The sequence below is a fragment of the Tyto alba genome, unplaced genomic scaffold (assembly GCF_018691265.1).
Source record: "Tyto alba isolate M040663 unplaced genomic scaffold, T.alba_DEE_v4.0 Super-Scaffold_20000042, whole genome shotgun sequence".
In the NCBI taxonomy this organism is placed as follows: domain Eukaryota; kingdom Metazoa; phylum Chordata; class Aves; order Strigiformes; family Tytonidae; genus Tyto; species Tyto alba.
This window is the reverse complement of record NW_024881293.1, coordinates 9,724,806-9,860,007: the sequence shown is the minus strand read 5'-3', so window position 1 is coordinate 9,860,007 and position 135,202 is coordinate 9,724,806. Positions and strand designations below refer to the sequence as shown.

The following is a 135,202-nucleotide window of genomic DNA, read 5'->3' as shown; positions in this document are numbered from 1 at the left end:
ATCAGCGCGGCGCGGCCCCGGGGGAGCGGGCGGGGGGCGGGAGCCGGAGCGGCGGCAGAGCGGAGCGGCGGAGCGGCGCGGCGCGGAGCGCGGCCCCGGGCATGCTCCCGGAGCCCAAGTATGACCGCTTCCGCGACGAGCCGCTGACCGCCCCCATGCCGTCGCCGGCCCCCGGGCCCTGCCCCGCGGCGGGCGAGGAGCCCGAGCCCGGCACCACCTTCTGCGCGCTGCTGCCGCGGATGCCGCAGTGGAAGTTCCCCGCTCCCGCCGGCTTCCTCGGCCGCGGCCCCGCCGGCGCCGGCCGGGAGCTCTCCGCTCCGGCCCGGGCGGGCGGCACCGCGGCGGCGGGGGCCCCCTCGGCGCTGGCCGCCGTCCTGGGAGCCTGCGAGCCGCTCTGCGCCGCGCCCTGCTCGGTACCGGGCGGTGGGCGGCCCCGGGGGGCGGCGGGGCGGGCGGCGCGGGCGGAGGCGGCCCGGCCGGCCGGGGAGGAGTGGAGCCGCAAAGGCAGCTTCATCCGGAAGCCGGCGCAGGGCTGGCTGCACCCCGACGAACGGGTGCTGGGGCCCGGCGTCTCCTACATCGTCCGGGTAAGTCCTGTCGGAGCCGAAGCCCGTTGCGGGAGGGCTCGAACCCCCCCGGCCCCACGCGTGTCCGGGGCTCGGCGGGTCTGTCCGCTCCTCCGCACGGCTGCGGGCAGAGCCCCCCCGGCTGTCCCGGGGCAGGCTCTGCCGCCGAGGGAGCTGCCACGGGGCGGGCGTCGCGGGAGCCCACGGGGCCGAGCGGTGCTGGGGCCGAGGGGACGTAGTGGGGGTCCTGGGCAAACACCCCCGATACACGCAGCCTGTGGCCCCTTCGCCCCGTCACGGGCAGCGCGGCCCCGTTTCGCTGCCCGCGCTGTCCGGCACATCCCGGGAGGGACGGCACGGCCCCCTGAACCGGGCTGGGCCGGGAGCAGGGCAGGGGAGCCAGACTCGGGCCCCAGCAGCAGTCAGCCCCTACGAGGGTGTCACAAGCCATCGCACACTATTGAGTTTGTCAGGTCTCAGCGCAGGGTCTAGGTGTGCGATGGGGTGTTTTGGGGTGGGGGGCGAAAGGGTGGCGTGTGATCCCTGGACCTGGCACGGAGAGGGCCCTTCTCACTGACACCCGGCTCCTCCCCTCCTCTCCATCTCCTGCCCTGGGCTGGTGGTGGCGGCCGGAGGGGGCTGCTCTGACCGTGTCCCCCCTGCAGTACATGGGGTGCATCGAGGTGCTGCGCTCCATGAGGTCACTCGACTTCAACACCCGGACACAGGTCACCAGGTACAGCCCCTCAGTCTCACTCTCCCACACCCCAATGCCACTCGGAGCCCCCAGCTGCCCCGGGTGCTCCCCCTCCCCAGGGCCCTGCGGAGAGGGGGGGACACAGGGCCAGGGTCTGGGGGAGCCCTGCCCCACGGGATCCACCCTGCACGCAGGGACACGGACGAAGGGCACTGCCGCGGATCGGTGGGTGGAAAGAGGAGAAGGGAGGTGGCCCCGGCTGGGATTACGTACCGTGGGCCGTGACGTGGGGCAGCGCTGCGGGGAGGCTGCGGCGCACGGGGCTGCGGGGGCTGATGCCCCCAGACCCTGCAGAGCCGCGAGCAGGGGAGGCAGCTGGGAAAGGGCCGGGGGTCTTCAGCAGTAACCCGGCTGGGGGCCGTGGCTTGCAGGGAAGCCATCAACAGACTGTACGAGGCGGTGCCGGGCGTGAAGGGCATCTGGAAGAAGAAGGTGAGTTGCCACCCAGCCCATTTCTCCTTGGGCTTCTTCCTGGGGTGAGCTGGGGCTGTGGGACAGGGTGTTGGGGGTGCCTGCTCAGTTCATGAGGCAGAGCCTGGGGTCTCTCGGGGGCACGCCTCTTTGCCTCCTTCACCCCAGGAAGCCCAGTCCACGTGGGCTGCATTGCCCCCACAGTCCTCTCCCCCCATCAGGCTCCCAACAAAGCCCTCTTTTCCATCCTGGGCAAGAGCAACCTCCGCTTCGCTGGCATGAGCATTGCAGTGAACATCTCCGTTGACGGGCTGAACCTCATGATCCCCACCACGCGCCAGGTGAGAGCCATCGCTGGGAACACGGCCCCACCACCTCCCAGCCCTCTGCCTCCCACCATGAACCGGGGGGCTGGTGGCCCCCATGTTAACCCCTTCCGTGGGCCATGTCCCCCCCACAGATCATCGCCAACCACCACATGCAATCCATCTCCTTTGCCTCCGGCGGGGACACGGTAAGGCACACGCGCCTCAGCCCTCCCCTGGCTGTAGTCCCTCGGGGGCAGTGGGGACAGGGGCTGCCCATCCTACAGCTGAGCCGAACCATGGGGCAGCACGGTCCCTGGGCAGGACATGGGGCTGGGGCTGAGCCTGTCCCCTCGCCCTGACACCCCCAGCCCTGCTCCTCGCAAGGCAGCGGGACACGGGCCCTGAGCTCCCCCTGTGCCCCCAGGACACCACGGACTACGTCGCCTACGTCGCCAAGGATCCCATCAACCAGAGAGGTGACACCAGCCCCCACGCCTGGGAGCTATGTGGAAGAGGAGGGATACCCTGGGGGATGAAGGCTGGAGGAGGGGATCCCTCGTGGGAGGCATGAGGGGTGGCTCAGGGTGGTCCCACAGGGGTGATGGGAGTGTGGGGTGAAACGCTGGGGCCATGTGTCTGTCCACAGCCTGTCACATCCTGGAGTGCTGCGAGGGGCTGGCGCAGAGCGTCATCAGCACAGTGGGACAGGCCTTCGAGCTGCGCTTCAAGCAGTACCTGCACAGCCCCCCCAAGGTGGTGGTACCCCCGGACAGGTAGGGTGGTGGGGGGGCCTCGCTGCAGCCCCACACCCCCAGTCCTGGGCACTCCCCTGGCTGGGGTTCGCTCTGGGAGCCCCTGTCCCTGCTGGGTGTGGGGAGGGGGTCCGAGCTGGGCCGAGTGTCCCCAGCTCACCCATCCCTGCTGCAGGGCACTGGGTGCGGAGGAGTCAGCCTGGGGAGAGGACGAAGAGGCATCTGAGCATGATTACTACAACAGCATCCCGGGGAAGGAGCCACCCCCGGGGGGGCTGATTGACTCCCGGCTCCAGCACGGCACAGTCTTGGGCCACATCCGCACTCAGCCCTCCAGCTCCGGCCCCCCCAGCCAGGTGAGCCCCTGGGGCCGCTGCCAGCCCTGCCGCAGGGGTCCCAGACAGACCCTCCCCAACACCCTCGCTGCCTCCTCTCCCCAGGGTGGGTTTGCAGCCAGGCGAGACCAGAGCAGCCAGCCGGGACCACCTTGGGACCTGGAGAGCCAGGGTGGGTACTGCTGCGGGGGGGACCCTGGGAACCGTGAGCAGGGGTCCCCACAGCTCTGCCGTGCCTGTGCCAGCGGTGATGCCCGGTCCTCGCAGGCCAGCCCTGCGACGGGTACCTGCAGGCGGACAGCCACCCCCCGGGGCCACGGGACTACGAGGAGCACATGTACGTGAACACGCAGAGCCTGGATGCCTGGGAGCCGGAGGCAGCAGCTCGTGGGGCACCGGAGGAGAGCCCCAAAAAGGACCTCTTTGATATGAGTAAGCCACATCTCTGGCGGGTGTCTGGCACAGGGAGCCGTGCCAGAGGGCTGCCCGGGTGCCGTGTTGGGAGCCGTGAGCCAGGGCTCATCCTTCCCCACCCTTGCCGGGGCAGCAGGGCTGTGCTCAGGGCAGGGCTGTGGGTGGGCACCCCCCCTGCCTGGCCCTGTGGAAGGGGCAGCTGTGCCAAGGCTGGGGGGGGCACCATCCCCTCTCTGCCTGGGCACAGGCAAAGCGTTGTGCCTGGGGCGGCCGTGGCACAGTGGGATCTAGCCCGGAGGTGGGTCTGGCCGTAACCCCAGGTCTTGCTGCCGGTGCTTGACCTGTCCATATCCCCGCCATGCCCCAGCCCTGCTTCGTGCCTGGGGCGGGTGACACCCTGCACCCCCTGGCTCTTGCAGGGCCATTCGAGGATGCCTTGAAGCTCCATGAGTGCATTGCGGGGGGTGGCATCAGCCCCCCCATTGAGGACCAGTGGCCGAGCCCCCCCACACGGAAGGCCCCCATCGCCCCCACGGAGGAGCAGCTCAAGCGGGAGCCGTGGTACCATGGGAAGATGAGCCGGCGAGATGCCGAGCGGCTCCTGCAGATGGACGGGGACTTCCTGGTGCGGGACAGCCTCACCAACCCGGGGCAGTACGTGCTGACTGGCATGCACAGCGGGCAGCCCAAGCACCTGCTGCTGGTGGATCCCGAGGGAGTGGTAAGGGCAGGGCGCGGGGTGGGCGATAGGGGACGGGGGCAAGGGCGGGAAGGGCAGGGCTGCTGGGGGGATGGGCCACTGGGGTGAACGGGCATCAGGGGTTGCATGGGGGACCTGTGTGGGAGGCAGCTCCACAGGGTTCAGGACCGCTGTGCCCCCCTGGCCCCCAGGTGAGGACCAAGGACGTGCTGTTTGAGAGCATCAGCCACCTCATCAGCCACCACCGGCAGAACGAGCAGCCTATCGTGGCCGCAGAGAGTGAGCTGCACCTCCGCCAGGTTGTCCAGAGGAAGCAGTGATGCCGGGGGGTACGTGAGCCCCCGACCTGCTCCCCTGGCACTGGACTCGCCTCAGCCCTGGGGCAAAACTGAGCTGTGCTCCCCTCTTCTGATTGTCCCTGGCATCTGGGGGAGGAAAAGCCCCCCCCCTCCAGGGTCAGGTTCCCTATCCTCCTCCCCAGCGGGCCCTCGAGGTCTCTGGCCCCAAAAGGACTCACCCCCCATCCACACTGTCTCCCCTCCATCGTTCGCACGGGGCCCCTCACCCAGCTGGACACAAAGATGCTTATTCCACACGCGCAGGTGAAACGCTGCTGGGATGGGAGCCGATGGGCAGCCTCGCCAAGAGGGGCAGAGCCCGATCCTTGGGTGGGGCCTGTGTAGGCATCGCTGTGGGGTTGCCCTGTCCCCCTCCTGCCCCGGGTCCTGTGTGCCCCCAGCTCCTGGGACTGCCAGCCCCCGCTGCCAAGTGCTGCAGCCCTCAGGGCCAGCTCCAACCTGGCACAAGGAATCGGTCTCTGGATGATGACAGAGCAAACGGGGTCAGGGCTGGTGTCAGGAGCCTCGTCCCAGGGTGGGATGGGGTGAGCAAGCTTTGCGTGTGCGTATGGGTGTGCATGTGTGCATAGGTATGCGAGGGGCAGCCAGGGGACCAGCCCCTTGCCCACAGAGCTGTGCCTCTTGCCCAGCGCTGCTGCTCAGGACCCAGCTCCCTGCCTCAGTCCCCCCTCTCTGCCAGGACATTCGGGGGGTACCCCTCTCCATGGGGTCCCCTGTCAGCAGGGGCTGTAGACCCTGGTTTGGCTCTGCCCACGGGGCTGGGCACAAACATCTCTTGGAGGCCGGTGCTGCTGGATTTCCCTGTTGGTCCCACATTTCCAGCTGGATTCTCCCCAGGAGTGGCTGCCATTCAAGGCTCCCAGCGGCCCCGAGCCCCCACAGCCCCCCCTGGGCTGGGGCCAGGACGAAGCTGCTGCAGGGAAGACGCAGGCAGGCGCAGAGCTACCAGAACTGGCTCTTAAGGCTGGGGCTTCCGGGAGGAGAGGCATCCCATGGCCCCCGGGAACCCCCCCAGCCGGCTTGGGGCTTTGGCAGGTTTTTATGGCACACACGGCCCCCTCTCCAGCGTGTCTGGCGCTTGGCATGGGTTCGTAGTTTGGAATACGTTTCTAATTAAACCTGGAAATGAGGAAGGCACCTGGCTGTTTGTGCCACCCATGGGACGGGGTGGCTGCTGCTGGCTCGAGGGACCAGGGGCGTGGAGGGTGCTGGGCCAGCATCTCCGTCAGCACCAGCTCCTGGAAGGTCCCACATTGGCAGTGGCAGCCTGTCCTGGCTGGTCACACTTGTCTCTGTCCCCTGGGTCACCCTGTCCCCCTCCTGCACATGGATCATCCCCTGTCCCCCAGCTCTGGAGGGGGCTGCAGAACGCAGGGCTTGGCCCTGGGGTGCTGGTCCTGCACAGCATCGGCAGGAGGAGGCTGTCCCAGTGCTGCTGGAGCTCAACACTGGGAGGCTTTCCAAGCTGTCAGCGTGGCTGGTCCACGAACTGCCAGGCACATGCAGTGGGTGGGCAGCAGCCCCGGCACTGGCCGGCACCAGGGTCCTGGCCCAGGCAGGTGCTGGTGGCCCGTCCCAGCTCTGCCCTGCGAGCCCAGTGCTGCCAGCAGCTTCTGTGGGGAGCGGGGTCACCCTGGCAGCCTCTGCCCCTCACTGGGGACAGCCCCTCCTGGGAGGGAGCAGCTGGGTGCTGGCTGAGTCAATGAATAAAATAAGCCCCTAAAAAAAGCCCAGTAATGCATGTGTAATTTTCCATTGATAGTTGAGTACCTACAGGGACACGGCGCTTCCATCTCAGCAGCTATTTTTTGTCATGTAGTAATGCGTCTGCAAAGATAATTGCGCCGTTCCCTCAATAGCAGAGGCAGGAAAAGGCAGAGAGAGCCCAGACTTTCTTCTCTTGCTTCTGGAGAACAAACACGCCTTCCACCGGCTGCTGCTGGCTCAGCCCTGGCCCCTTGGCCCCAGGGGATGCTGCTGTAAGGTGCCTGAAGGGCTGGTGGGGTATTTATTTTAAGGGTTTATGTCAGGCAAGGCGAGCCCAACATGCCGAGGACCCAGGCTAAAGGAGGAAGAACGCAGCCGACTCAATATGAGTGATAAAGCATGCTTCAGTTTATTGATTTTCGTTACAGCCTTTTATAATCCTTCTGCTAATTATGCCTGCTAGTCAATCACTGATTGGATAAAATACAAGCAAGCCCATCCCTTATTGCAGTTTGTTGCTCAACCGACAAGGAAGAACGTGCTGGGGCTTGTTGGCCCTAAGTCCGGGGGGGGGGGGGGGGGGGGGGGGAAACCCAGATAAGCTAAAAGATGCTCATTTCTCCATCCTCCCACTGATAAGAGAGGAACAAGGAATGTTTCCCAACTGTCACGGGATAGAGAATGTTCATCTTAAGACCTTAGTCAGTACTTTTCCATTTACTCTTGTTCTCTTTTGCTAATTAAGGCCTACTCATGCTAACTTAAAGGAGACTTTCGTCGCAAAGAGGATCTCTAGATCCATGTCCCTTCTCCATTAGCCATTCTCCAACAATTCCCCCTTTTTGGGCCAACAAGATGCTCCTATTGATGATGGTTTTGAAAATTTTTAGACAAAGGCGCTGAATACATGAAAAGCAACATAATATGATGCCAAGTAATATTATTATAAAAAGAAATCCTACCAAAAGTGCCTTAATAAATCCTAAGAGCCAAGATGGGAATCCCAAGGACTTCCACCATTCTGCAAAAGGGTCATTATCTACTTTTAATTTGTTAAGGTTGTCTCGCAAGTGCTCAAGCTGTTTGTGGATACTATTGCTGTGATCAGAAAGGTTAAAGCAACACATTCCATCAAATTCATCACACCCATGTCCCTGCGCTAAAAGCAGGAAATCAATCGTGGCACGATTTTGTAGAACAGCATGGCGAATACTATCAACATCGGTTGTTAATTCTGACAGAATGGCTGAGGTCAAATTAGACTGCTTAGCTGTCCACCATGCCAATTTCTTTAGATTGGCTGCATTCCATGCAGCCATGACTCCAGGTGTAAAAAATGATGCAAAAACAGCCTCTGTTATAGAAGGAAGCTGGACATTATCATCACATTTTTCATTTTAAATACTTCTTTTTTGTCTTGTTCGGTTGAACTTTCCGATCATCTGCGCTTTACTTGGTGCAAAGATGGTTAGCTGACCTATATAACATGGCCCTCCCACGGGTCTCCAGGGGATTCCTGGCCAGGCGCGATCCCCGCAAATCAAAAAGAACCCTGGCGGCAAGCTTTTTTCCCCTGTGACATTTACTGGCCATACCCTTCCACCTTTCGCGGTCAGATTCCACCAGTTCATTTTTGCTGTAACATTCATGAACTGCTGCCATAGAGGTTCTTTGTTTGATATGTTAAAGTAATATCCATCACCCCCAAAAGAGACTGCACCTGTCCCATTCTCTGCTTGATATGCGGGATGCATGCTAGAACAGTTGGTTATATGAGTAACGTTTGCAATGCTAGCTGGCCCCATAGAAGCCATTAGATCTAACTCTTGAATCGGAGCAATAGCGGAAGCATTCAGAGCAATGATTAAGCATTGAAGCCGGCAAGATTCAAATGCAAATGGAAATTTAGCTATACATTCCCCACTACTTCTCTTCTCTTCAAACGCATTAGAACAGTTACATTCTCCCCACCGAGTAACATTATAATACCCATCAAACTTATCTACAGTTTCATTTACAGACAACGGTATCCCGACAAGGCAAGTTTTGAAAGAAGCGGATGCAAGGCTTAAACAGAAATCGGTGTGGCCGGTTTGATTTGCCCAGGTAAGCCATATGTTGGTGTTTTCCATCAATAGGTGAGGATTAGCGCAGCAGGTCGTCACGAGTCCGAAAAGAAGCAGAATCACTCCCCGAGGGCTGCGCGTGTGCATTTCGCTGGTATCCATTTTGGTCCTGCATGTATTCTTGCAGGAGGTTCCTCACTGGACCCAAAAAGACACAGGTAATTTAATACAAACAGTGTTTTTGCTACCCTCTCTACTGCATCCGTAATGTCTTCAAACTTCTTGAGATAGTCCTTTACAGTCTGATTCATTCTTTCTACTATCGCTTGTCCTGTTGGGGAATGGGGGATACCGGTAACATGTTGAATTCCCCACAATTGGCAGAACTTCCGCATCTTTTCACTGCGGTAGGCTGGCCCATTGTCAGTTTTGATTTGTTGCGGCACCCCCATTACTGCAAAACAGCTTGTCAAATGACGGATTACATGACCTGCCTTTTCTCCCGTTTGTGGAGTGGCCCAAACAAAATGACTATGGGTATCTATCGTAACATGCAAATATTTCAACCTACCCAGGGCAGGCACATGTGTAACATCCATCTGCCATATTTCATTTGAACTTAAACCTCTGGGATTTACCCCAGCACCCAGTCCTGGCCCATGATGGCTACATTGAGGGCATGCTCTCACTATACCTTTCGCTTCCTCTGCAGTCAGGTTAAATTGCGTTCTTAGCACTCGAGCATTTTGATGAAAATTACTATGAGACTCCCTTGCCTTCACAAAGTCACTGACTGGGGCTGACATCATTACCAATTCATCTGCTCTTTGATTTCCTTCTCCCAAACCATAATTCCACATATGGCTTCTGATGTGAATGATTGCATAAGGGTGTTGCCTCATCTGCAGTAAAGACCTTAGCTGTCTAAACAGCTGTCCTAGCCTAAGATTCTTGGTATCTTTAATCTGGGCATCTTCTATGCATTGAACTACTCCTGCCACATACAGGGAATCAGTCACTACATTGATCCGTTCCTCGTTCCAAGTACCGAAAGCCCATACAACCGCAGATAATTCCAACGTTTGCAACGAGTCACCTGGAACTGCCTCTAGCAAATGGTGGTGCCATTCGTCATTGGCAGTCCATGTGATCGCAGCTCGTCTTGACTTTTTGCCTGCGTCAGTAAAAACTGTTTGGGCTTCTTTCAAGGGTACTTCACTGTAGAGAGGCCTCCAGATCCATTCCTTGTGACTTATCCACTGTATTATTGGTGCTTTGTGCGGCAGTACAGAGATATTAACATCCGTAGAAAGCAAACATTCGCATAGTTCTTGACTATTCATAAGGTACCAGTCTATTGTCTTTTTCTGCATAGGGACATATATCTGGCCTAGCTCTTGCCCTGTGACCTGCCAAACCCTTTTCCGACCTTTTCGTATTAATTCTGCTAACGTGTCTATTCTAGGATGTATTGATTTCTTTGGCTGTATTTTGGGAAAGATCCATTCTAGTATTTTGAGGTCCCTATCCTCCCCCTTTTTCTTTTTACATTGAGTCAATGCTCCTAATAGATGTTCCCCTGTAAGAAATATAGAAAGATCAATGGGGAGGTCGGGATCCCGTCGATCACAGTAGTGGGAGATGATCTGGTCCGCTATGATCTGAATCATTTCTCGCTGTTCTGTTGTAGGATAGACGGGCAATGCTGGATCTGTCCCTCGTAGTAATGGTTGTAGCACATCAAGCTGTTCATTGGTTGTTCCCGTCACTGGTCGGAGCCATTGAATGTCCCCCATCAATTTCTGAGCATCATTCAGAGTTTTGATTTCTGTTGTTATCTGTGGCTTTTGCGGATGAATCGCGGAATCTGTTATCTTCCATCCCAGGTACGACCAGGGGCTGCGCTGTTGTATCTTTTCTGTGGCTATAACAAGTCCCGCGCTCTGTAGTTGATCGTGCAGTTGTTGAACCTGTTGATTTGTAAAGTCCTGCTCTTGTGCCAAGAGAATGTCGTCCATATAGTGATAAATGAACACCTGTTGCCATGCAGTCCGCAAGGGGCGCAGAGCGTTGTCTACAAACAGTTGGCACAACGTTGGACTATTTTTCATTCCTTGCGGTAGCACCACCCATTCAAAGCGTTGTGCTGGTGCCTCTTTGTTTATAGCAGGCAAAGTGAAAGCAAATCTCTGTGTATCTCGGTGATGTAGTTTTATAGTGAAGAAGCAGTCCTTTAAATCAATTATTAGAAGCTTCCAATGTTCAGGTAGCATTGATGGATTGGGTAGACCTGGCTGCAACGCTCCCATTGGCTGCATTTGTGCATTTACGGCCCTTAAGTCATGCAACAGTCTCTATTTACCAGACTTCTTTTTTATTACAAAAATAGGAGTATTCCACGGACTCGTGGATAATTTCAAGTGTCCTCGGTCGAGCTGTTCCTGTACTAACTGATGGGCAACTGTAAGGCTCTCCAACTTCAACGGCCACTGCTCGATCCACACCAGATCATTAGATGTCCATTGAAGTGGGATCGGGAAAGCCCATCCTGCAGTGACCGTTCCTAAAAAGGTTTATCTGTTGTAAGTACAACCCCAAGCTGATCCAACACATCACGACCAACACGATCATTCACTCCTGAAGGTAGACGCATAATGGTAACATGAATAGATGCCCTTTTTCCATCTATGGTCATCCAAATACGATCGATACTGCACTGCACTGCAGAATGACCTCCCACTCCTTCGTCTCCTTTATCCATTGATTTGACCGGCCAAGCAGTAGGCCATACTCCTTCATCCACAATTGTCAGATCGGCTCCTGTATCTAATAACATGATTAACGTTAGAAAATGTCCTCTTGCTTCAAGCCGTACAGTTGCCACTGGCCTGCGATTCATTGACATTGTCAGCATTGCAGCTGGTCCTGTGGAAGCAAAACCTCGGTCGTCTCTGGTCCTGGACGTAGCCGGAGTTATATCACAGGTCAGTTGGTTCAACGGTACCAGCTGAGCAACCTTACTTCCTTCCGGAATATGTAAAGGAGGAAACAATGTTTGCAGGATAAGTTGGACAATTCCCGTGAAATCAGCATTGATAAGTCCTGGTATAATGTTCAGTCCTTTTATACTGCTGGAGGATCTCCCTATTAACAATGCTCCATGTGGTTGTCCATTTATAATCAGTGGTCCTCTTATCCTGGTAAGGACCTTCTGTGGCTTTTGGTCGAGTAAGGTAACACTTATTGCTGTTGCCACATCCAATCCGAGGCTGCCGACGGTTGCAGGTTGGAGGCCATTGCCACCGGAGTCGGGTGCTCCTCGACGGCTGGGGCTGCTACTTTTATCAGAGCGCGGCGGCTGGATGCGCTCATTCTCCCATTTCCCGATTTGTGGCAAGCCTCAGTGTTATGGTTGCTGGAATTGCAGGTCTCACACCAGACTCGTGTCGCATGACAATCGCGGCGTATGTGCCCCTCTCGGCCACATCGGAAACACTTGCTACTCCTCCTGCCATCACCGGTCCTCGCTCGTCCGCCTGATTCTACAGCGCCAGCTCGAAGAGGCGCCAAAGCGGCAAAAACTTGCCGTTGTGCTTGTTGCTGCACTGCAAAGGCCTGCTGCTGGGCCTGAAGGATATCGCTCCCTAACTTATTAATTGCTTCTACCAACATAGCCTGAGGTCCTACAGGGACTCGACTCATTCTCTCCAGCATCAATTCAATCGTGGCATCTGCGGGCAGTGTCACTAGAATTCCCCGCGTAACACTATTGGAATTCTGAATTGCACATTGTCTTAACAAAGCGGGCCTCATCCAAGACTGTACATCTGACTGTTCTATGGCCGCCGTAATGCGATCTATAAAGCTTGCAAACGGCTCCTCCCTTCCTTGTTTTATACTCATATAAGAAGGAGACGGCTGTGACATTTTTACATGTTCTATGGCTTCCCTAGCAGTTCGCATTGCCTCTATGCATCGTTCGGGGCCCATTTGCAGCTGTGCTCGTACTTCCACAAAAGGTCCTGATCCCATCAATTGCTCTACCGTGACTCCCTGTAAGGGGTCATTTGGATTCCTTGGCTGTTGAGCTGATGCTTCACAAAACCGTTGCCAATGTGCTTGCCACAACAATAACTGCGACTGAGTCATAATCATTCGCATGATGATCTTAATATCCTCAGGACATAGAACCGTACTACCCCAAATGTAATTCAAAAACTGCTTTGCAGGTTCTCCATGCAATCCCGATTCCGATACTGTCTGTCTTAACTGTGACAGCAATTTCCAACTGATAGAATTATACTGCCCCTGCAGATCGCCATGTTCATCTCTGTTAAACATGAACGGAAATGCAAAGGGAGAAAAATCCCCCGCATCAATGGCATCTTCCATAACCTTTCTCCAATTCACCATTGTAACTTGTCTACCACCAACACTCTTGCTATGCTCCCCTCCGACATCCTCCGACATCACTTGCTCCTTAATACTTTCTGCTTCTATCTGTTCACCGGTCCCTTTTACCTCTTCCGCGAAATTCTCAGTAACACGTACGGACTGCCAGCACGGTGGCACCGGCACCCTGCTTGTACTAAACAACAAATCACTCCCCGGTTTTGGCATGGCAGGTCCGCTCGAAAAACTGGACACTCCTGCGTTTAGCGGTGGGGCAGATGACTCTGAGTGTCCTAATTTCTGAGAAGCCACAGCAGCCAAGTTCTTCTCAACCTTATGGGGCTTAATGTTATTGATTACCTCCCTCCAAGGTTTCATTAATTTCTTAGCAAGTTTATCATCATCTATCACCATATCCCACAGTATATCTCCATACCTCCTCCATTCCCCTTCATCAAACAACAGGTCAGAGTCCTTAAAGCACCCCTTTGCTTTCCCTGTTGCTACTAGACCAGCTAGCTGTTTAATGCAACTATTATCTATCCCCCGCTTTTCTAAAAAGCTCTGTAATAAATCTAGGGCTACTTCAAAATCCATGCCTCCTCCAGTACTTATAATTGCGTGCACGATACCTTAATGCCTGTTTAAAAACAATATCCTTGCAGCCCTCAGCCTGCAGCCCCTGCAGTGGCGAACTTCAATCGGTTCAGGCGTCGGAGACGACACACCAGGACGCAGTGTTCGGTCACTCTTTGCCCGCCGGTCGCTGCTCCCGGCGCCCTGCTCCTTTCCTTCAGCCGGGTCCCTTCGTTCTATTCAGGTCCCTTTTTCTCGAGGGTCCCTGTTCGGGCGCCAAATGTCAGGCAAGGCGAGCCCAACATGCCGAGGACTCAGGCTAAAGGAGGAAGAACGCAGCCGACTCAATATGAGTGATAAAGCATGCTTCAGTTTATTGATTTTCGTTACAGCCTTTTATAATCCTTCTGCTAATTATGCCTGCTAGTCAATCACTGATTGGATAAAATACAAGCAAGCCCATCCCTTATTGCAGTTTGTTGCTCAACTGACAAGGAAGGACATGCCGGGGCTTGTTGGCCTTAAGCCCTGGGAAAAACACAGATAAGCTAAAAGAATGCTCATTTCTCCATCCTCCCACTGATAAGAGAGGAACAAGGAATGTTTCCCAACCGTCACGGGATAGAGAATGTTCATCTTAAGACCTTAGTCAGTACCTTTCCATTTACTCTTGTTCTCTTTTGCTAATTAAGGCCTACTCATGCTAACTTAAAAGAGACTTTCGTCGCAAAGAGGATCTCTAGATCCATGTCCCTTCTCCTTTAGCCATTCTCCAACAGGTTTAGCCACTTTGGTTGAGGCTGATGTGTGGTGCTGACAGCCATGGGGTGCAGGGGGCTCTGCCCCCCGCCCCCCACCCCCCAGCCCTGGGCTGTAGGGCTGCTTTGTGGGGGCAGGACCCCGTGGCAGGGAGGTAGGCTGGGAGCTGCACAGCAGTGCTCTTGAAACAAAATCAATTAAAAGAAACACGAGGCCTTGATTGAGTTAAGTATGGACATGAATAATGCAGTCAGAGCACCAGGGAGTGCTCCCATCTGAAATTGGATTTCTTTCTGAGTGTTCTGCGCCTCAGTGCAGCTCTGCTCTGGACTGGTCCTTGCTGGGCCAAGGGCGAGGGAGGAGGGGGCCCACGGGAGGGAGCCTGTGGCCAGGCAATAGTGGAGTGAGGCAGATAGCAGTACTCATGCTGAAACCGCTGGTGGCTGCTGGTGCATTTGGAGTAGCAGTCTGTAGGCTCCAGAGTTAACATCAGGCTAATGGGGAGAGTGACTTGCCTCTCAGTGCTGCTCCTTCAGGCTGTGTGATGGTAGGGAGGCTGACGTGTTTTTGGAAGGTTTGGAAGCCACAGAAGGGTGACTGCAGAGGGGCGGGGCCTCCTTGCTCTCCCAGGGCCTTGGGGATCTTGCCAGCCTTCTGTCTGTCTTGAAATGCTCTGACAACAAACACTGCCCAGTTCTCTTTTCCTGGACAGAGGGGTAAGAGCCTGACATTGGCTCACAGCAAGTTTCATGGCAATAACTAACCAGCTGGGTAAGAAATGTGTGCAGCATTCCTGCCCAGGAGGGGCTGTGATGGGGGCTCAGCCCATTCCCCGGGGATCCTGGGCTCCTGGCTCCAGCCCCCTCCCCTCCCCAGGCTCTCTCCTTACCAGCTTCCAGCAGGTGGAAGCACATGCTGGCTCTGCCAGCCGCATCCACAGCCCTGCCAGTGTCCCAGTGTCCCCAGCCCTGCCAGTGTCCCCAGCCCTGCCAGTGTCCCAGTGTCCCCAGCCCTGCCAGCATCCCCAGCCCAGCGTCACTTACCCACAGTGACCGCACACCTCCGGCAGAGTCCAGCCCGTGTCCATCTCACCTGGGCCTTGTCCAGCTCCACGTCACGCTCTGGGGAGGCAGCTCTGGAACCCCGAGAGCTGTCCCCTCCTGCCACCCTGCACTGCCTGGATCCACGGAGAGCCCTGAATGAGGGGGAGACCAGCAAGGAAAGGCACCCCTCCCAGCTCCATGCTACTGCGTGCTGAGCGAGGGTCCAGAGCCCAGTTTGGAGGCCCTGTGAATCTTGTTTTCTGGGAGTGTTTGCCCTCTGCCCGTTGCTGTTTCGGGTCCAGCAGTGGCCATGGCAGCGCAGTGCTGCAGGTGAGTGCGGGTGTTTGGCAGCCCCATGCCTGCGCTGCTGGGAAGGGGTGTCCATGGCACCCCGCTGTCCCCGAGGTGCCGGAGGTGTGAGCGCCCGTGCCAGCACCTGCTTCGAGCGCAGGGTCTCTCCTGCCATCCCTTCGCTGGGAACCGGGGCATTTGGGACCCTGGCATCTCTGCCCCACCACTGCAGCTCCTGTCCTGCCTCAAGCCTGGAAGCCTTGCCCCGAGCTGAGCCCAGGCAAGCTCATCGCAGGCAGCAGGCAGCTCTGAGCACTCTGCTCCCCTCCGTGCCCCAGAGATGGTTGGCCACAAGCTGAGCGGGCAGTGCTGGCCCAGCCCCAGCGCACTTTGTTATCTTAAGGGAACTCAACCATTTCTGCACCTTGTTTACCCACCGTTGTGCAGGGTGGAGGAAAGGCAAACACCAGCCTTTTGTTCACCATCCTGCCCCTCCTGTGAGCCTCGTCCTCCTCTCCAAGGCTCCATCTGCCCTCTTCCTCCTCGCAGGATCCAGGATTCAGCACTCTGCAGTGCAGAACCCAGTGTCCAGCCAGGACACCACTGTCCCCCATCTCCACTGCTGCCCCTGGTACATCCCTGCCCAGAACCCTCCAGGTCCTGGCTTGTTCCTGCTCCCCAAGTGCCCCATTTGAAGGGTCCTAGCACCTCTTTGCAGGTCCACTCCAGTGCCAGCAAGGGGCAGCTGTGCCTAAGGGCCCACTGCCGGTGGGGGTCTGCTGTTGGCCTGAGCCACTGCTCCCAGCCAGGCAGAGCAATGTGCCAAAAAAGTTCATAAATCAGAACACTCGCCCTGCCAGGGAGCACCAGCTCACTGCTGGGAGAGGCCTGGGAGCAGCAGGCAGAGGGCACGTGGCGAAACCGGTGCGTGCAGGGAGAAGGGAGGGAGATTTGCTTCCCAAGTGGGAGAAGAGTCGTTCCCCCAGGCCCTGGGGACCTTCTCTCTTGCCACCTTTCTCAGGCGTCAGCAGAGCTGGCTGCTGGCCCTTGGTCTGGCTCAGCATGGCTGGACATCTCTTTTTATCACCTCTGCATCAGGATGCAGAGGAAGCCGAGGCCTCCCACCTCTCACAGTCGCCGCCCGGCTGCAGCAGCCCTTGCAGAAGGAGGTCACAGCGCCAGGCTCCTCTTCCTGGTGCTCCCTCCAGGGGTGACGGTGCCTTCCCTGCAGCCTGACGCATCCGCAGGGCAGCAGCCAGGAGGGAACAGCTGCCGGCCCCCATCCGTGCTGCCAAACTGCTCGGTGCATCCCCGTCCCCAAGGCTGTAAATCCATGTGGTACCTGGGCTGATCACCCTGCTTCAAGTCCCCTGCTGACCAGTAGCACTGGGGCCTGCAGTGATGCTGCCTGGATCCTCCTGACACTTTGCCCCCGGTGCCCCGCAGCACTGCCTGGGCCGTATCCTGCCCCAGCACTGTCCCCACAAGGTGCTGGTGAGATGGGTGACATGTGGCACTGCCTTCCCTCTCCCCTCCAGCCACGGTATTAAACTACTCAATCCCTGAGCTCCGAGCCGCCATGGAGCGCTGCAGGCTTTGTCCAGCGCTTTGGTGAGCTCCGAGGATCGGAGGGGAGAGCGGGCATAGCTCGGGGCCGGGGGGAACGGCCCCGGCCCGCCGGCCTCGGACCCCGGTCGCGCTCAGGGCAGGGGGGCACTGGGGGGGCCACGGGGCTGCTGCCGCCCCGCTCCCGTCCTCATCCCGGCTCAGGGTCCCCCCGCTCCTGGTCCCATCCCAGTCCCGGCGCTCCCGTGGGCATACGGCCGGGTGTCCCGGGGCCGGGCCCCCGCACCCCCCGAGCATCCACACCCCGGGGCCGCTCGGTCCAGCCCCGGCGCGGGAAATGCGGGGGCGCCGCGCTCGGAGGATTACGGCGGCGGCGCGGGAAGGAGCGGGGCCGCCGCCGCCGTATAAAAGCGCGTCCGCGCCCGCCCCGCCCGGTGCTGCGGCGGCGGCGGCGGCGGCGGCTCCGCTCCAGGTGCGGCGGCTCCCGGCAACTTCCCGCTCGCGGCGGCGCCGGTCGGTCTGTCCGTCCGTCGGTCGGTCGGTCCGGGGATCGCGTCGCGGCCGCCCCGTCCCGTCCCATCGCTCGGGGCCGGCGGGTGCGCGTCCCTCGGGTGCGCGTCCCTCGGCGCGGCCGGTTCCTTCCCGTTCCCCCCGGGCTGGCGGGTCCCGGTGCCCATCGGCGTGGCCAGTTCCTTCCCGTCCCCCCCGGGCTGGCGGGTCCCCGTGTCCCTCGGTGCGGCCGGTTCCTTCCCGTTCTTGTCCCCATCCCCACGGGCTCGCGGGTCCTGGTATCTCATGTCCAGGCTGACCCCCCCCCCCCCCCCCCCCCCCCCCCCCCCGCCCCTGCCAGTGCCCAGCCCCCGGTGACAGCGTTGCCCCTCGGGTCTCTTCCAGCCCCGCACCCGGCGGCAACATGTGGCTCCTGGAGCGGCTGCGTGGCGTGGCGGAGAATGGCGGGTCCCGGGGTGCGGGGCCGGAGGAGTCCCCACGGGGATCCCGCTACAGCAACGTCCTCACCCCTGACAAGATCCCTGACTTCTTCATCCCACCCAAGCTGAGCGCAGCACCCACTGAGGCCGAGGGCCCCGAACCCCCCGCAGCACCTGCCCTGGGCCCCTCGGCCTCAGAGCAGGACCTGGCTGGGCGCAAGCCCCCACGCAGCCCCCGGCCATCCAGCCGGCCCCGGTCACGGGCTGCCGGCCAGCACATCATCCAGATCGAGAGCGCCGAGGACTGGACGGCCGAGGGGGGCTTCGGCACCAACGTGGACCCTCAGGCACAGACCGCCATGTCGCTGCCCTACGTGCCCAAGGCGCAGACCTCCTACGGCTTTGCCACGCTGGTGGAGAGCCCCCACACGCGGCGCAAAGAGTCGCTCTTCCACAGCGAGCACAGCAGCCTCTGCCCCTCGCCGGCCACCTCGCCCAGTGCCCAGCGCAGAGCCAAGCTCAACGGTGACAGCGGGCCGCGGGCGCCCACTGACCTGGGCGCAGCCCTCATGCACCCCGGCCGCTACTTCAGCGGCGGCGAGAGCGACACGTGCTCCTCGGCAGAGTCCTCGCCCTTCGGCTCCCCGCTGCTCTCCCGCTCTGTCTCCCTGCTGAAGATCTTCAGCCAGGAGAGCCAGTCTAAGGTCATCAAGCTGAAGCACTCGGTGGCCCGCAACAGCTCCCTGTCCACCGACGACAGCTCAGCTGACACCAGCCCCAGCGCCCAGCGCCGCGCCCGGAGTGCCCCGGCCGGGGGGCAGCCGCCCACCGCCCTGCTGCCGCTGGACAGGCCGCCGGGCCGCGACCGGGAGCACAGCCTGCGGCTGAGCCGGGGCGGGAGCCTGCGCCTGGCTGCTGAGTACGACCCCTCCAACGCCCGGCTGCGTGTGCGGCTTGTCTCTGCCGAGGACCTCTACGACGCCCTCGTTGACCTGCGCAGCATCAACTGCTGCGTCTCGCTGTGCCTCAACCCCGGGAAGCTGCAGAAGCAGCGCAGCACCATCGTCAAGAACAGCCGCAACCCCGTCTTCAACGAGGACTTCTTCTTCGATGGGCTGGGCCTTGGCCACGCCAGGAAGATGTCCCTGAAGCTCAAGGTGGTCAACAAGGGCAGCAGCCTTAAGCGGGACACGCTGCTGGGGGAGAAGGAGCTGCCGCTCACCACCCTCCTGTCCTGCTTGTAGGTGCTTGCTGCCAGCCCCGCAGGGAGCTGCCTGCCCGTGGGGCTGGGGCGAGGCGGGGGGGCCGGCCCCGTCCTGTCCCCTGGCCCCACTGGAGGGGGGCTTTGAAGGGCCCCTCAGAGGAGGGATGGGGCCGTGGCGGAGCGTGGGGGCCCCCGGGGGTGGCACTGCCGTGGGGCTCTGCCAGCACCAGCCCTCCTGCGGCAGGGTGGGCAGGGCCGGCGGCCGCAGCCTCTCCCCTCTGCTCCCCCCCCTGCTCCCTCCCGAGGCTGCATCTCCTGGAGCCCAGCAGGAAGCGGGCAGCCACCAGCCCCATCTCCACTGGGAAGGATGGATGTCACCTGCTGGGCTCTTCCCTCTCTGGTGCCCGTGGTCTCCAGCTGGCCGGCACGAAGGTTGGAGGTGGGTAGATCTCTGTAGCATACTTCCTGCCACCTCTCAAAGCCTCAGCTGCTGGAGTCTGGTGACAGTGTTGATCTCAGCTTTAATTTAAAAGACAAGTGTCTAGTCTTGGAAACTGCAGAGAAAATACTGCAGAGGTGACCCAAGAATGGGTCAAGGGAGGTGACCCTGGGGGATGAGTCAGGTTTGTGGTTTTTGAGCCTTTCCTGGACTCTTCCCAGCCCTGTGGGACTGCACAGATGTGCAAGCTGGCTTGGTCCAACACCTGCAGACCCTCGGGACACCCTCCCTGCCCACCCCTAGCAGTGTCCCCCACCGCCGAGCCCCTGCGGGAAACTGCTCATGGGGCTTCTGGGGCTTTGGGTTTGCTGAAATCCAGGAGGCTGCCCGTGCCTGTCCCCTGCCCGCAGGAGGGAGGTGCCAGGGGCTGGTACTGCCATGGGGGGGCCTGGCACCCCTCTCCCTGGGCACATGGGTGCTCCTGGGCAGTGTCCCAACAGACGTGCTTGCTGAGAAAAGCCGAGGTGACAGGAGTGGCCCTCCCAGAGTGCTGGTGATCTGGCTGGCACTGGGGACACTCCGAGGTGTCGCTGGGTAGGGGGGCAGGCTGGGGCCCTCATACCCTCTGCCCTCCCTCGCCTGTGGGGGCTTGTGCATGGCTGCACCCCCTGGGCAGGAGGGACATGTCCCATGGGGCCACCGAGCCCCTGTGCCCAGCAGGACCCCACTCCCCAAAGGGACTGGCCTGGCTTTGCAGTTTCCCTTTGGGGTGGAGTGGGGGGCTCCCACCCCTCTCCATCCCTCCCTGCCATCCCAGTTGGCCGGCTGGAGGCACCGGGAGTGGGGGAAATGCCGTCTGGAGCATTTCTGCAGGTGGATCAAACAGACACCTTGTTGTTTGGTGTGGTGTTACCCATTGCATCGGGCTCTGCATGTTTCTGGGGAAGGGAGCAAAATTCGCAGTGCTCCTGTCCCTGCCCGTTGCAGCACACATGGACACACACGCACACACGTGTCCCTCTGTGTTAACCTCTGTTGGTGGCAGTTGATGTTCCTTCCTTGTCCTTTGCAGCAGATGGCAGATTTCAGTGTTGGCTATTTATATCCGAGGCTGATCTTTCCCAGCGTGTTTTACTTCTGTCTGTAAATATGTTTCAGGTACGCAAGGCATGGTTCTGATAAGTGCAGTGTTTGCATGTCAAGGGGATTTAGGGTGATCGTAGCTGTTTATTGAGCTTGTGTCTGAAAACAAACTGTGCAGGACGTAAGGAGCAAACAAGTTCCTCCTTTGCGGGGGGCTTCCCACCTGAGGCTTCCCACCGCTACCCTAGGAGCCAACGTGGGGGACACTCGTGGGCCCCGAGTGCCCAGGCTTGCCCTGGGGGCTCTGGGGAGGGTGGGACAAGGAGATGGGCCACGTCCCTGGGCTGGGGGCGAACATCCTGCCCCTGAGCGGACCCGGGGCAGGAAGGGGACCCTTCCAGTCCCCTGCAGTCCCTGGGGTGCTGAGGTCCCCAGGGTGCTGCGCCTGCAAGGGGCTGGTGGGAGCCGGGTGCTGCTGGGGGGGAGGGAGCCAGCAGGCTGCCAGGGGAGGGGGAACAGGAGCTGGGCAAAGATTTTGGTGCTCTATGAGAGGGTTGGGAAGTGGCGCATCCCCCACAGCAGAGCTGTCTGCCTTTGGGTTTGGGGAAGGGGGATGCTGAGAGCAGGCCCCTGAGCTTCTCCTTGGGTTGGGGCTGGCCCTGGGGCGAGACTCAAGGGCCTGGGGGCTTGTTCTGTCCCATCCCCCCCAGCCTGTCCCAGGGTCCCTCGTGGGAGTTGAGTGGTGTGTGACTGTCCACCGAGCCCTGGGATGTGCTGCTGTGAGCCCTGCTCCCGTGATGGGAGGGTGGACGGTGTGGGAGCCGGGACTGTGGCCTGGCTGGGTCTTTCTTCCCCTGTAGCTATTTTCTACTGTTCTTGCTTTGATATTTCTGTGGCTGGATTTAATGATGCATTTCTGGAGTGATAAAATATATTAATACCTGAATTGAATGTTTGTTTACAGATTACTTCCCCTTTTTAGTGCAATAAAGTAATTTCTAAAACAGATGCAGGTGGTGCCCTGGCTCCTAGTTTCCCTGAGGCATTCTCTTTGCTTTTCATTGCTGTGGCTGTGGCATCCCCCGGGGCCCTGTTATCTTCCCTGCCAGTTCCCTGTGCCGTGGAGGGGTGGGGGGAGCAGAGCTGGGACCCTGGGACTGCCCAGCCATGGAGCAGCGACTACTCTTCTGGGTGGTGTTGCCCTTTCCCAGCAGCCTCGCAGGGGCTCAAAGCATTTCAGAAGCTTTTCCCTGATGCTGCTGACCTGCCACAGGGTGAGGAGGGAGCAAATCTCCTGGGGAGAAGAGGGAATGTGGGAAAAGGGGCTGTTCCTGCTCAGGGGGGAGCTGGGGCTGTCCTGGCTGGGGCAGAGCTGAGCCAGGGTATTGCCTGTGTGGGGATGGGGCTGCGGCGAGGGAGAGCCCCTTCCCGTGCTCCCCTGAGTCCTTCCTCCTCCTCACCAGCTCCCCCAGCCTGGCCCCTGTGCTCCTTCCCAGCAGAGCTGGTGATTAAGGATATGATGATGTTTTTGTGCTCTCCGTCAGCAGCGGGCTGCGTGGGCTGGAGAGCTGCCCTCGTGGGGGGCTAGGGACTCCAGGAGACCCCTGGGGGGGCTTTTTGGGGCACAGCTGAGCTCTGGCCCCATGCCAGCACAAGGGTGGAAGCCCTCCCTGCTGCTCTCTGAGCTTCACAGCCCTTTTTCACTCAAAATGATGGCATCTTGGGCCAGCTCCTGCACAGCAGTGGTGATCTGCTCCAGCAGCGTTTTGGTATGAAAACAAACCCAACAGTTTCTTCCCAGCTGTGCCCCCGCCACGGTGCTGCTGGGATGCGTCTCCCAAATGCTCTGTGCTGTGAGCAGTGTGGGTGTCGGATGAACTGCTCTCAGGGCATCCCCTGGACTGTTTCCCTCCCCTGTCCCTCTGGGGAGCATCCCCCTCCCGGCTGTCAGTGTTCAGCAGATTACCCTGTTTTTTTCCCCACCTTCCATTTCCAAATCTGCTTTTAACCAGATGCTGCTGAAGAAAAGAGGGAGGTTTGTCTGTTACCTAAATGCCATTTTTCTAATTTCCACCATTCTAATAATTTGTCATTTTTGGTAGAAATAAAGGCTGGGAGCAGTAAACAGATCCACCCTCCCTCCTCCTGCCCCCACAGGGGCAGAGAAAGCAGCGTGGCGAGAGCTTGGCAGGTGCCAATAATTTAAGTAGTGCTTTTTCTAGAGGTGTAAAGCTACAGCAGTTAGCAATAAAATGAGGCTGATTAAGTTAGTCTGAACTAGAGTGGATGGGGTCAGCCTGAACACACGAAAAATCCCTGGAAAGTGTTCAACATTCAACGCACTGGAAGCAGTCAGAGGGGTGGAGAGGGGCATCTTGTGGGGGAAGATTTAACTCTGAATTTGTAATCAAGTAACTGTGGGAAGGAAATGTAGCTGCTTCTCTGCACCCTGGGCTAGACCTGGGATGGTCAGGGTCGGGGTCGGGCTGAGATGAGCCTCTGAATTGGAAGATGCTGGTGGTGGCCTGGGGGGGAGCAGGGGGATGTGTGCCCTCTCCACGACGCAGCCCCTCAGGACGGAGGATGCCCAGCTGAAGCGCGGCTGTTGGAGGTGGCCAGGTGAGAGCCCGAGGCTGAGGGCAGCTCTGCCCATCGCTGGCCGTGCCCACGCTGAGGGGTGTTCGAGCCCTGGGAGCTTTCCCCTGCATGAGGGGCTCTATGCCCGGGGGTCCCAGGCCACCACAGACGCACGAGGGTTGTGCTGGGGGATGGCATGGCGCACATTTGGGCAGCAGGACCCATGCAGGAAACCGAGCCAGGGGGAGATGGCTAGATGCGGAGAAGCTGCTGCCTCCTTCACCCTTATCTCCAGAGCAAGATTCACCTGGGTGAAACACGCACACACCTTGGCTATTTTTAGTCCTGTGTTCCCACAATGCAAGGACTCAACTTCTGAGAAAATTGCCTGGAGCTCATTTATCTGCATGCATGATGGCTGGAGAGGGAGGGAGAGGGCAAATTAGGGGCTCAATTTCATACGGGGCACGCGGCAGGGCCAGGGCTCCCCAGGGAGGCCCATGGGGCTGTCCCCACGGAGGATACCCTGCCCCGTCCCCTGGCCACACTCTCCTCAGCCGGTGCTCAGGGAGCCTTGGCAGTGGCTGGGGCCGGAGCAGCTTTTGGCTGAGTGCGTCTGCAATGGCTGCTTCTCCTCCTCAGATTTTTGGGCACTGTTGGGGCTAGGGGAGCCTCGAGTGCCACCCCGGGCAGATCCAGCCCAGCCATGTCCCTCCCCTCTTTGACCCAGCTGCTGATTTACCGTTTTGGTCAGAAAAAAACATCTTCCCGTTGCCTGGCAACCCTCGGCCACCCAGTCCAGTGGTGGGTGCGGGGAGGGGGGGTGCTCCATGGCGGGGGGTTCTCCCCTGCGCGCAGCCCCCGCCATGCCAGGGGTGAGGGGCCGCGGGGGCTGCTCTGTGCCGGTGGTGGGCATGGCAAGCGCAAAGCCACCGCAGCGTTTCCCGTGCTGGGGGTCCACACTGCCACGCGTGGGGGGCACGCTCACCTTGGTGGGGTCCCTGCTGTGTCTGAGGTGCGACCCCCCCGCCCTCCACGGGCACAGCCTGCTGCCTCCCAGCGCGATGGTTCCTGCGGGATGTGATTCACTCGGCCAGCAAACAGACAACCGCCTCGGGCCGTCAGACGGCACAGAAAAACCTCCGTGGCCAGGAAAACCCGGCTCCCACCCGGGGCGGGACCCGTGGCCACAGCTGCCCTGCGGCACGCAGGTGAGCCCCGCGCTGGCAGCAGCCGGCCCTGCAGCCCCCCCCCCCGCTCCTGGGGCAGGCGTGGAGGCAGTGAAACGGCCCCCGTCCCCATCACTGGGGTGTGGGGGCTGCTCAGGGGGGTCCTGCTCCGGGCCTCTGACGTGTGGCCCTGGCCAGTGGGACACGCTGCGTGCAGGACCCCGTGTGCGGCGTGCGGAACCGAGTGTGTGGGACTGGGTGTGGGGTGTGTGGGATCGGATGTGTGGGGGTGTGGTGTGGTGTGCTAGACCGGGCGTGCAGGTATGTGGGCGTGTGAGTGTGTGGGACCGGGTGTGTGGGATCGGGTGTGGGGGTGTGGGGGTGTGCGGGACCAGGTGTGTGGCACCGGGTGTGCAGTGTGCGGGTGTGCAGTGCGTGGGTGTGCAGGACCGGGTGTGCAGAAGTGGCGAGCACGCCCCAGGCAGCGCTGGCTGCACGCGAGCATCAGCCTCCCCCGGCATGGACGCTCCTTTGCTTTATTGCAACCATTTGTCTTCCATGGCAGCATGTCTGTTTTAAAGGCGAGAGGAGAGACTCCCACTGTTACTGGGAGGAAAACAGAATTTAATTGAATCCCACAATCCCTTGTAGTCACATCAGGCGAGAGAGAAAGCCAGAGGAGAGCGATTCCCCCTCACGCTACTCCTGGGTTCCTGCACCCTGGACCAGGCACTGGCTGTGCCCCCCAGCCAGCAGTCCGTGCTCCTCCCGGGGACACAGACCCCCCAGGCTGGGGGACCTGGGGCTCTGCTGGGAGCAGGGATGACCTGCGGCTCCTTGTCAGCCCCGCGGCACTTGGCAGTTCACTAAAAGTCAGCGCTGCTGCCAGGGTGTCCCCAGGGTTGGCGGCGCTGCCTGTCACTGCTAGCTCCAGGGTGCATGCTCCATGAATTTTGCTTTTCCATCTGAGCTTTGCTCTCCTACTTTGAGGCTGGCAATCCAACAAGGACCTGGGCCTAGATTCTGTCTCTGTAGCCAGGGAAAGGCAGCGAGCAGAGAGCAAGCACCGCCCTGGACTCTCCCTCCCCATCTTCTCTGGCAGAGGAGAAATGAATGCAAGCCCCTGGGGCTGGCATAGGCTTGGCTCAGGCCCGGGGCTGGCGTATGGAGTGCGTGAGACCACAGGGCTACAAGGATGGATGAGGGCAGAGGCTGCTTTGCACTGTGAGGGATCTCTCCTTGCCTCTCCTCTCTGTCTCCAGTGACCCGCTCTTCACTAGCTGCCTACTGGAGTTGTAAATGCTGCCTTTAACATGTTTGCAAAATGCCTAAAGCATCAAATAGGCTCAGGTGGGAGGGAAAAAAAATGGCATAAACAAAGCAGACAGGAGGATTTGTTAAACACTAGCAACTGCCGGCAAACACTTTAATATCAGTGCAGACGGGTGTCAGTTGGGGCATTTGGGGCCACGGGCTGGCACCCGCGCAGGGCAGGTCTGGCTGAGCCCTGGGGGCTGTGCTGCAGGGGGGTCCTGCTGCGGCGGGGGCACCCGGCGGGACTCGGGGAGCCGGGGTGGGGAAGGGCTGGGAGATACTCTGGGTGCTGGCTGGAGCAGAGCTCCACGTCTCACCCCGGTTCCCCAGCCGGACCCTAAGCCCTGGGCAAGGGGACAGGGCTGCATCTCCCTCCCTCAGCTCGCCCAGCGCAGCGGGAGCCCCGCAGCCTGTCGGGGCCGTTCAGCTCCGTGGGACCACGTCTGCCATCACGGCCGAGCCCGCCGCAGGAGCTCGTCTGGCATTGCCATGGTAATGGAGATAAGGGCCCGCTGCCAGGCGGGGAGCAGGCAGGGCAGGGAGCTCGGGCAGGCTGAGCTCACCACAGGCACCGCCGGCCACGCTGCTCTGTGCTGGGGCAGCACCGGGAGCCCCAGCCCGGGGCCTGTCATGCTGACAGCCCCTGCCTGAGCCCCTCGACAGCCTGGATGGCAGCAAGCTTGTCCTTGCTGTGGGTGAAACTCTCAACACCCCTCGCACCTGCAACAAAGCCAGAGGTTGCACTGAGCAATACATAAAAATATATATTCAAAACCTCAGATCTCACTGCTGCCAGGTTATAATTAATTCCTATTTGCAGCTCAGTCCAATTTCCCTCACACAGCTCCCAATTCAATCCAATTGCCATATGAGATTTCTGTAATCACTAATCTTATCAAGCACATCAGTGTGAAGTGAGAACACTGCAATTAGCAGGAACAGGAGCAGCAGGTGAGCTGCCACTTGGCGAGTATTTATTTCACCTGTGCCAGGGGAGGACATGTGCTTGGTCCAGTGCTTGCTGGGGCTGTCCCTTGCCCCCCCCAGGCAGGATGGGATGCTCGGGGGGGCTGAGGCCGCGGCAATGCCAGAGTCACTGAGCACCAGCATCTCCTGGGAGGTCCCCAGGCAGCACGGTCAGGCCATGCAGCCAGCCAGCCTCTGCTGGGGGCGGAGGGGCTTGTCTCTCCTGGCCCTCCATCACCAGGGTGCTGCCAGGGGAGTCAAGAAACCCAGAGAAGATGCTGGCAAAGCGTCCATAAACAGTGCTGCCTGCACCTCAGCTTGTCACAGGGGCAGGAGCTGAAGCATCAGCCTTAATTCTGGGTTTCCTGACCTCTCTTGCCATTGCTCCCGGCTCTGTCCCAGCCCCGTCTGGGTGCCCCTTGCTGAGCTTGGTCTTTAGGGGCAGGGGGAGAGCTGCCGCTAGCCCCAGCACCAGCAAAGCATCACCCTCCTCTTGGCAGCTCTTGCTCTGCAGGGTCAGGGGAGAGGCAGCTTCTGTTCCCCGTCCTGGTCCGGGCAGCACAGGAAGGACTTGTTGGAGGGACACAAGCTGCGCACCCCACGCAGTGTGAGCACCCGCGTTACCGCAGCCAAGCTGCGCAGGGGATGCCCTGTTGCCCCAAACCCTCTCAGCGGGCTCAGGCAACCAGGGTATAAACCTGCAGGAGATCCCACTCCAAGCTGCCACTCAGGGACTGACGCGTTTTTTTTGCGGACAATCTGTTCCCCTCCCACCGCCACTGGCCACCAGCCCGCAGCGTCTCCTGGCAGAGGTGTCGGGCAGTGGGAGCAGGTCTGGCCGATTCCCTGAAAGCCCCCGGGTGCTGTGGAGCCAGGCTGGGCCGAGCCGGCAGCTCCCTGCCAGTCTGTGGTGGCAGCGGGGTCACTGTCTGCGGTGACAAACCCCGGGGCCAGCCAAGCCTGCCAAGCGGCCGCTGGGACCAGGGGGGAGCCCCCAGCCCTCTCAGACCCTCCTCCGGATCAGGCAGGCGATCTTCAGTTGGGATGGACAGGGCTCATGCGGCTCAGCTCAGGAGCAGCCAAATTATCTGTGGTTTTTGCACAGCACGGTGAGGCTGGGGGTGCCTCAGCCACCAGCACCCCCAATGCCAAACATCCCCAGGGCACAGGGAGGAGGCTCAGGCAGCCCCGAGCTGTGCCGCGCTGGGAGAGCATCGCCACGCACCCATCCCTGCGCATGTGGGTGCCCCCCCGATGGCACACGGCGGGGGGCGGTGGGTCCCCACCCTCGCCGCAGCTGTAGCATCCGTGGGGTGGTGTTGCACGGGCACCTACCAAAATCTCTCGCTTCGCCACCCCCAGCCGTCTGTCGCTGCTGACACTCACCGACAGGAATAAACTCCAACACCTACCATATGCTTTGCTACTTCTGCTGCCTGCGCTCGCTTGTTACTATAAATTTCCGAAGCCAGGGCTGCCTCTGCGCGGGGCGGCTGGCGGGTCGTGCCCCGGCAGCGAGGAGACGCCGGGGTTTCTGGCATCCCTGCAGCAGATAATCTCTGCCCTTTGGCAGGCTCAGCCCTGCTCTGGGAGGAACCGCTGCTTCCCACGCAGCACCGGTGCCAGTGCTTGTCCAGGGCAGGACTGGCTGCTGGTGGCTTGGGTGCTGGTGGGGCCGGCTGGTCCCATCTTGCAAAGGAGCTCAGTATGCCGGCGATGCGGCCCTTCCATGGCAGGATCCGGCCCCTCCGTGCTCTGCCCTGGGCACTGCACTGCTGGCTCACCGCGTGCTGTCACACCTCAACAGGCACCAACAATGCGCCTGCCCAGGCGGTGCCACCGAGCCTTTGTCCTGTGGCCCTGGCCGGCGTCAGCCCGCGCCGGAGCTGGATGCGGCATCTGGAGCCGTGCTCGCCTGGCCTGGAGCGGGGCACCAACTGTGCGGTCTGGCCCCTGAGTCCTTCACTGGGATGGGGATGCAAACCAGTGTGACAGCTCCAGGTTCTGCTGGTGGGAGCTGCATCCCCAGGACTGTCCCAAAGGAAAACCAGAGGGAAGGGCGCAGCGAGTGGCTGTCAGTGTGTCCCTCCTGGCCATAGGGGCTGGAGGGTCCTGTGCAGGGACAGTCACTGCCCTGCCCTGACAGGAGGGAGATTTAATCTCCGCGTAAATACGCTGGGCAGAGCCAGTGTCTTCCCTGCTCTCAGAGCTGCTCCGTATGTTTAATGATCCCTGCAGTTGGGAAAATTCAACTTGCTTAAAGCCTGGATGCATCTCAGCGCATCCTCCAGGCGCCGGCTCTGGTGATGCCACAAGCAACAGAAAGAGCTTTATGGCAGAGCTTGGGTGGGCTCAGCCCATGCCCGTCCGGCCACTTCGCACCAGCACCGCACCCCCCTGCGCCAAGGAAGCACCCGGGGCTGGGCGGGGGGACGAGGACGCCTGGGTGCGTGAGCAGGGCCAAGCAATGGCTGCCTACCTCCCCGTGGCATCCCTCATCCTGCATGTAGTTTTAATTGTTCCATGCGGCTTTGATTCCTAGTTTTAATTGCAGCCTAACGAGGCCAGGGCAGCAGGAGAGGAAAACATCAAGCTTAAGGGAAACAAATCGGGAGAGAAAAGAACATTTTCTGGTGACTAATAGGTCCGTGGCTCGGCGCGTGTGTGTTTGCCTGCCACAGTGAGGGACGTTGCCAGAGCGAGGAGGAGAGGGGATTTCTTCCACGCATTTGGCAAGTCAAGCCATGAGGTGTGGCGTGAGGAGAGCAGATTTTTCCTGGTCCAGTGCTGTTTCCACATTATTTTTAACCCCCATTGCACAAAAGCTGCCCCCTCCTGCAGTAAACAGAGTGGATTTTGCTTGCTTGCACAGGCAGGGTAAGGGCTAAATCATCTAATGGTAACAGATGGGCCCATTTACACACCGTGCTGGTCTCCCCAGAGGAAATCGAGACTAATTCAGTGCGGAGGAAAGGAGGAGAGTTTCTGGCGCTGTCACCCAGAGCCCTGGGGCAGCCACCACCCCGACCGAGTGCTCCCACACAGGGCGAGGAAAGGGCAGGTTGGGGCGAGAGCGGTGCTGGGGATCCCCAAACATGAGCTGGATTCCCCGGGGAGGCTGCGGGCCCTTCCCCCCGGGACACCCTGGGCTCCCCAGCCTGGGCTGCAGGGCCCAGCAGTGGGGAACTGAGCCCGGTGCCCCCAACAGCCTCCGCTCAGGGGTGGACGGGGTCCCTTCATGGACTGGCACTGGGGAAGCTTTGCTGTCCCACCAAAGGATGTCGAGGACAGCCCCGCGGGCAGGCTGGATGGGGCAGATGAGGGAGGCTGGGGACAGGGACAGGGATATGGGGATGGGGGCAAGGATGTGGGGATGGGGACAAGGATGTAGGAATGGGGACAGGGATGTGGGGTGGGGACAGGGAGGATGGGGACAGGGACAAGGATGTGGGGACGAGGACACTCTGGCACAGCTCAACACTGTCCCAGACCTCCACCCTGCTCAGCACAATCCTTCACCTCATCCTGTGCTGCAGGGGCCACTTCTGCTGATGGGGTGGCCCCCTGGGCATTTGTGCAGCTCCAGCACAGCTGCCTGGGGTGTTCTCCCCACAGCAGTGAGGGCTGGGATCTTGTTACCAAGCTCTTTGACTTTGAGCAGCTTGGAAACCGGCACTTGCTAATAAGACAAAAAGAATGACAGCAAATAAGCCCAGCCGCAGGAATGTGGCCTTCTCATCCAGCATTTTTTATTCCCCCACCTTCTCCCCCTTCCCTCCTTTGCCAATGGACTGAAGCCACTGTAATAAAATTATTAAATAAAAAAATAAGCTGTAGCCCCCACCTCGATGCGGCAACCATGGAAACTGGATCAAGGGGACACCTGTACATTTCCATTCTGGGCTCCTGCTATCTGAATATACAGAGGAGCGCTAATTAAAAATCCAGCGTGAGTGGCAGGCAGAGGGAAGGAGCTGGGCCCAGGAGAAGGGGTGAGTGGCTTGGAGGCACGGCACACTGGTGGGCATGGGGACGGGCCTCACCAGGTCTCCAGCGAGCCTCAAACGCCACCCCACGCTTCCATCTCCCTCCGGCTCCTGGGTGATGAGCAGGTGCTCGCCGGCTGAAAGCTGCAGCACTGATGAGGTAACCTTGGCCCCGCTGCAGCCCTCGGCGCCGAGGGGCCCTGAGGATCCCATCCCATCCCTGGGGGTGATGTCCAATGGGGCAGGGCAGAGCCGGGCCATGGGGCCAGCAGGTCTGAGTCTTTGCCTCATGCCAGGAGGAGTCATGCTCCTGCGCCGTGGTGCCAGATCCTGCCAGGGCACTGGAGCAACAGGGGGAAGGGGGAGCATTCCTAGCGGCGCCTGCTCCTGTCCCCATCCCACAGGACAGCCCCATGTGGGCGCCAGGAGCCACATCATCCCCATTTCCACACCTGGTCCCCCCACAGCCCAGGGCGGGAGGGCAGTGGGTGGCAGCGCAGGGGCGAACCCAAGTGCAAGATCTTGCACCTCCCATGGGGAGGGCGAAGGCTGGGGGGGGGATGCCAGCCTGCACCAGCTGCCTCCCACCACCAGCACCACCAGCACGACCCCATCACCAGGCAGGCAGCTCCTGCATCCCCCCTGCTCCAGCCTGGCCCGGGCAACGGTGCTCTGGAGGCCTGCGGGATGCCCAAGAGACGGGCTGCTCTCCGTCCCCTGCCACATGCCCTGGCGCTTGTGCTTTATTTTAGGTTTTTCACCATTTCACCAGGAGGAAGCTCTCTGATCTGGCACGTGAGCACTCAGGAGGAAAATGCTGTGTTTAACCTGCAGGTTTATTTTTACCGACAGCAAATGGCAGCGCCTGGAACATTCCCCTGCTTGAAGTTGATTTTTGCTGAAGCTTAGTTTTAGTCATTGTTGTCTAAACCTGTCATCTCCACATTTATCCAATGGAAAAAGTCATGGAGCTCAGCTCCAAGATTTCAGTGGCTGCAGAGCCAGTGCCTGGTGCCCACGGGAAGGTCGGGGCAGCCCCCAGTTCCCACTGGCAGAAACCCCCAGCTGCAGGGAGAGCGGCCCCGCGCCTGCACAGGGGACACGGCCCCGAAGGCCACTGCTGCGGCGCTTCCTGGGGCTGCTGGAGGGCAAAAGCTTTTCCTCTCATCAGAGCAGGCATCAGGCCGTCATCTTCCTGCGGGAGGCAAGCAGAGTGCTGAAACCTTCTGATTGCTGACAGAGGGGTCTCAAATCGCTCCCCAAGTATCCTTCCCAGCCTGAGCCAAAAGCGGAGCTGGCTCCATCACCCGCAGGGGCTCACGTGACAGGGATGGCTGGAGCAGGAGCCAGGGCTCTCTGGTTGCTCTGCTGGGTAATTTTCCCAGTAGACTGCTCGTTTTCTCTGACCAAGCTGCGGAGAATGACTGGGTATGCTCAACAGGAGACATTCCTCCTCCTTGGCCCTTCTCCACCCATCAGGCCATCCCAACCTGCCGAGACGAGAAAGCCACTGCAATGTGCAGTGTTGTGGTAGTGCAAGGGGGTCTGCACCATCCCGCAGCTCTGAGCCCCCCGTGCCAGCAGCACCAGCTGTGCAAATGCACCGCACTGGCTGAACCAGCAGCTCCCACCGAGTGGGTCGTCCCGTGGGGCTCCGGCATCAGGGGCTCGACTTGGGCAGGCGAGCTGCCTGTCCCTGCTCGCTGCCAGCCCTGCAGCCAGCTCAACTTTGTGGAGAAGAAAATTTTCTGTTTCCATGGGAACCAGAGGAGGAAAGTTTCTGGGGCTGTGGCTGGGATTGTGCCAGCCGGACGAAGCAGCGGGACTCCAGAGCTGTCTGTGTCCCCTCTCTGCTCCCAGGGGAAGGGAGGTACCCGGCTACCAGCCCCACTGCCCGCGCCCCGAGAGGTGCCCCCCTGGCGAGGCGTGAGCCAGGGCTCCTCGTCTCCCCCTCCCGCGCTGTGTCAGATGTGATCTGACATTTAGCTCTGCAGCTCGGTGCGTGGAGATGCAGTGATAGTTCTAATCTGCTTTTCTCCTCCTCACACTCTCCCTGGAGGCAAAAGCTCCTGCTGGGTGCGCAGGGGGGCTCTGGCAGCCCAACAAGGAGAGCACCAGCAGCACCATGATTTGGGTCTGGAGGGTCCAGAGGGTTCAGAGGGTCCCAGCAGCACCGTGCCCTCCTTGCTGCACCCCCCCGTCATGCAGCAGCTGGCTGGCAGGGCCTGCATGCCCGCAGTGGTAGAAATTCAGGGCTGTTTCAGACCACCCCAGGCTCCCCTTCCTCCTCCTACCTCCACTGTCCCAGCCCTAGCTGCACCCAGGACGTGCAGGCTGGTGGCAACGAGGGCAGCATCTCCCCAGCGAAGGGGCTGCTGGCACCCGGACACCTCCGCGCTGTGCCACTGGCAGCACAGGCACTGCGGGGACATCGAGGCCCTGGTGCCCTGTGCTGCCCCAGGGGCTGAAGCTCCTCGGGGACGTCCCAAGGCAAGGACGGGCATGGCAGTGCCCCAGGCACAGCCAACACCCCCCACGTCCAGACGGCCATGGCTGCTTGCCACCCTGACCGCTGGCCCCGCCACCCCACGCCACTGCACCCCCTTTCCCGGCTGCAGCTGCGGGGTGTCAGAGCCACCCTGCCCTCTGGATGGGGATGCCCTGTGAGCCCCCATCTCCCTCTCCCAGTGGCTCAGCTCCAGTTAGCAAGGCCCCTATTATTTTTTTCCGCTCAGCAGCTCTCATCAGCATCAAACTGGCAGCGTGCGGTGCAGGATGGAGTCTGAGCTGCTGGGAGTGGAGGATGGGAGTTGAGGTGCTGGGATCAGTCTGCTAATGAGCCCAGGTGCCCACAGGGCCGAGCCCTGGCCCCACAGCCATGCCAGGGTGGGAACGATCCCCCAAAGAATGAAAGCTCTGTCCTGGCATCCCTCCCTTTGCCATCGGGTCCCACAGCGCCAGGTCACAGACGGGTCCCAGCGCCCTCCTCTCCCGCAGCATTTGGAGCAGATTTGGGATCCTGCCTTGAGCCCCCGTGCCTGGCTGGGCCTGAAGTGCGCAGCCGTGCAAGGGCACAGGCAGAGCAGGCATGCCAGGCGATGCGAGCCTGGCCACCGGCCGCAGACCGGGCTCAGGGGGGACTCAGCCACCCTCGCTGCTCCTCTCCTGCCTGGGCAGCAGAACCCTCCACCCACTGCAGGTCCTGCAGGAGGCCAGGATACCCAGGACCCCCGAGGTCTGCCCCCTCCCCAGCCCCTGGAGATTGCCTGAAGCGGAGGGGTTAATGATGCATCCAGATGGAGCTGACCTTTCCATCTTTCCACCTTTCTGCTTCACCTTTGGCTCCCTTTTCCCTGCCATTATCTGCATGGATGCCTGTGGATTTAATTTCCATATTCATGGTGTTTTAATGACCCTGTAATATCTTTATGTTCTGCAATTAAATGTGGAATCTTTTCTTTCCTTCTGCAGATTAGCATCTGCATAGGATCATCTGTGGCATTTGAGCAAAGAAAGGGAAGGCTGTGGGGAGGGACACAGGGTTAATTAAACTTCAGAGAAAAGCAGGCTCCACTGCCAAATGTCCTTCTTACTTACCAGTGGGACTGGTGGAAGGTGGGGAGTGAACGGCTCTGGGCTGCCTGACAGGATGGCTGGGCCACTTTTGGGGCAGTTCCTGCAGGTGTTGGAGTGGCTTTAAGTTGTGCAAACACATGCAAGCATGCATGTACATGCTTGCACACGTGTGGCTCAAAATCTGCATCAAGATCCCTGCCACGGGGTGTAAACCACAACTTAACTGCTGCTGGTGTCACCCCAGTGCAGGAGGGGCTGTCTCCATCCCACCCCCCATGGGACCCTTCTCTAGCTCGTCTTGTGAGGCTCTCCACCATGCAGCATCCTGTCTGTCTGTCATCCAAAACTCAAAGGCAGATGGAGAGACAGACAGACAGACAGCATTCTGGAGGAGAGGTGCCACAGAGCAGAGCAGGGAGCTGTGGGCAGCCAGGGGCATGTGGGGGGCTGGAGGTGCTCCCCCATGCTTGCAGCAGCCTCCCAGGTCCACAAGCAGCTGGGGCAGCCAGCCTGACATCAGGGTTCCTCGGAGAAGCCATTAGAGCTCCTATCGCTCCATCTCCATTCCCAGGAGCTAATGGGCATCTCTGCCGCTGCACCATCCCCCTCCCGGGGATCGTAATTGGGTTTCAGCCCTGCAAGATGGATGGGGCTGTGCTGAGAGTGGAGCAGGGAGGAAAAGGAGGGGGCAGAGGCAGCTCTGAGTAGGACAGATACCCCTTGTCCCCCATCCACCTCCTGCCCCTCTGCTTGGCTGTGGGATGCTGCCAGCCCCAGACCTTATCAGAGGCGTTCCACCTCGCTTTGTGGGGTGACTGGGGACAGGCAGGTCCCAGCAGCACAGCTGGACATGGGCATCCTGAGGGAGCAGAACTGGGCTTGTGTCCAGGGGGTCTCGGCTCCTCCCTGATGGAAGACGGTGACAGCAGACAGCCCCACTGTGCTCCCTGCTTTGTGTTGCACCTCACAGCCTCCCCCTCCTCTCCCTTGGTCCTTTGAAGCTGCAGCTGTGAACAAGATGTTTGCAAGGGTGAGGCACAGGAGTGGAGTGTTTGGCGCATTGAATAAAGATGGGACTGAAAAACACCTTCTCGTGTGGCTGTTTGATGTGAAGGGCAGCGCTGAATTCATTAGGAGCGCTGCCAGGCGCGCTCTGCTACGGGAGACCCAGCCGCTGCCCGGGGAGTTGGAGCAAGACATGCTGCTGCCCCTCGGACGTGCCACCCCATGCACCAGCACACGCTCACGTGTGGGCACGCCGGTGCACGGCGGCCGTGCTGCGGCACACACGGGTGTGCGGGGCCCGAGAGCAGGGCAGCCACACGTGCTCCGTGTGCCAGCCAGCCCCACGCGTCCCAACAAACCGCAGTGGAGCTCCCTCCACCTCTGCAGGTGAATGCATCGCCTGCAGACCCCCAGCAGATAACCCACGCGTGCAGGGGCCCTCGCCCACACAACAAGCCCCCCACCCCTCCTGGGGGCCCTCATGCTCCCCCAATCTGCCGGGGGCAGATGAGGGGCTGGATGCAAGATGCGTATCAGGATGGAGGGGCACAGGGTGGCCGGCCAGCCGGCCCTGATCCCTTCTAGTCTTGCTGCTGCATCCTGCTGATCCAGAAGGATGCAGCATTTTATCATCCTGTAAGGCTGACAGACACCAGAATTAATGCGTTCCTCATCAGTGCTGCTTCATTTATCTCCCTCCTGGAGCTGCCAGCTCGGGGTGGCATGCATGCAGCCCCCCAAGCAGCATCTGAGGCTTCTCCCTTGGTAGTGGGGCAAAGGGGGGGTGTTCACAGGGGTGAGTGTGTGTGTGGGTGTATCCGGGAACACGTGCGTGTGCGTGCACATGTATAGGTGCGTGTGCACAGGCTGAGGGCTGGCACAGAAAGGCCTCAAGTCAAGTCAAGCCCCCCGGGTGGCTGGATGGCGGCTTCCTGGGGCCACACTGCCCCATGGCACAGGGCACACCGGGACCCAAGTCCAGGCAAAGCTGGCCTCCATGCATCCCTCATCAAGCACCTGCTTTTAATTGCTTGACACCAGCAAGAAACACTTGTGGGCAGAGCTAGTGAGGGAACAGTGAAGGGAGAGCATCCACTGCTGATTACAACTTTTTATTTCTGTGATTAGCCCCCAGCACCAAGGGGCTGCTCTAGAGAGCGAGTGGGGCTTGGCACTCCAGGACGGGGGCACCCCCAGAGCTTTTTTAAGGCACTTACACAAGGGGCTGACTTCTCCGCTGTGGCCAGGCACTGTGTGGAGCTGGGCAGTGGGATCGGAGGGGCACGAGCAGCCCTGTCCCTGCATCTGCACTGTCCCAAGGTAGGATGAAATGCTGCAGGGGAGGAGGGATAAACCAGGAGGACTTTGTAGTGTCTTGCCCTTTTTGGTGTGGTCTAAGATTCTTATCAGGCTTGTCCCACACCTCTTTTCTTCAGAAACCAGTTTGCAGTCAGATTCTGCTCACCAGGGCTATGCCTTGGGCTGAGGGAATCGGTGCTGGTGTGAGTGAAATTGGAGCAGGGACTTTGATGGCTCTGGATGCCTCTGTATCCATCTGTGTATGCACTAGCATACTTCTTCCCTGTTTTTCTTTGCAAGCAGCAGTTATAGTTGTTACTTACACAGCACTTCACTGCAGGCAATTAGGTAGGGAAATCATGGGGTAGGAACTTGCCCTCAGGGTATATTTCAAATACAAGAACTTCATCAGATGCAGGATCACTCCAGCAGCACCGAAACAAAGGGTCTGTTGGAGAGATTGGGGTCTGGAAAGGTCAAGAGAGTATTGCCTGATACGTCAGCAAGCTGACAGCATGTCCCTCTGTTGTTGCAGGAGAGGTTTTGTGCAGCTTTGCCATTCCCCTCGGCTCTAACTCCAGCCGTTATCACACCAGCAGAGTGTGCTAGGAAAAAGAAAATGTGCCTTGTCTATTTTCTTGGCGCTGGCCTTTTCAGAAAGTAGACATTTTGAAAGGATTTACCATCCCACGTCTGGTTTACTTGGCAGACCGTGTCGATGCGAAGGCTGTGTAACTGCAGACCCTTGACTGCTGTCAGGTTACATCTTCCTGCTTGTACCGGTGATGCCGTCCTATATCCCAGCCCATGGGATGGCAGCCTGGGTGTTACCTGGCTTGCAGGACTAATCGTTAGTATGCAAGCCTGGCAGCTGCACCAAATTTCCCACTCCCATGGCAACATCATAAAATCAATAGGCTGTTGAGAGGGTACTGAAGGTGAGTTTAGAAAGTTATTTGTTGTGGGAGGGAGGGAAGAGAAAATGCTATCCATTTGGCATGGGAATTCAGGCCAGATAATTCTGGAAGCTGTGAGCAGGGAGGCCGCAGCCTCACATTGGAGGTCTCTGCTCCAGACATTGTCTTTCCAAGATCTTGTAACTGTTGGAAAGACAAATTTTTGAATTGGACCAAGCTGCCGTGTCAGGGCTATGGTATTGCCAACTCTGGGAAGGATAAGCTCACCAGTAATTGGATTGAACATTACAGGGGCATTCCCCACAGGAAACTCATCACTGCATTGCAATTAAGAGCGAATGTCTACCCCACAAGAGAATCATTAGCACAGGGTCAGCAGGAATCCCGTTAAGACCTGATGGTGATTTCAGGGTGAGAGTGAGACTTGCTCCCCTATTACCAGGTACTGCCCTGAGGTACAAGATGACAGGATCAAAAGACACTGATTGTGTGATCCACGGGTTGAGGAAGCTTGAAAGGGAGAATGGTCTGTGTTTCACGAGCCCCTCCTGCAGGACCACTGAGATGAGCTCTGTAAGCCCAGCCTAACTTTTGTAAAGGGTTCTCAGGCACTGGTGGCTGATATAACCATCAGGTACAACAGTATCCTCTTATGTCTGTAGATACACGTATTTTTGTGACCCCCACAGAGACTGTTACATAATAAATATTTTGACTGTAAATGTAAATTAGTGGGTTGTGATGACTTGAAGTGGAGATCCATCAGAAGGGAGGGAGGGAGGATAATAGGTACCACAAGGGAAGTCAATAGCCATGGCATGTCACCTTACCCACCCACCCTGTCAACTGGCCTTACCCGGGTGGGCAGACTGCCTTAACTAACCTGGAAAAGAACGGTGTAACTTGTATGTGCTCAATAAATAGCTGTGGATGCTGAGAAGCCAGCATGTTTTAGAAGTACAAACACTCATCTGAGAGCCTAAACTAGTATGTTATTTGTGAGTAGCATAGCTCCATCTAGCATTCATGAAAACTGATGCTTCTCTAAAGCTTAATTCATAACGACTTTGTTATGTGTTAAAAGCTGTTCCTCTGTCTGTTAACAGCCACAACCAACAGGAAACCAAGCGTTTCTTTATAGTCAAAGCTTATGCATGCAGCTCTATCACCTCCTCTGCATCTAGACCATTCTTCACTCCACAGATGTCTGCCTTGCGGCAGGACACATCCCGACACAAACCTCTACTTTCCCTAGTCAGGGGTCAGTCCTTTCCCAATACTGATATAACTTTTTTCCTATCAAAATTACTTTCTGAACCCATGTAAACTTTTTTATATCTACAACCCCTTGTGGCTAAACACCCCATTGCTAAACACCCTGAACTGTATCAGGTGAAAAAGTATTTGCTGTTTGTCTCAGGGCAGTAAAGCTTTTCCAAGGAGAAGCATTGGTTACTAGGTAAAGCACAGGTGGAGGAGAGGAAGGAAGGCAGGACCTAGGCCCACCCGTTTTGCAGCTAAACTGACCCTGGATTTAGCAAAAGCCACTTCACCCTTCTGTGTTTTCTTATCTTGGACACAGAGCAGCAATTGTAAAACAGCGTGCTGCTGGAGTGTCGTGACTAACCACTTGCAAACACCTGGAGAGTCTAAGCCATCCTGTATTCTATTGCCTCTCAGGTGTTTTAAAGGTATTTTAAAATTTCAAAATACTGAATGTCAGGTGCTAAAATCTCTGGCTTGCTGTGCTGACACGGGGCTGCTCTGCAGCCTGGCACCTCTACTGGGCTGTGTGCTATCTGCAGAGTCTGGTGGTGGCTGCAGGATGGAGAATCTCTGCACCCGGTAATTCTGAGGACATACATTAACATACTGGGCAATGGAAGTATCTACCAAAAAGTGTTTCACCGCTCCCTCAGGGAAGTGCAGCCACTTGGAGAGATTCAGCCTGGTAGTTGTCACTGCAATCGTTAAATGGAGCAGCAGAAGTTGGCATGGACACTGCTCTGGGTCAGTAGAACTGAGCTCCTGGCACAGCACTCAAATAGTGAGTGGAGCTGGGAAATTGTCATGAAATACACCTGCTGCTGTGAATTTTTCCCTCCAAATGTTGGTGAGAGTGAAGCTTGCTTTGCAAGACCAAGGGAAAGCTCATGTCCAGGTGTGAACACGGATTCACAGAAGAGGCTGAAGCCTGGGGGCTTGGGCACGGCGACTCGCAGGTAACTGGGCCCCTGCACTGCCGGAGACGCTCCCGGAGACGCTCCCAGCCCCTGCTGGGTGTGCAGCAGGCCAGCAAGGCAGCTCCTGGAGCAGACTGAAAACAGGCAGAGGGCCTCAAAACTCATGCCACAGAGTAGTTCACTCTCCCCAGGTCTGCACCCCATATCCAGGTTTTGACTGGATTTTGACTTTTGTGGTGATAAAACACTTGGACGCGCTGTTGGGAGTGTCGTGGCTTAACCCCAGCCGGCAACTAAGCACCCCCAGTGGGATAGAGGAGAGAATCGAGGGGGGAAAAAAAAAGATCAAAACTCATGGGTGGAGATAAAGACTGTTTAATAGTACAAAAAAGGAAGAAAATAATAAAATGACAATAACAAAAGCATTAGAATATACAAATGATACACAATGCAATTGCTCACCACTCACTGACCAATGCCCAGCCAGTCCCTGAGCAGCAATCTGCCCCTCCCAGCCAACTCTCCCCAGTTTATGTACTGGGCATGACCTCATACGCTATGGAATATTCCTTTGGTCAGTTTGGGTCAGCTGTCCTGGCTGTGCCCCTCCAGCCTTCCTGCTGGTAGGGCATAAGCTGAAAAATTGGCTTGGTATAGAGGCTATTCAACAATAACTAAAGCATCAGTGAGTTATCAGCATTATTCTCATAGTAAATCCAAACCACAGCACTATACCAGCTACTAGGAAGTAAATGAACTCTATCACAGCCAAGTAGCAGTTTCTGTAGAAATTTCTCTGAAAGCTAGAGACAAGGTTACTTTTTTAATTGAATAGACAGCATCTGCAATCTGTTAGTCCTTTAAGAAGAGCTAGACAGCTCTCTGCAAGGGAATAAAGGCCTGTTGAAGTGTTCTGGTTGTCAGCTCAAGGGCCACCACCACTTCAGCAGCACTTGATAACACTTTGCTTCCCAAGCTCAAAAGCGTGAGCGAAACCCAACGCGGAGCAAATCGCCGGGTGCAGAGGCTGTTCCTGATGACTGAGCACCAGGAAAGCTGCCACGGGCACGGCTCCGCGCCTGGTCGCAGCCCCAGAGTCATCAGCTTGAGCTGATCAACGATCTGCTGATCGAATGGAGAGATCTGGCGGCAACAGGAGCCGCCAGCCGTGTTGGCGCAGTTGTTAGTGCCCAGCTTGGGGAGCGTGCTGGCCACGGGGCCCCTGGCAGGACCGTTTGCTGCAAGGATCCCTGGAGATGTGCCACACAGAAGGACGAGGTGCGCTGGGGGACTGTGCTCTAGAAGCGTGTGGCTTGTCATCAGCTGCACAGAACTGGAAAGACCCACCAAGCACCTCCTGTAAGCGCACCTCTGGTGTCCCTGGCGTGCAGCCACGGCCAGGGGATCAGCGTTCACACCTTGGTCCTGGCAAGGCTGGGGCTGCTCCTAGGTCCCACCCCAAACCGCCTCCTCTGTGCCCGCTAACCTAGAGGCAGGGAGTTTTTACCAACAGGTTTCCCGGGGAGGGGGGTTGAAGGCTTGTTTCCTGCAGACGCGAGCTTTGCGATCCATTAACGCTGGCGCTCGAAGTCACACCCGGCTGCCGCCAGGACTCAGCCCGCCTGTTCGGAGCGTTATTTCTGCCTGCGGCGCGTCCGTGCGGCGGCCAGGCGCTCGGCACGGCGGCTCTGCTCAGCTCCCGGCTTTCTCTGGGCTTATGCACCGGCCGCGGGACGGCGGCGCCGGCTCGCAGGCACCACCGTAAACCCCTCCTTTCTGCGGGCTCCGGGGGACGGTGCCGCCGGCCGCCCCGCTGCATTTCCTTACCCGGGCTCTGCGGTTCAGGCGGAGCGGCCCCGTCCCGGGCCCGTCCCCACGAGGTGCCAGCCGATGCCCCGGGAGCGGGGCCCTGCGCCGGCCCCGCTGCCGCCCCCTGACCCCGACCCCTGACCCGGCCCCGCCCCGCCGCCGCCCCGCCCCCGCGCCGCCTCAGCCAATGAGCGCCAGCCGCCACATCCGGGGCCCGCGCCCCCCCCACCCCGGTCCCCCCCCCACCCCGGTCCCCCCGGCCGCTCGCGCTCGGCCATGGCGGAGGTGAGGGAGGCGTTCGCGGGGGTCGCGCCGGGCCGGGCTGGGCCTCGCCTCCCCCCGGCCGGGCCGCGGCCCCTCGAGCTTCGGCAGCCCCGGGGCGGATGCGGCGGGGCGGGACCGGCGGGACGAGCGGCGGGGCAGCGCCCGAGTCCGGGGAGGGGCGCCGGCCCTGCCCTCCCGCCAGCGCCGGGGCCGCCCGCGGTCGGAGCTGCGGGAGAACGGCCCGGGAGGGGGGCTTGAGGGGAGCTTTAGGCCGAGGACTCCGCCGGAGCGGCTGGGACGGGACTGCGGGGTCCGGAGGGGCTGGTCGCGGGGGCGAGGCGGGAGCCTTGAGGCTTTATTGCGGAGGGGTCCGGCGACGCGGGGGTCAGGGGAGTGCAGAGCTGCTGGAAAGGGGCTCCCAAAGGCTGGAGGTAAAGCGATGGGGCCCGAGCGGCAGGAGAGTACAGAGACCGGGAACGGGGGGATGGCAAAGGGATGGGGAAGGCAGCGGGGACAGTTTGGGTGTCAGGGGCAGGGAGAACTGGGCTGCCGAGGGGGACTTGTGCTCTGGTGCCGGGTGGGGATGTCCCTGCCACCTCTCCCACTGGGACGTGGTGCTTGGCTTGATGTCTCGTGCTGAAACGGTGCTGCCGTCGCTCCACCACACTTATGGCCATTCCCTATCACGCCTCGGCACGTCCTTGAAATATCCCCGTCCTGTCATAATGGTTGTCCTGGCACATCCACTCTTCATTTCCATCATGAGATCCTTGTGGTGACCACAACATGGGAAAAGGACGTTGGGATAGCTGGCTGCTCTCTCGCAGGATCTTGGAACACTGTTAGCTGAGACAACTTCTGTTCAACGGCAAGGCTTTTCTTTTGGGGTATTTCAGCATTTTGCATGAGGAAGGTGCCATCTGGCCTGCCTGTTGTCCATCCAGAAAGGTTTGGTCTTCTCTGCCACCTTTGGTGGAGCACCAAGGGTGCTGCGTTCTTCGTGCCAAAGCATTACTTGGGCACGTTGTTGGGCTTATGTGACACGCTGAGCAGCCACCCAGGCACGTTGCACCACGTTGCTGCTGTACACACAGGTCTCTCTGGGGAGATCCGGGAGCTGTCACTGGCTCACAGAAGAGGTTTAAACTGCAGAGTGTCTCTGCTGCGACGTTGCAATGGCATGCTATGAGGACACTGATTTTCCTGAGCAGTGTGGGAGATGACCTGTTTGTTCATTTTTTGGTCTTTCAGGTCCATATCTTACAGGATGAATCCATTTCTGTCCATAGCTTACAGGATGAATCCATTTTCATCCATACCACTTCCCTCTGGCTACAGCTGGAGTTTGTAGAAAACAGACCCATGTCAAATAGTATGGACAAGTCAAAGGAACAAGGAATGCTTCTCTCACTGAGTCTGAAATATGTGTTATGCTAGCTCAGGAAACCACATTATTTCAGTAGTAACACTGGAAAGAGTAACCTTCTCTATCTTTCCTCACTTTCTTGCAAGAGTGGCTTCAGCCTGAAGGGTTTTCTCCAGTAGTTCTCTGGAAAAACAATCTGCCTTGCACTGGAAAACAGCTTTGTCAGTGCAAAAAGCTCAGGTTCTTCCTCTGCCTGTGTTTTCTAAAACATGGCTGTTGCTTTGTTCCATGTACTCAAAAACTTGAGTCCAGAATTAAGGAGGGGGTGCTGGAGTCACTCAGAAGTACAAACATGAGAGTAATTGGTCAACCTCTATGTAACTTTTGAGAGAGGAAAGTTATTCTCTCTGCCTGAGAACAGAGACTAGTGGACGGAAAGCAGCTGCTGGGAAACTTAAAGCGAGAGTAAAGGAATTTAATCTCCCTTTTCTGCCCCCTCTCCTCTCCCCCCCCCCCCCCCCCCCAATTAAATGGCTCATGGATGCAGGAGCCATTTTCCAGCATCACGCTGCACTGTCAGAATAAGTAGTGCTCACCACTGTGACCTTTCATGGTGACTGAAGCTGTCACCAGCAATAGGAGCATCTACACCTTGTCCAAGAACCATTCTTGATCTGGAGATACCTGGTAGCACCTCGATGTTGCTGCTGCCTTTCTGATGCATGTAATGCTATTGTGTTTTCTGCCTCCTGTGTGACATTTGGATTTGAAGTGTCAGACTGCAGCTACCTCACCTTCAAATGAAGTAACTCCACGTCGTGTGGTGTTGGCAATCAGGGTAATCAGGAATACTCTCTGTCATCATCTTCATATTTAAGTCAGACCTGCCTTTCTCCCCTACTTCTTTGACTCTTGTTTCCATGGTCTTCTGGATTTGTAAATAATCTGAGGGATCATTCAGTTTCACATGTGTTTAAATTTGAGTGTGGAATGGGCCATTTGCTTTGTCTGTCACTTGCTTCTTTTCTCAACCCAAACACAGCACTGCTAGCTATTTTATAGTGACTCCACCTCACAGCAGTTCCCACTTGCTCTAATGCCGTGTTACTGCTTTGGGAAAATAAACTCGTGATTAGTTACTGAATTGTCATCCTGTTGTACTGACTATTACTCTTCATTTCAGCACCTGATCATTAATATAAGATCTCATTGTTTCTGAAGTATTCTTGACATTTTTTCAAGCCAGCCCATCTACTGCTAACAGTTTGAGTCTTTGTTTTCAAATTCCTTTGCATGCAGCTCCTTATTGATCCCCATGCGAAGGAGATGCAATCGATATATAGATCATTATCTCAGGAAAGAGAGGTCTGCAGATCGCTCAAGCCTAGAGGGAGTAAGTGTAGACCACACCTTTATCCTTTTCATGAAACTGGGGTTGTTTGCTTGGAAGGATTTATCCAAGAGGGTTTTGTACTTGGTCACATTCCAGCAAAGCCCAACAAAGGGGCATTGACACTTTCCTGAGTTATGCAGCTGTTTACCGGTGTGACCATCCTCAAAATGGAGGCTGTCTGAATCCTTTCCGTCCCCATCTCCTTTTGTTACACCATAAACACCTCTGTTTTCTTAGTGTCTACAGTTACTGGGCTCTGTCTGCAGCCAGAGTGGTCTCCAGTGGGGTTATCTTGCTGCTAATAATCAGACACTTGGGGATGGTGAATTGCAGCACGCAGTGTGTGCTCTGGTTGGACTAGAGGCGTCCTCTTTTCACTGGTCCTGGTAGAGGAAGGAGCAAGAATTCCATGGCTGCTTCACAGATCCTTTCCCTGCCTCCCTCTCCGTCCTTCTTCATGGCAATGTCTTCTGCTGCCTTCCAGGCCAACCGTTATCATAGCAGTAATTATACTGACAAAATAGCTGCCTCTCTAGTCATTACAGAGTTTGAAATATATGTGTTAACACCTGAAGGCACTAACTCAACCCAAAGTCTGGGTTGCTTTTTTGTTATGTACGTTGCTCTATTGTTAGAGGATGAATTTTGATGTGAAGCTGTACTATGTTTTCTTGAATAAGTTATAAGAGCCTTGTACTGAAGCACTGTAGATGTCCTGGCTCCCACTGACTAAGTGAGGAGTAATGGTGCACAGCTGAGATTATTAATGGCTGAGGATCATAAAAAGATGTCATTGGTGACTGGGGGACTGACACTATGATTTTCTTACACAGTTGGATGCTCTCAGTCACCCAAAGGCATTGGTTAATTACCTGCTTGCTCCCTACCTAGGCTGAACTTGATGAACAGCATTTCCATGTACAGCAGCCCAAGGAGCAGCAGATGTTCTGGGTTGTTTTCCAGGCCTCAGCCCATACTGCTGCCTGAACTTCTGACCGAGCACTGAATGCCAGAAAGCAGGTGCCTGTTCTCGGTGTCTACTTGTCTTATCCTTTCCCACCTTCCCTGTGCCATTTGCAGTCCTACCAGACTCCTTCGCTGCCTGCTCAGCTCTAAATTTCTTTGCTCACCTCTCTGAGCCTTCTGGATGTGGTGAGGCATTAGGGAGAAGCCAGTGTGTTATGGCTGGCTGCTTCTGATTGCCTCTCCAAAGAGTGGGTCAGTTCATAAAAATGCTGTGTTCAAATAAGCATGATATGTGTATTTAAAACAATCGCTTAGGGTCAGAGTCCTTCTTTTAAGTGAAGGTGTAAGCTGTAAAGATCTGAGGTCTTAAACTGGTGAGAGGATAAATAATTAGTGGAGTGCTGAAGGTAAAAAAGATAAAATGGAAACTCTGCCATATGCAGTTAGAGACTGAGGGGACGTGATGAAGCTGGGGGAGAGGAGGGCTGGAAGAGCCGTTAAGTACACTTGACTAGAGCTCTTTTTGCACAGCACAGTTTCTAATGCTACCCTTTGTGGGTTTTGTTAACTTTTGCTTTGAAATTAAATTAATTGCATTTGCTGGTGGGGTTAAGTGGCTGGAGGCACATTACATTTTTGAGAAGAGATGTCTCAGCCATATCTTTCTCTTTTCTTGAAGGCCTCGGTTGGCAGGCAGAGTCCGAGGGTGGTGCCATACCCAGCCCGCAGTCTATGTCCTGGAGAGCCTGGCCTTCAGAGTGCAGCAGGTAGCCACAGTTTAAGTATGCATCTGTTTGTTGGTCTGGTTTCCAGAGGAAACAAGGCTCCCGTCATCAGCCTGTCTGTTCCCTTCTTCCAAGATCTTCCGAACCTGCTGGTTGATTCCCAAGCCATTTGACAGAGGAGAAAGGTCTTAAAGATGTCAAAGCTCCTACAAGTGTCCGTTTGGCCATTCTTGCAATAAGGGGTAACTATCCTAAAAATGCCTCGGGCGTAGAAAAGGCTGCAGTGTGAGTTGAATCCAGTCAGGAGAGACACACTAATACTCTGAAAACCTTCAGATTCAGCTTTCAGTCAGTTGTGGGACTTGAACGTGCAGAGAACCAGGCTTTGCAGTTTAGCACTCGTAGAGGGACTTCTTTCAGCTGTGTTCCTTAGCCCCTCTCACTCTTTTCTACCTAATCTCTTCCTCTGGCTTATGGCTGCATACACACAAGAAAGGATCGTCCCAAGCTTTGCTGCATCTGAAGATCTGGTGGGGGGTGGTGCTAGTGTCCAACTTCTTCTAATCCCTGCAGTTGTGTCAATGGGCTCAGCTGATCATCGACTGAACCTAGCAGAGATCCTTTCACAGAACTATGGTGTACGGGAAGAAAGGGAAGAAGAAGATGATATTCAGGAGAAGGAGAAATCTTTAGAAGAGCTGGAGAAGAGTTTCAGTGCCTCTCAGGTAAAGGCAGCAAGGGAGGGGAAGGGAAATTACCTGTTGGATTTTCTTGTTTGGTTTTACAGTACTGGTACCAAAGATCTTTGTGAGAAACTCTGACCGGGCAATGCACTGTATTTAGGTCCACCCGTCACTGAGTCCTAGGTTTGCATTTGGATAGGAAGAAATAGTTTTGACAACAGGTGACAGCGGTAAATTTTGGAGTCTTCCTCTGCCAAGTAGCCACTCTGACAGGATGGTCTTTGCTCACCTTGCTGAAGAGCCATCAGCTGTTGGGTCTATGACATGGGCCTCCTGTGGGTGGTCCCACGGAGACCTCAGTGGGACACAAAGCATGTTCTTGGTGACAGAGACCATCTCTTCAGGTCAGGCACAAGACTAATAGAGGGATTTGCTCATTTCCTTCCTCTGCATAAATACAGTTGTGCTGTCTGGCATCTCTTCACCGGCATGAAATCTAGTATTAAAAATAAATATCTTTTTTAAATGCCCTTGACTGTATTGCTTTGGGGTGAAAGTTCCTGGCTTCTCTGTACCTTTGAGAAGAACAGGTTATGGTCAGTCCTGATAGACCATGTCTCCTTCGTTATGCAGCATTACCTGAGGCAGTTCAGAGCCCCCAGAAGAGCAGAGCTGCCTTGACTGCCTCTGCATATCTCTGTGTTCACTACAGCTGGTGTTGTACTCGGTGATTGTTCCATTCCTGATGAAGCTTTGTCCTCCTCTCGCTCAGAGCAGTGAAATGCCATTTGAGGAGCTGCTTGCACTTTATGGCTATGAGGCATCTGATCCCATCTCGGACCAGGACAGTGAGAGCAATGATATTACTCCAAATCTCCCAGATATGACTCTGGATAAGGTAAGAGCAGCTGTCTTCTTGGGGGATATGCTCTTAGCCTACGCTGTAGGTTACTGTGCTGTCTTGGAGCTTGAGACATCTAGTAGCTCTTTTCAGGTGGGGTTTGACTGATGCCACGGGAAGGGGCCTGCCTAGTTCTGGTGTCCCAGTGAGGGCACCAGGTGCAGAAATGAGAATGTAAAGAGTTAAGAAGAGACCAAAGAAAGGATAACTTCTTTAAAAAGAACACTGTAAAAGCTCTTTATGGAGCTTGGGTTACAAGTCTTTGTATGTAGATGTGGATCTGTGAAGAGTCAGGGAATGTTTGTATCTTTTCAGGTGAAGCTATGTCTCCTCCTGTTCTAGCTAAAGTCTGTAGAAAGATTTTTATTTTTTTTTTTTCCCTTCTATGATCTTTGAGATATTTGCTGTGAATGAAGCTGTACAGAGAGGGCCACTTATTCGTCCTCTCTCTGGCTTCCATAGGAAGCCACTCTTGATGCTTGCAGAAGTGCTTCTAGGGAAAATAATCTAGGGGCAGTGGGGAGTGAGAGAGAGAATCTCTCTTTGGACAAGCTATGGGAGGGTGACAAGATCTGTGGATGTGGCTACCCTTGGCCAGAAATGCTTTACTCTAGGCCTTATTTGCCCTCATATATTTTTTTTAATTTAAAAATATTTTTCACTTTCTTGTTGTTGTTAAAAGGAACAAATAGCGAAGGATTTGCTTTCAGGGGAAGAAGAGGAGGAGACACAGTCTTCAGCTGATGATCTGACTCCATCCGTCACATCCCACGATGCATCGGACCTGTTCCCAAACCAGCCTGGCTGTATGTGTCGCTAATTTCTAAGTAATTGTTTTTTACTTATGATGTGATGTGCAGGATAGGGCAAGAATGTTTTTCTTTATTTTGTCACTTAGCTTCCTGACATCGGCTTTTCCCCTTTCCTTCTGGGGGCTGCAAATAAACATGAGCGCCAGTGGTGTTACCAAGCATTTGTTAGGACATGCTAGAGCATAGATGAGCGGCAGGATGAAGTAATAATTGTCTTTAGCTGTAACTCATAACACTGAGAAAGTGAGAATTGTTTTGCTACCTGCTGTAATTGCAGTCCAAAAGATCGCTACCTGATCTGACATCTCTAGAAGTGAATAAATTCAGTAGTACTAGTAGTGTGATATATTGTGGCAGTTCCTAAATATTGGAATATGTGGGAAGCCAAAGTGCATAAGGGAGACTCGGCATGAAGTGATCTTATTCCTTGGCTATCCTGCAAAATGAAGGAGTCTGAGCTGCCCTGGTCAGTCAGCACCACCCATGTCACTGCGAACCATGCTGAAAGTAACTTTAGGACAGAAAATGGAGGGAAGGAGGGGGAGCATAGAGCAGTAGGAAGAAAAACCATTTAATAACTACAGATCATTTCCTTTCCCACAAAGCAAACAACTTCCTTGCTGATGAAGACAAAGAGCCCTGTTCATCTCCATGTGCTTCCTCCATGGCTGAGGATTCAGAGGAGGATTCCATCCCATCCAATGAGTGTAAGAAGGTAAATGAGCTGAGTGCATTGGGAGGGGGTGCTAATGCAATGCGCCTGAGTCTGAGGAAAGCATGACACCAAAGTGCTGTGATATTTCCCCAAGAAATCTTTCGTTTCTTTTGCTCAGCACTTTGCGTTTTGTGGAAGGCAGTAGCAGATGTGGGTTACAAGAAGCTTTTTTAGTATGATCTTGAAATCTGTATCTGAAATTATCTTCTGCTTCAGATGTGGAAAATGCTGTTGTGCCTTAGTAAATTCAAACTGCAGCCTGTAGCCCTATAAAGGTGAAATGCTGTGCAATATTCCCAGCAGGATTTACTGAGAGGGAATCATCTTGCAAAAGAGAAGAGCGGACTTCCAAATTCATCCTGGTTGTGAAGGTTGCAGGAGAGCTTCTGCATTTCTTTATCTCCAGCCTTAGCTGCTTGCCATATATCTTTAACATTAAAACTATGTAAATGCCTAAGGTCCCCAAAGTATCATCTGGTGGATAGTAAATCTTCTTAGTTACCCTATAAAATAGTCAGGGTTCCCTAGAAGTAATAGTGACAGTGGGGACTACTGATACATAAATCGGCCTCGTGGTGTCATAGTCCCTAAATCATGAAGTACGCCTCAGTGCCTATGTGGAGCATTTTCCATTGCAATTTACCCACTTCTCTGTGGTGATATTTCAGGAGATCATGGTTGGACCTCAGTACCAAGCCACTGTTCCCATCCTCCTCTTAAACAGGCACGGTGAAAAAGGTAAGGCAACCTTCTTATGTGTCTTGTCTGGATACAGGGCTGCTGACCTGGGCATTTGATGGGGCCGTGGCTCACCAGTTCCGCTCTGTATCTCTGGGCTTGGCACCTCTCAGTGTTGCCACCAAAATTTACAGCAACACCTGAGCTAGCTTTACACTAGCCTGTGTGAATAGGGCTACTAATACAGCTACAGAAGCTAAGAAGCTCAGTGAAAACTGGGTTGGTATGACAGGTTTGGAGAAGGGGGTCTCAGCTGTAACCACAGAGCAGGAATACCCTTCTGGAGATATTCTGACATTTCCCTCAGTACCCGGAGTTATTTTCATTCAGTACTCCCTGGAGCTTTTCAGTTTCAAATTTGATAGGGTGTCTGCAGAGTAGATGGAGGTGCCTTGATTTGCAGATTGCATCTAATAACTAGTGCAGTACTAGCACCAGCATGTCGGGTTTCTGAACAAGATAGCTAATAGAAAGCCACATCTTTACAAACTACTTGCTTCCTCCCTGGTTCTTTTATCCTAGCAGACTCTGAGCAAATGAGCTAAAAGTGACCAGTTTTGTAGGTACTATTTCAGATTTACACGATATAGTTCTCGTAACTTTTCACTGTTACTTCATCAGTGCTCTCGGCCTTCTATATTGAAGACCACAGATTTAGTTTTCCATAACCTGTGTGTTTGCATCAGCGTGAAATGAAAATAAACTGATAGTAGATCCCAATAGGGTTCTTTTATGCCTTCTCTGTAGTGCCTCTGACCTGATTTTAGTGATTCTACAAGGCAGAAGAGTTGGTTCCTTTGCCTGTAGAAAAAAGTTAAGTACAGAAGGTGCTAGTGTTTCTATCTGAATAGCAAAATTTTAGTATTTCTGATTATTTTTAATTGCAGAGTCTTCCTTCTTGCTTTCATCTGTGCTTTTATTTTACTTAAACTTCTCCCTGCATTGTTGTGTGTTGTGTTCGTATGGACTAAGAGCCTCAAAAGCTGAAAGGGCCAAGAACCACTTTGTGATGCAGTGTGCTCCTGCTATTGTGTGTGGGTGGAGCAGCTTACAGAGGAGCATTACAAGCTATCAGGGGAGGGACAGCCTTGCAGCTGCTTAGTTTTGTGTCTAGGACAGGGAGAGGGTCTTGAGCCTAGGCCAGGGTTGTAGCTCAAAGCTGTCTTCACCTGCCACTCCTTTTGTTTACTGTGTGCTGGAAAAGACACCTTAGAACCTAGGGTTTTTTAGTTGCCGGGGTTAATGAATCAAAGAAACAGTCTTTGAGAATGTGGTAGCAAAAACCTTGTCAACCAACCCTTCTGAAGAAGTGGAAGCAAGCCGAGACTGTGCTTAGTCATCTAAAAGAGATATAAAGAGTATTAAGCTTATCTGCCTTCAAAATCAGGAGGGAAAATGCAGTACCTTCACAGACATGGTTGTCATCTCTAGTGCCAGGTTGGAGTATCAAGCAAAGATTTTCTCCCTCCTCCTGTCTCCTCCTTGCATGTACATGCAGACCATTTCTCAAAAGCAGCAGAATTCTCTGTTTGATTAGCTTATTTCAGTGTTTTTTCTGTTAGCCTATGAGAATGAAGATCAGCTGCTTTGGGACCCGAACATACTCCCTGAGAGAGAGGTTGAAGAGTTCCTATACCGTGCAGTGAAGCGGCGATGGGACGAGCTGTCTAGCAGCAGTCTGCCAGAAGGAGAGATGGTGAAGGACAATGAACAGGTACGGCATGGGGGCTTCTTGCAGCCTGCAGATACTCCAGTGGTGCTGGCATAATAGTGCAACATCTCCTACAGAGATCTTGAACGAGAGACCCACTGAAAAGAGAATAAGACCTAACTCCAGTGATCCTCTGCTCCTGCTTCGTGGTTAAGTGAGGGTGTGCTGCTCAGCTGCAGTCTCAGGAGGCTATTCACCCTCCTGTTGGGAAGACTGGAAAAGGCTGTAGTGGATCAGACCACAGGCCTGTCTAGATTAATACTTTTCTTCCAACACAGTAACAGATGTTTGTGGAAAGCATGTAACAGACTGGGCAAGTAGAGAATGGGTAGTGTTTTGACTGTATTCGCCCAGTATCCCAAACTCTCTGAGCTTGCAGCAGGAACACCCTTTTGGATCTGTCCTCTATAACATTGTCTAATTCTTCTTTGAAGCCAACAGAAGATCAAGCATTTGGCTAGGAAACTTCAGAGCAGTTGTGTTCCCTCTAAGGTAGCCAGATTGGATTCTCACAGTAAGTCTGCAGGAGCAGAGGCACACCTGTAATCTGCAAAACTGCTGGTAGAACTGCATCTTTTCAGTTCCAGGGTTTGTAATCCAGTGCCTTGGAAGGTGAAATAATCTATGCGGATGGTCAGACTGGAGTTAGTGGCGAAGTGGCTCCTGGGAAAAATAAGCTTTATGAGATGAACATGAGTCATGAGCAGGTTGGTTTATGGTGTGTTGCTCAGGTATGTGTTGTGAGTAATTTTCTTCTGTTTCCTAGGCTTTGTATGAACTGGTTAAATGCAACTTCAATGCAGAAGAGGCACTGCGGAGGTTACGGTTCAATGTGAAGGTTATCAGAGGTGAGAACCCCCCATATCTGGGTTTTACTCCAAACATCAAGGCACATGTAAATCTTTCTAAGTTCTGTACATGTCCTCCAATTCATCTTTCTTTCTGCTATAGACGAGCTTTGTGCCTGGAGTGAGGAAGAATGTAGAAATTTTGAGCATGGCTTCAGGGTCCATGGGAAAAACTTCCATCTTATCCAAGCAAACAAGGTAAGGATGCTCACCCCTGCATCCTACTAAGACAAAGGGAAGGAGGCACGTGCATTTGCACCAGAGGTATGTTTTGAGCCTCGGCTAATGCAGGAAGTTCAGGACTGCTGAGTTCCGATCCCAGGCTTTGTGTTGACTCATGCTAGCAGGTGATGGGCTGTTCACTGCCCTGCTCTGCCTTATTTTCCAGGTGGGAGAAGTCACAAACAACACTGACCTGCATGAGTGATGTCAGTTAATTACTGATTAGCCCTTTCTGGAGTCTCAAAAGTTCTTTCCAAACTCTCAGCCCTTGCAGTACTTCTGTGAATGAGTGAGTTGAGCATGTGGATGTTTTGTAAAGTCCCCTGGGGTCCTCTAGAGTGGAAGATGCTGTTGTAGGGAGAGCTGGGCCCCAGGACATACGCTGCTGTGCTGGGAGTTGGCAGAACCAGAGAGTCCAGTTCTACCGCTGATTAATTGTGGGCATGTTGACGCTGGCCAGTGAAAATGGATGCAGGTTTGCTCTCTTGATGTTAAGTGTGCTACTGGAGGCGCAGGAAAGTCCTGCACGAATGTACCGTGTGTGAACCCACACTGGGGTCTGCAAGAACAATTGTGCACTATGGGGAGTTCTTTCTCTGGCTGATTACCACCTTGGAAATCTCAGTATGTGCTTCTGTCCTGCAGCATAGATGTGTCCATAGCTACATAAGTTACTGTAATGCACTTAATTTTCTGTGCTGATTAAATGGGAGAATAGTCCTTGCTCCATGAGATACATCTTGATGCATGGCGTTCTGACTATGATGTTTCTCCTCAGGTCCGCACCCGGTCAGTGGGCGAGTGTGTGGAGTATTACTACATGTGGAAAAAATCGGAGCGTTATGACTACTTCACTCAGCAGACACGTTTAGGAAGGAAGAAGTACGTCCTCCACCCTGGAGCCACGTGCGTGGAATATTCTCACACTAAAATTAGTAATATTAACCTCCCAGTGAAGATTCCTGCTGCAAAGCACCTCCGCTTGAAAGACTGCACTTTTTGCTCTAGAATGTTTCTTGGGTGGGAGCATGGAGGGATGCAGTGGATATTCTCAGAACATGAACACTGTTAGTGTGGGGAGGGAAGATAAAGCAATTATTTGCTTGGATATGGACTTTCTTGTGTCAGAAAATAGTGTTTTGTTTCAGACAAATGCATCCACAAAAATTGAGGCTATGGTCAAGGATTCAGGGTTGATCTTGGGAAATAACTCAGTTCAATGCAATTTCGGGAAGGGAGCTTTTTAAGTTCAAAAATAGACTATTTCTGGTGGTTTGGAACCTGAATTAATTTCTTTCCCTGCTGCCACCCTTTGAGGCAAATTCTTCACTTTGAAATGTATGCTAATTACAGAAAATACTTTTTAAAAAGGTTGAAATTGAAATGTTTTAAAACATGAAATATTTAAGTCAAATCAATTAAAAACATTAGATGAAGTGTTAGATAATTTTTTTTAATTATTATTCTGATGCAAGACAGGAAAATACCTGAAATCACAAATCCCCCCAAGGTGGGAAAATACTTTCTTATCACTTGCTCTTTGCTGGCACGCTAACATTACCACAACCCACTGCAGTCACATCCAAGCAGGGGTGGACATTAATTCTAGTGAGGTCTCTACAGTCCTGGTGCTTGATTTGTTGATGGGTTTTAATCCCAGTCACTGTTTTTCCTACGTGCATCTTTCTGCTTAACAGGTGGTGGCAGTGCTATCTTTCTTTCCCCGCAGGGATTACATTGACAATGACTTGGATGGGGGTGAAGTAGAAAACACCAGTCGTTCTCGGAGCTCTCCACCAATTCCCTCTGCAACTAGCTGCCTGGACTCTCACTTTGGTCAAGATCAGATAGCAATAGAGAGCACAGGTAACTTCCTTTTCTTCTGTCTTCCATGGGGATAACTCGTCTCCCTCACTCAGCAGCACAGACCCTCCTTTGCCTTTCTCCTGTTGCCATTACCCAGCTCTTCTCCCCACACCTTGCCAGTGTGCTCGCATTGCTCTGTGTCAGATACCAGCCCTGGGCAGATTTTGGTGTGAACAAAGGAGACTTACCTGTCTCTACACTGACCAGTAGTGACTTATTCCTGCTTCAGGCTTGGAGAAGTGGCCTGAGTCATTCCCAGATCAAAATGATTTGCACGAACTTCGGGCACCTGAGTTAGGTGTTTCCGTTGTGCTAACACACAGACATTCTAGACAGAGGCAGCTCCTCTGGGGGCTGATTTAAGGCACCAGAAGTCAGGCGGTACCTGCCACCTGCTTTCAGAGAGCAGGTTCATTCCCTCACTGTCCTACTGCAGATGAGGGCTTTGTGTAGGCACCTCCCAGGGGCTGTCGGCATGAGGGGACAGGATTTAGGATTTGGCTTATCTTGGAGTGTCTCTGTGAGATTTCCTTTAATTTCCATAGAAACACTGATGGCCTCCCATCTGCTGTCTGCATCTTGCCTTTCTTTGGTACATGCTGGCAAGGATCTTAGTTGCTATAATAAAGAAACATTTGTGCCATCAAACAAATACTGTTGTGATTAGGTGGGATTGAACTGGTTTCTGGTTTTTTGTATGTTATGCACTCACTAGCTTTCTTTCATTTGCTGTCCCCCACCTTTTCTTCTTCCCCTGTCTGTCTGTCTATCTCCTACATTTTCCTCCTTTGTGGTGTGCAGAGCTGCTGAGTGTGGAGAGCACAGCTTGCAGCCTGGGCAGCATAAGTGAATCGGGGCAGGGCTATGAGTGCAGTACTCCTTCAGAGACGAATTGTTCCTTCGACCCCACGGAGGAGACGTCCTCAGGTGCCATCTCGGCCTCCTGCACACAACATGCTGTCAGCGCCTCAGAATCGGGGCTCTATGCCTTGCCGTCAGCAGAACCAGGACTCGCAGAGAAGCAGGAGACATTGCAGAGCTCTGGTGAGACGATAACCATGGACTTCACTCTCCCTGCAGACATTAACGAGGGTTTGCCTTTAATTGCTGGCCCTGTGGATTTGGACAGAGACCCAGAGGCAGTGGTGGCCCCTGCGCAAGTGTCCTTATCGGTCACAGATTTTGGCCTCATTGGCATTGGAGATGTAAATAGTTTTCTGACTGCTCATCAGGCTTGCCCAGCACCTGTGGCTCGGTCAGAGCCTTTGTCACAGTGAGTCTCCAGTCACAAACTTGTCACAGACCCAGCAAGGACTTTGACCTGACTGAGTGAAATCCTGGAACTTCTGCTGTTCCGTAGGGACAGTTTGGAGCTGTTGGTCAGAATCTGTCCTTCCATCCTCCTTGATCCAAGGCTACAGTGAAACCAAACACCTTTCTGCTCCAGTGTGTTCTGACACAATCACGCAAAGCTGGTGGCTGGCTTTAGTGAGGGGGGAGGTCCATCACCCCCTGTTTCATTGACCATGTGTCACCCCAGGTAATGCCAGGCTGTTTGGAGAGTCCCTGCCTTGGGACAGGGGAAATGTCCCTTGGCCCCAGTGGGACAGTCTGAGTGCAGAGATGTTTTGAAAACAGGGAAGTATCACCGGCACTCTGGGGGCTGGGACGGAGGATGCAGTCTGGAGGCCCAAGAGCTTAGGAAATCTGCAGGGAGCACAGTTTACCCAGGCTGCAGGGCACTTTTCCTGCAGAGATGGTCATGGCGATGCCAAAGGAAGATGAGGAGTCTTGGCCCTTCACCTGCAGGTAGTGTGTTGCAATAGAAGTCATTCTCCCTGTTCCCTGCCAACAGCTATTCTGCACTCCTGAGCTGTGGGTCGTGGCAGGTGCACACGTTGCTGTTTTCAAACCTCTCACAGCAACAAAGCTGTGCGTGCCTTCCTGCCCACTCTACCACCAGCTGCGGGCGGGATGGGGCCTGGTCCAGCCCTTTGGCAGAAGCATCAGGTCTTGGAAAGGGATACTGTGTTGTGCAGTAGCACTGTGTGCTCTTAAGTCCTCTTCACCTTCCCTTGCAGTGCTGGGTGGTGGAGAAGTTGTACTGGGAGTACAGGGAGTTTCTAGACCCACAGTGGGATGTTGGTCCCAGAGTGGTGCAGTGCTGCTGCTTCTGTTACTGGCAGGGAATGACTTGATCCGTGCTGACCACTGCAGTACAAGAGGGTAAAATGCAGACAAAAGTGGCTGTAACTTCCCAGCTTGTTCAAACAGTTTGTCACCTGTGGGAGGAGGTTGCTTAGCTCCCAGGCCACCAAGTCTAGGACACCGATACTAGCACAGAGTCCCAGGCAGGAAAGCACACCAGTCCCTAGGCATCCCTGCCCCTTTCTGCATCACAAAAAAACCTCTCTGTTTTCTGAGAGGAAAGTACATCTTTACTGCCACTAGTAATGTTCAAGGAGGTGACAAGGGTGTCCCTGCATGGCAGCGAGGAGCCGGGCTGCTATGCAGAGAGCCACAGTGGCATGTTTGTGGGTGTGCTAGAGTCCAGAGCTGCTTCACTTCCCGGGTGTGTTCCAGGTCTGGGGTTTGCCACTGGCTTAAATCCACGTGTTCTCATTCCCCTTTTTTTCCATGCAGGGAATGCTGTCTGCTGACTTGCTGTGCAAGGCTCTGATGCAGATGTTCCCTTCCTCCAGCCATTTTCTGCATTTGGGAAGGGGTTTGGATTGAGATTTTTTGCTTGTTTTGGTAGAGGCCTTTGGGCTGTGATCTTGCAGTTGGTTCTGCTGCCAGTGGATTTGGAAGATGACTAAAATCATTAGCACGCATCCTTCTTTTACTCAGCCTTGTGAAGTTGTGCTCAGCCCTGAGTGGGAGCACGGGGACAGCATCAGGCAGTTTCATGGGATGAGAGGATCAGACCTTGTCTCTCCTCTTCCAAGCACCAGACCCATTTTGCATGCGTTAGCAGGGGTTTGCTTTGGTCCCTGGCCAGCTCTGCAGAGAGGTGCTGAGCTCCAGACACACACAGCTGCCTCGACCAGGCATCGCTTTGTCAACCAGACATAGTAACCAGAGATCTCCCCTCCAGCTGCTCCCAGTTGCTGGAAACGGAAAGCAAGTATGAGTGCCCGCTCCATAGTGGAACTGCCCAGGCTGTGATTCCCCTTTTCTGGGGGAGAGAGGAAGCTCCTTGGCTGAAAGGAGAAGAGAGGAGGCAGGGTGAGAGCACGGGCAGCCCTCCCAGGGAGGGCCATGCCTTGGCATCTCCTCTCCATCAGCCAAGAACATCCTTAGTTTTCCTGAAACCATTTTTTCTTTGGTTTGTTTCAAGCCCTAATGAAAGGAGAGGGGAGGCTGGGGGAGGCAGAAATCTTATTTATGTTCTTCAGTGTTGTTTACAGATTCGCATGGGGTCTTTCAACATGAGTGCGGCGCTTTTTCCACATAACTTTAAGGGAGAGGGGTGGAAAGGGCTGGGACAGGAGGGGGAGTCACTTGGGGAGGAGGTTTGGTTTTGGTTTTTTGTTAGGGTTTTCTTTCTCCTTCTTACAAAGCACATTCACTTTGAGCCGCTCCCAATGCTGGACTCTTTCCCCCCTTCCCCGCCCCAAGCCCTACACTGTGAAGTGATACTGCCTTGAAGACCCCTCGCTGTTATTTATTTAATTAAAAACCTAATTTGAAAGTGAGCCAGAAGCCTGTCTTGTTTTTGGAGACTGATACAGCAGTCCTGTGCGTTGTGAGGGCAGAATCAGGAAAAGGGGCCCTTGCCTCTTCCGTCTGATCTGGGCAGCAGACGTTCGTGGTCCTTAAGATGACGTCCAGGGCAGGGTCTGTCCCTGAACACTGATCTTGGGTCTGTGCTTGGGGAGGGGCCGGGCCAGGTAACGACCCCGGAGCCCTGTGGGGTTGCGTCCTCCATCTCAGTGCTACGGTTGCCTCTCAGGACAGCCCTGAGGGTCCTGGTGCAGAAGCTGAATTTGACCTATTCTTGAGCACAGCCGCTTCTGCTTTGTGAGGAGCATCTTCCTCGCAGGATCAGCGAAGAGCTTGTGCTTCCAGCCTGCCCTGCCAGAGCCCAGTTCGTGGTGCAGGCGTTCCCCAGGGCTGAGCTGCCCCAGTGCCCGTGGCTCCTGTCCTGGGTGGGCTGGGGCTGGTTCTCAGGGTTCCTGCCCACCTTCCCATGCTTTGTACCAGGGATGTCATCACAACCTGGGAGGAGGCCCGGCTTCCTTGGCTGAATTTTCCCTCTCAGTGCTGTGTGTGGAGGGGAGGGAGATAGTTGTTGCTCTTACAGGTCCCCTGAGCGCTCTGAAACCTTGGGAGAGCCCATGGCGGTGGGAGGCAGGGGTTCATCCATGTCTCACTGGCTTCAGCCAGAAACAACATCCTGGAGGCGAGAGAAATGTTCCTGCTGCAACTGCGTTGTATGTTTCTGCAAGAAGGCTCGTTCCTCACCACAAAGCCCCTCTGTTTTGTCAGAGCCTCCTTATGTTCTGTTCTCCAGCTCTTGCCTGGCTCTTACCTTCTGTCCTGGGGCCTTGGCGGGGGACAGGGGCTCCCGTCTTCCTCGCTCATAGCTGGAAAATGCCACCCGGATAACCAGCGGGAAAGGGGCAGCCTACCCTTCTGGGAGCTCTCCCTGCTTTGTGTTCGTCCTGACAGCTCAGCAGCTCTGGGCGAGCACCCGCTCAGCACCGCAGCCGAGCACTTGCCTGTGGTGCAGCAGAGGCAGGTGGGAGTGGGCAGAGGGTCCCGGCTGCTGCCCCTGAGGCACGGGTGGGCCAGGAACAGCTTGGCCCTGCGGCAGCACAGCCCAGATGCTGGGCCTGGAGTGAGGCTGGGGCTCGGAGGAGCAGGACTGTTGGCAGCTGCTGTGCGGGGCTTTGGCTGTGCAGCCCCCCAGCTCCCCCCAGCAGAGGCCAGGTACAATGGTGGGCACAGCCCTGGGTACGAGGGACTGGAGCGTGTTCCCTGCTTCCTTCCAGGCCCTGAGGAGCAACAGGAAGGGTGGGTATGCTTGAAGCCCTCAGGTGGGATTGCTGTCCCTGGTCTCATCGCATCCTCTGAAATGCCTTTTTAGCCCCTGCGTGACCACAGTGCTGTTTCCGAGGGTCTACCATCCTGAGGACCAGCACCCCAGCGAGGCTCTGCACCCCTCCGGCTGCGGGGGGAGGTCTCCCCTGGGCTGCCAGGGCGCGGGATGGCGGCGGCGGCTCCGGGCGCGGCCCCGGGCGGGAGCGCGGCCGCTGCAGCCGCGGCGGTTCGACGGCAGAGGGGGCCCCGCTCCGCGCCCGGGGGTCCCGGCGCCTGGCCGAGGCACGGCCGCTCCCTCTGCGGCTGCAGCGAACCGGGGAGGGGGCTCGGCCGCCCCTGCAGCCCTCGATCCTCCGGCTCGGGTCCGTGGGCGACCACCGTCGTCCCGCCCGGAGCCCCCGTGCGAGAGGGAGGCGGCACAGACATGGGCAAAACTCCGGTGGGGGAGGGGGAAGGTCCCGGTACCCGTCCCCCCTCTCGGAGCAGAGCACTAGCAGACCCCTGGGATGGGGTCCCAGCGCTCCCCCTCGGGCTGGGACCTGCGTCCCGCAGGACTCCACGGAAAGCCCAAGTGGAGTTGGAGGAAAGCTAACAAACAGGGCCCAAATGCTGCCAGGTCTCCCCACGACCTGCCCCCCATGGCAGCCAGGGCTGCGTTACTGGCCCCACATGGCCCTTTTTGCTGGCCGGGGTAGAGCCGAGAGCAGGGGGGGGGCTGAGCAAACAGGGTGGGGCCGAGCTGAGAGCAGGGGCTGCTTTCCATCCCTGTGACTTCCCCAAGCTCTGGGCTGAGCTGTGGGCAGCCAGTCTGGCCAGGCTGGGCTGTTCCTGGGTGGCTCCCTCTGCCCTGGCACTATCCAACAGCCACGGCACCGTGTGGGGCAAAGTCCTGCCCGTGGCACCCACTCTGCAAGGCCGTGCTGCGTGGGCAGGGGAGCAGTTGCCTTATCTCGCTCCCCTCTGCCCTGCTCCAGCATGGAGCTGCACACCTGCAGTGTGGGTCAGCATAACCCACCAGGCTGTAGCCTGTCCTCACTGAGCCCTGCACAGCCACATCTGTGCCCCCACCATGGCTCAGCCCAGGGCGCTTCCGAGGGTGGCTCAGCACAGCCAAGGACTGCTGGGGGGCTGTGACGAGAAGAGGAGATTTACCAGTGGTGAGGGAGACTGTATTAAATGCTGCATCCCCTCCATGTCACATTCTGGGCATCCCCCAGGTGCCAGCCAACCTCCTCTCAGCAGCCCCTCAGCTCTCCTGCCCTGGGGCTTTTACGTACCCGCCACCAAGATTTGGGGCCTGCAAGCAGCTTGAGCAGGGCAAATTCTGCCCGAGCAGCTGTGCCAGGGCCCCACAGCACCCACAGGCAGGACAGAGGTTGCATCGGGGCAGATCAGGTTGCACCGGAGCAGAGGAAAGCCAGCAAGTGGTTCTGCCCCTCTCCTTAAATCCCAGGGCAGCCCAAGAGAGCTTCCAGCTCTGCTGGCTTCCCACAACAGCCTCGACATTCTCCACAGGCCACTCACGCTGCACTTAAATAAACCAGCCCAGTAGCTATCATTTGGGTGGTTTCTGTATTATTTATGCTTCCTTCCGTTCCTGACCAAGAGCTGGGCCTGGAGTAAACAGCCGGGCTGCGGCTGTCCCCACTCTCACCAGGGACTCGCTGCAGGGACCCGTGCTCGAACCTTTGCTCCCATCCCCACTCTGGGTGCCCCTGGCACAGCACATCCCCAGCCCCAACAAGCAGCACCAGGAGCCTGTTCTGCTCTGACAACATCTGAGGTTTGGGAAAATACCGCCCTGCGTTTCAGTGGTTAAATCACATCTTAAAACAAATACACGCTTCATCTCGTGTTTAAATCTGGCTGCTCTGCTCCCCCACGGCCTCTCCACTGCGTCCAAAGGCTCCGGGGGAACCCTCCTTCCCCCCAACAACCAGCATCGTGACTGAGTCAGACAGTATCTGCTCCGCAATAAACAGCCACTGCACCGCACCGATGCAGCCAGCACATTTCTGTGGCCACGTTCTTCCACTCTCGGATTTTTCTTTTTTCCCCTTTTTTTTTTTTTTTTTTTTTTTTTTTTTTCTTTTCAGGCAAGAAGCCCGAGGCTGGCGGGACACACGCAGCTCCCACATGCGGCCTCACTCTCTTCCTTCTCCCCCTTCGCCCTGCCGCCGCGACTGGAGTCAGCCGAGCCGGGGCGGGGAGAGCGGGCAGGCGGAGCGGGGGGCCGGGGGGGGCCGGAGCGGGGCCCGGGGAAGCGGCTGCGGGCCAGCGGGGTCCAGGCCGCCCCCGGCGTGGCCGGACGGAGACGCGCTGCCCACTGCCCCCGCCGCGCCCCACACCTGCCCCGGCCCCACAACCCGCCCCACACCGCTGCCGCCCCGCCCCGACCCGCGGGCGGGGGCACCGGCAGCCGCCGCCCCGCCCCGGCCCGTCCGCCCGGACTTTACCTCCCGGCCGGGCCCGCGCCGTTCCGGGCCATGTGAGCCGCGGGGCCGGGCCGCGGGGCCGCCACCGGCAGCGGGATGGAGCGCAGGAAGGTCTTCGTGGTGCTCGACGTGCTCTGCTTGGCGGTCGGTGAGGGCTCGGTACCGGCGCGGCCGCGGCGTCCCCACCCCGGGCGGCTCCGCAGCGTCCCCGCGTCCCCCCGGTGGGGTGGTCCCGGGTGTCCCGGGTCCCCCCTGCCCGGGCCAGCCCGTTGCCGGTGCTGCGGGGCCGGGCCGGGGGCAGTCCGGGAGGCACCTGCCCGGCCCCAGCCCCAGGGCTCCGGACCTGCGCGGGGAGCCCACCGGCCACGGGGGCGGCGGGGCCGGGCGGGCACCGGCTGCTGCCCCGGAGCTACCAGACCCCGTCGGGGGTCCCGAGTGCCGGGGCTGCCCCGCCGTGGGGACGCCCCTTTGCCTGGGCGCCTGAGGGGGGGGTCCCCGCAGCCACTCGGGGACGTGCCCGGCGCGGGGCCGAGTGGAAGCCGGCAGACCCCGGGCGGGTCCGGCGGGCTCCCCCGCGGAGCCGGGGCCCGGGGCCGGAGGCTGCCGGCCGGGCCCCGCCGCGCTGCTCGGGCGGGACGGACGTTTCCTCCTGCCGCCGCCCTGGCTGCCTGCCCGCCGGCCGGGCCCCGGGCTCCGCGGGGGCCGGAGCGGGGCCGGGGGGCTCCGCGGGGCCGGGGAGTTGGGTTCGGGGTGCCCCTTCCCAGTACGCCTGCAGCCCCCCCGGCCCCCGCAGCAGGCAGACGCCCTTTTCTAAAACTGACGCTGAGAAGTACCTAATTAAGACGGGCTAAAAATAAAGGCCCAGGTCGTAATTTCAGCCTGAACCTCCCGGGCCGGGAGTTACTTTCTTGGGATCTAAGCACCGGTGGGGAGAGGCAGGTTCCTGTTTTTGTTTGGGTCGCTTTTCTCTCTCGTGTGCCGGTGTCTTTTATTTTTAGGGGAGCTTTTTTGGAGGATGAAATTATCCAGAAAGAAAATTGGTGTCTAATTTGAGCTGCAAATTAATGTCTGAGGTGTAGAGAGAGGCGTCTGCAGGCACCCCTCCGCCGGGCAGCCGGCTCCCCGCAGCCGGAGCAGGGTGGGAGAAGCTGGGGTTTGTTCCCAGCTCCCTGGCAGCGCTTTTTGGCTGCTGCTGCCCCCGCTCGGGGGGGGGGGGGGGGGGGGGGAAGCGGGGGGGGCAAGGGGGCGGTGGTGTGAGGCCGGGAAGCAGCGGACTGGTGGTTTATTGTCGTTTTCCCCGCTCGCTCGGTGAGCGCGGGGGGCGGTGGGTCTGGGCGCGGAGGGAACCCCCGCGACTGCGCCCCGGGGGTGGAGGGATCGGGCGTCGGCGGGATCGGGCGTCGGCGGGGGGGGGGGACAAAGGTGCGTGTTCCCGGGAGACGGTGGAACAAGGGGAGGCGGAAACCGCCGGGAAAGGCGGAACCGGGAACGGAGCCCGGGCTTAAGGTGGACTGGGGGCCAAGGGAGCTCCGAGCACCCCGGGGCCGAGCACCCCGGGGCCGGCTGCGCTTCATGTCCCCCGGGGCAAGTGCCCCAGCCCTCGGCCCTGCCCTGACTTCTCCCGGGGCCACTGGCTCTGCCTAAGGAAGCATCCCCCGGGCAGGGTTGGGGCGGCTGCAGGGGGAGGAGGTCCCCTTTCCGCGGATCTGGCATGCCCGCTGCACGGGGCAGACACCCCTAAACCCCTTTTGATCTCGGTGATGATCCTGTCCAGGGATGAGCTCTAAGATGCCTGTGGCCAGAGTTGGAGCACACTGGGTGGAAAAGCCTCCTCGCCTGGACTGATCCAGCTGGTCGCAGCATCTCTGCTGAGCCCTGGCGGGAGCAAGGGCTGCGGGAGGACCAGGGTGGGAGGCCAGGTGTGCTGGGGTCTCCCTGGGCTTGGTCTGGGTCACACGGCGGCATCTCCAGGCACTGCCTCTTCTGGAGCTGGTATGAGGGTCCTGCTGGGGCCTGGGAGCCATTCCCTGATGTAAAAGAGGTTTGCAAGGTGCCTGTACTCAATTCTAATGAGCTCCATCCTCCAAGGCCGAAAGACCATAGGGAGTGTGAGGAGAGGGTGCAGGATCATCCTCGGTCTCCTGCACCAGACCCTGGGACTGCCATGCCTGGGGAAGAGTGAGGCAGCCATGGGGGCTCTGCAGGTGCCCAGTCACAGCCATCTCATGTGGTATCTGGGCGCCGCAGGCAGCTGCAAGCTCTGATAGGGCCTTATCAGTGGCGGGGCCAGCACGCTGTAGAGTACAAGTCCTCTTGCCCTGGGTGCAGGTGGCTCAGGACTGCATCCCCAGAGGGGATCCCTCCCCAACAGCAGGGAGCAGAGACCCTGGGGGCAAGGGATGGGGAGACTGCACGGTGCTGGGTGCCTGTGTGGAGCCGCAGGCGGGTGTCCCCAGTCCTCACCCTCTCTCTGCCTTGCAGCGTCTCTGCCCTTCGTCATCCTGACGCTGGTGAACTCCCCATACAAGCGGGGCTTCTACTGCAATGACGATTCCATCCGCTACCCCTACAAGGCGGACACCATCACCCATGGCCTCATGGCTGGGGTCACCATCACCTGCACGGTTGTCATTGTAAGGAAGCGCCATCCCCTTCCCTCTGGGGCAGGGACATCCTGGCCCCTTGTATCCAGGAGCTGGGTCCCAGCACAGCCCATCTCCAGACCCCTGACAGGACAGCAGGACCATTGGGTCGAGCCCTGCTCTGCTGGGAGTCAGGAGCTTCCTTGGGGACAGGGAGACCCACATCCCATGGCGCTGGTTCCCTGTGGCAGACGGGTGCTGGGGGCTCCTCTGCCACAGACCCAAGAGCCAGAGTGTCCCGTACCCCTGGTGCTGGGGAGCTGCTCGGCAGCCCCCAAGACCCTCACCCCTTGCCCCTTGGTCTCTGCAGATCTCATCAGGAGAGGCATACATGGTCTACACGGAGCGCCTCTACTCCAAGTCAGAGTTCAACAACTACCTAGCTGCCCTCTACAAGGTGGTGGGGACCTTCCTCTTTGGGGGGGCCATCAGCCAGTCCCTGACCGACCTGGCCAAATATATGATCGGCCGTCTCCGGCCAAACTTCCTGGCTGTCTGCAATCCTGACTGGTCCAAGGTGAACTGCTCCATCTATGTGCAGCTGGAGAACGTCTGCCAGGGCGAGAGCAGGAACGTCACTGAGTCCAGGTGAGCCATGGGGCCGCAGGACACATCCCTTCCACCCACCCAGCGGTGCCGGGCTCCTGCGGTCTGGTGGCAGCCCCACATGGGCTCCTGCTACAGGGCAGAGCGGGTGGGGGGACCAGCTGGTCACTGGGGGCTCAATCACACGGCCTGACCCATCCCTTTTGCCCTGCAGACTGTCCTTCTACTCTGGGCACTCCTCCTTTGGGATGTACTGCATGATGTTCCTGGCGGTAAGTGCTGTGCTCGGGGCGCACTGCGCTGTGGGAAGGCAGCGAGCCCCCGTGGGTCCCGTCCCCCCAGGCAGACCGGTGCCCCCAGCATGCTGTTTTCAGGCTGGCTGGTGCCCCCTGCGCTGGGTGATTGCTCCCCCCTTTCCTGCCCAGCTCTACGTGCAAGCCCGGCTGGTCGGGAAGTGGGCCCGGCTGCTGCGCCCCACCATCCAGTTCTTCCTCATCACCTTCGCCATCTATGTGGGCTACACCAGGGTGTCCGACTACAAGCACCACTGGAGCGATGTGCTGGCAGGGCTTCTCCAAGGGGCTCTGATTGCCATCCTCATCGTGAGTGTCCCCTGCGCAGCCCGATGCTCTGCCAGGTTGCCGCTGGCTGCAGCTCAGCCCGTCAGAGGGGTCCCCAAACCCACTTTCCCATCGGTCTCTTCCAGGTCCGCTATGTCTCTGACTTCTTCAAGCAGCGTCCCCCGCGGCAGTGTGATGAGAAGGACCCGGAGCGCAAGCCCAGCCTGCCGCTCACCATGAGCGACCCCGACTGCAATCACTACAGCTACCGGGGTGCCCCGTAAGCTGCGCACGGGCCACGTGTGCCGGACTGCAGACCTGCCCCTCGCCACGCTCCGCTCCGGGAAGGGGGACACTGGCTCTCTATTAACCATTGGCTCCACGTCTCCCGTGCCTCTGGCTGCCGCAGGTACCTGCAGGGTGGCCCTGCCCAGCCCCACTCCTGCTGTGCCACGGCTCCCGGCTCCCCGTGCCCACCGGTGCCTGGTGAGCCCAGCACCCTGCCTGCGGGAAGGGGAGGTCCTCAGTCCCCTCTGCGTCTGAGTCACCTCCGAGGCTGCTGTCCCAGCTCTCCGCATGAAGGGAGGGAGGGGAGGGCAGCATGTGGGGGTGGATTTATTGGGCTGACAAACTGTGCCGAGCGAAGAGCAAACGCATCAGGAAGCTTGAGGTTGCCTGCACTGAGTGTTTGTTATCCCTGTCAAATTATCCAGCCTTACGAGTACAAATCCTCACAAGCACAGGGGGAGGAGGACAGCTTCTGGGCTAGTGATACTTTTTTTTGAAAGGATTAAAGCAATCCAGAGCTCTTCTCTGTTCCCTGATTGCCTTTAAAAGCAGTCCTGGCCGCCAGCAGCTGGTGGGAGCGAGGGGTGCATGGGCAGGCTTTTCTCCGGTGGTGCCTGATGCTGCTGTGCTGGAAGCAAGGGCTTCTTGCACCCTACCTGCTTCGCGCCTGGCTTGGGGCAGGGGGGATGCTCGAGCCTTTGTCTCTCCTGCGGCTTCAGCTGATGCTTTAGGGGGTGCGGGGGGGTAGGGGGAAGGGGAAAAGCTTTCTGTGGTAAAGGAATACAAATGGGAATGTGGAGCTGGACACAGGACTCTGAACGCCCTGGGAAGGTGGGGAGTGGGCCACGGAGCAGTCCCATCGCTGACACTCAGCTGCCTCTGCCACTGGAGCGCTGTGGGCCTCTTTTTAAACTACATGCATTATCATTATGATGTGTTTTTATAAAAAATGTGTTTTTTAAATTAGATCATCCTTAAAGAATGTTCGTGTCAGGCCTGTTCTCTTAATCCATGGATGCTCCTGGCCTTGGAGTGTTTAGGGTTTCCTTTTCTAAGGGAAAGGGGTCTGCAGCCCCTCTCTAATGGGGAGGTTTGCTGGGGCGGGGGGGGGGTCCTGTCAGGGCTGCTGAGCCCCTCTCCCTGTTGGGTCAGGAAAGCTGAGCTCAACCACAAGCCATGGGACAGTGAAGGGCCCAGGGGAGCAGCACGCTCCCGTGGGAGGGAGCCTCGGCAGCAATGCCTGGAGGCACACACTGCCTGTGAAATCTTGCCTTCGAGAGGGTCGTTCTTTGGCCAGCCAGCCCTTTGAGAGGCAAGGAGAGCCATGATCAGTGCAGGGCTCCAAGACCTGTCCCAGCTGGGTCCTGTCCCGGCGCTGCCTTCGCCCTGACCCCGAGGAGCCTCCCGCGTTCCCCAGCACTGCAGCCGGCCTCTGTGAGGGGGAAGGGAAGGCAGGGAGAAGCTCTTGGAAAAAGTGACGTTTTCTGCCTGCAGCTCCCTTGGCTGCTTTGGCAGTCAGAGCCGAGCAAAGGCAGGGCGGCGGGCAGACGTGCCAAGGCGCTCTCGTGTCCCTCCTGCCACGGGGATGAGCAGCAGGGCCGAGCAGTGGCCCCGGGCTGGGGAGCTGGGTGGGACACAGGCCCCTCTGCCCTGTGGGGGAGCAAGGGGGGGCACCAGGAGGCAGCACCCTGGGGTGCTCGGGCTGGACTGGGCTGAAAGGTCAACTGAGGCTAGGTCTGCTCTAGTAGGTTGCCTGCAGGGTCAGCAACAGCCCTGCCCAGTTCTGGGGTCTGGGCCAAGATGGGGGCATCCCAGCTCTGCCCACAGTGCTCGGGGATGCTTGGGTCCTGCCCACAGCTTACTGGAGGTGGGCAGAGCTGCCACTGTGGCACAGGGAACCCCGGCTGGACCTCTCAAGTCCTGGCTGCTGTAATCTCCCTCCACTTGGGCCTGTCCTGGGCTCTACAGGGTACTGAGTCTGGGGGGACAGGGCCCAGCAGCACCTGGGGTTGCCCCAGTCCCTTGGGGGGCTGGGATGGCCAGTCCTGGGGTCAGCTCTGGCTCAGCCTCTTGCCCACCCTTGGTCAGCACAGCCAGGTCTGTCCTGGCTGGGAACAGCAGGCGCCCTGCATGCCCTGGGCTTGCTGCGTGGTGTCGATGTGCTTACACAGTGTGGGTTACTCCAGTCTAGACAAGCCCTGACCAAAAATACCTTCCCTGTGCGGAGGGAACTCCCTCGCCTCACGCTGCTTTTCTGTTTTCCTTTGAGAGCTTTCTTCCCGCAGGCCCTTCCCTGGTCCCCCAGCAGGGTCCTTCCTCCTGTCCCAGCCCTCTGGGCTGGTTGTTTAACATCTGATGGTGTAAAACAAAGCTGATGGGAAGTGCCAGGGCAGGGCGTCTCTGCTGCAGGGTTTGCAAACAAAGGTCTGTAAAGGAGCAGCAGTTCCTGGAGTTGGGGGCAGCAAGGTTCGGGAGCTTGTCTGCTGGGTTTTCTCTGGCCGGGCTGCAGTGTCCAGCAGCTGCCCCAGTTCCTGGCATTGCCTCGACAGCTCCTCCGTGCAGCCAGGAACGTGCCTGCTCCTTTCCCTTGAGATCTGATTTCGCCCCTTGGATGCATCTCTGGAAAAACCAGCTGGGCCACAATGCTGCAGTGTGTGGCTCCAAAGGGCAGGGCAGCCTGGTGTGCAGTGGGGAGCTCGGCTGCTCCTTCCTTGGGTGGATGGAGCTGGGGGCCTCTTCCCAGCCATGCCCCCAGAGTGGGAGAAGGGCTGAGACCTCACCAAAGTCACGGCACACCAAGCCACCAGTAACCTGCAGTTGGAGGGAGCTCCCAAGCTGTGTCTGGACACATTGAGGGGCTGTGAGCTGCAGCCAGCCCCTGCCCTGTGTGTGTTCCCCAGCCCCTCTCTGGAAGGATGGGGGATGCTGTCAGGGAGCTGCCTGTGTGCCGGCTCCTCGGCCCCGTGGACAGCAGCAGAGCACTCAGGAAGGTGAAGCAGGTCCAGTTTCTGCTGCAAAGTCTGCAATCCCTCCCACCTTGGCTAGCTCTGGTCATGGCTGAACACTGTGGTGTGCCACCAGCGTTGCTCCAGCTCGGGGCCAGACCCCGCTGCCGGTGAGGGGGCTGCTGCATCCCCCGGGGCCGAGCACCAGGAGGGGCTGGGCTGGCTGCGCTGCTGGCAGAGCGGGGCTGGTACTGCTCTTGGGAGCTGAGAGTGGGGGACCAGGGTCTAGTAGTGGGGTAAAAAGTGCCCCACACCAGCTTGTGTGCCTCACTTTCCCCATTCAAGGCCTCAGGTTGTATCAAGCCCTGTGGGTCAGAGATGGTAAGAGCTCCGTGCATCCTGCTTGGTGGATCCGAAGCAGCTCCTCTCGCATTCAGGGTGAGTTGTGGCCCTGGGCATTGTGCCGGCTTGTGACTGGGGTGTCCAAATCCCCTTTGCACTGGGTGACTCAGGAGTTAGGGATCCAGTCCTGGTTGTGCCGATGCAGATTCAGCCACAAGCTGAAGCCAAGCAGCGTTGGCCTGCGAGGCATGGCTGGGACCTACTCTCTGAGAGCCGTCCTGTTCCCCAGCGTCAGCAGCTCCACTCACCAAGTGCTCAGCCAAGACGCCTCCTTTCCAAAATAAGCTGCTTCTGGCAGCGCTCAGCCACGCTCTGGCTTCCAGCCCCACTCCAGAGGGGGCCCTGGGCTGCCTCCCCCAACCTGTGCCTCCTGGCTGGCTCCTGCTTTGCCACGCAGCATCTTCCTTCCCCTCTCCCTGGCACCTGGGACTCCTCCTGCTAGTTCAAGGGCCTACGTCTGGGTTCATTTGCCCTGGCCCCATCTCCAAGTTGCCTCCTGCTCTTGGCTTCTTTCCCCAGCGGACTGGGGCAAGAGGCAGGCGAAGGGGCTGAGCTTCCTGGTGCCCGCAACACGCTTCCAGGAGCGGGTAGAGGCCTTGCCAGGAAGGATGTTACTCATCCCCTAAACATCCCATTCCCTGGCCGGCAGCCACGGGAGGAGGCTGCCACCAGATGAGCCTGCAGCTGGGGGCGCTTGAGGTGCCCCCTGCTCAGGGACTGCCCTGGGGAGGGGGACCGATGCCCACGGGTGCAGCAGGTTGCACCTTCAGGTGGGCATGCTTGCAGCTCCCTGCCTGCGAGGAAGCGATGCAGAGGAAGACTGCCGCGCCGTGTGGGCCTCTTCTCCTCAGCATGGTGAGGGCAAAGCTGGGGTGTCCAGGCGGGGACCCCCAGGCTGTGGCCCCTGGAGGCAGCAGTGCTGCCTAGCATGGCCCTCGGGGGCTGTGGGGGACAGAGCGGTTGTGGGTGAGGGGCAGACCGCGCCCCTGGCATCAGCCCGTGAGCTCCCTGGGGAGCAGGGACCGTCCCCTCCGCTGCCGGGCGGCGAGTGCCCCGTCCCGCTGCCGGAGCCGGCTCGGCGGCGGGCAGCACCGGGGCTCACCGGCGGCAGAGGGCAGCAAGAGCCCGGCGGAGCCGCCCCGGCCCTCCCGCCGCCGGTGCCCGCGGAGTCCGCCCCTCCACCGGGACCCCGGCTGGGGTGGCCCGGGGCTGTTAAGCCCATGGGGGGGTACGGCCGGAGGAGCCCCCTGCCCCCGGCAGCACCGCAGGGCCGCCGCGCCCGCCCCGGACCTTGCGCGGGGCCCGGGTGCTCCCTCCAGCCTCTCCTCCTCCTCCTCCTTCTTCTCCTCCTCTGATCCCATGAGTGCCGCCTCCCCCCACACCCTTTAATCGACGATTCCTATGAAATGTGGCCGATGCCAAAGACTTTGATCTCACTGAATAGGGGAAGGAGGAGGCTAGAGAAGAAATCAAATAGCAAGAGAAGGAGGAAGGGAGGAGGGGAAAGCCCTCCCATGGGAGGCTGGTAAATGATGCCTCTTTCTCATCAGAGCATCCAGGCAAGAGCCTGTCCCAAGCCCGTGCCCCGTCCCACTGCAGCGTGCAGGGTCACCCTGCTCCGGTCCCTGGCACAGGGGCTGGGGCTGGCTGGGGACGCCCCTCGGCAGAGCAAGGGGCTGGGGCAGCAGGCACCGCCAGGAGCCCTCCCCGCCACATAACCCCGGCCCCACTAGAGCTGCTCTGGCATGGAGGAGCTGGCAGCCAAGCCTGGGGAAGCAGCCAGAGGGTATGAGCAGCAGTTTGTTTTCTGCCGCTTGCCAGGAGCCGCGCAGAGATGCGGCGCTGCCAGGGATGTGCTCTCCGGAAGCGTGGGGCTGCTGAGTGCCAGCCCTGCTGCGGGACGGCTGGCCTTTCCCCACCGGTCCTGGCTCTTGCTCAGGGAAAGGCCTGGCCTGAGCGATGGCAGATGAAGTGGGTATTCCTGGGGTCCTTTCCTTTCTCATTCCTACCATGGTGTGCCCACCAAACCAGAGCTGCCCTGTGAGGCCGCTGGAGGCTGCAGGTCCCTTTCCGTTCTGGCAGGGATCACCCTGCTGCCAGCGTGTCTCTGCCTCTTGGAGCTGCTGCGTGAGAGCTGGCTGCTGGACAAGCAATGGCCCAGACGGCACGAGCAGGTCAGGCCCTGCCAAGCCTGTGCCTCTCCTCTGCCCGCTCTGCCCAGGATGGCCGGTGCGGGCAGCCGGCGGTGATGGATGGTGCTGCCAGAGCCCTGGCACCTGGGCCCGGCTGGGATAGAGGGGCTGCTGCCTGGCTGGGAGCGGGCGAGGACAAGAGACATGACAGCGGCAGCGGCAGGGCAGAGGGATCTGCCAGCAGCTTCGCTGCCTTCCTTAGCAGTGCTGCATCAGCGTTGCCCAGCTCTTCTGCCATTGCGCTGGGGAGCAGCACAGCTGGGGGGGGGGCAATTCCCCCTGTGACAGCCCAGTGCCGTCTCACATACATCATCCCCCCAGCACGCAGGAGCACGAGCCTGTCCCCAGTCCCATGGCATGGCTGAGTGCTCCCCGAGCCCAGCGCAGTGTGCAGGGTCTGCTGTGGCCAGGGGAGAGGGACTCGAGGGGGCTGCACCAGGCCGTGAAGGCACCAGGGTCCTGCCGGGCCCCCTCTCTGGGGTTTCTGTTCTCCTCTGCTCCTTTGGCCTCTCCCAGCCAGCCAGCCTCTCACACCCATCTCAGCTCCCTCAGCCCCATGGGGTGATGCTGGGAAGCAGCAGGGCAGCAGGGCAGGGAGCAGCAGGACAGAGAGGATGGTGTTTCCAGGCTGGGGAGGGGGCTTGGAGTGGAGATGGTGTGTCAGTCCAGCTCTCAACTGCTTTTTTTTGTTGTTATTTTAATATTTTTCCCTTTTACACTCTTGCTGCCTTAACATGACCTTGGCCAAATTATTTCCCCTCCCTTTGAGATTTATGGTTCTCTTCCAGAAATGATCTGTTCCATCTACAAAAATAGACATTGCGCTGTTATTACATTTTAAAATATAATAAGGGCTGGGAGACTGTTCTCCTGCTGCTCTGTCTCCCCAGTCCCAGCACCCCCCCTCCACAGAGCACAAACCCCACAGGTCTCTGGGAGACCAGAGCGGGTGCAACGAGACTGGGGGCATCCTCAGCCCTCTCCATCTTCAGAGAGGGTGTCTCCCTCTCTGGTTCTCCTCAGCAGAGCTGGGTAGTGGGAGATCACCCATCTAAGACCACAGCTGCTCTCAGAAAATGCTGGGACTGCTGGGACACAGATGGGGCAAAATAGGCTGGGACTGGAGGTGGTCCCTGGCTCTGTAAAGCCAAGCAGGACCTGGTTCATGGCTGGAAAACCCTGCTCAGAGCCCGAGGGGACTGCACAGCCCATCAGTCTGGGTCTCTTGAGCCCTCCAGGCACGTGCAGGGTGGCCTTTGCGCAGTCATGCTCTATTTCAGTGGTTTTGTTGAGGTTATTATTATTATTGTTCTTTTCTACCAGGGCCTGGAGGCGAGTGGTGACTCCCGAGGACGGGCTTTTGTTCCCCTGCTGTGTACCCCACCAGTGCAGAACTGGCGTGAGCAGCTGCACACACTGGTGTGATGGTGATGGGAGCAGAGGCAAAGGCAAGTTCAAACCCACCTTCCCAGCCTCATCTCGGCCGGCGGGGGACTGGGATCACAGGGTGTCCTGAAGATGCAAAATGGCTGCAAAATAAACCAAATATGAAAAGCAGATCAAGCTTGGACATTTGGGTTGTTGCTTTTCCTTCCCATCAGCCTATTTCTTTCCTAACTTGTGCAGGCATGTGTTTATGTGTGTGACTGTGTCTCTGTGTATACATTTTGGGATAATTCACTTTCTGTTGTATTTTTCCCCTCCTGTTGTAAATGCAGAACCATGTGCTGTCCCCACTCTAGGCAATCTGCAGATGTGAGCCCTTAAAAGCAGTCACCCATGGGCGCAGGAAGACTCTGCAGATGCCATGATCAGGTAATTTAAGGGGTGCATTTAACAGCAAACTTTAACTCTGCAGGATGTCCAGAGTTGATGTCTCTCTGGATAAACACCATCTGGGTGAAGGAAAAGGGGCTGGGGAAGTGTCTGGGTTTGCTTTGCTTTCTGCTCAGAGGAGTCACTTTGATCATCCTGGAAAGCCTGTGTCTGTGCGCTCTGATGTGAGGACGGGTCTGTCCCATGGGCTGATGGCATCGCTGCCTTCCCGAATGGTGACAGGACGGAGAGGATGGAGCTGTGGTGGGGAGGAAGGGGGCTGGGCCTGTTGGTGGATTAAGGTTAAACAGGAGGAGAAGCTGACCCCTCACAGCTGCTGCTCTTCAAATGTTTTATTTCCTGCTCTGTGTAAGCCCGGATTGACCTGCAGGCAGCAGAAAATGTCGAACAACAAACGATCTCCCTGAAAGGAGAAAAATGGCAGAAAACCCACGGGAAAAAAAAACAGTGGGCTGTATGGACCCCAGCCTACTGACTGGAAGCACAGCGGGGCTCTGGGGAGGAGGGTGGGCAGCACTGGGTGGGGGCAGTGGGGCTGGTGTAGGGCAAGTGGGCTGGTAATGTGGGGGTCCCTGTCCCCAGCTCATGCTTGAGGTTTCCCAAGGGCAACGGCCTCCCGGGGAAAGCTGCCTTGTGCGGCGGGTGGTGGCAGGGAGGGGGTCTGGGGTGCTGGAAACCCACATCTGGGCCAGCTGGATGCCAGACCCCTTTGCTGGCGGGCAGGGGCGGGATGCAGGGGGGGTCCCGAACAGGGGGGATCTGGGGACTGGGGGAGAGGGATGCTGCCGCTCCCCGCCATCACACGGCGCAGGGAATTCTCGGTGAGCCGAAGCCTGCAGCCCCAGGGGAGGATTTCGGGTTTCGTTTATTTTCTTTTCTTGATTAAAAAAAAAAAAAAAAAGAAAGGGGATGGGGGGTGGTGGGCGTCGACGACTTCTTGTGTTTCGTGTTTATTAGGAAAAATCCCCCGGACCCCGCGCTGCCGGGGCGGGCGGGGGCGGTGCGGCGCAGGGCCCGAGGTCGGTGCAAACCCGAGGGCGCCGTTTCGCGGGCGGAGCTGCGGTGCCGGGGGTGCCCGTGCCGCGGGGGGGGACGGGCCGTGCCCCACTGGGGGGGTCCCGGGGCCGCCCCCGCTCCCCCCGGCGCCTCCCTCCCCCCCCCACCCCCCCGCCCGCCCGGCGCCGCACGGGTTAACCGCCGCTCCCCACCCGCACCGCCTCCTCTTCGGCTTCCCAGATTGACACCTTCCACGGCGGCCTGCCCGGCTGACCAATGGGAAGGCGGCCTGGCGCGCCCCACGTGGGGGCGGGCCGCTCCCGCGGCACTCCCATTGGCTGGCGGCCGGGGCGATCGCCCGCACGGGCCAGGCCCCACGTGGAGCTGGCGCTGGCGCTCGTTCATTGATCGCGCGCTCCGCAGCGCGGCTGCCGCGGCGGGCGGGGCGGGGCGGGGCGGGGGCGTGACCGGGGCGGGGGCGTGGGCGTGGCCGGCCCGGCCCGGCGCGGTGCGGTGCGGAGCGGTGCGGCCCAGCCCGGCCCGGTGCGGCTCGGTTCGGTCCGGTTCAGCCCGGCCCGGCCCGCCTCGCCTGCGGGGCGCACGCCCGGGGCCGGGGCCAGGGCCAGCAGCGCGGTGAGTCCTGCCCCGCGCCGGTTCGGGCTCCGCCGCGCCGGGACCGCTCCACGACTCCCGCCGGGGGGGTCCGGCCCCGCTCGGGGCTGCGGCGGCGGCCGGTCCGGTCCCTCCTCGCGGCCGTTACCTGCTGCGGGCGACGGCGGGGCCATTGTCTGTGCGGCGCGGGGGGGCGCGGGCCTGGGCCGTGCCCGCGGCGGGGCCGGGGGCGGTGGAGCCGGAGCTGGGGGCGGGGAGCCGGTGGGGGGGGGGGGTCCCGCGGCGGGCGTGGGGAGCCCCGGGGGGATGCAGAGCGGCTCGGCCGTGCGGAGGTCCCGAGCTGCGGGCGGGGCCGGGGCCCCGGAGCTCAGCCCGGCGGCGTGAGCGGGCAGTGCGGGCGCTCACTCCCCATCTCTCCCAGGGTCTGATCCGGAGCTGGGAAGCGTCCCCAGGCCCCCGTCCTGAGCCTGCAGCGGGGCCCGGAGCGGCGAGAGGGATCCTGAGTCTGGCCGGTGCCAAAGATGTTCCCGCAGAATCGGCCTCCGGTGAGACCGTGGCTCGGCCTCGTCCCCTCTGGGCTATGGGCAAGCACGTGCTGGCCTGGCCTTTGCCACGGGCCTGTGCCCCAAACCGAGCTCCTCGCCCCGCGGGGTGCAGGAGGGGTCGGCCTTGGCCTGGGGAGTTGTGCCCACCGTGTGTGACGCGCTTAGGAGTGGTGTTGTGGCTCTTCCCAAACTGATGCTGAGCCTCAACGCAGCAGGGTTTCGGTTTTGTGACATGCTGGAAGCTGAATTGCAATCGGGGCAGGATGGTGGGACTGGTGATGAGCTGGTGGGAAGCTCTGCCATGTGGCACGGGGGTGAGGGCAGACCCCCAGGGCTGGGTGAGGGGGACAGGGTGGGTTTTAGGCTCTGCCTGCGCAGGCTGCATACTCTGTGCCACCCATGGTTGTTAATCCTCCCCTTCTGGCTCAGTGACTGAACCGATGCTGAAAAGGTGGAGGATGATTGCCCTTGGTGCCTAGCTGGGGCCAGTTTCCTCAGCAGTAACTCTTTCTACTGCCTCCTCCACATGCTGTTCTCCCAGATGTGCCCGTAGCCTCTTCCCCGGGTGCAGGAAATTCCCGGGGACCCGCAAGCCACGCTGGGCCAGCAGCAGTGACCCTGGGCATCCCCTCCTCTGCCCAGGCCCATCTCCAGGCACCCTCTGCTGCCTCGGGAGCTGCTGTCGCTGCCAGTGCCATCCCCAGCACCCCCCAGTCCCTCAAGCTGACTTACCCAGAGACCTTGGACCGCATCAAGGAGGAATTCCAGTTCCTGCAGAACCAATACCACAGGTGAGAAGATGCCAGAGCTCACATGCCAGCAAGGCACTGGGCACTTAGCTGGTGCTGGCAAGAGGCGGGCTACCCCTCGGCACTGGGCATCAGTGCAGGCTGGTGGGAAGCACCGTCCCATGCTGGTGCGGGCACTGGTCCATCTGGAGGACAGCTGTGCCAAGCCACCACCTTGGTAGCTTGAAATGACACTATGTGAAGGGGAAACTCGCCCTCCTCCTGCCAAAAGCCCCAGGATGAGGCTGCTGGCTTCCAGGGCCTGGCTTCTGGGCTGAGCTGGAGCCGTCACTTAGCAGACCTGGAGTCCCTCTGATCCCCCCCGATACTGGCCAGGATCACTTCCCCTTCCCCACACCATGCTGGGGCAGAGCAAGGTTTGAAATGTAGCTCGGCTTTGCAGCTCACTCCATTTGGGAAGCAGATGCTGGGGAGGGGGTTAAAACTCTGTGCAGATTGCTCCCTGATGCCTGGATCCCTTTTGCTGTCTCTCTCCTCTTTATCAGCCCCTTCCTGCCCTCTTTCAGGTGGTTTTCTTGGCTTGTGCTGGGAGACAGGATTGAATCTGAGAGCAGGAGGCTGAAGCACGTGGTGCACTGGGAGGGCTTGTGCTCTGTCCAGCCTGGGAAATCTTGTCTGGGGGGGAACCAGGGGGTCTCTCCCTCTCCCTTCCTCCCTCCCTCTCCCCTTTATTTTTTACAGCTTGAAGTTAGAATGTGAAAAGCTGGCAACAGAAAAGACGGAAATCCAGCGTCATTATGTCATGGTTAGTGAGCTCCACCTGAAAGGAGGAGGGTGGTGGGGGGTTGTCTCCTCTGAACCATCAAAGGACAGGCAACCCTGGGTTGCTTGGGCTTCCCTTTGCATTTGGGTTGTGTGGCCAGGCCCTGAGATCTGGTTCCTGTGACTGTTACTGTCTCTTTTTTCCCCAAAAATGAGCTGTGGTGTTTGAGCAGGGCTTGCTGCCGCAGCTCCCGCACAGGTTGCCTCCTCCTTTCCCGCGGGCAGCGAGTGGGAGCCTTGGGAGGACCGTGTCTGTTCTGTGGCCGTGTGTCGGAGAGACCTCTGCTCCTGGGAGTGGAGCTGGGGACCGTGTTCTCCTCCTGGTCTGGGCACAGCGTGGGCATTTGTGGCTGGGCTGACCCCACACTCCCAACACCGGAGAGGACTTTCTGGTTGTAAGTCCCCCTGGGCATCCCAGCTGTACTGATGCTGCCTTCTCTCCCTCGCAGTACTATGAGATGTCCTACGGCCTGAACATCGAGATGCACAAACAGGTGAGTCTGGGTGGGATGGGAGCATTGTCCCGGCTCCCCTGTCCCTGCTCCCCATCCCCACCTTGCCATCTGAGCCCTTTGGGGTCGTCCCTTCCCATGGGAGGCGTGGGAAGTCACTCCCTGCCGTAGCCCAGGGACGGCTGTGCTTGTGGGGGAGGTGCTCCCTTCTCTGTGCTTCAGGAGCTCTGCGCTGCTCCGCATTACAGCCTTGGCCTGCCTCCTCAGTTCCCTGCACACACTTGTGTGCTCCAGCGTGAGCTGCTGCTTGCTTGCGGGGTTCCGGGTGCGCATTCCTGGGCGGGTCGCGTTGTGCTCGAGAGAGGCGGTGGAGGACTGGTGCTTGCATGGCTGCTCACACTGGTTGTGAGCGGCTCTTGGGGACTGTCATGGAGGAGACTGGCTCCCGCGGGGCAAGGGGTGCTGCAGCCTGATGGCAATGGCAGGGTGATGGACAGGGTGACGAGCTCTGGCTCGCTGCCTTTGCAACTGTCCGGTACCTGCGGGCCCTGGGGGCAGCTCACCGGGGGCCAGGGCTGAGGAGCATCCTGAAGTGGGGAGGAGGGGGATGTGGTGTGGGTGTGGGGTGGGCTTGCGGAGGGCTCGGGGCTGCACATCCCCCCTTGCTGCCTCCCCATTCTTCCCTCCCTCCTTCCCTCCTGCTGCGCCGCTCTGGGTCACCAGCTGCTCTGAGACAGAAGGTTTCTTCTCATCTATTTTTAAAGAGGCTGCGGAGGAGCCTGGCGAGGCGTGCTGCAGCCACGGCCTCCTTCCTTCCCACCCTGCGCCCCGCAGCCGCCTCCGCCAACTGTTGCGTGGGAGCTGGCTGGGGCGGGGGGTGCTTGCCCCCGGCCCGGGGCAGGCTGGCGGCCGCTCTCGCTGGCTTCAGGCCCGCCGAGGGGGTGTTTCTGCCATGCTCGTTGTTCCCCGTGGTGTGCCCTGCCCCGCACTGCCATCCCCACCGCACAAAGCCAGCTGAGAAGGTGTGAAGCTGCTTTTGCGAGGGGCGATGCTGAGGGTCCTCCCGACCCGGAGGGCTGTGTGCTCCTCTCATCTGGCTGCCGGTTCTCCCCGAGCCCTTGCAGGCTTGTGTTTTCTGCCAGTCCCAGGTGCCGCTGGCTGCCTGCCACCGAGCTGTCTGCACTTTTAACAAGGGCCCGTAAGTCTGCTCTGACAGCCAGCGGCCATTGTGTGAAAAACGGGAACTGCCTGCGCGGGAGCCGCGGGTTATCACCGCTGCAGGGAGATTGGGTTGCTGTCTCTCCTCCCCTTCCCCTAAATCTGCTGCTGCTCATGGGCACGGACAGGGCTCTCAGCTGCCCTGGGACCCCTGGGAAGCGCTTGCCCCGTTGCTGCTGGCGAAGGCAGGGTAGTGCCATGGTGCCTCCGTCCTCGCTGCACCCAGCCCAGCATCCCCCAGTGCTCCCCAGTCACCTGGCTCCCACAGTGCTGGCGTTGTCAGCACCGGCACTGGCAAGGCAAGGGCCCAGGCATGGCACGGTCTTGCTCTGGGTTGGTTTGGGGCGAAATGGGGCTTGGGGGCTGGCTGTGGTGCTGCAGCTCTTCAAGCAGCCATAGGCTCGGCAGGGGAGGCTCAAGACAGGAACGAGCAGGAGACGTTAATTTTTTATTGTTGTTTTGTTTTTGGCATGGAAAGGGCCTGTAGCTTTTTATAAAACCACCTCCCCGAATCTGCTTGGCCTTGGACTTGCTCACCGCGAGCCAGAGGGGAGGTGACGGTGCTGGTGGCTGGGGGGGCTGCAAACAGCATGATCATTTTTCATGCTGAGAGCGTTAAAGTGCCAGTAAATTGCACATTAACGAGTGCGAGTGAATTGGAGGCAGCTCTCCCCAAGGAGCTGCTGCCCATCAGTGCATTAGGGAAGAGAATCCATCACTGCTGGCCCCGGGAGACAGCTAAATCCTTCCCAGAACTGCCGGCTGCCAAATCTCCTTGCTCCCCTCCCCTTCTTTCTTTTCTTTCTCTTTTTTCCTTCCTCAGAAGGGGAAGCGAGGGCGGGTGTTGGATTGTTTCTGTTCTCCGTGGGTCTGGCAAAAACGTGTCGGTGGCTGCTCTGGAGGGTGGCAGGGGGTGTCCCTGGGTCTGTGTCCTCACACCGGCCGGGCAGCACTGTGGCCCCAGGCCTGGCACTGCGGTGCCTGCACCAGCCGGGCACAGAACATGTGCCCGAGGTCCTGCCGGGGAGATGGGGGGCTCAGCTATTCCCTGGCTGCTGGGGCCCTTCAGCCTTTGGTCTCCTCTTGGGGCTGATAAGAGGGTCTGGGTACCTTCAGCTCCACGTTGGCTCCATAACGCTTTCATCCTCCCCACCGGAGTGGGCAGGGAGCTCCTTGGAGGTCGGGACAGCACCTTACCCAGACCCCCTGTGCCCTGGGCATCCCTCGCCTGTCCAGGAGCAGAGCCTGCCTGGGTTTGGGGAGAGCTGCTGATCTCTGCCCCCTCTCTGCTGCTGAGGTGGGGTGGGGTCCCCCGCTCTGCACAATGGGGAGCAGCACGGGCATTTCCGCTGCTCTCTCGGCTGTGCTTGGGTCAGGGGCCTGACCCCCACAGCCCCTGGGGGTTCTCCCCAGGGATTTTCTGTGGGGCTGGGGATGGCTTAATGTCTGCGGTGTCCCCTAGCCCGGGATGTGCAGTGTGGGGCCGGCCTTGCCCTGGCTGTGGGCTGTGATGGGAGCGCGGCACGGCACGCTGCCGCTCTCCCTCCCCGTGCTGCTCCCGCGCTCTGCATTCCTGATTGCCTGTGGCATTCAAGTGTTGCAGAAAAACAGCAGCTGTAAGGAGAGCACCTCTCCAGGGCTTCCTGCGGGCTGGGAGAGCAGCAATTAGCGGTCGTGGTGCCGGCGGGAGGCTGCGCGGGGAGCGGAGGGGAGCCTGCTGGGGCCCTGACCCGTGGGGCTGGGGGCTTGCTTGGGGATGGCCTTTGGTGGCATGGGCCACGGGGCTCCATGTCCCTGGCAGGGAGGAGGGGGGAGCCATCCCGGGCCTCTTAGGGTGGTGAATGAGGATGGTTTTGGAGCGGTTGGAGTTAGGAAGGAGAACCTTTCCTGGTCCCCTGTGGGCTGTTTCTGCTCCTTGGTGCTGAGCAGCAGTGCTTGGGGCCAAGTGCCAGCACCCCGTGGCTGCTTGGGTGTCGATGGGGAGGGGATGTCTGCCTGCCGGGGGAGGCACCCTTGGCGGGTGGGGTCTCCTGCAGTGTCAGGGGCTGCTCGGCATGGGGGAAGCTCTGGCCCTTGTCCTGATGGGCCCTGCCTCTCTCCTGCTGCCAGACGGAGATTGCAAAGCGGCTCAACGTGATCTGCGCCCAGCTCATCCCGTTCCTGTCTCAGGAGGTGAGTGAGCCCTCGAGCCCCGACCAGGCGTGCAGGGCTCCTTCGGGGCGCGAGGAGTGTCCCTGCTCAGGGATACGGGCCAGGCTGGGTGGGCTGGCTTTCCCCCATTCCCTGGAGAAACGAGCCCGCCGCAGCCCTCCTCGCTGCAGGGCATCGCCCGGTGCCGACAACGCTCCTCTCCCTGCAGCACCAGCAGCAAGTGGTCCAGGCCGTGGAGCGTGCGAAGCAGGTGACTATGACCGACCTGAACGCGGCGATCGGGGTACGTCAACCCTCTGCCCACCCCTTCCTGCCACCCCTGGCCTGGGGTGCTGGGCTCCCGCAGGCCATGGTGCCTCCCGTGCTCCCACCGTCCCCTGGGCAGGGGACCCGTCCTGCCCGGAGCACACGGGGGTCAGCTGCAGCCCCTTGCCCCTAGTGCCTTCTCCCACCCGTGGTTCAGTCAGGGGGAGGAGGGGGCAAGCCAGGTTGGTCTGGGGGGCTGCCAGCAGCGCTCAGGGTGGAGGAGATGCTGCTGCTGTGGTGTCAAAGCAGGGTGTGGGGGTGATGGCTGATGCATGTCACTGCCCTGATGCCCTGTGGCCTGGGTGGATGTGGGAGGGTCACCACCATCTCCACACCTCAGTTATTCCCTGGAGACTGCAGTGGTTTGAATATGGGTAGGGTCCCCTGTCCATACGGAATGTGGGTCGGGTTCCTCATCCGTCCCAGTAGCTGCTGTTGCTGGGTGGGAGGAGGTGGCAGGAGGGATGTGGTAGCCCCCACAGCTTGTCTGGGGGCACCCTGGGAGCATGTCCTGCCCCTCTTCGCCCAGCTCCCCATCTCCTGGATGACCCAGGGCTACCGGTGAGGAGGAGCAGCCTCTTCCCCCACTGCTCAGCAGCTGTCCTGACGTAGCCCTTTGGCTCTGCTCTCTCCTCCGGCTCCTTTGCAGCACCAGCTCCAGACCCAGCACCTCTCACACCACGCTCCCCCCATCCCGCTGACCCCCCACCCCTCTGGAATGCAGCCCACGGGCCTCGCTGGCATCAGCAGTGCCTCGGGGCTGCTGGCGCTCTCAGGGGCTCTGGGGGCCCAGGCCCAGCTCCTCGCCAAAGATGACCGAGGTGTCCACGACACCGAGCCCAGGGGTGAGCATGGGGGACAGGAGCGGGACTGTGGGGTGCTGGGCCCAGGTGTGAGCCTCCTGGCAGCAGGAAAACCTGGGAAGGGAAAGGGGGCTGGGGCTGCCTCTGCTCCCTGTGCTCTTCCCGGGCACTTCCCCAGGGTGGGGGCCAGGGCTGGGTTGGGGGCTGCTTGTCTGTGCCTCGGGGCTCCCGGCTGGGCTGGTGGAGTGGGAGGCTTGGTGGCCCTGAGGGGTTGGGGGGTGGGGGGGGGGGCGGGGAGGAAGGGATGTCCCTCACTGAGCAGTGTGTCCTGGGAGGGCAGTGGGGTGGCCTGGGGAAGGGATCACCTGTGGTGGGGGCCCAGGACCAACCTGCTGCTGTAGTGCTGGCCCGGCCCTGCCACGAGCACCCTGGCACCCGCGGGAGGAGCGGGCGGCTTTTGCGGGGGGCTCTCGGCCGCGGCACAGCGTGTCCCTCCTTCCCTCCTCCTCCTCCTCCTGCTGCGCCTCCACGCTGCCATGGCGACAGAGCGAGACCCCGGCCCAGTAAGTGCCTTTTTCTTCTCTTGCACCATTTCCCTCTGGCTGCGCAGGCTCCGGCCAGGACCCCGGGAGCAGGTGGCAGCACAGGGGACGGGTCCTGCTCCCTGGCCGAGGCCCCACTGCCCCCACAGCCATGTGGGTGGGTGCTCTCCCGTGGGGACCCCTTCCCCATGCCACGTGGGCAAACCATGCTGTCCCCCTCCTCGCTCCTTTGGCAGGAGCCGAAGCCTGAGCTGGCTGAGCACCCCGCATTGGTGCTGCCCGTGCTGGGAGCCGGGCATGGGGCTCACGGCCCCTAATGCTGTGTCCCCCCACCACAGAGCTCCCTGGTGCTGCCCAATGGGGAGCGGGCACGAGCCATCTCCGAGTACCTAAGCAGCAGCAAGAAGAGGAAGGTGGAGGAGAAGGACTTCGTTACCGACTATGTGAGCCCGGGGCTGGGGGGCTTGGGGCATCCATGTCCCCTCTCGCGGAGCGACGAGCAGAACTGCCCATGCTGCTGGGCACTTCCCGGGTGGGAGCGAGGGCAGCCTCAGCCCCTTTGGCTCCAACTGTCCTCTGTGTTTCAGGGCAGCGACGCGGACAAAAGCGAAGACAACTTGGTGGTGGATGAGGTCAGTGTGCTGGAGTGCCAGGTGCTGGGAAGGGGCTGGGTTTGGTGTGCACTGCTCATCCCTTTCCCTGAGTGGGGGGCTAACAGGCTGTTACAGGTGGAGATGGGCAGCATGGGGAGGTGGCAGTGGGACCCCCAGGTCATGCTCACCAACCATTGCTAGTGGCAGCGATGAGCCCCAGGATCCAGGCTCCCAGCCTGGTCCTTGCTCAAGCCACCAGCTCGTCATGGCCTGGGACATCCCTGGGTTCCTACCTGCTCTGCTGCCTGCTGATTTCCCTCCCCTCCTGCCCCCAGGACCCATCTTCCCCGCACAGTGTCCACTCCTACTCATCCCGGGAGAATGGGGTGGAGAAGGTCCCACTGGGGAGGAAGGAGGCTGTGCCGCTCAGCCCGACCTCCATGGCATCCTCAAGCAGCACGTCCCCGTCTCGGAGCAAGGATGTGCCCACGGTACGTGCACGGTGTGGGGCAGCCGGGGCATTTCGCTCAGGGTTTCTGCTCGCGTCCCCCCTGCCTGGGCTTGGCTGGCAGAGCTGCCAGACGTGGGTCCATCTGCCTCCAAGCCCGTGGGGCGGAGGCAACACTGGGGGGACAGGGAGGGTCCTGTTCCATCAGATCCCCTCTCATGTTCCATCCCACAGACCTTGGCGCTGGCCGGGCTGTTGTCAGGAGTGAGGAACAGGGACCAGCTCACAGGGGGGGACCCAAGGAGACCCCCCAGCAGGGTAGTAGTGCGGCTGGCAGATCTCCCCGCTCTGTTCCTGGCAGGTGGAGAAGGCAGGGACGCCCAGCCTGAAGTCCAGCACCCCGACCTCCCAGGGCGATGCCGTGGCTCCGGGCTCCAGCAGCACCCAGCAGTTTCGCCCCACTGCAGCCAAGGCCCCCGTGGACCCTCTGGGTGAGCTTGGCTCTGCCGGGGCCCGGGCGGGCGGCTCCGAGCACTGGTCCCACTGGCCCACACGAGGACGGACCCGGGGCCCCATCCCTTCATGTTGCCTCTCCTCCGGCAGCCCTGGGCCTGAGGAACCCCCTGGGAGTGCAGAGCCCCTACTCAGCTGCCTTTGGCATGGCCCACCCCGCGGTGAACGGGGACATGGCCGGGACAGGCGCCTACGCCAGCCTCCACCTCATGTCCCCGCAGCTCAACGGGGCCGCAGCCACCGTGGGAGCTGGCAGCTACGGGCGCTCTCCCCTGGTACGTGAGCCTCTTCCCTGTGGGGCCATGGGGCCGTGGGGCACGAGCTGCTCTCACCCACTGTCTCCTCCAGGTGGGCTATGACCCGCACCCCCACATGCGCGTCCCAGGGCTGGCGGCCAGTATGCAAGTGGGGACTTCAGGGAAACCGTAAGTGGGGCCATGCTGGGTTGGGGGCTGCACCAGGGGCAGGGGATGAGGTGTCCTGCAGAGCTTCAGCTGGACAGGGGGGCCAGGGCCGGTGGGATGGGGAGCGTGGCGTGGGGCGATGCCCGTTCCTGGGCAGTGACAGGCTGTCCTGTGCCCAGCCTGGCGTCACTGGGCACCGCTCCGTGCGTTGCTCCGGCTCCAAACCGCGCTGACGGTGTCGGACATGCTGGCTCTGATGTGGCACTGGCCGCTCTCCGTTCAGGATCCTCGGCTGGTTCTCACTGCTCTGCTCCCTTCCAGCGCCTACTCCTTCCACGTCAGCGCCGACGGGCAGATGCAGCCGGTGCCTTTCCCACCCGACGCCCTCATCGGCTCCGGCATCCCCCGCCATGCCCGGCAACTCCACACCCTGACCCACGGAGAGGTGGTCTGTGCTGTCACCATCAGCAACTCCACGCGACACGTCTACACCGGGGGCAAGGGCTGTGTGAAGGTGTGGGACGTGGGGCAGCCAGGCACCAAGACGGCCGTGGCTCAGCTGGACTGCTTGGTAAGAAGGGGTGCACCACCACCCTGGCACGGCTTGTTTCCCTGCACTGTGCCACCGTGCTGTGGTGAAGGGGGGCCTGGGGTCCCATCTGGGGAGCTCAAAGGTGCAGGAGGCATCTGAAAGAGATGATGTGCATCAGGGAAAGCCTCCGTGTGTGTTTCTAAGCAGGGGTGGTGTAGGGCTGCTGGGGAGGGATGGTGGCTCCATGCGGGCAGTGTGCTCACTTGCACTGTCCCCTCCTGAGCATCCCAAGGTGCTGGGAGGCTTTTACACCACCTGCCTTGGCACTGCTTTGTCTGACAGCACCTGTCCTAAGACAAGCCTTTGCTGTTGTCAACCCCCCTTGGCCAGACACTTTGTACAGGCCAGAATTGCATGGGTTGAAGCATCACTCGGATTCAGCTCTGTCCTCCTTTCTGCTTTTGCTTGTGTGAGTCTGGCTGGAGGGAGAACTCCTATTTCTTTTAAAAATAAATGAAATGGACTGTCAGACCACAGCAACTCACCAGAGCCAAGCCAGAGGCACAGCTATCACCTGAACGTATTTTTAACCTGTGTTCTTTGAGGTTTATTTTAAACGGGCTGCTGGAATTGGAGTCCCTGTGCCTGCTTTGAACAGCCCAAAGCCAAGACCTTTCCTCGACTTGCTGGCCTCGGGGCCTGGGCAGCCTGACAAATATTATTCTTGGACAGTGCTGACCTTGAAGATACAGATGCATAAACAAGGAAATGACTGAATCATGATAATTTCAAGCTGCATCAGAAATTTGGAAGCAAGGGAAAATGGTGTTTTAGTGCTCGGAGCCATGGGCTGTTTCAGCCTTGGAGCTGCCTCCCCAGCTGCCCCTTGTCTCCTCCAGGACCGGCTGGGTCTGTCAGGCAGCTGCTGGCAGGGATGCTGTGTGGTGAGGATGTCCCTGAGGCTGTTCATAGTGCAGTGACAAACTGAGGGGGGCTCCTGTGGGGGCCGGCCGGGGCGACTGCTCTGGACATGGGATGGGGTGGGCTGCACAGCTGCCCCTGCCCCAGCCCTGCTGTCCCGGGAGGGTGGCTGGAGTCTGCCCTGCTGCTGCTGTTCCTGCCCTTGGGATGGGTGCAGAAGGGCTGCAGAGGAAGGGGCTAACGGGGTCCTCACTCCTGCACCCCAGAACCGTGACAACTACATCCGCTCCTGCAAGCTGCTGCCTGACGGCCGGAGCCTGATCGTGGGGGGGGAGGCCAGCACCCTCTCCATCTGGGACCTGGCGGCCCCCACGCCCCGCATCAAGGCCGAGCTCACCTCCTCTGCCCCCGCCTGCTACGCCCTGGCCATCAGCCCCGACGCCAAAGTCTGCTTCTCCTGCTGCAGCGACGGCAACATCGTGGTGTGGGATCTGCAGAACCAGACCCTGGTGAGGTGAGCCCGGGGCATAGGGGTGTGGGCAGGGCCATGCAGGGTCCTCGGGCCAGGGACTGCTCAGTCTCCTCCGGGCCATCCCCACCCTTCCCTGCAGTCTAACCCTGGCCATGGGACAGTCCCAGTCCTTGCAGCGGGGATCTCCTGCTCGTCACTGCTGGGTGCTGCCCCGGCCTGCGCTCTGCACTGCAGGTGCTGATGGCCCTGACAGCCCTGACCTTGCCTTCTCTGGCCTCTTCTTTCCCAGGCAGTTTCAGGGCCACACCGATGGTGCCAGTTGCATTGACATCTCTAACGATGGCACCAAGCTGTGGACAGGGGGGCTGGACAACACAGTGCGGTGCTGGGACCTGCGGGAGGGCCGTCAGCTGCAGCAGCATGACTTCAGCTCCCAGGTAAAGGCTGGGACGCCCGGGAGCACCCCGGGGCCGACCGGGACCTGCCGTGCTGCTGCCTGACCCTGTCTCTCACCCCCTCAGATCTTCTCCCTGGGGTACTGCCCGACAGGAGAGTGGCTGGCAGTGGGCATGGAGAGCAGCAACGTGGAGATCCTGCACGTCACCAAGCCAGACAAGTACCAGCTGCACCTCCACGAGAGCTGTGTCCTCTCCCTCAAATTCGCCTCCTGCGGTAGGCATGCCTGTCCCAGCCCCCCGGCTCTGGAACCTCATGGATGCTGTGTCCTCTCCTGGGCCAGTGTCCCAGGGCTAATTGCACTAGGGGCAAGCACTGGCTCCAGTAGCCAGCCTGGTCCTGTGCAGATGCCAGTGGTATCCCTCAAACAAGGGGCATCTGTCCCTCCTGGAGCAACTCCCACAGCTGCACTCTCAGCTCCGTTGTCCTAGGACTCCCCTTTGTGTTCCTTAAACCAGCTCCTTGGCTAACAAGCGGCAGAGACATTGCCTTCTCATCCCCACCTGGGCAGCCTGGGAACGATTTGCTGCAGGAATCCAGCTGGGGGGCCTGGTTTGGTGACACAATGCTCCTCTTTGTCCCTTCTGTCCCTCCCACAGGGAAGTGGTTTGTGAGCACAGGGAAGGACAACCTGCTGAACGCCTGGCGGACGCCCTACGGAGCCAGCATCTTCCAGGTGTGGGGCGTGTGCAGCCTTTGGGGTCGGGGGAAGATGTTCCTCTGGGTGAGGTTGCCCAGAGACAGGACTGCACAGTAAATGTAAATGCTGTAAATAGATCTTAGCGATAACGAGCCCCATAAGTCAAGCATCTCCCTGCAGCCTCTCTGGGCACAGCTCGGGCCCCCAAGTCCCAAGGGGTGGGAGCGGGACCTTGCTCTGGGGCTGCTTCGTGCACTTACCCCCTGCCCTCCTCTCTCCAGTCGAAGGAAACCTCCTCTGTCCTCAGCTGCGATGTCTCCACGGATGACCAGTTCATTGTGACTGGCTCAGGGGATAAGAAAGCTACAGTTTACGAGGTCATTTACTGAGCGCGCGAGAGGTGCCAACTCTGGGGAAGGGCCCACATCCTGTGGACAGGCAGACATCCATGTGGATGGACGGACTCTACCTGCCCCGCTGCTGACTTCCCAAAGAACGTGCAGCCCGTGGCTGGGGCATCTGAGCCGGAGGAGAGCGGCAAGGAGTGGAGGTGGCCCGGGGACCACGGCCGGGTGTCATGCTGGGCTGGGACATGATGGCTGCTGCTCACAGTGAATTTCCTGGGGACTTTCTCCTTGGTTTAGTCTTTATTTGTTGGTTTGTTTCTAAATCTGGACTGGGGGAGTTGGGGAGGGAGGGGGGTCACGGTGTCTGGTGCTGTTAGGATTTTTTTGAAGTTTGTTTTTTTAACTTTTTGCTGTGGGTTGTTTTTGTTTTTGTTTTGTTAAGGCTCTGGGCTAGGTGGAGGAGAATGGGCTCTGTCCTCATCTCCCTCTGTGCCTCCTAGGGTGTATTTAATTAAAAAAATGAACAAAAAGGCACAGCTGTGGCTCAGTGCTCTGTGGCTGTGGGATGGAGCCATGTTGAGGAGCAGGGCAGTGGTGCCAGCCCCTTGGGCTGCTGCTCTTTGTGCCAGGCAGGGCTGTGGGGTCTGGCACCTGGACGCCTTGCCCGTGGCGAGTGACCTGGGGCTGGATGGGTGCCATCCCCGGGGCAGTGCTGGGGAGAGGCCGGCGCTGGAGGAAGCGGTTTTCGAAGGAAATGAGATGTGAGCAGTCAGCGCTGGCTTATCGGCCTGGCTTCCTGCCACAGCTGCCGCGGGGACCCAGGGCTGTGCCGAGAGCCCAGCGACCACGGTGAGGGCTGGCGGGGAAGCAGGGTGCCACTGGCTCATGCCCCTGGGCCCGGCCTCCAGGGCAGGAGCGGCTCCCCACGCCGGGAAAAGCCTCTTCAGCATTGCTGGCTAAGGGAGGATGGGGGGAGCCTCCCCTGGACCCCCCCTGCTCCACATCAGGGCACAGACATGGCCTGGGCTGAGCTGGCATTGCTGGGGGATGCGACCCTCGCTCCGTACCCCGGCGGGGGTGCAGGATGGGAGCAGCTCCTGCCCCCAACGCAGGGCTCTGCACCCCAGCTGCTCCCTGGGCACGCTGCAGGTGCCAGTGCAGGGGAGGGGGGCTGGCACTCAGCTCCCCAGGGACAGGTTTCCATTCCTTCTGCAGTGATATCAGCCCCCTGGCCCGCCACCAGACCAGCCACTCTTTTGTTCCTTTTTATTAGTAAGGGATTGAAAACACAGTTAAATACATTTCTTTACTGATAATTTACAGCTGTTTCTGCAGCAGAAAATGGGTGCCATTAAATCAGTAGCAGTATTTCAGGAGCAATGCTATCTCAGTCACTCTTGGCCTTGTCTTGCCAGCCTGCCAGCACCTCGTGCATCCAGCCCCGACGGACAGAGGCTGCAGGATACCCGGATCAGACCTGGCCCTAAAGAACGCTCACCTCCAGCTCCCCCCTGCAGCTCTGCCCTGCGTTGGGCAGGAGCCAGAGCCAGGGCAGAGGAGGAGGGAGAGCAGGGCTGCAGGAGGATCCCTGATGGATGAGGGATGGTGATGGATGGGGCCTCAGTAGACCACCTCGTACACTGTGGCCTTCTTGTCGCCAGAGCCCGTAACAATGAATTTGTCATTGATGGAGATGTCACAGCTCAGCACAGACGAGGACTCTTTAGACTGAATGTGAGAGAGGTGGGCGGTGAGGGTGGCACTAGTGGTTGGAGCCACCATCATCCCCCCATCCAGATGCCTCCCCCGCACCTGGAAGATGCTGGCTCCGTAGGGCGTCCGCCAGGCGTTCAGCAGGTTGTCCTTCCCCGTGCTCACAAACCACTTCCCTGGGGCAGGAGACAAAGTAGGTCAGCGTTTGGGACTCCATTCAGGGGAGTGGACACCAAAAGGACCCATCTGGGGCTGTATGCAGCTCAAGCAGAAAACATGATGCTCGCCTACCGCAGGAGGCAAATTTGAGGGAGAGGACACAGCTCTCGTGGAGGTGCAGCTGGTACTTCTCAGGTTTGGTGACATGCAGGATCTCCACATTGCTGCTCTCCATGCCCACCGCCAGCCACTCTCCTGTCGGGCAGTACCCCAGGGAGAAGATCTGAGGGGGTGAGAGACAGGGTCAGGCAGCAGCACGGCAGGTCCCAGTCGGCCCCAGGGTGCTCCTGGGCGTCCCAGCCTTTACCTGGGAGCTGAAGTCGTGCTGCTGCAGCTGACGGCCCTCCCGCAGGTCCCAGCACCGCACTGTGTTGTCCAGCCCCCCTGTCCACAGCTTGGTGCCATAGTTAGAGATGTCAATGCAACTGGCACCATCGGTGTGGCCCTGAAACTGCCTGGGAAAGAGGGGGTGGGAGAGGGCACTGCTGCCAAGGCTGCCAGCTCCCTACGAACAAGCACCCCACCATGTTCCTGCCCTGTGCCAGCAGCCACCTGCCCCGGGCTCACCTCACCATGGTCTGGTTCTGCAGGTCCCACACCACAATGTTGCCGTCGCTGCAGCAGGAGAAGCAGACTTTGGCGTCGGGGCTGATGGCCAGGGCGTAGCAGGCGGGGGCAGAGGAGGTGAGCTCGGCCTTGATGCGGGGCGTGGGGGCTGCCAGGTCCCAGATGGAGAGGGTGCTGGCCTCCCCCCCCACGATCAGGCTCCGGCCGTCAGGCAGCAGCTTGCAGGAACGGATGTAGTTGTCACGGTTCTGGGGTGGGATTACAGGGAACAGGGCCAGTGAAGAAGGAAGGAGCTGAACAGTGCACGGAGGAGGGGTGTGCAGGAGATGGCTATTCTTTTCTCATCATGGACATGAAAGAACATTCTGTCCCCCTCCATTGTAGCAGGGGCATATTCCCCATCTCAGCCCCCACAAAACACCCTTCTGTTCCTCCTTACCAAGCAGTCCAGCTGAGCCACGGCCGTCTTGGTGCCTGGCTGTCCCACGTCCCACACCTTCACACAGCCCTTGCCCCCGGTGTAGACGTGCTGTGTGGAGCTGCTGATGGTGACAGCACAGACCACCTCTCCATGGGTCAGGGTGTGGAGTTGCCGGGCATGGCGGGGGATGCCGGAGCCGATGAGGGCGTCGGGTGGGAAAGGCACCGGCTGCATCTGCCCATCGGCGCTGACGTGGAAGGAGTAGGCGCTGGAAGGGAGCAGAAGCAAGGACTGAACAATCCCTGTGTGACACCTGAATGCAGAAGCCAACCTCTCCCATTAGCCATGCTTGAGCCAGGTGGAGGGTGTCTGCTGCACTCTGGCTAATGAGGGATATAATTAACCATCTCCTTGTTACCAGCAGCTTCCCAGAACAAAATGACAGCACTGGACTCAGAAGTGGAGAGAAAGTCCAGCCAGGCCCTGCTCTGCCCTACATCTGCTGGGTGTAGAAATGAGCTGTGGGGAAGGAGACCTCTCCCGCACCCACCCTGTGCTGCTCCCCTCAACTCTTTGCTGCCCACCCTCCCTGCAGCCCCTGCCTCTGGCCACACTTACGGTTTCCCTCCGGGGATGGTGGAGAGTGAAGATGAGATGGTGGAAGCCCTCAGGTGAGGGTGCGACTCAAAAGCCACCTGCAGAAAGCAAAGGGCACATGATGAGTGAAGTGCCAAACCCCAAGGAGGGGACAGGAAGGCTGGGTTCATGCATGCCCTGGGACAAGGCCAGCCCAGCTCTGCTCAAGGTCCCTGGTTGCTGCCTCCTCCCCATGGCAGTGACAGAGGCCAAAATGGGCTCCTGAAGACACAGCTACAGCAGTGGGGGCTTCTCAGAGAGCACTGCAGCCTCCACTGGCCCCACAACCCAGACACCTCCAGAAGGCAGCCCTTCCTATGGCTGCAACCCCCAGCTTGAGCTCACTGCAGCACTGCAAATACTGCACGTCAGGGACAGTGTGTGCCCAGGACAGCAGGGGACAGGGAGCAGAGCCGACATGCAGGCAGACTGGGCCTGTCCCTCAGCGACTTACCATTGGGGACCGGCCATACATCACGGCGCTGCTGACCTGCGGCGAGAGGTGGATGCCCATGTACATGCTGGGGGTGGGGAGCTCCCCATTGAGGGTGGCGTGAGGCACCATCCCGAAGGAGGACGTGTAAGGGCTGGACATGCTCAGCGGGCTGCGGAGAGCTGCACAAGGAGAGACCTGCTCACTGGTGCTGGCCAATGGGTGTGAGCAAGCATCACCCGAGGGACAAGGGTGTCTGGCAGAATCCAGGCAGCACAAGGCAGTGTTGTCTCTGCCCGAGGCCCAGCCAAGCCTGGCATGAACCAGAGGATCAGGAGGAGGGCAGGCAGGTTATGGATTGGGAGCCAAAGACCAAAGGAGAGGGGCAGCCCCTGAGTCCCATCAGTCATGGACCTGGGATGCAGATCCAGCATGGGAGATCAAATGGCTCTGTCCCTCCAGGGATGCACCACAGACCAGCCACTAACCCACAGCAACCCTCATCTCTGCTGCCAACACCTTTTCAGTCTTGGCCAGGACAAATCACTTGCAGTTGATGGCTAAGTGGCTCTACCTCCAGGGTTTCAATGGTTTATTGAAATCAATTCCAATTCAATTTTTGCTAAACCGCTGTAATTCTCTAGCCAGACAATGGCTTCATGTCTCCAGTTCTGGCTCTATTCCTCCCTTGGGCTAGCTGTCCTCCTCCCATCACTTCTTCATCCCTTTGGCTAGACAGTGGCCATGCAGTTCTAGAGACCTCTTCCCAAGGCTCCCCTAAATGTCTTCAAGGAAACGGAGGCAGGAAAAGGCGGCACGACCAGTTTGCCATCAGCCACCACAGAGGCCACTACTGAGCGCTCACTCCCCTTCCCCTGTGCTTTCAGAAGGTGGTAGCCATTGACAGGGGCTCCTGTGTCAGCTGGATCTCGCCATGTGTCTCTGTAGCACCCTGTGCATGCAGACCCTTACCCCCATGGAGATCCTCAGCTGCACAGGGAGACTGGCCACATCCTGGCCTCCTGCCTCCCTGAGTACTGGTGGCTGCAGGCATCCACCCCTCCTACCCCTGTGGCGTGTGGCTTCACATAGCAACAGCAAAATGACAACTTGACAGAGAAAAAAACAACAGTCTCCAGACAAAACACCTGCTCCTCCCGAATGCCCATAGCAAAGAGCTCTGCACATTGACACACCACCTCCAGTGGGTCTGAGTCCACCAGGACGTCAGCAGCTGGGTACGTGGTAATTGCACATAGGTGCACACATTGGCCATGGTGGGCATGTGTGAGCACGTGGAACAGAGCAGCCACCCCAGCTCTGCTGCTGGGAGAGAGCACCCTGCCTCCCCCGGCCCCGGCCCCAGCCCCCCGCCCCCGGCCACTCACTGATGGTGTCGGTGGTAGATGCCTTGGCAGGGGGCTGCCGGAGCAGGGCGGCCGAGCTGGGCCCGGGGCCGGGTGTCAGGGAGTCGCGGGGCGGCGAGGACATGGAGGGCTTGGAGGTGGGAGCACCGGCCGGCGGGTCGGTCTGTGCAGCAGGAGGGAAGAGCAGCCTCAGTGGCAGGACCACTGCCTGGGAGAGCAGCCCCCGGCACCGTACGCCTGCCAACAGCCTTGAATCACCCTGGAGGGGAGGGGGCACCAAGGGGCACCGTTCCTGGGCAGGGCTGGATGGGGACGTGGCCATCCTGGGCCCAATTCCCTCTCCTTTCCTCCTTTGCCCCTCGCACCCTTCCCACAGCGTGGAAGGAGCCCCACATCTCCACTTCCCCCGTCGGGTGCAAACGCCCAATGCAAGCCCCCAGTCACCCCAAACTGCCACAATTCTGTGCCCCTACAGCACCCTGCCTCTGGCACTAGGTCCCGCAGGGCTGTTACACAGAGATTTACTGCTCCCTTGGGCGAAATCCCCCCTGCACGGGGGGCAACCCCATCCCTAGCCTGTGCAGAGTAGGACCAGGACGCCTGGGACGAGCCGGCCTCTCCGATCCCCACAGCTATTTCACTCCTTTCTTTTTTCTTGCCTCTCATTTCTTCCTCTTTTTCTGCCTGGGGATTTTGTCGACACCAGCAAAAGAAAAAAAATTAATAACAGAGAAAAGCTACGTGCTGTGCTGGCAGATTGCTCAGGGCGCTTTGTCTGCTCTAATCCGATTGTGCTGGGGAGCTGCCACTCGCTGCTCCCTGCGGCCCCCAGCCGGCTGCTGACCCTGGGATGGCACGGATGCATCGCTTTGGTCCCTGCGGTGGCTGGGAGGGCTGAGGAGTGGCAGAAACATCCCTCCCCCTTCCCACACACTGATGTTTCAATCTGAGCATTGGGCTGGTGCTCAGCAAGGAAGAAGGGGAGAGAAAAAAAAAAAAAAAAAAAAAAAAAGAGAGAGAGAGAAAAATCGATTGCTGAGAGCAGCTCTGGGGAATCCTGCAGGCAGTGGGATGGAAAATACCCGCAGAACCAGCCTGTGCCTAGCAGATGATCAGCTCCTCTGAGGACTCCCAGTGCTGGGCAGTCCGGCTGTGGGGACCAAGCACTCAGCACCAGCATCGTCTTGCCCACATTTGGGCCGCAGCAGACAGGTCACAGAGAAATTCGGGGCCACGTCCCTGGCCCTGCTGCCCGCGCTGCTCCCTACCAGACTCTGGTCCTTCGGCTTGAGGGGCGTCGTGCTCCGGCTGGACGCGATGGAGGCCGGGCTCTCAGGCATCTCCCGGCGGGCTGGTGGGAGCCGGCTGCTGGGTGCGTGGCCGGGGCTGCTGGGCTCCGAGGAAGGGTCCTGGGGGAAGAAGAGGTCTCTGTGGAGCAGGAACCCCAGTCCCTCTGCGCAGGCGGGCAGGCACAACAGCCACCCTGGAGACCCACTCCCCGGCCCAGAGCCCAGCAGGGACCGTCCAGCCCCAGTCTGCTCCCCTCTGCCTGCTAGGTGAGCTGCCCACCCAGCTGCTCGTTGTCCCAGTCTGCCTGAGTGGCATTAATAAGAAGCATCTGCTTAGAGGCCTCAGCTTTGCTCCACGGTCCCCTGGATGAGAAACCACCTTGATTTTTCTCTTTGAACAGAATTAGGGGTGACAGCAAAGTCAGATGACACTGGTGTCCACAGATGCCTTCACAAGGAGGGAAGGTGACCAGCCCACCCAAGCAACTGAGAAAGGACCTCTTGGCAGCCCCTCAACAGCATTTCAGAGGCAAGGCCACCTAAAACCATTCAATTAGGGCTCTGATTTTTATCACCATAATTACACTGATGAGCAGTTTTTTTAAGTGTCCTTTTCTGCAGAAATCCCTGCTGATGTTCCTTTCAGGTCTTGTATTTTCTCAGGAAGTGGCAGGAGGAAAAAAAAAAAAAAAAAAAAAAATCACTTGTGTTGTACCTCCCCCAGTCTTCCAGGGGAGGAAAAGGGATGCCCCCAAAAACATCATCTCTGTCAGGAATAGCTGGGGCTGGGATAAAATACTGTTGTATCTGCCTTGGTGGGCAGGGAAGGTTGTACCAGAAGCGCCTGGCAGTTTGGCTGCAGGAGATTGAAATTCAGTGTACTCCCTGCACCGAGGCACAGACATGGGCTCAGTGTGTTAAAGTCAAGGCTGCTCTAAAGCCAGGCACCATACAAGACCGCCCAGACAGGGGCTGGCAGGGCCGGGCCAGGGGCGTGCTGCGAGCTCTCCTGCCAAAGGCAGCACAGCATGCCTGCCTGCTCCTGCCACCTCCACGTGTGTGAGCTGCCAGCAGCAAGCCCAACTCCCTGGGGCTCTCATCCCAGTTTATCAGCCTCCCCATATGGGATGCTACAGGAGAGGGGCTGAAACAGGATTATGAAGTGAAGCCAAGTCTATGGCTGGCAAAGCTGAGCCTTGACTGGCACAACCTTCCACCCAGAGAACTGCAAATCAGAATCAGCCTTGACTGGCATGAACACATCAGAGCAAGGCTGGCATGTGTCCTGGCTGGCTGCTCCTGCCCTGCAGCAATGACCCGGAGCCTAACAAACCCCAAAGCCTGGGAACCAGAGTCCTAAACCTGATGACTACAGCTTGAGCTGGATGCCCTGCAAGGCTCCAGTATGCCCTGAAGGGTGTGGGCTTACCTCATCCACCACGAGGTTGTAGTCGCTCTTGTCCCCATCGCTATCCTGCAAGGGGGAGAAACCCAAAAAGACTGTGTCAAGAGTGGGAGAGGCTGGACCTAGCTCTGCCCCACGGGACCCCAGGCAGTAGAGACCCCGTTTTCTCCTGCACATCACTCGTCGTGGAACACCACCACGGCAGGCAGTGACTCAACCCTTTGGCTGAGGGGCCTTCCTTCTGTTTGCTTCTTTTTGCAGGATTACAGCCCACTGCACCCGGGGCCAGCACAGAGCTCCCCGGGCCCCTCTCCCGCCGCCACGCTCTTTGTTGCACTCACATAATGCCCAGGCAGGTCCTTCTCTTCCCGCTTCCGCTTCAGGCCCGTGCCTCCCGTCCGCTCCTCATCCTGCAGGCTCTCAGGGGGGGAAGCAGAAATGCTCTGAGCCAGACAGGGGAGAGGAAGGCATGTGAGCCGGCGGGAGAGCAGACAGTCCACAAAGCCCTGCCAGCTGCATTTCCTCTTTGGAAGAGACCTCCCAGTGCTGCTGGCTGCACCCAGCCAGTGTCCAGTATCGAGCCAGCTATCTGTGTAGCCTGTGCCACAGGCGGCTTGGGGGGCAGGGGTCCCCTTCCCCCACCAAGCGCGTGTCAGGGCTAAAGGAGGTGGCACTACTCTCCCCTCTGCACAGATACCTGTGGCATCCCCTTACTGGCATCCCATGCACCCCTGGCCAAGAGTCCTCTAAGATCCAAATGTACCTGGGAGCAGAGACGGGGTTTAGTCTGGCGCTTTAAGCAACGCTGGGGAAGATGCTTACAGATCCCTGAGTTCTAGCCCAAATTAATCCGCTCAGCTCTGACAGGGCAGAGAGAAGGGAAGCAGAATGGGGACTGTCCCTGGGGGTTGGCTGCCCACAGCTTCCGGGCACGGGCAGAAGGGAGATGCATTTTTAGGGTGCACTGAGACTAACCCACATGCAGTCCCAACATGCCATCACCTCCCTCTCCCAGCTTGGCCCCAGAAGGACTCCAAAGTGAGCTGCCCTCACTGCTTCCCCTGCCCAGCCCTCACCTCCCAAACCCAGACAGGCCCCACACCCCAGCCTCTCCCCGGGGAGAGCACGACTGGTCCCTTGGCCTGTCACCACCTCCACCCTGGCAAAGCATCTCCCCGGCTGGCAGGCAGGAGAAAGAGGGAGAAAATAAAGCCCAGCCCAAACCCCCAAAGCCACAGGCTCCTGTTCCTTGCCAGAGCAGAGGGGTGGGCAACGGGGCAGCAGCCCCCACTGGCAGATGAGCCCTGCTGTGACAGGGCCAGGGGACAACCAGGAGTCACAGCCAGGGCTGCATGAAGCCAGGAGCTGAGCAAGGCAGCATCCCCGGCAAGCTGGAGAGCAGATCCGCCCCTTTGGGAGATAACAAGGCATGGCGGAGTGGAAAATCCCCATCGGAGACATGTTTACTTCACCTTAACCCTGCCGCTGCAGGAGCCAGCAGGCTGGGAAGCAGGATGGGGCTGAGCAGGACAAACGCCCCTTCCCCGAGATGCTACCAGCAGCCGCGGGGGTGTCTCAAATCCCCTCCTGCCCCCCATGCTCACTGCTCCAATGATGATAATGCAATCAAGTGGTGCCTGCCCACCTGCAGCCTCCTGGCTCTTGTGCAAACTGGAGGAACACCAGGCTGACACCGGTTATGGGAGAGGCTTCCCTTCCCCCCCAGAGCAGCCCGGGTGCTTGGGCTGGGGCAGTTTCTGGGGTACAGCTCCCTGACCTGCCCAGGACTGCTCTGCAGAGCTATTCCTACCAGGGGTTGGGGAGAAAATGCCCCATCCCAGGGCTCCCATACGGTCGATTGTTTCCAGCACAGAAGGATTAAGAGCCCTGGCAGACAACCATGGAGCGGAAAGGATGCTCCCTGTCCCCTGGGTGATCTCCAGAGGAAGTAGATGGGTATATATGGGATCACAGGAGTGATCCATCCTGCACAACACAGCAACCATCTCTCCCTCCTCCTCTCCCACCTGACTGCAAGCCTGTGAAGATCAATGCTAATTGCTCCCCAATGGAGGGGCTCATTAACCCTTCCTTCCCCTGCCTGTACCAGGAGCTGGAGCTCTGGCTTAATGCAACCACAGAGCCTGGGAAGGGAGTTGCAGACCTGGGATTCATGAGAGGCAACAGGGTATCTTGAAAGGAAGGGTGCAACCAAACATTGCAGAGGGGCTGGCAGCACTGGGCTTAGGTACCTGTTCAGAGTGTTTCCTAAACTGATAACTCCTTGAAAAGGACAGAGCTGGTTATTTAGGGAGCAGCCTTCGACCTTTGGACCCTTGCATCAGCAAAGACTCTGAATTGAAGTGGCCCAGAACCTTCAGCTACAAAACACCGATGTAAACATGGCCCATCCAAGCCAGCAAAGCAAAGGGAACAGGGGCTACAACAAACAGAGCCCCTTTGTCTTACATTCTCCTCTCAGATGTTCTCCTGGACTCCCCTACATCCCTACGCACACACATTTGCCACTTGGCTGCTCCCAGCCTCCACACTGCAGCTGGATTTACTCTCCAGCCTGCAGCACTGTGGAGTTCAAACACAGCTCTGTTCTATCCTAGACACGGCTGCATTTCAGCGCAGCCTCCGCCAGGCATGTGCCAGCGGAGTGGACGCCAGCTCAGGTGCAGGAGCAGGCGTGGAGCCTGTGCATTCACACCCTGGGGCTCAAGCTGGGTTTGCACATGCAGCGCTGTTCACCCGAGGGACTGGGCTGCCTCAGGAGTCAGGGCAGAGGTGCTGGGCCCTGCTCAGGGGTGACAGCAGAAGGGCTGGACACTTTACCCTGGATAAACAAGGGCGGAATGCATGGCTGGACATGGGTCAGGGCCCCCTTCGTTAGGCTGGCCTGGAAGGAGGCTCTTTCTAGCCCTTTGGAAAATCAGCTCTACTGAGAAATAGGGATGACCCCAAAATTCCTCAGATCCAGAGACTTGGTCCAGCCTCGTGAGGACCCTTATGCTGCCTATGAGAAAGGGCTGAGCTGCCCCAGTCCCTCTCCCCACCTACCCCACAGCTTCATGGGTTGCCCTCACCTCCTTGCCATGCTGGGCCCTTGCAACCTCAGTACCCCAGGCAAAGGCCAGTCCTGGGAGCCTGTCACCCTAGTCACCTTGTGTGCAAACACAGACAGCCTTGAAAGGCAACTCGTGGTGGCAGGGAGAGATGTCCACCAAGCTGGGGAGGTAGGGGAGGAAAGGAGCCCACACATCAGGAGAAATGAATGGGAGACCCAGAGCCCACGGCAGGAGAGCAGGGTCCCTGCACTGTGGTGACCAAGGGAACACCATGGACCCACTCTCCCCTCCCCAGGGAGCCCCACCACTCCAACCTGGCCCCACGTGTAAACAAAACCCCAGGCCCTGCCCCTGCCTCCCCTTGTCCTGGAGCGCAGCCTTGCAGGCTGCCACCCGGCAAAGGACAGCTCGGCCACTTCTGCACTGTTTGCTTTGAAAAGGTCAGGAATCAAAACATAACTGGAAATCCTATTGCGAGCACTTGCCAAGGGAGCCGGCTGCAGGAGACACGGCCCCTGCGCCTGCTCAGCTGGGAGCTGCCCCGAAGACCAAGGCAGCCCGGCTCCCCCAGCACCCGCAGTCCTTCCCAGGAGCCAGCAGCATCATGCCTGGAGCACGCCAGGGATGCTCGAAGTGGCTCTGGGGGCTGGCTGGCCGCGGGGCAGGGCAAGCCTGGCCACTGGCCCACGCACAGCGGCCAGCTGGGGCCACCAGCACGACTTACCCGGCTCGGGGTGCGCTCTGGAGCCCAGGCGGCAGCGGGGAGAGCATCCGGGTCGGTCCGTGTCGGTGAGGCAGAGGGGAGGAGAGGAAGAAGCTGTTAATGTGGAGGCTGTGCCCCAAGTACCCGGGGTAGGGCGGAGAGGGGGGCACTGCAAGGCAACACGGGGGGAGACAGCGGGACACAGGCTGAAAAAAAAAAAAAAAATCACACCTGATTTCCCACTTTGCCCATATGCAGCATGGATTCTCTGATGCCTAATAGGATGTGAGCACATTGGTCTTCCTCAGGGATGCAGGGGGAATCTATCCACCCACCTACTTTCAAGAAATTCACTCCAATTTTGGAATCTCTTCCTTGAACATAGCGACAGGCCCAAGGCTGCCAGGAGGGGACTATCTGGCCAGCCAGCTTCCACCGTCTGAATCACACCCATCCAATTTCCTTAGGAAGCCATGCTAAAGAGCCCTGCTTGGAAACCCTCCGAGGCTTTTTTACATGCACAACAAAACAGGTCCACCTCTCTGTACTCAGGGAAGAAGTGCCAGGCATTTGCTGCAAACCTAAGCATGGGGTTTTGGGCTGGGGAGGCAACCCTCCCTGGTTCATTTTCACTCCTACAAGTCACATCAGCATTTAGAGAACAAACTTGTCCCAGTCTCTGCTGGCAAAAGGAGGCAGGTGGGTATCAGATGAGGTACTCTCCATGTAGGCAGCTGCTCCAAGCCTACGGTCAGCACGGGGAGAACCAGGTCCGTGCCCACCATCAGCACTTCAGCCCTGGCTCAGCTTGATCCGCACCAAATCCAGCCAACTATGGCAGTGCACTAGGGATTAACCCAAGCCATGTGTAGCATTTCAATTTTTTTTTTTTTTTTTTTCCTCTCAAAAGGAATTATTCTGGATGTCTTTGTGCCCTCTGCCATGGCTGGATGCCCCTGCCAAGGAGCAGCTCTGGGCTGTGCATGGCAGAAGCTGACGCTGGAAACACAGGCTGTCCAGGTCTCTAAGGGTTAAGGCAAGCACAGCACAGCCTGCTTTTATCTTCTTTCTAGAGTTTGTTTTTCTCCTTCAGGGGAAGGCCATCCTTAAAGAAACACTAGCAGAATTAAAACCGCAGACACCTGTGTACAGGGGAGCAAAGCAGACATGGAGTTTCCTGCTGCTATTTTCACCACCTTGAAATTTCACAAGTGAAACTGGATCACACTAGAAAAATGCAACAAACCCCTCCACTGCCCAGTCCTGCTGTTACTGTTGGGTCCTGTCCCAGCAGCACTTTCAGGCCCTGAATTTGGGACATCAGGAGCAGCCAGCACCTTCCCCAGAGGAGTCTGCAGAGGAGCAGCTAAATTTTACTGCCTGTTTCTAGCCCGTAGAGCTGCTCTGCAGCCGGGAGCCCTCTGTCCATGCCTCAGTCTTCCTGTCAGCAAAAACACCCAATGCCTGCGCTCTGCAGATGGTGACTTGAGCTCAGAGTGGCTTCTCCTTCGTGCAGCACTTCAATAGCAACAAGCCACCAGCAAAGCTGGGTGATGTTATTAATCTGGCCCAGGCCTGCCAGTACCATTCAGAGCACTGATTTAATGATGATTAAATATTGATGATATTTGTAAAGCAGTTTGTGATCCTGATAGGAGGAAGCACCCATAAGGATGAGGAGTTACTGCTATTTACAAGGCATTACACAGGCAATAAGGCTCTGCTTTCTAAAATCCTTGCCACAGACCCACAGCTCCCACAGTTTCTACCAGGGGGTTGCAACAGTATTTTCCCTTAAAGTCTCAGCTTCAGGCATCAGATCTTTACCTGGTGTAAATCTTGGTGTAAATATAGAAGGTGTCTCTGTGGTAGGGATCTCCCAGCTGCCTCATGGACGGGACACACTCACACGCTGGAAATACTCAGGGGAGGAGGGAGCTGCTCAGCATCTGGGGTGCACACACAGTTACCCCCCAAGTGCCACACACCATCACTGCACGGCAGCTGTTCCCCTGGTCAGAAATAGAGCCAGCTTCCCAGGGCTTCAGATATTTAATTAGCTGGCTCTGTCGTTCGCAGTGCTTGCTGCTCCCCCTGGCCCCAGGGAGTAGCTGCCAGGCATTGAGGAGCCCCAGAAACAGGCAGAGCAGGCAGCAGGATCCCTCCCAGTGCAGCCCGTGCACCTCTGGGACATCTGCCCAGCACTGGCTCAGCCAGCCTTCAAAGGGTTAATCCAGTTGTGCTCCTTCCCCTTACCTCTGTTCTCCCCATCCTGGGCCACTCTGTCCTCCTTGGCAGCCAGCTGAGACTGTGCCATCAATGCCCCCGAGAGGGCCAGGAGCCCTGAGGTGCCGCTGACCCCACTCAGGCTAGAAGGCTGCATGCTGGAGGGGTGGGGTGTCAGCGGGATGGGGGATGCGTGGTGGGAGAGGTGCTGAAGCTGCTGCTGCTGAAAGAGAAAGAGCAAATGGTCCTCGATCCGGGAGGAGACAGCCACAGCCATGCCTGGCACCCCTCAGCTTCCTGCACGAATGGCGATGCAAAGCGCAATGGGATGAGACAAGGAGGCGAGCGGAGCTGTCAAGGCTGCGCAGGCTGGGCCACACCGCCTGCCCCTTCCACCTGGAGCACCCCAAGTACCTCCCCACCGTGGATGTGATCCTGACACGTGGCAGACGAGCCCAAGCCATGGCTCTGCCCTGCTCTGCTCAGGGCGGCGGTGGCCAGGGAGGATCCCAGAGGCCATCCACTGCCTTCAGGACACAGTGGCAAACCCTCTCGCTGTAAGGGACCAGCCCTGGGCTTATCGAAGTAGCAAAGACCCTGGGCTTTGCCCATCACTGCACTGTGTGGCCAGAAGGCCCAAGCAGGAGCCTTCACCCGCGGCCGAGCAGCACAACTCACCCCAACGATGCTGTTCAGTTCCCCCATGGTCACCTGCTTGGCCCGCTCCACAGCCTGCAGGACCTGCTGCTGGTGCTGGGAAGGAAGAGCACGGGGGAAGTCACACCGTGCTCCTGGCCGGAGGGACCACAGGGCCCAGCATTGCCCCAGCCGCCTAGGGCTGCACAGCCCACCCCCTACCATCCCTCCATCCCAGGTACGGAGGTTTTTGCCTCCCTGAACCCCCAACTGCTCAGGCTGGACTCAGGTTCACCCCTTCCCAAGGGCCTTGAAAGACTGAGCAGTCCAGCGCACATCCCCTGCCTCCCCCCTTACCTCCTGGGTCAGAAAAGGTATAATTTGGGCGCAGATGGCACTCAGTCTCTTGACAATCTCTGCCTGAAAGAGGAAGCAGGTATCACCACAGACAGGCGGGCTCTGAGCCCCGGCCCCTCCAGTGGAGAGGAGGGCAGCCAAGCATCCTGCAGACACACGCATCCTCTGAGGAGGAGTTAAACTCCCCACCCATACCCACTCAGCGTAAATCCTCCTGTTGCCTCTGCATCCCTGCAGGGATTTCCCGAGCTGCTGCCAAGGGAGGACTCTGCCCAGGGCTGTGGGACCCTCCCAGGCTGTCAGGTCCCCCCAGGCACATGCGAGGGAACCTGACTTCTAAATCCCTCCATGGATCCAGGCCAAGCCGAGCTCTGAGCTGTCAGTCCTTTAGCAGCCCAGCTGGCTTTGCTCAACCCAAACCCATCTTGGCTTTGCGGGCTGCCGTTCTCGCAGCCAGCGGGCAGGCTGGCAGGGAAGAAGGAGAGCCGAGCCGCAAGCACTGGCAACGGGCCACCAGCACGCTGCTTGCTCTCTCCCTGAACACTGGACTTGAAGCCAGAGGGAGCGCAAAGGGGGATGCAAAATTCACAGAAATTAACTCAGCCCTCTCTGCATCATGCCAGCAAAGCTCTGCAAGACACCAGTGGTGGTACCTGCTCTGCCCTCCTTGCTCCAGCCAGAGCAGGGGCCCCCACTGCCACCCCTGCCCAGCCAGCAGCTCTCCCGGCTCCTTTCAGAGCAGGAGCAGAGGCACAGAGCGCCCTGCGACCTGTCCCCTGCCCAGCAAGCAGCAACGAGGAAATGCAGAGGACCTGGCACATCCCCTCCTCAGCCTGCAGTTACAGACCCACAGCTCAGCCGCATCCCTGCCGGGTGAGCAGCATTTCCCAGAGGAAGGGGCTGTGGCTTCCAGCCCAGCCTCTCCAAAAGAAAACCTGCACCTCCCGAGGAAAACTTGATCCCCCTCTTTCGCTGCAAATCCACCCTGGCACTGATTGAGGGATTGGCTGCTCTGAAGTGTTTTCTCATCTCAGGTTTCTGACAGTCCCTGACAGCATTGCAGAGAGGTCAAACCACGCACAAAGCCGGCAAAGAACAAAGGGAACGTGTACCTGCTTCACGCAAAGGCTGCCCATGCCCCGCGAGCACTCCCACCAGCACCCAGATCACCCGCAGGTCCCGGCTGCTGCGTCAGCCACCGCCCTGACACCCACACAGGACGCCGGGAGCCAGAGACCAACCCCCTTCCTCCGGACCCCTCCTGCCCACGCAGAGCCAGGAGCCGGACCCAGGTGGGCCAGGGCTCCCTCCCCTCAACACTTGGCCATCGCCTCTGTCACCTTGCAGGCAGAGTCCCCAGCCCCACGTGGCTCAAGCCACCCCTGGGTCACAGCCCCACCGGAGCTCAGAGCATGTGGGGATGGCAGGAACGTGCTCACCGGCTCTACAACTCTCCCTGCTAACAAAAGGAGCAAACTCGGAGGGGCTGAGCCAGCTGGAGGAATATGGCAGTTGACTTGCCACTTTGTCAGGCATTGGTCCAAACTAATTTCCCTGGCAGAGAGCCCGTGATGACTAGATTGATAAATCTGAAGAGGGAAAGCAAATTAACGCTGGAACAAAAGGGGAACCAGGGAAGGGTGAAAACACTCCTCTGGCTTCAGGAAAGGAAAAGGGGATTAAAAAAAAAGAAAAGAAAAGACAGACAATCCATTTGCCTCTGGGCTCCAGCTCCTGCTGTTTCCTCCGTGCTCCCTCCTGTGTCAGGGGCCCCAGGGAACCACTGTGGGGAGGCACGGGGAGGGCTCGAGGCCAGGGTCTGAGAGGTGCTTTGGGATGGCAGGGAGGAGGCCCTGTCCCAAGGCATCTACCAAACCTTAATAGTGCACACCCCGACAACTGCTGAACCCCTTCACAGGCCAGTCCCTTGCACAGAGCCATGCTACGTCTCCCATGCCATTACAGCTACACAGGGATGAGGGAGATAATTTTCCAACAAAAGTCTCCAACCTTGGCCTCTTCCCCACCATCCCCTGCTGCTGGCCAGGACCCCACCCCACTTACCTGTTTGTGCATTTCAATGTTCAGCCCGTAGGACATCTCATAGTACTGAGAGCAAAATCACAACACAGCCTGGTTAGGAGCTACCCAGACCAACCGGCCCGTTACCAGTCAGGGACTCACCAGCCAGCCCACCCCTGCTCCCCCAGCTGAGCTCACTGCTGCTGCTGAGGGTCCCTGCTCCCCCCAGCCCATGAGAAACAGCTGGCCAGCACACCATGGGCCGAGACCCATGCCAGGAGCCTGGTACAAAGCAGTGAGCAGCCAGAGTGTAGACTGTTTAACACCTGTGATGATTACACTGCAGTTTCTGCATTAGTTTAAGCCAGTTTAAGCCAGCCCAGTAGCCCCCTCCATCCCCTCCTGCCCTGTCCCCTCCCACTCCTAACCCAGACCCACGCCCTGATGCAGCTGCCCATCTAGTCACACAAGTGGCCATGCCTGTGCAAGACCAAAGATGACACTGGGTTACACCTTTCATCAGTCACTACTGACTCTGGCAGTGGTGACAGCAGCAGACCCCATCCCCTCGCCCCTGAGGACAGGGAGGAGGGGGGGGGACCAGAGGACCTGCCTTCTTCCAGCAAAGCCCATCTCAAAGGCAGCAGCCCACTTCTGGGAATCCCTGAGCCTCTGGGATGTGGGAAGGGATCCCAGCTGGTGGGTGACAGGAACATGCCCTGTGATGCCAGTAAAGCCTAGTATACCCCCAGCCTCACGCTGTCATTCACCCAGGGGGTGGAGGTTGCCCAAGTTTAGGTCTTTTGGATGGCACAATTTGGGCTCCCCCTTTCCCTAGAGGGGCCAGTAATGTCAGATGCTGAAGGAGAGGGAACGCTGCTCCGGCTCGGTAGTTCCCATCCTGTTCCCTTCCTTCCAGCAGCTACCCCCCTCCTGCCAGGGCTGCTAGCAGAAGGCCTGGCTCTGGCTGGTCCCTGGGGTGGGTCACTGTCAGGGCCCACCAGCAACCAGGGAGGGCTCCTGCCCTGCTCCTTCTAACGGCAGCTTCCCCTTCCACCCAAAGCACCAGCCTTGGGGTATCACTTCCAAGACACACCCACCTTGGGAAAGAGACAGGGAGGAGGGGGGAGCTCTCTTAAAAGGCCAAACAGAAAAAGGCAAAAAAGAAAATAAAAGAGAAAAACCTATGGCAGGATTCCTGGGCTCAAGCAGCACCGAGTGGCAGCAGACATCAGCACAAGAGCCAGCCGTTGCTAGGAATAACGATTAACTCCTTCCTAACTCACACACCCCCAGCCCCACCACCCAGGCCAGACCCAGGCCAGTCACCCCCCTGGCAGGGGCGGCTCGGGGAGGCCGATGGCACATTTGGGTGGGTGGCTGAGCGGGTCCCGGAGCCTGGGACCTTGCCAGAAGGTGGTGGCCAGGGATGCTTTGGGGGAGGCAGGGAGGACAGGGCAGGGGTAGCTCACCATAACATAATGTCTCTGCATCTCCGTCTTCTCGCTCACCAGCTTCTCGCATTCCAGCTTCAGGCTGCAAGGAGGATCCATGGTTTTCATTCATGGACCCACATCTCCTGCCCCATCCCTTCAATTCCCATGTTCCATCCCATGACCTCAGCAAGCTTGGCACACCTCCCGCCTCCCCCCACAGTTTCATGGGGCCGTGGGAGTGTTGCACGCCCACCCCTAACCGGTGCTGCCATCCCTGGGGGACCCAAACCCCTGTGGCTGTGCTGCCCACACAGACCCTGCTCCTCCTTGGTCGGTCTATCGCACCCACCTGCTGCTCTGACTCTGCAGCACTGCTGCCATCCCCCCCATCGCCCTATAACCAGTTCAGCCGGAGGAAAAAAAACATGGGTGGTCTCCCCTTGGGACCCCCACTCAAGACCTGGTGCCACAATTTACAGCTTCACGCTACTCCTCAGCCTAGACCCCTCTGCCGTTCTTCCCCAAGCGTTCCTTTCACCAGGACCCTTTTCTCCATCTTCTCCTGCCCCAGTTCACCCCCTGGTCCGCACCCCGTCCTCCCCCTGTGCCCTCAGCTGCCATCGCGCCCCTTCTCCAGGTGCTCACCTCGCCCACAGCCCCGCCTGACACCCGGCCACCTCCTGGCCCCTAAGCCACCCCGGCTCTTCACCTCCCACCCCACATCCCCACCTGAAATAGGGGTCCCCCGCCCGCTGCTTCCTTCCCGACCCCGCCGCCCCGCTCCGCCCGCCCCTCACCTGTGGTACTGAGCCTGCAGGAACTGGAATTCCTCCTTGATGCGGTCGCAGATTTCCAGGACCGAGAACTTGAAGGGCTGCCCGGGCTGAAGGGGGGTCTGGAGAGAGATGGCCCGGCTGGAGGCTGCGGCTCCGCCGCGCTGCCCTCGTCCCGCCGACCCCCCCCGCCCCGGTACTTACCGGGTGCCGTCCCTGCGGGAACATCCTGAGGGACCGGGCCCCGGCCCCCCCGCTTCCCGGCCGCTGCTCCCCGCCCGTCTCCCCGCCCCTGGCGGGGGAGCTCCCCCCGCCGGGCTCCGGGGATCCCGGGGGGGTCCCTCGCCCCGACGGCGGCAGCGGGAGGGCGACGCGGAGCGACTCAGGCGGGGCGAAGCCGGCTGCCGTCGGGCGGGCGGGCGGCGGGGGCAGCCCGCCGGCCGCGGGGTCTCTGCTCGCCCCCCATGGGGCCGGGGGCGGGCGCAGGCGGGAGGCGGGAACGGGCGGGCGGGAGGTGCCGGCGGGGCCGCGGCGGCCCGGGGCTGGCGGAGCTGCCCGGCCCCGAGCGCCCCGGCCGCCCGCGCCCGCTTAAGGTGGCGCGTCCCCGCGGGAGGGCGCGGCGCCGCCCCCCACCCGGGCAGCACCGGAGACCCCGCCGCGCTGTCGGAGAACCGAGAGGCTCCCGGGGCGGGGCGCGGCGCTGGAGCCGCTGCTCCGGGACCGACCGGAGCCACGCGGGAGGCGCCCGCCGACGCAGACCCCGGTGCTCGGCTCGCCTCGCCGGGACCCTCCCTCCTCCCTCCCGCACAGCCCTCGCTCACACTCGCGGCGGCTCCGCGGGGCACTGCCCCGGAGCGGGACCGAGCCGGGAGCGGAGCCGCGCCGGCGGCCCCGGGGCCAGGAGCACCGCACCCCCCGGAGCATCCCCGTCCCCGAGAGCGCGCCCGGCCGCAGCCATTGCTCCCTCCGCTCCGGGCGGACACGGCACCGGCCGCGGCGGGGCAGCGCGGGGGCACGGAAATCAGAAACGGAAGCGGGACACGGCCGAGCCGGGAACCCCGGGGGCTGCGGGCCCCGGAGGGCAGGGACGGCGGCTCCCCAGGGAGCACCGGGAGGCGGGGACGGGACCGGGAGCGGCTCCGGGGCCGCGCAGCCCCGCCGGGAGCGCGCTCCTCCCGCGCGCAGCGACCCCCCGCTCCACCTTAACCAGCCCCGCGGCGGGCCGCACCTGCCATTGGCTACCGCTGCAAGAGCGCCAGCCAATCGCCCTGCCCTGTTCCCACATGGGCTCCTGACGCCGCGTACCGGGAAGGCCAATGAGGAGGAAGTGGGCCGCAGGAGCCCCAGCGGAGACGCCGCGAGGCACGCTGGGAGTTGTAGTCCGCCGTTGGTTGCAGCCTGCGCGGCGCCGCCGGCCCCGCCTCGCTCCGTCCCGTCCCCGCCGCCGCCGCCCGCCGGGGCCCGGGGAGGCAGGGCCCAGCCCCCGCGACGGGCCCGGCGCGGAGCGGCCGGGATTCCCGCCGCGGGCGGCCCTTGGCGGGCGGACTACGCGGCCCACAAGGCCTTGCGGCGGCCGCCGGCTGCCACTCAAAGTAACGTGGGACGGCGGAGCGCGGGACCGCGCTCGGCGGCGGCGGGGGGGGCCCGGCCAGTCTCGGGCTCCCCGCGGGCCCCGGGACCGGGGACACCCCCGACCGGCGCCAGGGTGCTCGGTTCCGCCGCGGGACGTTCCCGGGGGCTCCCGGAGAGCGGCTGCGGGGGCTGGTGGCAGCGGGGACGGTCACCGAGCCCTCGCCCGCGGGCTCTGCCGGGGGCAGCGGGGAGCGGATCCCGGCCGCGGGGAGGGATCGCGACCCCCGGGTTTCCCCGGTGGCGCCGGGATCCCGACCCCGCTCCAACCCGCGAGCCCTCTCCCTGCCCAGCCCAGTAAGCCCCAGTTAGGCCGCGGCAAGGGCGCGGAGGCAGCTCTGGGCGCGGACCCCGACCCAGCAGGGCAGCTCCCCCCGCTCTGCCACCGCCCCCCTGCCCCGCCGCGGGGCCCTCCGCGCCCCCACATCCTCCAGCTGCAGCCTGCCGGGCAGCCACTGCATTTCGGCGTGGTGAAGTGGGGAACAGTCCTTAAATATTTTAGAAATCAGCTGTACCTGGGCACTGCACAGGCAGGCACAAGGTTAAATATTTAATATCTTACATTTCATCCTAATCTTTTATTAATTGTGTTATTTACTCGCTGCATGCTGGCAGCAGCCAGGGCGGGGGCAAGGTGGTGGGGACCGGGGGCTCTCCCTCCTCACCTCTCCCCACCCCGGTGCTGCTGCCACCGTCCCCTCCCCGCGGTGCCCCAGCAAGGACTGGGGGGGCCTTCCCAGGGCAGCGGACAGTCTGGCTGGGCTGGGGCCCTCCACCCCCCAGTGCACAGCCAGGCCCCATCCAGCCCAGCCTCTGCCTGAGCCTTCCCCGGCCGCGGGTGTTCACTGGGCAGATCCAGCGCTGCCGGCATGGACAGCTGCTAGCCCACTACCTTGTCCCCAAAGTCCTTGAAAAACCTTCCTTTGTGAATGCGTGTATACCTGTCTTTGTGTGTATATCATATATCTGCACATATGAACGTACGTATTTTAATCCAAATGTAAAGTTTTAGAGAATTTATTTTTGGTTTGTTGCCTTGCTGGGGGAGTTGGGATTTTTTATTTAAGGAAAGTGTTTTTTCAAAAGCTGGAAACATTTCAGATTGTGTTTCAAGGGAAGGAGAGACTGAGAAGATGTTTTGCAGCATTTTTGAAAACTGCTTACCAAAAATTGCTGGTTTTCCTTAGGCATTTTCTCTGTTCTCCTGTCTCAGAGAGTGACACAGGTAAACCTGGAACAGGCAGCTCCAGAATGATGGATGTCACACGCGTCTTCATCACCCTCCATTAATGATTGACGGGGGCCCTGGTGTAGGACAGCCTGTAACCCAGAGATTAATTTGCTTCAGCATGTGCTTGGACTGGGGAGAAAACAACCACAGTTAACCCTTTGCACCCAGGCCGCTAGATGCAGCAGCAAAAGGAGCTGGTTCCACTCCTCCCTCCGGGCACAGGGCTGTGAGACGCAGGGCAGAGGATGCAGCTGAGACCAGGCAGCAAAGCTGGGCTGAGCCCCGGCTGCCGCCGCTTGCTTCAGGATGCTCAGCCGGGGGCCCAACCGCTCCCCGTGGCAGCCACGCACTTGTGCCTGGTAGCGGCAGCGCTTGGAAGAGCCCCAAAGGACGAGGGCGTTTGAAATCCATGCCAGGATCAAGAGGCGAGTGCTGTAAACAGCCCTTCTGTTTATAACCAGCAGAGAAACCAAACAAGCCCGGGCTTTGGGACACTCAGGGGCTCTGTTTGAACCTAGATCCAAGTAAAACAGGTTGCTGCTGCTGGAATTACCCTGACAATTTTACCTTTCAGCCCCCTCTGCAAACACCAGCCTGGGGCATAGGAACACACAGCCTCTGGCCCTTGCCAGGAAGGGCAGCCCCAGCTCTGTCCCAGCTCCATGACGTGGGTTGAGTCATTTCTCTCCCCACGCCTCCTTTGCGCAGCCTCCCATACCCAGCACATCTCCAGCGTGGACAGCCAAGGGCAGAGACCACCACATTTCTCAGCGATGCCAACGAGCAACCAGGGCTTGCTGCTCTCGGGGCAGCTGAGCAGGCACACACAGTCTCTCCTCCAGCCTCCAATCTCAAACCCTCCCAGGTGCCCCTTCTCCCTCCTGCTCTGCACAGCTCTGCTTTGCTCCATCCCATCCAAATGCAGGCACCAGGCAGGTTGGTGGTGGAGCGCCATGTGCAACCATCTCACATCCAAAGGTGCTGCTCCGATAGTGCAAAGCTGCTGTGTGTCCAGTTGTGTTGCAGGTGTATTTGCTGGCCTGGCAGGAGACCAGGAGGGATGGGAAGCGGGCAGGGGCATGTCTAGGATGCAGCACTGCCTCAGTCTCCTTGTGGCAGCTGGGGCTGCCCCATTCTTTGCAGACTGGTTCCCTGTTCCTGCCTCTTCAGGTCAACGTGAACTCGGGGCCTGTTGGGCTTAAGTATGAAGACAAGCTCAGCCCTCCCTAGGTGGGCTTTTCAGCAGCCAGACAGTGGTAGCTTTGCATGTAGGGTTTTGGGTCAGTAGGGACATTATGGCGTGTGTGTGGGGGAAGCAGTACCGGGCTCACCAGATTTAGAAGATTCAGGTTTTTCCCTACTGGGACTCAATCAACCAGTTTGCCTAGCCTATGGAAGCAGGGAGAAAAGATGACTGTGATGTTTCCAAACCACCCCATTTTCAGCTTCTCACTTGCATACTCGAATGAGAAGCCTTGAACTCAGTGGAGCTGAGTTCCTGGCACTCTCAGACAACGTGAATTTCCCTGGGCATTTATACCAGCAGCTGGCACAAACAGGGACCTTATCCTGCTGGAGTCTGTATTGGAATGAATGTGAGATGAGAAGGGAAACTGAAGGACGGGACTGGCAGCAAGTCAGCAAGAACTGAGCCAATGCTGAACCAGAAATCAAGGTTTTCCAGTGCCCTGAGACACACTCCTGGGACCAAACCAGAGGTCCCCATACCCAGGCCCCCAGTGCTGTCACCTGCTCTTTAACACCACATGTCCCCAGAGTGTCTTCAAGGCAAACCACATGCCAGAGCCAGGGGGGCTGGGGGGATCTCTCCTGCCATGCCCAGGCAGGACCCCCCTGCATGTTGCAGAGCAGTGTACTCCTGCCTGCAGCCCCTGTACTGCTGCACTCCCGCTGTGCCAGGGACACCTTGTCACCACAGAGCTGTGAACTGGGGGGACGCCCACAAAGAGAGATGTGGGAGCCCTTAGAGCAACCCAGCAGCTGACAGACTCTTGTCTCTGGCACTGCCTTCGATCTGTATGTTGGCTCCTGTTTTGCACTTACTGGCTCTCAGTGGTTTTTAATTATTGATGCCTCTTTTAGCTTTTATCTCGTGCTCACTGCAGCCAGGAAGGGTCTGGCGTTCCTGCATTAGTGATGAATTGGGAAGGAGGCCCTGCTCCACCACGGTGCAAAGCATTCCTGGCTTGCAGGCTGTGCCATTGTTTCAAGCAAATCTGTGCTGAAAAATGAGGAGGGTGGGAGCGGGAGGGGGATGTGGTGGAGGCGATTCCCGCTGCTGCCACGGAGGCGACAGGGATCTGTCCTACGGGAACAAGCTGAAGGGGGTGGACCAAGAGTCAAACAGATGTGGAAACCTCCTTCACCCGGTGAAAAACTGGCACCTGCTCACCTCATCAAGGAGCAAGATGCTGTTTTATGACCCCTCCAGTGACAGGCAGGTGGAAGCTGGAGGAAAGAGATGTGAGACAGCAGAGTTTTGCCAAGGCCCTGGCAGCTGCAAGCAGGAATCGATGTCAAACCTGGGCTAAATGCTGTGCTGCTCTGTGGTCAGTGCACGGGGCACTGATGGACGGGGTCCTGCCCCTGCCCTCCAGACTCGGCCACCTCTCCACTGGCTGCAGCCAAGGCTCCTTGGACAGCGGGACAGTGACTGTCACTAGGCTGCTTTCTATCCCCCTTCAATGAGGCAGGGCTTTGCTGAGTTTTTCCAAGGATCCTGGTGCCAGGAGAGCTGGTTCTCAGCCTGTCTGCTTGCATCCCTTTCCCACTCTTGTATCACAACCTCTTGTGCACAGAAAGAAGGTGGCTTCTCTCTACCAGGAGCCAGTCTTAAACTATCACTGATCAGCAGTTTTGGAGGCCCCATCTCACCTTTTTCTCTCAAGCATCGAGCCTCTTCTGCCAGGACAGGAGAGGGGCTCATGGCTCCCCTTATGAGAGGTTACAAGGCAGAGCAGCTTGTTTAGAAGGATAAAAGCTGTTTCCTCAAGTCTGCAACTACTGGGGGAGTCATGAGGGAGGTATTTTTAACTCCTTTTTTGCTGCTGCTATGGATTAGATGTGCAGGTTTTGATAGGCAGTTAGATTTGAGCCCAAATCTGGCAGTGCCCTATGAAATTACTCCCTTTGGAGATCCAGAAGCAAACACAGCGGGTTGCAAACAGAGCCAGGCTGGAAGCATGGGGAACCGCAGCACTGCTCATCTGTAGGATGGGATATCAGGGTGCCTCCCACCACCTGGAGAAACACGTCGGGTGCAAAGCTAGCACTCTTCGGAAATGGGTCATCAGGGGAAGCAGGAGCAGAGCACAAGGTTCAGCTCAGCATCTGCTGGAAGGTGCGAGGGGTTTAGAGAGCCCACAAGCTCTGACTTTATACTTTACAGTGGGTTAGTCTCCCACAGGGAGCAAGGAGATATCCACAGCCCAGTCAGGAGTGGCTCCCCAGCCCCAGCCTGCTGGCAGCTGAGGATGCTCAGCCAGCAGCCTCGTGGTTTTTTCGACCCCTTGCCCACCGAACCGAGGCTGCTAATTAGCTCTAACAACAGGGATGTCTGTTCCTCTGAAATCACCAGCCTGAAAACACCCCAGACCAATTTCTCCTAAATCCTCCTCCCTTGCACATCCATCAGGAATAACATCCACTTATGGTGCTGCCTACCCCCAGGCTGAGTTTGAACTGGTGACCTCGAGGTGAAAGCGCTTGAAGAGCTCCAGCCCTCCCTGCAGCCAGCTCACTCCCAGTGGGGTTTTCAGCAGCACTTACAGAGCAGAGATGGTTTTAGCAACTGTCGCATCGAAGCAGCTCCGGCCTGAAGCCGTGTTGGCCTTTCACATCAGAAACCTGCTCGCTCAGCACCAGTGAAGCCCTCAGAGCAGTTGCCAGTCCACGGGGTCAGGCTGCAGCTACCGGTGGTGTTTCAGCCAGGTTCCGACCGGGAGCCCCTGCGCTTTGCCAGGGCAGGGGGGCAGGGGTCAGACCTGTCCACCCAGTGCTCTGGTCCCCCCCCCAAGGGTGCTGAGGTCAGGCCAGCCCCTGCCATGCAGCAGCAGCTCTGTGCCTTGGATCTGCCCCGCAGCTGACCAGCCAGCAGCAACGTCTGCTTCCCAGAGCACCGGGCCCTGCACTGGGCACCCAGTCAGGCAGGGGACAGGGCTGAGACCCCCCGACAGTTCTGCAGAGTCCCAGCCAGCAGCCAGAGTTCAAAGACCGCCACTGGAGCTGCAGCCCTCTGCAGATCCTTCGCCCTCCATCCTTTGCAAGTCTGTGCTGGGAGCCCTGCCCCAGCCACCCCCCCAGATCATGCAGGCAAGGCGACACAGGCAGCTAACGGGAGCATTGTGAAGCCCTCATGCTGCCCATGGGCTCTGTAACCCATCCAAAGCCGCAGCATGGGTGTGCCAGGCCTGGCCAGCTCTCCCAGGACAGTGGAACGTGGGATTTTGCCACACACCAGTCCCTCCAGCCCCCCTCTTTGCAGCAGGCTGGTCTGCACCAGAAGAAACCCATCAGAAGCCACGCCGGGGAAGGGGCAGAGTGGAACCACAGCCTCGTCAGGCATTCATGCAGCACCATGCACCTTCCCTCAAGCCTCTTTCACCCTGGACTGGCTGCAGCAGACATGGCCTCAGCCCAAAGCATCACACTCTGGAGCCAGACCTGAGCCAGTTCAGAAAATCCCATCAAATCCCATCATCAGGCATCCGGCCTGATCTTTGCCCAGAGCCAGCAGGCCAGAAGCTCAGTGGCTGCCACTCCCCTCCTGGTTTTAACCAGGGCCCCCATATGCACCACCACAGTCCTCTGGCCCCAGTGGGCAGCCGGGGGCACTGAGACACCCCCACCCCCAACACAGCTCCCTTTCCAGGGGAAGGAAATTTCCCCACTCCAGCGGGCCTGGGAGATACAGAGGGGATGATGTTATCAGGACAGAGCAGGCTCTGAAGCCAGAGGACAGCTCTGATTATTGAGAACCAATTCCATTACAGCAATCTCAGCCCCAGGGCAACACAGGCTAGATTTTCCAGAGGGGCTGAGTGCCACAGATGCAGCTTATCCTCTGCACCCACAGGAAAAATGAATTATGCACTTGCAGAGCAGATCTGAAGCAGCCCACAGGGACCATTCCCATGCATCACCAAACCACGCCGCTCCTGCTTCAGCAAAGAGCTGATAACCCTTGGTGGCACGTCGCTCAGATCTCCTTGCTTCTCATCCAGAGAGCTCCCAGGCCTCTTTCACCACCATCCAACTTTTGCCCTGGTCTCCAGCTCGTTTTGACCCTGACCAGGCATCCTCTGTGCCGCAGCTCCGGCAGACCCCAGCCAAAGCTCTAGCATGGGCACATGGCTCCGGAAGAATGCCTGTAGGAGAGATGGCATCTTGGAGCAGGATGTGGGCAACAAAGCCCTCATTCTGGCAGAAGCTGTGGAGACAACAGCAAGAGAGAAGCCAGAACCAGAAGTGCCAACATTAACCCCCCTTCTCTGGTTCACCGAGAAACCTCCAGAGCGAGGGGCGTCTCATCTCTCCGGGTAAGGCAGGGGCTGGTCTGGGACACACTCACCTGGGGGGAGGGCAGCTCTTCCAGAGACGTCCCACAGCCCACAGTGCACAGGGAAATCAAGGCAGAGTCCAACATTAGCCAGCAAAGCTACCTGTTCAACCCCATCATGTCCCCTATCTGGGGACGCAGGAGAGGGAGGGAAGTATTTTAAAGTCAGCCCGAAGGCAGCAAGAAAGCAGGCAGCAAGTCATGGTTTTAACCAACCTTCTTATTTCTTTATTTGAAAGGCACAGCTTGTACGTCCTTGATACAGCATTTTCAGTTCCTCTTATTATAGGTCAAGTGATTAAACACAAAAAGCAAAACAAGATCTTTCTAAAGGACTATATACAAACACCAGATTATTATTTAATTTTATTCTTTTTTTGTTCCATTTTTTTTTTTTTAGAAGACACGCTAGCGCACGTAGATAAGAACAGAGAAAGCTGCTGTATCCTCTACACAGGGGCAGGGGCACAGGGAGGGGGAGGACCAGGAAAGGCTCTGTCTGCTTGCCCCTCTGCCCAGTCACCCGAGCCCCCTGAAGCCGGGGGTGCAATGCCAAAGGGGAGTGGGTGGCGGAGGCTCCCCCTCCAGCCCAAGGCCAAGGAGCAGCTGAGGAGAAACCTCTGCGGCCGGAGCATGTCATACTGCCGCAGGACTGGTTAGGAACAGATACATGCAGAACAGCAAGATGCCGGCCTGGTATTAGTGCAGGAGGGGCACGGGGAGGACAGGGACGGGGCGATGCGACAAGATCAAGAGCGCTTGGGGAGGGAGATGGTTTTGGGGCAGGGATCCCAGCAGGGAGTTGTGCAGAAACTGTTAGGATCAAGGGGCATCTTTAAATACCAAGGGGGGAGCGGCAGGTGGAGGGGAGCCACGTGGCACCGAGGAGCTGGGACAGCCGGGGGGCAAGCGGCCCCAGAGCAGCCCAAGCCAGGCTCTGGCTCAGCTCGGTGATGGAGCGGGAGCAGGGACGAGGAAGCCAGGCTGGGCACAGGGAGAGCACGATCGGCCACACGGTTACTGCTATGGAGCTTGCATTGCTGCGGAGCAGCCCGTTCGCGGGGATGGCGGTGGGGGCACCCCCCAGGCGCTGCTGCCCATGGGAACAGGCCTGGCAAGCTGCCACCAAACACAAGCCCCCGCGATTCTGCTGCGCAGCAACTAGAGAGAGATACTGCATCTTGCATTAACCCGCCTCCCCCACCCCCCAGGCAGCCCCTCCCCCCATCCCCCCATTCACTCTAATCCGATTTCTCCCCGTCGTCATCTTGGTGGGCATCCCCGTCATGGCCGTTCTTGTCCTCCTTGGAGAGGTGAGCCTGCGAGCCCAAGGCCGAGAGCGAGAGGAGCCCAGTGCCGGCACTGACAGCAGGGAGGGATGGAGGCTGGAGGCCCACGGGGAGCGGAGTCAGAGGCAGAGCAAGGGCTTGGAGCTGTGACAGCTGGTGAGCTTGAAGCTGCTGCTGTAGAGAACGATGGACAGACAGGAAGACAGGAGAGGGATATTGTCATTTTGAGTGTACTTGGACCCCAGTCCAAGGGCCTGGGCTGCCCAGACAGACTGTGCCAGCAGCCAAGCTTAAACCAGGGACCTCAGGGTCCTGGGAAGCACGTCAGCCTCAGGGGGAGGGAGGGTGGGAAAAAAACTATTCTAGAGTCCTTGAGCTGTGACAGCCTCAAGAGAAGACTCAACAGCACGTCCCCAGCACAACACACAGAGCCCCTAGCCCACAGGGCATCCGGCCTCAGACTCTGGCATGCTCCAAGGATGAGGTTAAAGCCCTCCTGAACTTGGCCAAGAACAGATGGTGTTTTCATGTCAAGGAGCTGCTGCAGTTCCTGCTCAAAACCAAAGCTCCTCTCCTTGCACCCTGCTGGGTTAGGGCAGGAATCCGTGCTCCCCTGTAAACCCATGCCCACGTCATAACAAGTCTAGACAAAACCAGCCCCATGCCAGCAGCACCAGTCCAGCACTCGCAGCCTCATCCCAGCAGAGCTGCAGCACTGCACATGGAACAGACTGCTCCCAGCATGCGAGGCACATCCCCAGCTCCTGACTCCCCTGCCCAGCTCTGTCTTGAAGGCCAAAGGCACAGACTCCCATCCCTCCGAACCCGAACTAAACATGCATCACGTACACGGATGATGGAGTTCAGTTCTGGCGCCGTAACCTGCTTGGCTCGTTCAATGGCTCCCAGGACTTGCTGCTGATGCTGGTGTGGAGAGAACAGAGGCATTCACGGTCACTTCTAGCATCACAGGGAAGGAGAACAGGGACTCAGCCTTGCTGGGTCTGACACACACACAGACATTATCTCAGCTGCCAGCACGGAGATGTCAGGGCACAGAGCAGGCTGGTTAACCCCACAGTTGGAGACAGCTGCACATACTTCATTTGTAACAAGGACCTTACACTACTGAGGTCTACAGTAGTGAAAAGCAGGGAAGGAGGCACACTTGTCTCATTCCAGTTCCTCACCACAGGGTTAAGCAGGTCCCCTCTTACTGCCATCCTTGTCCTGCTCTGCACAGGCCCAGTGGTCCTTGGCCAGAAAGGCTCCAAGGTAGGCAATGCCTCTTACCCTGCCTCCCCTTTCCTACCCAGAGCTGACACAAAGTGAGATCCCCTTAGGAAAACAAGCCCTAAAATCAGAAGCTCTTGGGAAGCTTCCCACCCCTCGGGACACATCTCAGGTCCCAACTGCAGCAGCCAGAAGATGCTGCTGTGAAAGGGCCTAGCACAGCTGCTCCAAACACAAGCAAGAAAAACAGCTGTATCACATACATTAAAAAATAAAGGACAAACTGTACTTGCTCCTCTGAGAGCACAAGGTCTTCAAACACCAGGCCTGTCCATTGCACTCTGGCAAGTGGATTTTTCTTCCCATCTTGGCAGCAGGACAGGGTTGGGGAGGATGAAGGGGTTGCATTAAGATGCAAAAGGATTAGTTGTGGCTTAGTTATTAGGCAGCTATGATCTGATCAGCAAGCCACTTTGTCTTCCCTGGGAACAAGTGGCTTTGAAAAACAGCCCATCCCTCAACCCCACAGCTAACCCAGACCAAGAAACACAGCCTCCATCCCACAGTTAGTCCTGACCAGAAAACCAGCCATGAAGTTTAGCCTTTGTGGGGTTGTGTGGGGAGCTGGACAGATACTGCACTAGAAGTCCTTCATCTTTCTGCTGCCTCAGGCAGCAACTCCTAAGCCCTCCCAATTAATTTCTCAGGGGAGTGGGAGGAGCCCATCAGCTGCATTAATTAATGAGGCAGAGAAACCAGATCTCAAGGAGGATCCATATGGAGGTTTTCTTTTTTTTTTAAATGCCCTCCTCCCCCAGTTAGCCACCCAAAGCTCCCACCACCCATGCAGAAGTGGCCAATGACTCAGGAATCATGGGCAGGAAAGAAGAGAGTCCATCTTTGTCCACAGTCACCACCAAAGGGGACAGACAGGCACATTAGCCACTGCACAGCACCTGAGGGGCTGCTCAAAAGCCTCCAGGCCAAACCTGTCTTGAAGGGCTCGTCCCTGTGCAGGGGCTGAGAGCAAGCAACGAGGTTCCCCAGACCAGGGGCGAGGAGCTGCCTGTGCAGGAGGGCTGTGGCAACTCACTGCCCTGCAGGAGGATGGGGCTTCTGCTCCCCCGCTGCCAACATGGCCCTGAGCCAGAGCCAAGGCTGAGCCAGGGGACTCACCTCTTGCGAAAGGTAGGGCAGAACCTGTGCACAAATCCCATTTAGCCTCTTGACGATTTCAGCCTAGAAGGCAGGAAGAATGCAGAGGAAAGGCATCAGCTTGGGACCAACCACCCTCAGCACCAGCTGCCCCACCTCTTCCTTCCCCAGGCAGGGCCTGAGTCCTCACACAACCCTAAGAAAACACCCCCCCCCGCCCCCAGAAAGATGCTGGCAGCACCCTGGTGCCATGGAGAGGTCACTTCACCCGCAAGGCCCTTCCCTACACAGTTAAATAAATCAGTCCTGCTAACTGCAAAGAGCTAGTTTTCAATATTCTCTTCCCTCTCTGGGTCTCCAATATTCATTTAATGAATTGAGAGCAACCAGAGAGGAAATTATTATAGACCCAGGTGGGGATGCATTGAATTACATTTGCCATACGGACACAGACACATGTGCTGCCTCTGCCAAGACCCCCTGCTCTGCCCCAGAGACTCCCTGGCTCCTTGGACTTCCTAGCCCCAAAGGCAAGCGCTTGCCCGCTGCCAGCCTCCCCGCAGCAGAGCAGCAGACCTGGGGTTACTCGAGGAGACCACAGGGACCGGACAGCTTCTTCACTAGATTCATACAAGCAGGTGGCAAATTTTGGGGTGTTAAATGCTTTCCTCCTGGGAAAGAGGAGATCTACCAGCCCTTCACAAATCACTTTCCAATGGAGTCAAAAGCAATTTAGAGCCAAAGGGTTTAGGCATGCACCAAAACCAGCTGAGGGAGCCCACCAGCACCATAGGAGAGCGGACTAGGCTGGGAGACAATTCATGGGACAGCAGTAATGATTTGTGGCTCAGATCCTCTACCAAGATGCAGGTTTTCCCAGGGAAGCCAGTTTCAGGGGCTTACCAAGAAGGCAATGGGATCAGAGGCACCAAGCACCTTTGTGGGGAGCAGAATTATGCTAAGAGGCTTATAACTGAGGCATGACACTCACACAACTTTGTGACAGGAAGCTGAAGCCAGATAAGGGTCAGACTCAGAGGAGGCTCATGTTGTTAACAGCACAGGTAATTAGCCACTGGGGATAATTAACAGCTTAAGCACCAGTGAGGGTAATGAATAAACTTATCCAGGCTGCAGTATAGTCCCCATCACAAGGAGGTTTTCTTGGAAGGTCTGCCATCAATGTTGCCTAATCACAGCCCAAGAGAAGTGCTCTCTGGTCTGACTGCAGCAAGAGCTCAGGGGGAGCCAAAGGTGTTTTTCATGCTGGGGTGATCACAAGCCCTTCTGGGCATAAGGGAAGGTGGGAGGGCCAGGAACCCATCCTGGGAGCAGGGTGGGAGGGACCCAGTGTCAGCTCCTGCCCTCCACCCCAGGTTTATGTCTGTTGACCAACTCTGAGCTGCAGCTCTAGACTGCCTTCACTGCCTTGTCCAGTGCTCAAATACTTATTCAGGCCCTGGGGAGAAACAGAGTGTGGCTGCAACCCAGGGTGGGAGCCCTCAGTCCAGGCACTGCAATCCTGAGAGGTGGGGGGTCCCTGCATTTCAAAGGCAACTCTGACATTTACAGGTTCATGGCATTTCTAGTTCCTGAAATACCACTAACGTAATAGAGGGCAAAGCACAACAGACGACCTGCCCTCCCCAGGAACTAGAGCATTTGGAAATGCCTTCACCCTACCTGTTTGTGCATTTCAATGTTCAGCCCGTAGGACATCTCATAATACTGCAGAGTGGGAGAGAAGAAAACAAAAGAAATTGTAAGTCAAGTCTCCACCAGGTAAAGTGGCTCCATACAGCAGTGCTGGGAACTATTACTGCCTTCCTAGCAAAGGCTGGGCAAGGATGGAAGGAGAGGCCAGCCCTCGGAAACAAAGACAGCAGGAGGCAAACACAGACAGAGACCCTCTGCAGCTCAAAGGCAGAAGCACCAAGTCCAGGCACTCCCTGCCCGCCCTGCTCCAGCCTCACACTGCTGCAGACAGAGACCTGGGAACTTGCCACCTGGGCCCCACACAACACCCCTCACAGATGCCCTTTAGCAGTTTGCATCAAGGTGAGAGTGAGTGATGCTGCTTCAAACCTGGAAAAAGGCTCAAGGCTCCACAGACTTCATATCCACAGCCAAAAGAGATGTAGCCTGACTCTACAGGCTTTGCCTGACCAACATCCTAAAGCCCACGTGGCTGCTTCAGCAGCAAATGGAAGAGATCACAACTGGGCTTCAACTAACAAGTAACACATCCAGCCGCACACAGCTCCAGCTGTTTGGGAAGAAGCTATGTGGAAAAAAGCCACACACACCAAAAAAAACACCCAGAAAACCCCCGCACAGCAGCAACAGGCAGCTACAGAGCAATCTATTGGCAGGAGAAGCTAATTCCTGACCCCTGGGAGAAGCTGTGTTAAGGCTGATGTCTGAGCGTTTAGAAATCTCCTTCCTCAGCTTGCAGGCTGCAATCCTGATTCTTCTGAAGGGAAAGAAAAATCCACATCTGCGCTCATTTAATTCAAGGAGAAGATCACTGGCACTTTGGTATCAACGCTGTAAGCTTGAGAAGCGCCCAGCTTGGTATCGCCATGATTTTAGTCTGCTCTAACACCGCGGCTGACTCTGAGAGCTTCTTTGCATTCTGAAGACTGAGCAGGAAGCAGAAGCCCGACCCCCAAGCTGCTAATTGTGACTTATTCAAAAATCAGAGCAGCTGTAGCAGCTTTGCACATTCACAGAAGCCCTCCTCTTCGCTTCCCGTGACTCGCTGTGGTGGGGAGCGACAGCAGTTCTGCGCGACTCCAGCTCAGCCACACAGACAAGGCAGGAGCTGCTGCACCTGCAAAGCCTCGTGTTCCAACAAGCAATATCCCTTCCCCTCTGCCGCCGACCTGCTGATGGTAATCGGAATCAATTCTGGTGACTGTCAGCATTAAGGGGGAAAAAAAAAAAAAATCTCTCAGCCACACCTGGAGATGAGTCTCCATGCAGGCTGCAAGGCCCAGGAAGCAGTCATTTGAACAGGGCAGGCTTCCCCATTAATATACAAGGAAAGCTGTAACCTCCTCGTCCCCAGTCCCAAGCACACCTTGCTCCCCACAGCCTCGGAGTCTGGACAGGCCAGCTCCTTTATTCCCGGTCCTAAAGTCCTAACTCTGCTATGAAGAGCTGCTGTATTAATTTCTACACCTTATCTCTTCCTTCCAGGGCAGGTGCAGCAGCTGTCAAGCAGGCACCAGCTCTTCGTTATGGAGAGCATCACAACCTCCTGTTGATTGCTTGACAGGAAAGGAACAGACCACAGCCTTGCCCAGCATCCCTCCTCTCTGCTATTGGGCTTTTCCATGTGTGGGAAGGCCGAGGCATTACCTGGCAGACAAACCATCACCCTGCCTACAAGAACATGGCTGTTTCCTGGCAGACTTCTTTTTAGAAAGTTATAGCTAAGCCTGCTGCCCACACATGGCACCACATCTCATGCTTTTACCAGGCACTGCCCTGGGATTTGCACACTGTGTTAGGACACATGCACCGGTGAGACATGCTAGCGCTTAGTGCCACAGCTCTGCAAGGCTGCCAGGGTCATGAGAAGGTGCAGAGGGTTTAGCTCTCACACAGCAGCTGATTTTTGCTTCCAACTCCCACCAGGCTTCTGGGGTTTCCCAGCTTCATGCTTTCTCAGAGCATTGCTTTGTCTTTCACTGGCCAGGACTCTCCTGGAGTCCCCAGACACCTGCACACCAGCACCCTGCAGGTCCTTGGGTGCAGAGCTGCCACTTCACCCAGGGCACAGGGAATAAGGTCAAGCAGTCAGACAGTGGCAAGGCGAAGGACTCTACCACCACCCATCAGTCAGCCACTGGGCCTATCAGTTTTCCACGTCCAACTATTCTCTGCTACCTCCCCTCATTTCAACCATCCGCCGCATGCAGACAACACAAAAGATCAGAAAGCCCCGTTTTCAGAAAAGTCATTGCCAGCCTTGCCTAGAGACCTGTCGCTCCCCAGGGTGAAGGCTCCCTGCCCGACAAAACCCAGGCCCGGCTCACTGCCGGAGCCCCCACCCACACACTCTTGGCTGCCGGGGCCGGTCCTTACCATGACGTAGTGACGCTGCATCTCCGATTTCTCACTGGCCAGTTTGTCACATTCCAGCTTCAAGCTGAAAAGCCAGAAAACAGTAAGAAAACCACAAACAGGAGGTGAAAGAGCTGATCACCGCAGAGCAGCTGCTTCCTGCAGGGCCTCATCCTGGCCAGGCTGGCTTCTCGAACACCACTGTCCAGACTCCAAGGGACTGTCGGAGCTGGGCCACGCTGTGCTAGCACACTGGCCATCTCAAGAGAGCCTACTCCCACCGACACACCTTCAGGAGAAGCAACACAAGGGTATCCAGCAGCTGGACACTGACCTCCCCACCAGGCAAATCCTTTCGGTGGGAAGAGAAAGCTGGGCAGAAGCAGAAGTGGCTGCCCAGCATCTGGGGACAGCTTCTAACATGGGCCTGTCTGCAGCACTTAAGAGATGCTCCAATACAACTTCAAAACCAAAGCCAGATTCGTTTCTGGATGGTTGGGGAGGAGGCTCAAGTGCAGCATATCCCTCCACAAGGAAGGATTTTTTTCTCTCCACTAGGTTCTTCACACCCTTCAGAGAAAGTGCCGCTGCTCCCAGTGTTTTATGAGACTCCAACTCACCAGCCGAGCAACTGCAGCCAGCATGTGCTGCGGTTTTAGGTTTCAAACAAGAAACAGCTTCACCTACACAAAACCTGCTTCTTCTTGAGCAGATTAAGTCCAAGGGGGGTGGAGTGGAGTGGGGGAATAGCCTCCCTTTCAGCAGGCATGTTTCTTGGACTCCCCTACTCCCTTGCTGGCACTGCCCAGAGACATGGGGTCACCAGGAAATAGCTATTTCCCAGCAGTTTTTCTGCCTGCTTCTGCCAGAATTCCACCACTGCAAATCTGCGATCTGGCTGCCCGGCGGAGCCCAGGCTTGGCGAAGGCAGAGGAGGAAGTCGTGGCTGCATGGCACTGAGGCACATGCCACAACCAGCACCTCTCAGCCTGCCAGGCCGTGGCAGAGGGCACCCGGTCAATTCAACCCAAGAGCTTCACATTTATTTCAGACACAGACACACACAGCAACAGATCATCACAAGCCAGCATTCAGGTCAGTAGAAGTATTTCCACACACACATGCAGAAAAGAGAAAGCTTTTGGATTTAAGTGCTCCCTGCAGCATTTGTCATCCAGGAATGGCAGCCAGAGAGAAGAACTGAGGAAAACTCCCAGCAAGACACAGGAGGCCTGGCAAGCCTCTGCCCGGTCCTGGCCAAGCAGTGCTCAGAGAAGAGAGCATGGCTGGAGAGGGAGGACACATGTTCCCCTCGCTGGGCTCCCAAATAGACACAACTAATCTCCCACCTTAGGTCCTCCTCTAGCCAAAGGTGATCCAAGCTACACGACCGTGTCCCCTCCTTGGTGTTCCCCTTTGGTCCGTGCAGCAAGGCAAGGAGGCAGAAGAATCTGAGCGATTCTTGTGCGCCGTGCAGCCGCCTGCCAGCACGGCAGAGGCTGCGGGGCAGGGACCTGGGCTGGGCCCGTGGGAGCACGTACCTGTGGTACTGGGCCTGCAGGAGCTGGAACTCGTCCTTGATGCGGTCGCAGGAATCAGAGGTCGTGAACTTCAGCTGCTGTGGCAGGTGAGAGGAGCCCTTGAACAACAGGAGACAGCGATGGGTGTCGGGGCGGGCAGCCCGCCCGTCCCACCCGCACAGCGGCCCCGGGCCCGCCCCGGCCCCGCCGCCCCCGGGACGCTTCCCCTCGCACCGGGGGCCGAGCCCCCCGCAAGGGCCGGCGGAGCACCCCTAGGGCCGTTGCGCTCAGGCCCGGGACGCGCCCAAGGTCACCCGCGGGGCCTCCCCCGGGCGCTGCCGCCGGCCCCGCCGCACCGGCTGGGGCGGCTCCACCGGCGCGGCGCCCGGCCGGGGCTGCGGAGACTCCTGCCCCCTCGCTGCCGGCGGCGGGAAGCGCTCGGTCACCGCGGCCCCCGCCTCGGGCCGGCCCGCGCCCCCCGCCGCCGCCCCGGGCCTCCCGCGCCGTACCGAGTGCCGGCTTTGTGGAAACATCATGTCAGGCTGCGGCTCGGCCCCTGCACGGAGCGGCCCAGCGCCGCCGCCCGCCCCCGCGCCCGCTGCGGCTCCCCCGCGCCGCCGCCGCCGCCGCCGCCTTTGTCCGCGCCGGGCCCGGCCTCAGCGGCCGCCCCGCCCCGGCCGCGCCGCTCGCCCCGCGCCGCTCCCGCCGCCGGCGCCTATTGTCTAATGGCGGCTGCGGCTCCGGCTCCGTCCTGCGGCTGCTCGGCACCACCTGCCGCCGCCGCCTCCCCGGGCCGGGCGGGCCCACGGCCGCCCCCGCCCCCGCCGGTCCCCGCCCCCGCCGCGCCGCGCCGGCAGCCGCGGGCACCGGCCGGGCCGGGCCGGGCTGCGGGCGGCCCTGCGCGCGGCGGGGGCGGCGGGGGGCGCCCGGCTGGAAGCCCTGCTCGGCCGCCTGTCTTCACCCGCCCCGCGGCCGGGCCGGGCCGGGCCGGGCCTTCCCCCCCCCCAACCCCGGGCGTCCCGCCGCCGCGCCCTCACCCGCCCTGGGCCCGGGCCCGGGCCGTTGCAGTCCCCCGTACCCTCCCGGGTCTGCAGCCCGTCGGGAGTCGCTTCCGTTCCCCCGGGCCCCTCCTCGCCGCCGGGGCCGGGGCAGGGCCCCGGGCTCGACACTAGCCGCGGAGCGGGGCCCGGGGGCCGAGGCGCTGCCGCGGCAGCTCTTCGTGGAGGCCGCGGGGTTGCCCCGGGACGGGAGCCGGGCAGGGCTCTGCAGGGCAGGCGCCGGTACCTGCAGTCCCCGTCGCCAGGTCGGGGGAGCTCTGGGCAGTGCCGGGTCTCGCCGTGCGATGAGGCTGCCCGCCTTTCACAGCTCTCTAGTGCAGAAGAGCGTTGGCCTACCCAGTAAAAATAATTATCACGGCTCCCGGCATTGCATCTTTATTCCGTGGTGTCAGAGAGAAGGGAAAGCCTTGCTGTTAATGAAGCCACCGCTCCAGTTTCTCACCGATTCTTAAACCTGATGTGACACCGCAGGATCTGAACCATGCTGGCCATGCAGGGAACGCCATCGGATGCAGCTCATTCTCACATCCTTCCCCAAGCGGGAGAATAGGGTTTGTTTACACAGGGGTTTGTTTTGCTTTACTTCAAGGCTGCCTTTACTGAGCAGCAAGGAAGGCAAAAGCGAGGGAATTCACCTGCAACTGGCCCCACACAAACTTCCCATCTTCAAACAATGGCAAATTCTGCTCTGGATGCAAACTTTGGTCCTAAACCTGCTGCCTGAGGAGCAGACCCAGCAATTTGTGTTCTAGGGGGATCGACTGCATCCCCACAGAGGGCAGAGAGGTGGGGAATTTAGCCACAGACTTTATTGCTGGAAGGATTTTGTTGCCATGGGGCCTCTTGCAAACCACACACACAGATGTGCCTGAGCTGAGGCGGGATCAGGTCCTTGGAAGCCAGCCTGAGAATAGCAGGCAGGAATACAGTTGGCGTGTGTGAGCACACAGGGAGCTTTCATCAATTGCAGATGCTGCTCTGTGTCTATCTTTAAAAATCAGTACATTTTCTGATTAAAAATAAAACCCCACACGTCATGACTCCAGCAATGCGGGCTGGGCTGTTGTGGTATTTATTTTTAAAGAGAACAATATAGCAGCTGAGTTATTGTGACACCTTCTGCATATTGTGCAGTAGCTTTTTCACTTTGACATCTCCATATTAGTGAAAACTGTGACAGCTTCATGCCAAGGATTATTAATAGTGCAGGCAGGCATTATGTCCCTGCAGAATAAGGGTTGGAAGACAGGGTAGGCAGTTTACCCGCGACTGGTCAGCATCCTGGTCCCCTTCTTACATGTACAGAAACTGAGCCACCCTAGCTTGGGCTTTGCACAAGGGTGATGAGATGCAGTTTGTAATTGGTGTGTGCAGGAGACCAGACTAGGTCACTGCCATCGCCCTACAAAGCTAAGGCCGCCTGCCTCTCTTTTGAGTTTTCTCTTTAGTGGCAGGCATTGGAGCAAGTCTGGAGCATCTCATGTACCCTGACAGGTTTGTCACCTTGCTGCTGTGTGGGGGGAAGGAAGGGACAATGGGATGCAGAAGTGTTTGGCCCTCAGCTATGTGATGTTTCAGATATGCAGTGCCTGGGTTGAGAGCTTTGCCATTCCTGGCCCCCAGCACCGAACAGACTGGCCTTGCAGGTAATAGTCCCCACTCCATTATAGGAATTAGGTATCTATTACAGAGATGATTATGTTAAGTTCAGAAGAAATGTACAGCATGCAAATGATATACTTTGAATCACGTGTTTGAAATCAGAGGTGGTGGGCTCTCTCCTGCACTCTGCAGTGGGGGTGCTGGTGCAAGGTCCATCCCTGTGAGCCTGTGTGTGGCCACTGAGAAGATTCTGGGCTGGGCCAGCTCATCCTGAGGGGAGCACCCGGAGCTTGGGATCCTCTTGCACAGCCACTGCCTGTGGGGGGTTGTACCATTCAGACTGCTCCAGCTTTGTTTGCAGAAGGGCTCCCATGCTGTTTTAATACGTTACTCCTCTCAGTTGAAAAAACCCTTTGAGCATATGTGTGGGTCTGGGAGGCCCATGTTTACTGCTAGTTTGGAAGAACAGATTATGTATATTCCTGCAGCAGCTAGAGACTCAAACCACAATGTCAACGGCCCTGTGCAACATGTACACACATGTAAGAAGAGATGGCCCCTAAATACATGGCAGATTGTTTCTCCCATTTTATAGACTTTGCCCACATTAGAGGTGCTGAAGGATGATCTGGTGTGCTGTGCTTGCAGAGTAGTTGCTGTCTGTTGATATCTTCCCATCCAGGATATTGCAGAGGTTGGTTGTGATGCAGAACAGGACAAACTTTGAGGTGAGATCATCAGACCGTATGCTCTACCTTATCAGTCCCCTCAGATAAGACGAGGAAGGCAGCCAGGGCCAAAGGCATGTTCCTTACCCAGTGGTCGCTGCTTTTTAGCACAGCTATGTACACACTTTTGCGAGACACTCAAGAATATCTGTCTACCTGCCAAGCCAGGTAGGACCTCTGCTCTCCTTCTCCAGCTTACCCCTACATTGCTCATCTAGATATTATGATTTCTTCTTTAACTTGAATAAATTTTTTTCCAGTTGAGATAAAGCAGCAAAGTTGCTACGTAGCAACCTGAAACAACAGGTATTCCTAACGATGATACTGCCACAGCCATGAAGCATTTGTCCTTGATAAAAATAGGACCAGGCTCTTCCTGTGGTTGATGGACTTCTTTAAACAACAATAATAATTACAAGAGGAGATTGAACTTTCCAGAAGATGATGCAGAGGCACTCTTCCTGGGCTCCAGGCTGACAGTACGAAGCTTCCCTCTGCTCATCAGCATGCACCCTCCATGCCTCTGCCACTCAGACACCCCGCTCAGACCCCAGCCTCAGGAAAGGGCTCACAGTGCCTCTCGGAGGTGTGTCGGGGAACGGGTGGGCAGCCACAGTGCCAGCTTGCTGGAAGCATTGGCCCCATCCAGGCTCCCCAGCAGTGTGGGGGCAACAGGAACATGCATCTCAAGTCTTCCCTTGGTCATGGTGAAAGCACAGGACTCCTGCTCACACTGCCCTGCATTGCCTTCCCTTCTCTTTGCAACAACTCGCAGTTGCTGCCTTCCAAGTAAGAAATGAAATGTTCCTTTATTGGCTTTTATGTTGGCTACAAAATGCTCCATTTTATCTTTTTTTTTTTTTTTTTTTTTTTTTCTCTCCTTACTTTCTTCCAGGAAACACACTAATTTATGGTATAATCTTGGCAAATCCCAATCCAGGGGAACACAAACTCGCTTGTGCCTAGTAAATGACTCTTTAATGGGCCTGTCTCCAGCCAGGCGATGTATCTGCATCTGAAGAAGGGGGAATTATAACCTTGCCCAAGCAGTGGGCCTGCATGTGTCTGCAGGGGTGAATATGGCCTGGGCATGTCAGCAAAACAGTGCATGGAAGACCCTGTTTTAAACACACCCTGGTAAAAGGAGGGGATCTCTACAGCCCACCTCAGAAAATGAGGGTTTTTTCCAGCACAGGAAGGGAGCTCTGAGCACATGTGTAGGAGCTCTCCAAGTGAACCAACATTTGTCTGCTGTGAGGCTGTTTTACGGCAATGTTAGAAAGCTGCAGCTGAAGCAGATGGGTCCCCCCCACTTCCCCAACACCTTGGCCAGGAGCAAGGTCATGACAGCACCCAGGACCCAGGTCTTGCTGCACCCAGGACTGAATCGAGGTTGGGCTGAGCTTGCAGATGGGTTTCCAGGAAGTGTGTCTGCTGCAAGGGAAGCTAGACCATCCTTTGGAAGAGCCACAGAGGGGAACCAGGGACTTGGCTGCCAACGTGGACAGCTTAGTCGAGGGCTTGACACTGCACCCTGACTTGGTGTGGGAAGCTGGCAAAGGGGTCTCCAGGACAGGGCAGCCAGGACACACAGGCTGGAGGAGCTGCCTGCACCTCTCCCGCAACACCCTGCTTGGCATCAGCCTTCCAGGGAGGAAGGTGCTGTGTCCGCCTTTAGTGTTGCTGTGAGGCACTGCAGCACACGTGGTAACCTCACGGCGTGCCGGCTGGCCTGGCATCTGGCCTCAGCCATGCGCCCTCAGGCTGTACCACAGCGTGTCCACACTGAGCTTTGCCTTTCACCAGGTCCTCAGCTTGCCCAAGCCTGTGGGAGAGCAGGATCAGGCTCTGGCTGAGAGCCGGTGCAGGACTGGACCTCTCCCGTGCCTCCATGATGGTCTCCTGCCCATAGAGGCTGAAGCGAAGATCCTGCCATCGCTCCCTCTTCCCATGACATGTGTGTCTGGGGACATCCTTGCTTGCCAGGTCGCCTGGCCACTGGTGCTGGAGCCTGGTTACCCAGGGACTGGGAGTTTATATTTAGCATTGCTAATGGAGCAATAGGCTGTCCCAGTCCCTGGCCCCAGCAGGAAGAGTTCATACAGGGATGTCCTAATGAGACCAGGGAAACTTCCTATTCGTTCCTAAAAGGGGCAGTCTAACAAAGCTGCCAAAAATAAATCTGTTTAATGAAGAGCCTTTGTAAATTATTCAGATATTATATCCCACTCCAGCACTGGTTCAAGGAGAAAGGCTGTACTGACACTTTCTTCTCTGAAGCTCTGGACACAAGGTGAAAGTCATGCTGTCATTGCAATGGAAATGTAGGCTCTAAGATCCTGCTTTTACCCTGAGAATACTGTCTCTTTTACCTGGAATTAAAGAGGAAGAAATAAAAAAGGTACAGCAGCAATTCAGGCCCTGTGACAAGGACAGCTTTTTCTTTCTCCTTCCGCCTCGGGACCACTCTTGAGTCCCAACACCTAAAGCTGACCACATACACAAGTGCTTTGCAGGATTAAGTCTGAGAAATTTGGGCTTCCCTGGGCACTGCACGCCTCAGCGTGGTGTGGACAGGACCTCACTGGAGGTGGTGAGGTTCAGCCAGCGGCTCCTCCTTTGCTGCTCAGTTGTGGTTTGAATGCTGTGGACTCTCTCCAGTAGAAACAGGGCTGAGACCCACCAAACTCATTAAACTTCAGCTGCCATCCATACACCAGCTGCTAACAAATCCCAGTTCCTCCCCAGGATGTAAAGCCTGGCTTTGCAGAGTGCCATCCCCCACTGCCACCCCATATTCAGACATCTGTGAGGCATTTTATAAGGCACAGTGGTTGGCAGCTTGCGAGCCATTAGCCGCAGCCTGCCCCACGCCACACGGCTGGTGCTCACAGGCTTCTCCTCTTCCACCCTCCCTGTTTTCCCAGCCCATCCTCGCTGGCAGCCAGGCCGGCTCCTGCAGCGGCCAGCCCTGCAGCTTGGCTCTGGCTGGGGCTGGGCAGAGGAGCTGCCTGCTGCTGCTCACCGGCAGCCCTGCCGCATACGTGCCTGACTTCGACAGAGTGCGCACAGCAGCAAAACCATTGTGCAAAGTTTCCCTGCTGACTGTAATGTGGAACCACGTGGCTTCCAGTGCTTTAAAGCTGCAGGGGTTAATTCCGTGTTTTGCTTCAGCCTCTCAGGGCTACATTTAGGTTTCTCTTTCTGTGGTTTCTTGCACCCTTCCATCAGCGATTTGCTGTTGTAGACACTCAGCAGGGACTGTGTGTAGGAAGGGGTTACCACCTCCTGGGGCACCAGGAGAGGTGCTCGGGACAGAGCACATCTTGGCCTGGACGAGGATTCCTCGCACAGGTTGCCTGTGGGCTGTTCCCACAGTGCTGTGATGCAGCCCTGCCGCCCTAGAGCAGAGGTTGCTTTCTCCCCTCTCCACAGGCTGCGTGATGGCCGCACACAGACTGGTTGCTGTGACCCAGGTCAGGCCACGCCAGGACCCTGGAAGCATCCCCACAGGCCAGAGCAGAGGCTGGCAGGGGGCTGACATCTGGGCAGCAGGTCCCCACATTGCTGAGATGCCCGACAGCCTATCACCTGCCCCTGCCCCTTCCCTCTTGCGGGAGTCGCTGCTGTGCAGCCGCTCGCGCCTCTGCAGCACCATGGCTGCCTGTGGAGGGGAGCGCTGCCAGCTGCCTGGTTCGCCCTGAGCGCTCACAGCTCGGTGGAGGCTGATCTCACCACTGAGGTCCCGGGGACCGGGCTGTCCGTGAGGCAGTGGCAGTGCAGCCCTCCCCCTCACCACCCACTGTGGCTGGACCAGGGCCCCAGCCAGGGGAGGGGAGAGGTGCTGGGGCGGTCATGGTGCCGGGGACGGCGGGGGAGGCTGGGCGCTGGGCCCCAACTCCCTGTTCCTCTTGTGGGACCCGAGGCCACTCTGTCCCTTATCACCTCTCTTATCACAGGGATTATTGGCTTTTTATATTAAGGTTTCTTCAGATAGCGTAACGCAATCTACCAGATGCCTGGCAAGGGCTTGGCAGGCCCAGGAGTGATTTATAAGCAATCTGTCTCTGTGGTCTCTCTTTCAGATACGGGCTGTTTCCTCCTCTCCCTCACCATCTCCCAGCTATCCCTGCCTCTGCCATTATCAGCCATGCAAATCTCCCCACTGCAGCGAAGGGCTGGAATGAGCAGTGGGGCTGCCCCACGGAAGACAGGTCCTCCATGCCACTGGCTGCCCTGCTGCAGCCAGCAGCCATCTTGCCCACCTCTTGGGCTGGTGGGCACAGAGTCTTTGTGCCCTACCACATTCAGGCGGGTGGCCAACTGCCTTGGGTAGTGAACGTCCTTATGGCACTGGTGGTGACACCAGTGCTGTGGCCATGGGGTCAGGTGGCTGCATCCTGTGGGGGTGTAGCTGCGTCCCCCGGCATGCGCTCCCCCTTGTCCATTATCACATTTCTCATATCTTCCCATGAAACGTTTGCTGCTGGCCTCCCTTGGGAACAGATATTGAGCCATGGCCATTGATCTGATCCTGCCCTCTGCAGTCACCCACAGTCTCCTCTGCTCTGCCCAGCGTGGAGGCAGCCAGAGAGGCAAACCCCCACCCAGTGCCCATCCATTACAACTGCTGAATTAAACACTCTCCTGGGAATTGACGTGAGGGTGCAGCATTTGGACAGCAAGCACAAGGCAGGCTCCCAATTTAGTACAGACACCTTACTCAAGCAATAATTTGAAGCTGTCTCTGAGCCCTGGAGCTGGGCTGGTTCCTGCAGTTGGTCCCGCTGTACCCGCTGCAGCACTGTCTGCCTGGCTGAGAAGACGAAACCAGCCGGTTCTTGCGCTCGGCTTGGACCGAGTGCAGGGTCCCAGTGCAACGGCTGCTCTGGCCACTGCATTCCTTGGCAGATTTCATTACTCATCACTGAGATCCCCCTGCCAAAGGCAGAGCCCTGAGCCTGGAAGAGGGGTCAGAGCTGGAGCTCATCAGCCAGGGCTGGTGCTGGCTGGGGCAGCTTTGTGTGGTCATTCTTTGTCTTGAACTCCAAGGAGCAGCTGATGATGCTGGGAGCTGGCAGAAAGCGTGTGCTACCCTCTCAGAGCTCTGGCAGTATCCATGCTGCTGCAGAGCCTGCCCGGCACATGGCGTTGGGACAGCCTGAGGTGACCTGCTGGTGTCCCCTCGCCTACTCCCAAAGGTGCTCATCTGCCACACGTCCCTGTCCCAGCCCACACGCTGCCCAGCACTCTCTTCCCCCAGTTTCAATGGAGGTGAGCCAGGGCTGGGCTTCTGGGCATCATGGGCTCGCAGGGAGGTGAGGAAGACCTACAGTAGTCAGGGGTGTGGCACTACCCGCCCCACAAACAGCCTTGGCATCGCACCACCGAGATGCTACAATGCAGTGCTGTCCCTCACCCCATCACTGCCCAGCTCCAACTGCTCTGTCTCCCTGGACACCCAAGGGCTCATGACAGGACATAGCAGAGTCACAGCAGCTCAGCTCCTGCATGGGGCAGCAGACAAAGCACTTGTTCTGCACCACATGCCCAAATTACCATGCTCTTTTCCTGGAGAAACTGTCTTGCTGCTTGCCCTCAGAGGCAAAAATGAATGCCATCCCAAATTCTCTGCCAATATCAAAACGAAAAATAAGAAACTGCCCCATGGATGTGCACAGGTCCCAGCCAGGGGTGGCCTGTGTGCAGAAAGGGCTTTTCTCCAAGGAGAAGAGCCTTGCTCTGGGCAGGCTTTTTACAACTGGTAAAACATTTCCACCTTCTTTGATCACGTTTTATCAGTGACTTGGAATAATTGGGTTCCATTTCTCATGGTGGCTGCCCCCCCCCCCGCCTTCTGCTGTGGCCTGTGTGTTTGCTGCAGACTGATTAGGGGTAATTATCATCCTTTTTACCAGCCAAAGTGCAAGGAACAGTTCACACTCCTTGCAGGAAGCAGGAAAGGGATTTTGCAGCTGAGGCGTGATGAGGAAGCACGTGGCAAGGATGCCTGAAATTGGCTGCTCCCAGGCCAGGGCTGGGACTGCACCAAGCTCCAGAGAAGGGCTTAGCTCTGGGTGGCATCTCTGAGGCATTTGGTGGGAGATAAACAGGAAGTTTGAAGCTACAACACAGTCAGGAGGTCCAGGGGAATCCACTGACCCTTTGACCATGAGGAGGCTCCTGGGCCAATTAGTGTCCAGAAGTAGCATTTGAATCCCTCTTCATACGAAACAGACTGAGCCTGATGGTGAGAATGATGAGCAGGGGCTGGAATGGGCAAAGGAGGGGCTTCTAGACTAGGCCCACTGCGTGTCATGGGCATGGCAAGGACTTTCACCTCTCTCCTCTATTTCCTTTGCTGGACAAAGACAATCATGAGATACCCGTTTTAAGGTTAAAGGGATCATCCAGGCATTCCTCCTGCCTAATGTGAGGCAGATAATCTCCCCCTGGCAACCTTCTATCACATTCCTTCTAGCCCTGTGCAGGATCAGTGCTCATCTACTGCATGGGAGCTCCATCAAATGAATATTTGCAACGATTTCTGAGATTTGCACAGGGAAGACAGATTACTGCACCCTTAAGTGTCTTCCTGTACTCAGCTAGTTTAGCAGCGCTGCATTACAGGTAGGGAGAACATTTCTTCCTGACCTCAATTTATGACAAAACACTGAACCATGAGGCTGGATTGATTGCACACAGAGATTGTGTCTTAGTAACTCATGTGAATGCTGCAGCAGCTGTGC

The 135,202-nt window shown here is 58.3% G+C and overlaps 7 protein-coding genes across 25 annotated transcripts in view; 5 read left to right on the top strand and 2 right to left on the bottom strand.

The window, feature by feature from the left end:
• Positions 1–5,739, top strand: part of SHC2 (SHC adaptor protein 2) — a 5,783-nt gene extending 44 nt beyond the window's left edge. The window contains exons 1-12 of one of the 2 annotated variants that reach the window (XM_032993271.2): positions 1–587; positions 1,232–1,302; positions 1,695–1,755; positions 1,992–2,075; positions 2,195–2,248; positions 2,467–2,518; positions 2,689–2,815; positions 2,970–3,150; positions 3,235–3,301; positions 3,397–3,561; positions 3,963–4,264; positions 4,435–5,739. The exon at positions 1–587 is cut by the window's left edge and continues 44 nt beyond it. In XM_032993271.2, the coding sequence (XP_032849162.2) occupies positions 102–587; positions 1,232–1,302; positions 1,695–1,755; positions 1,992–2,075; positions 2,195–2,248; positions 2,467–2,518; positions 2,689–2,815; positions 2,970–3,150; positions 3,235–3,301; positions 3,397–3,561; positions 3,963–4,264; positions 4,435–4,563 (1,779 nt within the window). In that variant the 5' untranslated portion in view covers positions 1–101 and the 3' untranslated portion in view covers positions 4,564–5,739. Of the gene's footprint in view, positions 588–1,231; positions 1,303–1,694; positions 1,756–1,955; positions 2,076–2,194; positions 2,249–2,466; positions 2,519–2,688; positions 2,816–2,969; positions 3,151–3,234; positions 3,302–3,396; positions 3,562–3,962; positions 4,265–4,434 lie in introns of both variants that reach the window. The other variant, XM_032993270.2, reaches the window with a different exon arrangement.
• An 11,704-nt stretch (positions 5,740–17,443) lies between these two features.
• Positions 17,444–21,665, top strand: C2CD4C (C2 calcium dependent domain containing 4C). Of its 5 annotated transcripts, none has more exons than XM_042794377.1 (2): positions 17,444–17,474; positions 17,897–21,665. In XM_042794377.1, exon 2 carries the CDS (start codon positions 17,916–17,918, stop codon positions 19,173–19,175), a length of 1,260 nt encoding a protein of 419 aa, XP_042650311.1. In that variant the 5' UTR covers positions 17,444–17,474; positions 17,897–17,915; the 3' UTR covers positions 19,176–21,665. The 5 variants fall into 5 exon arrangements, with proteins under 5 accessions (XP_042650311.1, XP_042650310.1, XP_042650312.1 ...); XM_042794376.1 differs by having other exon boundaries at positions 17,470–17,519; XM_042794378.1 differs by having other exon boundaries at positions 17,471–17,515.
• Positions 21,666–41,697: 20,032 nt separating this feature from the next.
• MIER2 (MIER family member 2) lies at positions 41,698–58,366 on the top strand. Of its 3 annotated transcripts, none has more exons than XM_042794754.1 (13): positions 41,698–41,743; positions 46,127–46,214; positions 46,746–46,897; positions 47,568–47,753; positions 48,439–48,562; positions 49,174–49,283; positions 49,952–50,021; positions 51,584–51,735; positions 52,499–52,580; positions 52,684–52,778; positions 53,581–53,684; positions 54,532–54,668; positions 55,470–58,366. In XM_042794754.1, exons 1-13 carry the CDS (start codon positions 41,735–41,737, stop codon positions 55,943–55,945), a joined length of 1,785 nt encoding a protein of 594 aa, XP_042650688.1. In that variant the 5' UTR covers positions 41,698–41,734; the 3' UTR covers positions 55,946–58,366. The 3 variants fall into 3 exon arrangements, with proteins under 3 accessions (XP_042650688.1, XP_042650687.1, XP_042650689.1); XM_042794753.1 differs by having other exon boundaries at positions 41,699–41,743; positions 53,581–53,708; XM_042794755.1 differs by having other exon boundaries at positions 41,700–41,743; positions 47,628–47,753; positions 53,581–53,708.
• Positions 58,367–62,127: 3,761 nt separating this feature from the next.
• On the top strand, positions 62,128–67,167 carry PLPP2 (phospholipid phosphatase 2). Its single transcript, XM_032993273.2, has 6 exons — positions 62,128–62,297; positions 64,631–64,782; positions 65,102–65,379; positions 65,552–65,609; positions 65,763–65,939; positions 66,044–67,167. The coding sequence occupies exons 1-6, from the start codon at positions 62,246–62,248 to the stop codon at positions 66,179–66,181; spliced, it is 855 nt and encodes a 284-aa protein (XP_032849164.2). The 5' UTR covers positions 62,128–62,245; the 3' UTR covers positions 66,182–67,167.
• A 7,924-nt stretch (positions 67,168–75,091) lies between these two features.
• LOC104367689 (transducin-like enhancer protein 1) lies at positions 75,092–88,616 on the top strand. Of its 4 annotated transcripts, none has more exons than XM_042794797.1 (21): positions 75,092–75,189; positions 75,590–75,713; positions 76,356–76,504; positions 77,204–77,267; positions 77,734–77,778; positions 81,064–81,126; positions 81,314–81,355; positions 82,061–82,256; positions 82,761–82,777; positions 83,095–83,199; positions 83,344–83,388; positions 83,685–83,840; positions 84,159–84,288; positions 84,401–84,585; positions 84,659–84,735; positions 85,036–85,285; positions 86,434–86,681; positions 86,929–87,076; positions 87,161–87,311; positions 87,695–87,771; positions 88,017–88,616. In XM_042794797.1, the coding sequence occupies exons 2-21, from the start codon at positions 75,690–75,692 to the stop codon at positions 88,122–88,124; spliced, it is 2,280 nt and encodes a 759-aa protein (XP_042650731.1). In that variant the 5' UTR covers positions 75,092–75,189; positions 75,590–75,689; the 3' UTR covers positions 88,125–88,616. The 4 variants fall into 4 exon arrangements, with proteins under 4 accessions (XP_042650731.1, XP_042650730.1, XP_042650733.1 ...); XM_042794796.1 differs by having other exon boundaries at positions 81,314–81,388; XM_042794798.1 differs by lacking the exons at positions 75,092–75,189; positions 75,590–75,713 and having other exon boundaries at positions 76,460–76,504; positions 77,008–77,267; positions 81,314–81,388.
• Positions 88,617–89,334: 718 nt separating this feature from the next.
• TLE2 (TLE family member 2, transcriptional corepressor) lies at positions 89,335–107,939 on the bottom strand. Of its 8 annotated transcripts, none has more exons than XM_042794329.1 (20): positions 107,564–107,936; positions 107,384–107,481; positions 106,623–106,686; positions 105,193–105,237; positions 103,129–103,191; positions 102,814–102,888; positions 102,166–102,358; positions 99,931–99,947; positions 96,474–96,575; positions 96,157–96,201; positions 94,707–94,847; positions 93,460–93,601; positions 92,093–92,253; positions 91,621–91,697; positions 91,021–91,270; positions 90,582–90,874; positions 90,322–90,469; positions 90,087–90,237; positions 89,895–89,971; positions 89,335–89,810 (listed from the first exon to the last, which is right to left on the bottom strand). In XM_042794329.1, exons 1-20 carry the CDS (start codon positions 107,585–107,587, stop codon positions 89,703–89,705), a joined length of 2,274 nt encoding a protein of 757 aa, XP_042650263.1. In that variant the 5' UTR covers positions 107,588–107,936; the 3' UTR covers positions 89,335–89,702. The 8 variants fall into 8 exon arrangements, with proteins under 8 accessions (XP_042650263.1, XP_042650264.1, XP_042650265.1 ...); XM_042794330.1 differs by having other exon boundaries at positions 102,166–102,355; XM_042794331.1 differs by having other exon boundaries at positions 90,582–90,829; positions 107,564–107,934.
• An 8,063-nt stretch (positions 107,940–116,002) lies between these two features.
• Positions 116,003–125,858, bottom strand: TLE5 (TLE family member 5, transcriptional modulator). 2 transcript variants are annotated; one of them, XM_032993194.2, is made up of 7 exons: positions 125,575–125,858; positions 125,087–125,184; positions 123,567–123,630; positions 121,158–121,202; positions 119,496–119,558; positions 117,936–118,010; positions 116,003–117,257 (listed from the first exon to the last, which is right to left on the bottom strand). In XM_032993194.2, exons 1-7 carry the CDS (start codon positions 125,599–125,601, stop codon positions 117,039–117,041), a joined length of 591 nt encoding a protein of 196 aa, XP_032849085.2. In that variant the 5' UTR covers positions 125,602–125,858; the 3' UTR covers positions 116,003–117,038. The 2 variants fall into 2 exon arrangements, with proteins under 2 accessions (XP_032849085.2, XP_032849084.2); XM_032993193.2 differs by having other exon boundaries at positions 116,003–117,260; positions 125,575–125,854.
• Between the last annotated feature and the right edge of the window lie 9,344 nt (positions 125,859–135,202).

Coding starts and splice junctions, on each gene's coding strand:
- MIER2 (XM_042794753.1), top strand. Junction 48,563..49,173: donor GTTCCCAAACCAGCCTGGCT/GTATGTGTCGCT, acceptor TTTCCCACAAAG/CAAACAACTTCCTTGCTGAT. Junction 52,581..52,683: donor CAATGTGAAGGTTATCAGAG/GTGAGAACCCCC, acceptor TTTCTGCTATAG/ACGAGCTTTGTGCCTGGAGT.
- LOC104367689 (XM_042794796.1), top strand. CDS start 75,690: ATGTTCCCGCAGAATCGGCCTCCG. Junction 85,286..86,433: donor TGGCTCAGCTGGACTGCTTG/GTAAGAAGGGGT, acceptor CCTGCACCCCAG/AACCGTGACAACTACATCCG. Junction 87,077..87,160: donor AGCATGACTTCAGCTCCCAG/GTAAAGGCTGGG, acceptor TCACCCCCTCAG/ATCTTCTCCCTGGGGTACTG.
- TLE2 (XM_042794329.1), bottom strand. CDS start 107,587: ATGTTCCCGCAGGGACGGCACCCG. Junction 105,238..106,622: donor TGCAGAGACATTATGTTATG/GTGAGCTACCCC, acceptor TTTTGCTCTCAG/TACTATGAGATGTCCTACGG. Junction 91,271..91,620: donor ACCATCCCCGGAGGGAAACC/GTAAGTGTGGCC, acceptor GCTCCCTTCCAG/CGCCTACTCCTTCCACGTCA.
- C2CD4C (XM_042794377.1), top strand. CDS start 17,916: ATGTGGCTCCTGGAGCGGCTGCGTGGCGTGGCGGAGAATGGCGGGTCC.
- TLE5 (XM_032993193.2), bottom strand. CDS start 125,601: ATGATGTTTCCACAAAGCCGGCACTCG. Junction 119,559..121,157: donor ACATTGAAATGCACAAACAG/GTAGGGTGAAGG, acceptor CCTGCCTTCTAG/GCTGAAATCGTCAAGAGGCT. Junction 118,011..119,495: donor TGCCCTACCTTTCGCAAGAG/GTGAGTCCCCTG, acceptor TCTCCACACCAG/CATCAGCAGCAAGTCCTGGG.
- PLPP2 (XM_032993273.2), top strand. CDS start 62,246: ATGGAGCGCAGGAAGGTCTTCGTGGTGCTCGACGTGCTCTGCTTGGCG. Junction 62,298..64,630: donor CGTGCTCTGCTTGGCGGTCG/GTGAGGGCTCGG, acceptor TCTGCCTTGCAG/CGTCTCTGCCCTTCGTCATC. Junction 64,783..65,101: donor TCACCTGCACGGTTGTCATT/GTAAGGAAGCGC, acceptor TGGTCTCTGCAG/ATCTCATCAGGAGAGGCATA.